General features: G+C 43.5%; 1 protein-coding gene across 3 annotated transcripts; it reads right to left on the bottom strand.

Moving 5' to 3' along the window:
* Positions 1-39,696: 39,696 nt before the first annotated feature.
* GPCPD1 (glycerophosphocholine phosphodiesterase 1) lies at positions 39,697-124,533 on the bottom strand. 3 transcript variants are annotated; one of them, XR_012318084.1, is made up of 21 exons: positions 124,397-124,533; positions 124,162-124,257; positions 100,504-100,594; positions 99,772-99,856; positions 95,371-95,446; positions 90,982-91,023; positions 84,923-85,046; positions 79,464-79,707; positions 76,758-76,920; positions 74,796-74,928; positions 74,654-74,708; positions 66,640-66,732; positions 65,970-66,047; positions 64,628-64,667; positions 56,939-56,997; positions 56,567-56,632; positions 55,423-55,559; positions 53,960-54,095; positions 52,534-52,694; positions 50,154-50,221; positions 43,428-43,490 (listed from the first exon to the last, which is right to left on the bottom strand). XR_012318084.1 is itself a non-coding variant. In XM_073672264.1 (20 exons), the coding sequence occupies exons 2-20, from the start codon at positions 124,208-124,210 to the stop codon at positions 43,292-43,294; spliced, it is 2,031 nt and encodes a 676-aa protein (XP_073528365.1). In that variant the 5' UTR covers positions 124,211-124,257; positions 124,397-124,533; the 3' UTR covers positions 39,697-43,291. The 3 variants fall into 3 exon arrangements, 2 of the variants coding, with proteins under 2 accessions (XP_073528365.1, XP_073528366.1); XM_073672264.1 differs by lacking the exon at positions 50,154-50,221 and having other exon boundaries at positions 39,697-43,490; XM_073672265.1 differs by lacking the exon at positions 50,154-50,221 and having other exon boundaries at positions 39,697-43,490; positions 124,353-124,497.
* Positions 124,534-144,179: the final 19,646 nt, after the last annotated feature.

The following is a 144,179-nucleotide window of genomic DNA, read 5'->3' as shown; positions in this document are numbered from 1 at the left end:
ACTGGCCCCTATATAATGCTCCATACAGGATACTGGCCCCCTTATAATGCTCCATACAGGATACTGGCCCCTATATAATGCCCAATACAGGCTGCTCCCCCCACATAATGCCCTATTCAGGCTGTTCTCCCCCACACACATAATGCCCCATGCAGGCTGTTTCTCCCCCCACATAATGCCCTATGCAGGCTGTCCCCCCCCACATAATGCCCTATGAAGGGTGTCCCCCCCCCCACACACACACGTCACCTCTCCCGCCCATATAATGCCCCATGCAGGATGTCACTTCCCTTCCATATAATGCCCCATGCAGGATGTCATTTCCCCTCCATATAATGCCCCATGCAGGATGTCACCCCCCCCCCCATTATAATGCCCCATGCGTCCATACATAAATAAAAAAAAAAATAAATACTCACCTCACTTTCTCACCTGGTGCCAATGCCCTGGACTCCTCAGCGTCGCTGGCGTCTTCCCGCTCTGCGCTGTAACGGCTCAGGAGAGGGTGCGGTGGAAAGACATCACCGCGCCCTCTAACCTGAGACATCACAGTGTAGCAGCCGCGGAAGACACCGGACCTACTGCAGAGGCACGGGGAGAGGTAAGTATTGTATCTTCCCCTCATGCTTCAAACATGCCTTGATCACACCCATCCTCAAAAAGCTCTCCCTTGACCCATCCTCACTGACTAGCTATCACCCCATATCACTTCTCCTTTACGCCTCAAAACTACTCGATCAACATGTCCTCTTTGAACTGTCCTCCCACCTCTCCTCCTGCTCTCTCTTTGACCGCCTCCAATCTGGCCTCCTACTGCACCATTCTACTGAAACTGCCCTGACTAAAGTCACCAACGACCTATTAACCGCCAAATCTTAGCGACACTACTCTGTCCTCCTCCTCCTAGACCTGTCATCTGCCTTCGACACAGTGGACCATTCCCTCTTACTACAGACTCTCTCATCTCTTGGCATCATGAACTTGGCCCTATCTTCGATCTCTTCATACCTAACAGACAGGACATTCAGTGTCTCCCACTCACACGCCACCTCCTCATCTCGCCCCCTATCTGTTGGTGTCCCCCAAGGTTCAGTTCTAGGACCCCTGCTCTTCTCCATCTACACCTTTGGCCTTGGACAGCTCATAGAGTCTCATGGCTTTCAGTACCACCCCTATGCTGATGACACACAGATCTACCTCTCCGGACCCGATATCTCCTCCCTACTAACCAAAATCCCACAATGTCTGTCCTCTATTTCATCCTTCTTCTCTGCTAGATTTCTAAAACTTAACATGGATAAAACTGAATTCATCATCTTTCCACCATCTCATTCATCCCCCTCACGTGACCTATCTATCAACGTCAATGGCTTTTCACTCTCCCCAGTCCCGCAAGCTCGCTGCCTCGGGGTAATCCTGGACTCTGATCTCGCCTTCAAACCACATATCCAAGCCCTTTCCACTTCCTGTCGACTCCAACTCAAAAATATCTTCCGGATCCGCACTTTCCTTAACCACGAATCTGCAAAAACACTAGTGTATGCCCTCATCATTTCCCGTCTCGACTACTGCAACCTCCTGCTCTGTGGCCTCCCTTCCAACACTCTCGCACCCCTCCAATCTATCCTAAACTCTGCTGCCCGACTAATCCACCTGTCCCACCCGCTATTCCCTGGCCTCTCCCCTCTGTCAATCCCTGCACTGGCTCCCCATTGGCCTGAGGCTCAAGTTCAGAACCTTAACCACGGCATACAAAGCCATCCACAGCCTGTCTTCTCTATATATCTGTGACCTAGTCTCCCGGTACAAACCTGCATGCAACCTCCGATCCTCACAAGATCTCCTGCTCTACTCCCTTCTTATTTCCTCTTCCCACAATTGCATACAAGATTTCTCCTGTGCATCCCCCCTACTCTGGAACTTGCTACCCCAACACATCAGACTCTCGCCTACCATGGAAACCTTCAAACGGAACCTGAAGACCTACCTCTTCCAACAAGCCTACAAGCTGCTGCAACCCCTCACTCCACCATACCGCTGCAAGACCAGCTCTACCCTCACCTACTGTATCCTCACCCATCCCTTGTAGATTGTGAGCCCTTGCGGGCTGGATCCTCGCTCCTCCTGTACCAGTCGCCGTCACTTTTTGTTCAAGATTATTGTAATTGTTTTTTTATGTATACCCCTTTTTCACATATAAAGCACCATGGAATAAATGGCGCTATAACAATAAATAATAATAAAGATAAAGAGATCCAAGATAGGGCCAAGTCCATGATGCCTAGAGATGAGAGAGTCTGTAGTAAGAGGGAATGGTCCACTGTGTCGAAAGCAGATGACAGGTCCAGGAGTAGGAGACCGGAGTAGTGTCGGTTGGATTTGGCAGTTAGTAGGTCGTGGTGACTTTAATCAGGGCAGTTTCTGTGGAGTGATGCCGTTGGAAGCCAGATTGTAAGCGGTTAAAGAGGGAGCATGAGGAGAGGTGGGAGGACAGTTTAAGGTGGACATGTTGTTCCAGTAGTTTTGAGGCATAGGGGAGAAGTGATATGGGGTGATAACTAGTCAGAGAGGATGGGTCAAGGGAGGCCTTTTTGAGGATGGGTGTGATGGAGGCATGTTTGAAACATGAGTGGAAAACACCGGTTGTTAGTGACAGGTTAAAGAGGTGGGTTAGGGTTGGGATGAAGACTGTGGTAAGGTTAGGGATGAGGTGGGACGGGATTGGGTCAAGTTTGTAGGTGGTGAGGTGTGATTTGGAGAGTAAAGAGGAAACTTGATCTTCTGCAATGGTGGAGAAGCTGGTTTTGGAGGAGGAGGGTTGAGTAGATATGAGGAATGGCTGTGGGGACTTTAGGCAAAAACCTTGTATGATGGTGTCAATCTTCTGCTTGAAGAATGAGGCAAACTCTTCGGCTGAGATGAGAGGAGAGGGAGGAGGCGCAAGGGGACGGAGGAGAGAATTGAAAGTGTTGAATAGCTGTTTGGGCTTGAGAGACAGAGAGGATATGAGAGATGAGAAGTATGTTTGTTTTGCTGCTGTGAGTGTGGACTTGAAAATAGTGAGGGATTGTTTGAATGTGATGAAGTACTCTTTGGAGTGGGATCTTTTCCATCTCCACTCAGCAACCCTGGTGGCCCTTCGCAGTTATTTAGTCAGGTTGGTGTGCCAGGGTTGCCTATTGAGTGTGCGAGCTTTGGTATGTGTCAGAGGGGCGACAGAATCGAGAGCTGCAGCTGTTGTGTTTTTTTTTTATAGCAGCAGCAATATCTGCGTCATGTAAGGAGTTTATGCCTGTAAGAGGGAGAAGGGATTCAGAGAGTGAGTGTAGGTCAAGGTGTTTAAGATTTCTGCTAGGGTGTGCACGTTTGTGAAGTGGGGATTGTGGACCTGGAGAGGAGAGGGCAGAGATTGTAAGTACGTGTTATGGGTCCGGGTGGTGGAACCTCTGTGCTTTGATGCAAGGAGGGACCAGAGGGGCGTAACTAAGTGCCTACTCGGACCGACCCAGGTCACACGGCGGCTTAGTCGACTCCGTGAACCAAGAAGGGACCGGGCAGGTGAACCCGGTGCCACTCTGGGACCGACCTTGTGTGAGAGCAGGTGACTCCCATGGGTCAGATGACAGCAGCTGACCGGTACAGCGGATGAGCACGGCAGGTAGGCTGGCGGGTGATCCAGGTAGACAAGCAGGCGGGTACGGCGGATAGCCAGACAGGTACTCCGGGTAAACGAGCAGGTGGGTATGGCAGATAGCCAGACAGGTACTCTGGGTAAATGAGCAGGCGGGTACGGCAGGTAACTGGCAGGTGTTCCGGGTTGGCAGGCTGGCAAGCATGGCAGGTAACTGGCAGGTGCTCCGGGTAGGCAGGCGGGCATGACAGGTAATCTGGCAGGTGCTCCGGGTAGGCAGGCTGGCGGGCACAGTGGGTAACTGGCAGGTGCTCCGGATAGGCAAGCTGGTGGGCAAGGCTGTTAGACAGACTGGTGGGCAGGACTGTTAGTCAGACTGGTGGCCAAGGAACCTGAGGTCTGAGGAGAGTGTTAGCACACAAACAACAACCTTGCACAGGCACCTCCATTTTGGAGGAGGTGCTTACTATAGGGGCAGTCCTCCGGCCATTGGCCGGGGACTCTTTAGGACAGCGCGCGCGGCCCCTTTAAGAAAGAGGGAGCACGCGCGCCCTAAGCACAGTCCCCGGGAAGCTGCAGTGCACACCTTAGCAGCAGGGGAACAGGAAGACGCCGGATCGGGACCGCGGCGGTGAGGGGAACGGCGTGTCTGCCCAGCAGGAGGCAGAGACGACGATGCTACAGTAGGTTGTGGTCAGAAAGAGGGAGAAGTGAGTTAGAGAGGTTAGGTAGGGAACAGAGGCGGGTGAAGATGAGGTCTAGTATGTGGCTATCTTTGTGAGTGGCAGCAGCAGACCATTGAGCAAGACCGAAGAAGGAAGTGAGGGATAGGAGCTTCGAGACATATTAGTGGGAAGTGTCATTGGGGTCGCCCATGATGATAGTGGGGATGTCAGTGGAAAGGAAGTGAAGCATCCAGGTGGAGAACTTGTCGAAGAAAGTGGTGGCTGGTGCTGGGGGGTGGTAAATAACAGCCAGTTGGAGGTTGGAGGGGGAGTAGATGTGCACACAGTGCACCTCAAAAGAAGGGAGAGTAACGGAGGGCGGTAGTGGGATTTGGGTGGAGGCGCAGGTGTCAGACAGGAGAAACCTTCGCCTCCACCATGTTTGCCCCTGAGGCGGGGGGTGTGGGAAAGGTGGAATCTGCAATACGAAAGTGCGGCTGGAGAGGCTGTGTCAGAGGGGGCGAGCCAGGTTTTGTTGATGGCGAGGAAGGAAAATTTGTTAGTAATGAAAAGATCATGAATGTAGGAAAGTTTGTTGCAGACGGAGCAAGCGTTCCATAGAGCACCTGTTAGTGCAACTGGGGAAGCGGGGACATGGTGGATGGATATAAGGTTAGAAAGGTTGCGAGAGTTTGTGGTAGATTGTGGATAGGAGGTAGAAGTGACTGTGCAAATATGGTGAGGAGGACCAGGATTCAGAGAGATGTCGCCAGCAGTGAGGAGAAGCAGAGAAAGTGTTAGCAGGTGGGAGCAGGAGAGGACATAGGGTGTTTGTCTGTGTTTGGAGACACAGGATTGAATGTTGAGGAATAGTTCTGAGGAGGAGGTGAGATGGATGGGGAGGATGGAGGGAGAGATGAAGAGTTCATTACTAGGGGATTAGTAGAAAGTGGAGCAATAATAATAATAATAACTTTATTTCTATAGAGCCAACATATTCCGCAGCGCTTTACAATTCAGGGGGGACATGTAGAGACAATATCAGATATTACACAGCAGTACATTACAGTATTCCATAATTCTATCAGGAGTGAGCGCCCTGCTCGCAGGTTTTCTATCAGGAGATGGGGGGGCGGGGGACACAAAAGGTAAAAAGTGCTTGTTGTGTATGGTCCAGCCATCATTGTACTAAATAGGGGTATTCGAATAAAGCTGCTTGAACCAGTTATCAGTTAGTATCTGTGTAAGTACAGATACTAAGTGGTACTGAGTACGTGGAGGGTGAGGAAACAGATGATAAAGAGAACCAGATTCTAAAATATAAAAAGTGAGAACAGGGAATAGTTAGATTAGGGAGATGATTGGATAGAACAGTCTAAAGAACTATGTTTTTTGGAGTGTACTTAAAATTGTGGATACTGCGAATTAACTGGATTGTCCAGGGTAGTGCATTCCAGAGCACTGAAGCAGCACGAGAGAAGTCTATTAGACGGAAGTCTGAGGTCCAGATTATAGAGAATGTTAGAAATGTAGTCTTAGATCATTATCAGAATGGAGATCAGGGGTAGGGTGGTAGACGGAGATAAGGGAGGAGATGTAGGGTCGTGCAAAACTAAGTAGAGGTTTGTGGGTGAGTGTGACAAGTTTCTATTGTATTTTGTAACAGCTTGGCAACTAGTGCAATGACTGGCACAGGTTGGAGGCATCAGTATAGTGGCTGGACAGGAATATGTCCCTGGCTGCTGCATTCAGGATAGACTGTAAAGATGAGAGTTTAGTAAGAGGGAGTTCAATTAGTAGAAGTTCCACTAGTCCAGGCAAGAATGAATAAAAGCAATAGTAAATTTTTTTGCAGTGTCAAAGATAAGAAAAGGGCGGATTCTGTAAATGTTTTTGAGGTGCAGGTGACGTGAGTGAGTGATTCCATATAGGGAGTGAAGAAAATATCTGAACCAAATATAACCACATGTCAGTGAGTGTGCTGTTTAGGAATTATAGTAGAACCACACATGGAAATGGTAATATCAAGTATTGAGGTAAGAAATCCAAGAAGTATAGTTTAGGACAGGTTGAGTTTCAGATAGAGGGAGGACATTATGTTAGAGTCAATCACTGTTAATTTGTAGTAATGCAGTTGTGAGGTCAGCAGGAGTAGTGTATTATTTGGTGTCAGCATAGAGACGATCTTGAAAACAAATCTGCTGATGGTTTGTTCAGTAGGAATGGTGGTTATAGAAGAGAGGAGGGGTCCTACGTCTGAACCCTATGGAATCTCGACAGTAAGGGGAAGAAAAGATGAAAAAGTGCCAGCAATTGATACACTGAAGGAGCCATTAGAGAGGTAGGAGGAGATCCAATTGAAAGTGGTATCCTTGAGGCTGAGAGTGTGGAGCATAGTGAGGAGGAGCTGGTGATCCACAGTGTCAAATGCTGCGGAGAGATTCACCATTCGCCTTTCAATAGTTAAATTTTTGATGAGAACAAATGGGAGTGTTGTGGCTATAAGGAGCTGAATTGCTGTCAATAGGATCATTGTCATGCTGAAAGGTGAAATACCTCTTCATCTTCAGTTTTTTTAGCAGAAGCCTGAATGTTTTAATACAAAAATTTACTGAATATTACAACTTTTCATAATTCCCTCCATTTTGACTAAAGCCTGGTTTTATCTGGCAAAAACACCCCAAAGGATATTGCTGCCTCCACCATGCTTCACTGTGGGTATGGTATTCTTTTGTTGATGTGCAGTGTTGTATTTCTGCCAAATATATGTTTTGGAATTATGGACAAAAAGTTCAACCTTGGTCTCATCAGACCAAAAAAAAATTTCACACATGGTTTTGGCAGACTTTACGTAGGTTTGGCAAAACACAGCCAGGCATTGAACAATTTGGGAGATTGTTGTGACATGTTGTACATAACTAGCACTTGTCAGAAACTCCTGCAGCTCCTTAAAGGTTGCTCTAGGTCGCTTGGCTGCCTCCCAGATCAATTTTCTTCTCATATTTTCATACATTTTCAGGTATCCTGAAGCAGTTCTGAAGGACACTGAAGTCAATTTCCTGCTAATCAACTTGCAATTCAGAATGGATTTACTATGGAATTGTAGGTTAATGCTATACAAATTTATATGGGGCTTATCTGATATTGCAATTGATTGCTGTACTAAACTTGATGATGTATTCATGCACTTATAGTTGTTCTGGCAATTGTAAGGCAGCGCTAGCCATCATACTGGGGGATACTCGCTGCACCGGGTAAATTAAGCACACGTGCAATGTCCTTCCGGTATTTTCTCAATACAGCCGTTTATTATGTTATCATAAACCGCTGTTCACACACATAATGTCCATCTTAGTTTGTCACCGGCATGTTTACACACTTAACATCCGGGAGTCTCTCAAATAGCAGACAGGCCCAATTGGCCCAGGTCACAGCCTTCAGCAAGGTAACACTATAGCAATGTCCATAACACAGTCCATGTAACAAAGTGTATTACCTTTGCCGGGTTTAGTTGCTGCAGTTCCTTTAATCCGCCACCACTGTGGCTTTGTGGCTTCCCAGGTAGGGGTCTCTAGCCGTCGTCCCGTCTAAGGCTACTGGAATGTTTCACTCACACACATCCAGTCTGCGCCTCTCCGGACTCTTCACCAAGCCTCTGCCTTCCAAGGCCACTAGCATCCACTCACAGGATCCAGTCTCAGCCTTTCAGGCTGCCAGGCTTCACTCAGCCTCACTAGGCAGAACGGTGTCCCACACACATGGGGAACAGGCCTCATGTCTCTCACACCGAACACACCTGTCTCCAATTACCGGGGTTTATATATCCTGTGCACACATACACCCATACTGACAGGACCTTGCTGATGTCACAGTCATGTGATCAGTCAGCTGTGTGTATAGGTCCTGTGTGCTGTCCCAGTCATGTGTACAGACCTTTACTGTGCATACAGGACCTGTGTGATGTCACAGTCATGTGACCAGTCAGTTAAAGGGGAAGGTACATGGTCAGGTAAAACACATCCTGGACCATTTACAGTAATGCTAGCAAGCTGCTGCATTACACAATGTATTCACTTACTAATGCTGGTTCTGGTGCTGTATTCATGTACGGATGGTGGCTCTGGAATATTTCTGGAAAGATGCTGGTTCTGGTGCTGTCTTCATGTACTGATCGTGGTTGAGGTAACATATTCCTGTACTAATGGCTCTGGGGATGTATTTGTGTACTGATTGTAGTTGTGGTGATATATTGATGACCATTCTGTTGATGTATTCCTGTACTGATGGTGGCTATGGTGATGTATTCATGTACTGATAGTCATTATGGTGCTGTATTCATGTACTGATTGTTGTTCTGGTAATGTATTCATGTACTGACGGTGGTTCTTGTGATTTAGTCATGTACTAATGAAGGTTCTGGCGTGGTATTCATGAGCTAATAGTGGCTCGGGAGATGTAGTCATGTACTGATGGTGATTCTGATTATATATTCATGTACTAATAGTGGTTCTGGGGCTGTACTCATATACGGTTTGTGGTTCTGGTGATGTATTCATGTAGTGATGATGATTCTGGTGATGTATTCATATACTGATGCTGGTGATGTATTCATGAACTGAATGTGGTTCTTGTGCTGTATTTGACGCGCCCCCTGGGCCGTGGGGTACTCGGTGCCGGGCCGGTCATTCCTAGGGGAGATGTCACAGTGGCGGTGACCCGGTCCATGACCCAGGGCGGTCAATAAAAGGGGAATAAAGAAAAGGGAATATAGTTTTTATATAAAGTTCGTGACGCCACCTGTGGTATGCGGCTATGTGGAGCCGCCGCTGCGGTGCAGATCCTCTGAGCTGTTGTTGATGCAGCAGAGTTGGTTTAGCTCTCCACAGGTAGAGCTTAGCTCCAGGGCAGTGTAGATGTATAGATGTTGCTGGGCGTTGTAGTGCAGTGTAGTGCAGGGGGTGATGGCCAGCAGTAATTCACAGAGACTGTGGGGTGCAGTCTTCAGAGTTTACTCACAGTTGTTAAGTTCCTCAGGTTGCACTGTACAGATTACAGCCTCCCACGTCACACTGCGTTCACCAGGCAGGGGTTCAGCAATCCCTCAGGTAATTCAAGAGCACTTAACGGGACCCCTTTCTGTGTGCCTTTCTCAGTCGTCTTCCTGCGCTGGCTATCACCCTCCTGCCCTGCACCTCACAATCAGTGTCCCAAGCCGGTAGCCTCGGATCTTGTCGGGCGACCTGCAGTCCCCTGGACCCTCTGTGACCACCTTTTCGGCGATGTACAGTACAGACCAAAAGTTTGAACACACCTTCACATTTAAAGATTTTTATGTATTTTCATGACTTTGAAAATTGTACATTCACACTGAAGGCATCAAAACTATGAATTAACACATGTGGAATTATATACTTAACAAAAAAGTGTGAAACAACTGAAAATATGTCTTATATTCTAGGTTCTTCAAAGTAGCCACCTTTTGCTTTGATGACTGCTTTGCACACTCTTGGCATTCTCTTGATGAGCTTCAAGAGGTAGTCACCGGAAATGGTTTTCACTTCACAGGTGTGCCCTGTCAGGTTTAATAAGTGGGATTTCTTGCCTTATCAATGAGGTTGGGACTATCAGTTGTGTTGTGCAGAAGTCAGGTGGATACACAGCTGATAGTTCTACTGAATAGACTGTTAGAATTTGTATTATAGCAAGAAAAAAGAAGCAAAGTAAAGAAAAACGAGTGGCCATCATTACTTTAAGAAATGAAGGTCAGTCAGTGCGAAAAATTGGGAAAACTTTGAAAGTGTCCCCAAGTGCAGTTGCAAAAACCATCAAGTGCTACAAAGAAACTGGCTCACATGAGGACCGCCCCAGGAAAGGAAGACCAAGAGTCACCTCTGCTTCTGAGGATAAGTTTATCCGAGTCACCAGCCTCAGAAATTGCAGGTTAACAGCAGTTCAGATTAGAGACCAGGTCAATGCCACACAGAGTTCTAGCAGCAGACATATCTCTTCAACAACTGTTAGGAGGAGACTTTGTGCAGCAGGCCTTCATAGTAAAATAGCTGCTAGGAAACCACTGCTAAGGACAGGCAACAAGCAGAAGAGACTTGTTTGGGCTAAAGAACACAAGGAATAGACATTGGACCAGTGGAAATCTGTGCTTTGGTCTGATGAGTCCAAATTTGAGATCTTTGGTTCCAACCACCGTGTCTTTGTGCGACGCAGAAAAGGTGAATGGATGGACTCTACATGCCTGGTTCCCACCGTGAAGCATGGAAGAGGAGGTGTGATGGTGTGGGGGTGCTTTGCTGGTGACACTGTTGGGGATTTATTCAAAATTGAAGGCATACTGAACCAGCATGGCTACCACAGCATCTTGCAGCGGCATGCTATTCCATCCGGTTGGCGTATAGTTGGACCATCATTTATTTTTCAACAGGACAATGACCCCAAACACACCTCCAGGCTGTGTAATGGCTATTTGACCAAGAAGGAGAGTGATGGGGTGCTACACCAGATGACCTGGCCTCCACAGTCACCAGACCTGAACCCAATCGAGATGGTTTGGGGTGAGCTGGACCACAGAGTGAAGGCATAAGGGCCAACAAGTGCTAAGCATCTCTGGGAACTCCTTCAAGATTGTTGGAAGACCATTTCCGGTGAATACCTCTTGAATCTCATCAAGGGAATGCCAAGAGTGTGCAAAGGAGTCAAAGCAAAAGGTGGCTACTTTGAAGAACCTACAATATAAGACATATTTTCAGTTGTTTTGCACTTTTTTGTTAAGTATATAATTCCACATGTGTTAATTCATAGTTTTGATGCCTTCAGTTTGAATGTACAATTTTCATAGTCATGAAAATACAGAAAAATCTTTAAATGAGAAGGCGTGTCCAAACTTTTGGTCTGTACTGTAATTGTGGCTGTGGCAACTGTACCCTAAAAGTACAGAAACCTCTGGTTTCTAGCTGAGCCTTGTAGTTCTCCACTAGTTTAGGGGCCGGTCCCCTCTGCGGCTTGATCCTTCCACACCTGGTAGATTCGGGTGTAAGGGTGGCCTCCAGCACTGCCCGTACCCCTAGGATCCCCTCGTTCCTCCTGGAGCCTTCCTTCCTGCTCCTTTCCTCTCCTCAGTCTTGGGCCTCTCTGGCTAGGCCCGCCTCCTGAGCAGAGCTCCTGCTGAGCTCCTGCTCCACACACTCTCCTCCTCTGACTGGCTGACTGAACTGAACTCACTTCCCAAGATGGTTCCCTCTTTTATATCACTCCATTTCCTGTGCTCCCCTGAACTACATCCTCCACCCACACCCACTACATGGTTCCACCCTCCAGCTAGGGACCAGGGACTGTGCTCTCCCTTAGGAGCAATCTCGCCCTGCCCTAGTGAAGTGGACGTGTTGGTTGCAGGTGTTAGGGTCCCAGGCAGCACTCTATCTGTACCTGAGAGTGAGATACCACACCTCTGGGTGAGATGCAGTACCTCTGTGGCGACTGAACCCGCAGGGGCGCCACATATACATGTAATGATGGTGTTCCTGGTGATATATCATACATAAAAATTGTGCGCAATAGGAAACAAAAGATTTGAAACTACAACTCCCAACATTTCCTAAATCTCTGGCTGATGACATTTGCTGTAGTTGGAGCTTTTCTAAGCTCTGGAAAGTAATTATACAATAGTATAATATAACAGTGGATGTGAACTGTACATGATTATAGACAGTCTTCATGGATATAAATCTTTTATGATTACACTTCACCTAGAATCTTGTATACTTTGTCCTATGAGAAGACTACCCCTTAAAAAAAAAATTCACTGTCAGTTTGGACGATTGTATCAAATAGTTTTTTATATCTGTCCTATTTATTTCATTTGCTTGTCTTGAAGCTTTTATTTTTTCAAGCACACAAATATCAATCTGGGTATAAATAACTGAGTGACATGGTCTCAAGAAACACAGATGCCGACTAGAGCTCTCAAGTGGTTCTATCCAGATCAGGAATAATTCTACTGGATAAACAACATGTAATCTATCTTGCTTAAACATCAATTTATACTTTATTCTCAAGAAACTTAACTACTAGGATCAAGGATGGTCAATATGTGGTGATCTGAAAGTTCTTCCTTTGCTCCTTTGGCAGCAAGGAGGATACATGAGGTACCCATGCTTCTTGTGTGAATGGGACAGCCTGGATAGGATTCATCACTGGAGCCAAAAAAGTTGGCCAACAAAAACATCTTTGCAACCTGGACTCAAGAACATAGTTGCGGAAAGTTTAGTTGATCCCACTACAGTTTTCCTGCCACCACTTCACATTAAGTTTGGACTGATGAAGCAGTTTGTGAAAGCTCTACCGAAAGGAGAGACTTTTAAATACCTGTGTACCAAATTTCATGGACTGTTCGAAGCAAAACTGAAGGAAGACATTTTTGTGGGTCTCAATATTCTGAAACTCATGAAAGATGACGTTTTTGAAACAAAAATGAAAGCTGTTAGTGTTGGCATATGCAACAGATTAGGACTTATTATAAGTGAAAGGAGGACTTTATACTAACCAGACAGCAGATGGCGATAGTGTGTAAAGTTATATGCTTGCTGTAATGTGGGAGGGAAGCTCTCAATTGTTGGTTGCTTTTATTTCCTGTGTTTTTTTTCTTCTGTATGTGTTATGTCAGCAGCACACGGACTGTGTGACACTGAATTGTATCTCATGTTTATCCAGTATGAAGTAAATACTGTTTACTCAAGATATCTTGCTGATTGAAGCTCTCGTAAGTACAGCGGTGACTGTAAGAAGATGCACTCTGCGACAGGTTATGGGCCCAGACACTACAGGCCCGCACTACAAGCCCAGGCAGCAGGATCCCGGTTTATAACCCCAGATAACGGAGCACACAGATAAGCTCTCTAAACAGAAGGAAATAAATCCAGATACAGAGTGACAAAGGAATTCATGATCCCAGGAGCTGGATATAATTACAGAGAATTCAACACAGGCAGCAAGAAAAAAAACAGGAGAATATCTTCAGTACAACTCTCTAAACAAGTAAGACTATATAAAGATAATGAGTAACACAGAACTGAAATTCACAGTTGCTAAACTGAATAGTGAAAATTATCAGTTATGGAAATTCAAAGTAGAGATGTTGTTATCTAAGGATGATTTATGGGAAGTAATTGTTACAGAAAGACCAGATCAAGATAATCAGACATGGGATAAGAAGAATAGACAAGCGAGAGCCACCATTAGCTTATTAGTGGATGATGCTCAATTAATACATATAAGAAATGAAGAAACAGCGAAAGGAATGTGGGAAGCATTAAGAAAACTGCATGAAAGACCTAGCTTGAATCACAAGTTTTTTTTATTTAGAAAGCTTTACGGTATGAGATTGAGTGCAAATGACGACATGCAGAAGCACATATTCTCAATTATGGAAGTGATATCACAGATAAGATCTATTGGTGAAGTCATTAAAGAAAGTCATGTAGCAGCTATATTATTGTGCAGTTTACCAGATTCGTATACAGCCTTGATAAATGCCCTTGAGACGAGACCAGAAATTGACATTACATTAGATTTTGTGAAAACAAGACTAATAGATGAATATCAGAGAAGAAAAGAACAAAGAAATGATTCTTCTACTGAAAAGGACAGTGAAAATGCTCTTAAAGCTACAGAATTTAAAAAACCCTATAATAAAGAGACAAGAGAATGCTTCAGATGTAAGAAAAAAGGTAATTTAAAGAAAGACTGTACCATATGGAAAGCAGAACAACAAAAATTACAACATAAAAAGCATACACAGAAAGTAAAAAACACAATTTCCGATTCATGTGAGAATAATTGGAATGGCACATTTAAAGTAACAGACAAGAAATCATCACTTGGTTGGTTTATTGATTCAGGAGCAATGAGTCATATGATAAGTGACAAGAATTTCTTTACTGATCTTGATTTAGATAAGAAAGAAGCCATTTATCTTGCAGATGGAAGCAAAATAACCGCATAAAGTATCGGACAAGGTATGCTAAATTGTTCAAACAAGTTCGGACAAGATTCAAAGATACTTGTACAGGATGTGTTGTATGTTCCAAAATTGGAAGGCGGATTATTATCTGTGAAACGTTTAACAGCTAAAGGACCTACAGTAAAATTCAAAGACAATGAGTGTGCAATTATTGCAGGAAATAAGGTGATAACCAAAGTCAAGGCAGATGAACAATTATATCATTTTGACACACCAAAGGAACAGTTGAAGGTATGTACACATGATCACAAAAACTGTATTCACATGTGGCATAGACGTCTAGGACATAGACACCCTGACAGTATAAGGGAACTACAGAGAAAAGAATTGACAAAAGATTTAAAGATATCAGATGGCTCAATTACCATAAGATGTGAATGTTGTATAAAATCCAAAGCCACAAGGATATCTATTCAAAAAGAAAGTGAGATGAAAAGCGAAAGACCACTTGATTTGGTGCATACTGACGTATGTGGACCCATGAAAGCGACTACATCAGGAGGCAATAGATACATGTTGACTTTTATAGACGACTACTCAAGATACACAGTCACATACTTAATTAAGAACAAAAGTGAAGTTTTTGATAAACTTGTAGACTATGTAACAAGATCAAGTAACAAATTTCAAAGGAAGCCAATTGTCATCAGAAGTGATAATGGAGGTGAATTTACACGTCACAGAATAGAAGACTACTTAAGACAAAATGGAATAGAACACCAGAAAACTGTTCCATACACACCTGAACAAAATGGAGTAGCAGAAAGGAAAAACACAACTCTAACAGAAATGATAAGATGTATGCTGACGGATTCCAAACTACCAGAGAAATATTGGGGTGAGGCAGCAATGACAGCTACATATCTACAGAACAGACTTTTTTTTCCAGAAAACTGATGAAAACTCCATATGAACTGTGGCAAGGTATGAAACCAAGTGTCAATCATTTAAAAGTTTTTGGATGTAAAGTTTTTATATTCATTCCAACAGAAAAACGTTCCAAACTTCAAAACAGATCCATGGAAGGAATATTCGTTGGATATAGTGAAAATTGTAAAGGATATAGAATCCTACATCCCAAAACAGACAGAGTTACGGTGAGTAACAGTGTGACATTCATTGAAGATTTAAATGAAGACATTATGATTTCAGTTGAAACAAAAAATGAGAAAAACAATAGTGACATAACTGAAGAAATATCTGATGAGAAAGAAGTGGAAATCAATGAAGAACAAAATACTGAAAGTGAAGAATCACAACTACAAACAGACACAGAACCAAGACGTTCAATGAGAGAGAACAAAGGAAAACCACCAAAACGTCTCTCATACAAGACAAGCATAAGAAAAATCTATGAGCCTACCTCTTAGGAAGACATATCTAAACTTCCTGAAGAAGAAGCTAATAAATGGATAGAAGCAACAGAAACAGAAATTAAATCCATGCATGATTCAAATACATGGACACTAACAGAGTTGCCAGAAGGAAGAAAAGCCATAGGATGTAAATGGATTTTTAAAGTAAAATACCAAACAGATGGCACAGCTGAAAGATACCGAGCAAGACTCGTAGCTAAAGGGTATTCTCAAAAATATGGAGAAGACTATGATGAGACATTTGCTCCAGTTGCAAACACACTACAATAAGAACTTTACTTACAGCTGCAGCAATGAAACAGATGGAACTGAGACATCTGGATGTAAAGACAGCTTTTTTGAATGGAGATTTAACAGAAGACATTTACATGGACCAACCTCCTGGATTCAAAGATGAAAGAAATCCAAACAAAGTTTGCAAACTACAGAAAAGCATATATGGTTTAAAGCAAGGAGCTAAAGCGTGGAATGACAAAATCACGGAAGTACTTACAAATGAAAAATTTCAAAGAAGCAAAGCTGATCCATGCTTGTACACAAAAAGGCTGATTAATAGATGGATTTATGTACTCATATATGTAGACAACATTTAGATTTGTTTTAAACAAGAAAGGAATAAAGAAAACATTCTAAAAATCCTGAAGCAACATTTCGAAATCAAAGACTTGGGAAATGTGAAACAGTACCTAGGAATACAGGTAGAAAGAGAAGAAGACGGAAGTTTCCTACTGAATCAAAATCACATGATTCAAGACATAACAGAAAAATTTGGATTAAAGGATGCAAAAACAGTAAAGTCTCCAATGGAAACTAATTATCTCAAAGAGATGAACAGTGAAAAAAATATGCTACCAAATAATGAAGAATACAGAACAGCAATAGGAAAACTACTGTATCTAGCGACCGTTACAAGACCAGACATCGCAGCAGCAGTAGGAATCCTGAGTAGAAAGGTATCAAAACCAAATAAAGCTGATTAGAATGCCGTGAAGAGAGTAATGCGTTATTTGAAAGGAACTAACAATGTTAAGCTGAAATTACCCACAAGTGATAATTGCATTTTAACAGGATATGTTGATTCAGATTGGGCTGGAGATCCAACTGACAGAAGATCTACCAGTGGACATATTTTTTTTCTCTCAGGTGGACCAATAAGTTGGACAAGTAAGAAACAGTCAATTGTGACACTGTCTTCAACAGAAGCAGAATATGTTGCCGCAGCACATGTGAGTCAAGAAGTACTGTGGTTAAGACAATTGTTGATAGAATTAGGACAACCACAGTTGGAACCAACAAAACTGAAAAAGGACAATCAAGGATGTCTTGTTCTTGCTCAGATGGAAAGAGTCAATCCAAGAGCCAAGCATATTGATGTGAAATATCATTTCTTGAGAGATCATCAGGAACAAGGAGTCTTGAAGTTAGAGTATTGTCCTACTGAAGAAATGACAGCATACATCTTCACGAAGGCGTTGAATGCTGATAAACACCAGAGACTAATAAAAACGTTGGGTTTGATTGAATAAGTCCTTACTGTTGAGAAAGGGTGTTGGCATATGCAACAGATTAGGACTTATTATAAGTGAAAGGAGGACTTTATACTAACCAGACAGCAGATGGCGATAGTGTGTAAAGTTATATGCTTGCTGTAATGTGGGGAGGGAAGCTCTCAATTGTTGGTTGTTTTTACTTCCTGTGGTTTTTTTCTTCTGTATGTGTTATGTCAGCAGCACACGGACTGTGTGACACTGAATTGTATCTCATGTTTATCCAGTATGAAGTAAATACTGTTTACTCAAGATATCTTGCTGATTGAAGCTCTCGTAAGTACAGCGGTGACTGTAAGAAGATGCATTCTGCGACAGTTAGGCAGGGCCAGCTTCAGGTTTTTGTGGGCCCTGGGCGAAAGAGTCTCTGTGGGCTCCTTTAACACATACCATGACTCATGATGCACAGATATCGCAGAGAAATATATATATATATAGTACAATGCCAAAGATTTCAATTCTTACATTACATGAGCGATATCTATTGTAAATTCTACAACAGCTCAGAAACCGGCGAATACTCGCAGCACACAGTGCAGACTGGACATTATAGTTTCCATACAGTATTATAGGCACCACATAGTCCTCCATACAGTGTTATGGGCCCCATATATTGCTCCATACAGAATAATGGACCCCATAAAATGCTCTATGCAGAATACTGACCTCCATATAATGCTCCACACAGGATACTGGCCCCCATATAACACTCCATACAGGATATTGGCCCCCATATAATGCCCCATGCAGGCTGTGCCCCCCCACATAATGCCCCATGCAGGCTGTCCCCCCCCACAGACATAATGCCCTATGCAGACTGTTTCTCACCCCCCACATAATGCTCCATGCAGGCTGTCCCCCCCACACATAATTCACCATGCAGTATGTCACTTCCCTCCTATATAATGCCCCATGCAGGATGTCACTCCCCCCCATATAATGCCCCATGCAGGATGTCACTTCTCCTCCATATAATGCCCCATGCAGGATGTCACCTCTCCCCCATATAATGGCCCATGCAGGATGTCACTTCCTCTCCATATAATGCCCCATGCAGGATGTCACCTCTCCCCTCCATATAATACCCCATGCAGGATGTCACTCCCCCCCATATAATGCCCTATGCAGGATAGGATGTCACCCCCCCATATAATGCCCCATGCAGGATGTCATTTGCCCCCCCCCATATAATGCCCCATGCAGGATGTCATCCCCCCCTCATATAATGCCCCATGCAGGATGCCACCCCCCCTCATATGATGACACATGCAGAATGTCACCCCCCCATATAAAGCCCCATGCAGGATGTCACTCCTCCCCATATAATGCCCCATGCAGGATGTCACTTCCCCCCATATAATGCCCCATGCAGGATGTCATCAGCCCTCCCATCATATAATTCCCTATGCGTCCATACATAAAGAAAAAAAAATCAAATACTCACCTCACTTCTCACCTACTGCAGCTGCTCCGACCGGACCCTCGCTGGCGTCTTGCCTCTCTCCGCTGCCAGTGATGGCTCAGGAGAGAGTGTGGTGTAAATTCGTCACCGCGCCCTCTGACCTGAGACGTCACAGTCAGAGGACGCGGAAGACACTGGAGCTGCTGCGGAGGCATGGGGAGAGGTAAGTATTGTGCCGGCTGCCGGGGCCCTGAGCAAGCGGGGGGTGAGAGCGGGCACTGGCACCGGCACCGCACTCCTCTGCTCACGGGTCCCATAGCACGCAGGGGTGTCCGATGGCGAGTGGGCAAGCCGCCTGCTCAGGGCCCCGCCACTTGCCCGGGTGCTGACGCCGGTTCTGTTGTTAGGAGTCTTTTAAAGAAGTCATGAAGAAATTTCTAGGTAACAACCAAGATCCAAAATTTAAGTCCATCATGGAGAACATGCTGAAACGTTTCAAAGTCTTGGGTTGTCTGATGAATTTGACGTTAGATTTTTTACATTTTCATTTGGACTACTTTGATGAAAACCTTGGTGCTGTTAGCGAACAGCCAACAATACCAAGGTAGATGGAACGTGCACATGATGAGAGACTACTGCTGGATGCTTCGCAGAGAAGATCTGCAGGCCTTCTTTAAGAGAAAAAGTATCAAGAGAAGCTTTGAAGAGAAAAGGAGCAAGAATTAATTTCCAATAAAGTAGCAGAATGAATGTTAAATACATTTTTATATATAATATTGTGCACATTTTTGGCTACATTAAAGATTTTTCTTGTTTGAATCAGTCATGGGATGTGAAAAAATTTTCATAAACCCAAATTTTGCATACCTGTGTACAAGGCCAAATTATACAAGGCCACTGCTGTGTTAATAATTGCAATGCATCTGTTAAAAATATGGACAGTTTCGGCATTGCATCGATTTTTGCGCACCCATTGAAATGTATATGAGAATGGATAAGACTAGCGCTTTTTGCATTTGTTTTTTTTCACATGTGGAAAAACGTTCACTAAGACATTAACATTGGTCTGTGTGCTGTTTGGATGTGTCTCCCTGATTTTTTTTTTGCAACCACATAGTCTGAATGAAGCCTTATACATATGCTGTAAAATAAGACTAAAAATGCTATAGAAGTGAAAATTGTTATAATCTAAGAGCCAAAATGAGACGATTGCTCACACACCTGCTGCAGACGTTCTCTACTTTTCTAGGTTCATTGATACTTGTGAATATTTCAAGGAAAGCTTGCAGATGATTCAATTTTCCTCTGATCTCATATTAACTGAAAGGTGTTGACTTTTTTTACCAAATGCTTATATCTATACGATCATTAAATGTTTCATGCAGATTATACCTAAAAGTACAGCTAGTCTTTTTTTTTTAAACAGCCTTAACCAGCAAAAACCATCAATTTAATTCTGAACATTATAAAGAATCTCATATATCATTAATAGCTGCCCATGTGAAGCACAAGCACTAAAATGTCAGATTTTATAGGGCTCTGTGGGCATTAAAAGGGTCCTTACAGTGACTTGTTTTCTAAGTGAATAATGATAAAAAGCGGTATTGATCCATTAAAGTGCACAGGTATTTAGGTCTAAGCGTTCTCTTAGGAGCTGTACAGACGTTTCATTTTGTGGTAGGGATTTCCTGTTCATCGATTTTGACCTATAGTCCTCCTTCATCGCCATATACAGTATACAGGTATTTGAAAAGTTTGTCAATGAAGCCGGTTGTCCGGTCAAAAATGATAAGTCTGCAGTCACTGTGTGACTGCAGACTGTGAGTTCCCCCAGCCCATACACTGTGCGCTGCGAGGATTCGCCGGTTTCTGAGCTGGGTACGGCGGGTACATATGCATAATGCATACTCCCGAGCACAGCCTGTCTAGTGGGCGCGGCCACGCTCCATACACTTGTATGCATAACACATATGTACCCATTGGTCCCGGCTCACAAAACGATGAATCCGCGCGTGCATGCGCTGGGGGGGATTCAAAAGTCTGCAGTCACACAGTGACTACAGACTTATCATTTTAGACCGAACTACCCTTTTAACACTTCCAACACAAGATTATTTTTCTGCATTTAGAGGTCACATAGTTCTACGGACAAATTGTTAATAAGCGCTCCAGTCTAGCACAAAGGCAGGGGTTGCCCAGCTGTCCATCAAAGACAGGGAAATGTAGTACAACATGGTGAACATGCAGATGAAAGGCTGCACATAGAATGCATGGACAGCTGGACAGAGCAACTATTAAAAAGGACCTTTTACCACTTTTTACATGCTAAAATGACTACATCATGATAAAGTGGCTTTTTTATTTCTCATCTCCATTGCAGAGATACTGGCTTGTAATGTTTATATGCTAATTTCTAATTTCTGATTCAACCAAGGTGGCGTTAGAGATTATTCTTTGGGGGGGCGTTAACTTTTCTCTTTGTATGACATTGCCCAATCACAAGTAGGCAGTGTCATACAGGGGTGAAAAAAAGAAACCGCTTCCAGAGAAGCTTAAGGCTGCCATACACATTAGACTAATGTCAGCTGAACCTGCCGATATCAATGGGTTCTGCTGACTGTCTACTACGTATGCGGACTGACGTTCGGGCGAGATATCAATCAAGCATATGCTATCTCAGACTGCAGACTGTTTTCAGAGATACGCCGCCGGTATTCTCATGGAGAACACAGGAGCGCTCAGCTGACCTAGTGCTCCTGTGTATGGGAGAATCGGCTGAGATGGTGGACGACCGAACGATCAGCCGATGCATTGTTTGGCCGACAGACATCTAATGCGTCTGGCCAGCTTTAGAACGTTTTTTGTCTGTGTGATATGGTAAGACTGAGGTGTTGGACCAGGTCACACAGATCTTACTGCCAAGACTTATTGTGAACACAAGAGCAAAGGAAGGCGGGGGTGTGGGAAAGAGCTGTGTGTCACTACATACACTGCTCTGCATCTATCCCAGGCATCAGAGAACAACACCCAGGTACCTGGAATAGATGCAGAGCGATGTACATGACATCCTGCAGCCGTCATCTCACAGCAGTGACAGAGAAGCTTAGAATCTGCTTTGTGTGTGTAATATAGTAAGACTGATGTATCTAACCAGGTCACACATATCTTACTGTCGGCATCTACTGTGATTACAAATGCAGGGGAAGGAGAGCACAGCTGTGTTTCAATACATACATTGCTCTGCATTATCTGTGATTACAAGTAGAGGTGAAGGAGAGCAGAGCTGACAGCGCTATGAGAAGAGAGCTGCAGCGTGTCACATACAGTCATGGCTGAAAGTATTGGCACCCTTGAAAAAGTTCCAGAAAATGAAATATTTTTCCAAGAAAATTATTTCAATTACACGTTTTGTTATACACACGTTTATTTCCTTTCTGTGTATTGGAACACAAACCAACAAAGACCAACAAAAGTTGGAAAACCAGGGTACAAAACTAAGCAAAAAAAACAAAAGAAGACCCTTAAAAAAATACCTTTAATAATTTCTTTTATAAAAAAGATACTCAATAGTACCTATGGAACAGAGTTTACACACAAAAGCAAATATATATTTTGATATACTTCAATTATCCTACAAAGGGAGGGATGTATAACAACGATCCAAAATTGCCCTAGGTCACCCTAGTAGTAGATAATAACCCACCTAAAAGCCGAGTATTTAGTTCACCCTAAGGGTTCGAATGATGTCCCCACTCATCAGTGGGTATAGCTAAACTCTCCCTATATCCCCATGCACACACAAGTAAAAAATATCAAAATAGAAAAATATAAATAAATTGCAAAGCGTCAGATCAAGTAACAAGATGCCAGTCACATACAGTATCAAAAATGGACTAAATGGAAAATAGCCCGTTACACATGGCAATCAACTATACAAAATAGACTTAATCAACTATCGCCCGCCCTACGCGTAGGGACTGGGACCAGGTCGATGGGACCTCATGTTTGGCATATCACCTTGGGACATTCATTGATGGACTTTCTTTGGATAAACCTGAATGGGCGTACCTGCTGACAACCCCTTATCGTGAATCCATTTTTTTTGGCTGGATGATCTCCATGGTCCCCCTAGGAACATTGCCTGGATTACATCATCTGTCATCTCAGAAGAAATGCGCTTAAGATAAGTCCATTAGTTTATTTTTGCAACCACCTTGATAGGATATGCTGCATAACTGCGGATGCTGGGATGTCAATTATGGACATTTTGTCATTTTTTCCGAGGATAACTGATGCATAATTGCTGATGCTAGGACAGTATGAATGGTCGCTTCATTCCTTTTCTTGATATATTTTTTCTGAGGGACTACTACAATTGGATACATGTATTGCTTGAAATATATCATCTGTCATCTCAGAAGAAATGCACTTAAGAATAAGTCCATTTATTTAATTTTTACAACCACCTTGATAGGATATGCTGCATAACTACGGATGCTGAGATATTAATAATGGACATTTTGTCATTTTTTCTGAGGATAACTGTTACATTATTTGCTGACGCCTGGGACATTATGAATGATATTTCGTCTCCTTTTTTGATTTTTTTCTGAGGGATTATTACAATTTGAGACATTCATTGATTACCTTCTATTAGTGATCTTTTTTTTTGGGTCATTTTATTGTGGCCCTATGGTTTATAATACTGATGAGTATTGATGGACATCTCAGAAGAATCATCCTATATTAAGTTTATTCTTGCATTATGTCTATTTATCTAAATTTATCCTCTGACATCTTAATTAGTACTTTAAGTTTTGAATTTTTCTAGTATTTGATTATAATTGATCATCTCTTTCATGATCCCAGAATGAGTATTGTTAATAAGCACTAGCTTATACCCCGTGAACGGGCTATTTATAATTGAGTCTATTTTTGATATTGTATGTGATTGGCATCATGCAACTTGAGGTCCCATAAGCTATATTTTTTATAAGTACTAGCTGATATCTCAAAAAACGGACGATAGTTTATTGAGCCCATTTTTGTATATGTGATGGCCACGTGTAACGGGCTATTTTCAATTGAGTCCATTTCTGATACTGTATGTGATTGGCATCTTGCGGGCGATAGTTGATTAAGTCTATTTTGTATAGTTGATTGCCATGTGTAACGGGCTATTTTCCATTTAGTCCATTTTTGATACTGTATGTGACTGGCATCTTGTTACTTGATCTGACGCTTTGCAATTTATTTATATTTTTCTATTTTGATATTTTTTACTTGTGTGTGCATGGGGATATAGGGAGAGTTTAGCTATACCCACTGATGAGTGGGGACATCATTCGAACCCTTAGGGTGAACTAAATACTCGGCTTTTAGGTGGGTTATTATCTACTACTAGGGTGACCTAGGGCAATTTTGGATCGTTGTTATACATCCCTCCCTTTGTAGGATAATTGAAGTATATCAAAATATATATTTGCTTTTGTGTGTAAACTCTGTTCCATAGGTACTATTGAGTATCTTTTTTACAAAAGAAATTATTAAAGGTATTTTTTTAAGGGTCTTCTTTTGTTTTTTTGTGTATTGGAACAGCATGAAAACACGGACAAAAAAATGGCAAATAGGACATAATTTCACACAAAAACCCAAAAATGGGCTGAAAAAAAGGCATCATGAAATCTGAAGATTACCAAAGCATTTTGGGTCGCAATGCAGTGCCCAGTGTCAGCAATCTGGGTTTGCGTCCTAGGTCATGGGTCTTCCCGCAAGACAATTACCCCAAATATTCTTCAAGAAGCACTCAGAAATGGATGGAGACAAAGCTCTGGAGAGTTCTTTAGTGGCAGCAAAGAGTCCAGATCTACCAATCCAGACACCTGTGGAGAGATCTTAAAATTGCTGCTGGGAGAAGGCGCCTTCAAATATCAGAGACCTGGAGCAGTTTGCAAAAGAAGAGTGGTCCATAATTCCAGTTGAGACGTGTAAGAAGCTTGTTGATGCTTATAGGAAGCGATTTATTGCAGTTATTTCTTCCAAAGGGTGCAACCAGATATGAAGTTGAGGGTGCCAACAATTTTGTCTGGTCATTTTTATTTTTGTTGTGAAATTATGTCCAATTTTCCTTTTTTTTCTGTGTTTTTTTTTTGTGTTGTTCCAATACACATAAAGGAAATAAACATGGGTATAACAAAACGTGTAATTGCAATAATTTTCTAGGAGAAATACTTCATTTTCTTGAACTATTTCAAGGTTGCTGACAGTTTCGGCAATGACTGTACATCGCTCTGCATCTATCCTAGGTACTATGGCATTATTCCCCGACGTCTGATATAAATGCAGAGCTGTGTATGTAATGACACACAGCTCTGCTCTCCTCCCCTGGCGCTGGTAATCACAGTAAATACCAGAAGTGAGATCAGTTACACAAATCATGCTCATCAGATCATACTGAAAAATCCGGTTATGAGCTTCTCTGTGGGTGCCTCCCCCACCCTCCGCTGTATGTCACTGTCTGCTTATGGGAAAAAGTCATGCAGTGGAAAAATTAAACACCCCTAGAAATGAATCTCTGCTAATGCCCCCTTGGTTGAATGAGAAATTAGCATCTCGGGGTAAGAAGTGGGGTCTTCCTGGGTATCCTACCATACAGTCCCTTTTCATTCAGACGCCGACAGATAGTAGGGGTTGACACTGTTGTACCCTCGGACTGCAGGGCAGCTTGAACTTGTTTGGATGTTACTCGAGGTTCTTTATCCACCATCCGCACAATCTTGCGTTGAAATCTCTAGTCAATTTTTCTTTTCCATCCACATCTAGGGAGGTTAGCCACAGTGCCATGGGCTTTAAACTTCTTGATGACACAGCGCACGGAAGACACAGGAACATTCAGGTCTTTGGAGATGGACTTGTAGCCTTGAGATTGCTCATGCTTCCTCACAATTTGGTTTCTCAAGTCCTCAGTTCTTTGGTCTTCTTTCTTTTCTCCATGCTCAATGTGGTACACACAAGGACACAGGACAGAGGTTGAGTCAACTTTAATCCATGTTAACTGGCTGCAAGTGTGATTTATTTATTGCCAACACCTGTTAGGTGCCACAGGTAAGTTACAGGTGCTGTTAATTACACGAATTAGAGAAGCATCGCATGATTTTTCAAACAGTGCCAATACTTTTGTCCACCCCCTTTTTTAGGTTTGGTGTGGAATTATATCCAATTTGGCTTTAGGACAATTCTTTTTGTGTTTTTTCATTGAAGACAAATTAAATGAAGATAATAAGACCAAAGAATCTGTGATTGCAATCATTTTCAGGAAGAAACTGAGTATTATCTGACAGAATTGCAGGGGTGCCAATACTTTTGGCCACCACTGTAAACATGATGACAGGTCCTCGGGAAAGCATTCCCAGTTTCCAGTGACTCTCCAGAATAAAGTTGTCGTCTGTGTTTATGGGCATGAAGAATAGCATTATTTCAGGACAATGCTTTATCTGGTCACTGCGCCAAAAAAGAAAGAAAAATTGGAGCACTACATTCAATATAAAATTAATTTATTGCAATAGGAAAATAAACATAGAGCAAAAGATTATGTAACAATAGTACAATAGGACAAGATTATTTAGGACAACCATAAAAACATCCCAAGTCGTGTGCAGACCAACATATCAACTCAATATATACAGGTAAATATAGTGTAAATATTCATCTATTCAGATTACCTATAATAATTGTTATAAGTAGTCCAATGAGCAGGTATATGTGTAACCCCAACCAGGGCCGCCATCAGGGCATTACTGCCCTTACTGCTGTATGGGGCCCGGTTAACAGCAGTAAAGAGCAGGGGCCTGAGCCCAATCTGAGGCTCCCGCTCTTGTGCTTCTGCTCTTCGGGCCCCGGGGTATCGCGTGCCACCGCCATATATCTCAGAGGCGCAGGAAGCTTCTGCATAGTGCCTTGGAGCTCAATTGGCCGAATTGCCGTGCAGCTCCAAAGCAGTCCCTCCGCCTGGAGTCGGCGCGTATGCGATGACGTCATCGCATACCTGCCGGCATCGAGCACCAGGATGCCAGTCCGGAAGTGGAGCTACAGGGATTGTATGAGGTAAGTATGAAACTTTTCTTTTTTTTTTTAATCGAATTAATTACACTGACGCTATGTACAGAGCTCCTGTGTATATTGTCACTGGTGATCACTGTATTACCTGTACACTGACAATATACACTGTATACTATGTACAGAGCTCCTGTGTATAATGTCACTTATGGTAATATTAGTATTGTTTTTTTTTAAATTAATGATCAGTATGGTAGTATTCGGTCACTATGTGGTGTAATATGTGGTCTGGTCATGGTGTGACGGTGTTTATTTCTTGTATGTGGTATTATTCAGTCAGTATATGGTGGTAATATACGGTGTGGCAGTATTTGTCCCTTGTATGTGGTATTATTCGGCCCCTCATTTTATGGTGGTAATATGTGGTCTAGTCATGGTGTGGCGGTATTCCTTGTATGGGTTATTATTCTGTCACTATGTAGTGGTAATATGTAGGCTGGCCATGGTGTAACGGTATTTGTCTCTTGTATGTAATATTATTGGTCATTTTAAAACATTTTCCCTTAAAGAAAAATAAATAAAAATATACCTAAAAAGACTACTGGATATTATAAGAAATATTTAATAGGTTAGAGTAAAGTAGGGCTCTGCCAGAAGAGTCTCCTTGTTGTGGTGGCAGCTTAAAAAATCTTTTGACCAAAACAAAAGCTGCTGGCTGTGTATGTGATCTGGTGTTTGATGGCAACTGTTAATGTGTGATTGGTGAGGATGTGGTCCAGAAGAGGAGTTTTTCCAAGAATGGGCAGTGGGACTGTGGAAGATTCGAGGGGTGGAAGCGGAGTCTCAAGGGAGCCCGAAAATTTTGGTGGCAGCCCTGACCCCAACAAGTTAACTGTAACGGTGGGTTAAATACACCTAAAATCATACTGGTACCATGTCTGGCTATTTTTGTTGTGAAATTATGTCCAATTTGCCTTTTTATTTTTTGTGTTGTTCCAAAACACACAAAGGAAATAAACATGTGTATATTGAAATTAGTGCTCCAACTTTTCTTTCTTTTTGGCAGGTGTGACAGTGTCACTGGTTTTATATGTGAGGGGAGGTATGTGTCACTCAGGATGCTCTCCTGTGTGAACTAAGACCTACTTTATTTTTCTGCCAGCGTGTTATATGCTGGTAGGCTTACTCTGTTAAAGGGTGTGCGGTTTTATGGGAATGGCAAAGAGGGCGGGACGCCATTCCCCCTACCTCCCCTCAGGGTGTGGCTGAGCAATGTGTAAAAGCTCAGTCCCTTTTTTTTTCTCTGGAGTGTGGTCTGGAGAGGGAAGTCTCCAGTCAGTATTGTGGAAGCTGCAGAGCTTTTCACATGGACTTTAGCAGTGCAGTTTATGCCACAGAGAGCGGGCGGAACCCGCTCATCTATGGACTGAGTTATACTTTTTTTTTTTTTTTTTCCGTTTAACCCAGAGGGGTCATACTTGTTTTCCTGGAAACCTGCATGAGTTTATGGCTGATAATAAACCAGCAGAAAGGAAACCTGAGAACGTGTGTCCTGAGTCTGCCTCCAGGAGAGCCGAGCGAGTCGTCTTGCCACAGTTGGTGGAGAATGCGGGCAGGATTCCAGGAACACATGTACCTGCTACAAAGACCGGTGGATGTCCTGGGTGAAGGCCGCCAGCCAGCCAGGGAAGTCCAGCAGCATGGAGGAGCTCGTTAAGCACCTGGTCCAGGCCCAGCAGAGCATGCAGCAGCAACACCTGCAGGCCCAGCACCAGGAGAGTATGCAGCAGGCCCAGCGGAGCATGCAGCAGCAGCACCAGGAGAGTATGCAGCAGGCCCAGCGGAGCATGCAGCAGCAGCACCAGGAGACGACCAAACTGTTGCTTCAGCAGATCCAGTTGCAGCAAAAGTCACAGCAGCAACACCAGCAGGAGGCGCAGCAGCACCAGCAGGAGGCGCAACAGCAGATACAGCTTTTGGCGGATGCCATCCAGAGCAGGGCAGCCGCCCCACCCCCAGGGCCGATTGATGATTCTCACGTCAGGAAGGCGGTAAGGCGAGCCATGCAGAAGATGACCCCTGGGGATGATGTAGAAGCATTTCTGACTGTTTTTGAGAGGGTGGCTGATCGTGAGAGACTTCCTCCAGCACAGTGGGCAGAGGTTCTGGCGCCATATTTATCGGGTGAACCCCAGAAGGCGTATTTTGACTTGGCGTTGCAAGATGCTAAGGAATATGCCAAACTAAAGACAGAGATCTTAGCACGTCTAGGAGTAAATATGGTGGTAAGAGCCCAGCGAGTTCATCACTGGGAGTATGCTAGCAACAAACCCCCTCGCTCGCTGATGTTTGACCTCCTGCATCTTGTTCAGAAGTGGCTACAACCGGAGTCCTCCACTCCGGCCCAGATGGTTGAGCGGGTGGTGATTGACAGGTTCATGCATTCCCTTCCCAAGCCAGTACAGACCTGGGTTGCCCAGGGTGATCCCCAGAATGCAGATGACTTCATCGGCCTGGTAGAGAGGTACCAGGTAGTCGAGAGATCTCTTAGGAAACCGGATGCAGTCACTTCTCCCTACTGGGATACCCAAAAGGGGGCGGGTTCACCACGGAAGGGGTCTAGAGCCACCACTGGGGGACGTCCCACTCCTACTGAAGGTGCCTTTAGAACTGTTGGTAAAGATATAGTTTGCTGGCGGTGTCACAACCCTGGACATGTAGCCGTCAGGTGTCAAATATCCCCTGAGCCCATGGACTGCAGCCTAGGCAGACGGGTCTCCTATTATGCCTATCCAGCCTGTAGCGTGGACTGTCAACCCGGCGAGGGGCCGCAGGCGTGTGCAGTGTCCATTAATGGAGTAAAAGTGCTTGGGCTGTTGGACTCCGGGAGTCTGGTGACCTTTATCAGAGCATCCCTTCCCCACCAGTTGATCCCTTCCAAAACCCTGGGCGTTCGGTGCATCCATGGTGACGCCAAGGACTATCCCGTGGCCACAGTAACAGTGGGGACAGACTGTGGTGCCCAGTCCCATGAAGTCGGGGTAGTAAAGGACCTGATACATCCCGTCATATTGGGCCGCGATTTTTCCTTATTCTGGGACTTGTGGGGGAAGGGAACTGGACTAAGTAGTATGGGGAAAAGCCAGGTCCTTGAAGAAGAACCCCTGATGAAGTCTCAGATGGAGGAGTTCCCACTGTGCGTCCTTGTCGGTGATGAGGGTAAGACGGTGACCGAGGAGGCCGACCTCCCTGCGTTAGATATGTCCAAAGAGAACTTTGGGACTGCTCAAGTTTGAGACCTGACCTTAAAAGGGGCGTTCGACCAGGTTACTGTATGTAATGGGGTTGCCCAAGAGCCGGGGGCCGACACCAGATTCCCCCACTTTGCAGTGCAGGGGGAGTTGCTATATCGGGTGGCCAAACTGAGGGGCGGTGAGATAGTGGAACAGCTGTTAGTGCCGGGGCCATACAGACGGCGGGTGCTAGATATGGCCCATTCACATGTTCTAGGGGGACACCTAGGGGTCGAGAAAACTCAGGAGAGGATATTGAGAAGGTTTTATTGGCCAGGGTGTTATCGAGAAGTTCAAAACTATTGTAGGTCCTGCCCCCCCTGCCAAATAACCGCTCCCTCCTCCCACTTCCGTAGCCCCTTAGTCCCACTAGCTGTGATAGAGGTTCCCTTTGAGAGGATTGCCATGGACCTCGTGGGCCCCTTAGTTAAATCAGCTCGGGGACACCAATATATCCTGGTCATCATGGACTATGCGACTCGGTATCCGGAAGCGGTTCCCCTAAGGAACATGTCCAGTAAAAGTATAGCCCGAGAGCTGGTCCATAGTTTTGCTCGGACAGGTCTACCAAAAGAGATTCTGACAGACCAAGGAACCCCCTTCATGAGCAAGGTGATGAAGGAGCTTTGCAGAGTCCTTCAGATAACTCAGCTTCGGACCTCGGTTTATCATCCACAGATGGACGGCCTAGTGGAACGCTTCTACAAGACCTTAAAGGCGATGCTCAAGAAGGTCGTTGAAAAGGATGGGCGAGACTGGGACTACCTGCTCCCATTTCTGCTTTTCTCGGTCAGAGAAGTTCCTCAAGCCTCCACTGGCTTCTCTCCATTTGAGCTCCTATATGGGCGGCATCCAAGAGGTCTCCTAGACATCGCCAAGGAAACTTGGGAGGCTGAAGTCACACCACACCGGAGTATCATCGAACATGTCGCCCAGTTACAGGAGAGAACGTCAAAGGTGATGCCCATCGTGAAGGAACATCTCCTCCAGGCGCAGGAAGCCCAGGCGAGGGTCTATAACCGGTCGGCGAGACTAAGACAGTTCCAGCCTGGGGACCGTGTTTTGGTGCTGATCCCTACCATCGAGAGCAAGTTCCTCACCAAGTGGCAAGTTCCATACGAGGTGGTGGAGAAAGTCAGCGAGGTTAATTATAAAGTCCACCAGCCTGGCCGAAGAAAGCCGCATCAAATATATCATGTAAATTTGCTCAAGCCGTGGCGAGACCGTGAACCTTTGGAAACTCCTTGCCTGGGAGCAGCACCAGAAGGCAAGGTGGAGGAGGTCACTATCGCAGAGACTCTATCATCGGCCCAGAAGCAACAGTGTCGAGAATTACTACAGCGGAATCGGGAGCTGTTCTCAGAGTTGCCGGGGCATACTCAAGTGGTAGAGCATGATGTGCTGACAGAGCCGCACGTACGAGTGAATCTGAAGCCGTATCGGATTCCGGAAGCACGCCGGGAGGTGATCTCGGCCGAGGTGAAGAGGATGTTAGACCTCGGAGTAATAGAGGAGTCAAAGAGTGGGTGGTCGAGCCCAATCGTCCTCGTGCCGAAACCTAATGGAGAGTGGAGGTTTTATAATGATTACCGCCGGCTCAATGAGGTATCCAAGTGTGACGCGTACCCGATGCCCCGCGTCGACGAACTCATCGAGAGGCTTGGACCGGCGAGGTACATCACCACTCTCGACCTGACGAAGGGCTACTGGCAGATCCCCATGTCCCAGATGGCTAAGAAGACGGCTTTCTCAACACCTGATGGGTGTTTTCAATACACGTGGATGCCGTTGGGACTACAGGGGGCCCCAGCCACTTTCCAGAGGGCTATGGATCGGATCCTAGCCCCACATAAGAAGTATGCCGCAGCCTACCTCGACGACATTGTGGTCTTTAGCCCAGAATGGGCTAGTCACCTACCTAAACTATTGGCCGTTCTGGACGCGCTAAGGAAGGCAGGATTTACCATAAATCCAAGAAAGTGTGCCATCGGGAAGGAGGAGGCCAAGTACCTGGGCTATGTTGGTGGGAGAGGCGAAATAAAGCCGCAAATCAAGAAAGTGGAGGCAATTCAAACCTGGCCGCAACCACTATTGAAGAAGCAGGTGAGAGCATTCCTAGGAATGGAAGGATACTACCGGCGGTTTATCCCGAATTTCGCCATGATTGCCGCGCCACTAACGGATCTTCTAAAAGGCACCAAATCAACTATGGTGAAATGGACGGAAGAAACGGAGACCGCGCTTCAACAGTTGAAGCGAACATTGTGCAAGCAGCCGGTCCTGGTCGCGCCAGACTTCAAGAAAGAATTTGTGGTCCAGACGGACGCTTCAGAGGTTGGTCTAGGGGCTGTACTCTCCCAAGAGATAAATGGGGAAGAACATCCCATTCTCTATCTAAGCCGAAAGCTGTCCTCCTGCGAGAAGAACTACGCCATAGTAGAGAAAGAGTGCCTAGCCATAAAATGGGCCGTGGATACACTGAAATATTACCTACTAGGCCGAAAGTTTAGATTAGTATCAGACCATGCCCCGTTGAGATGGTTGAGGGAGAAGAGGGGTAAAAATGCCAGGGTAACTAGATGGTTCCTAGGACTTCAAGAGTTTAACTTTCACGTGGAGCATAGGCCCGGGAAGTTACATGGGAATGCAGATGCCCTCTCTAGGATTCCCTGCCTGGTGTCAGAAGGTGCCCAAACCCCCGGCTTTGGGCAGAGGGGGGGAATATGTGACAGTGTCACTGGTTTTATATGTGAGGGGAGGTATATGTCACTCAGGATGCTCTCCTGTGTGAACTAAGACCTACTTTATTTTTCTGCCAGCGTGTTATATGCTGGTAGGCTTACTCTGTTAAAGGGTGTGCGGTTTTATGGGAATGGCAAAGAGGGCGGGACGCCATTCCCCCTACCTCCCCTCAGGGTGTGGCTGAGCAATGTGTAAAAGCTCAGTCCCTTTTTTTTTCTCTGGAGTGTGGTCTGGAGAGGGAAGTCTCCAGTCAGTATTGTGGAAGCTGCAGAGCTTTTCACATGGACTTTAGCAGTGCAGTTTATGCCACAGAGAGCGGGCGGAACCCGCTCATCTATGGACTGAGTATACTTTGTTGTTTTTTTTTTTCCGTTTAACCCAGAGGGGTCATACTTGTTTTCCTGGAAACCTGCATGAGTTTATGGCTGATAATAAACCAGCAGAAAGGAAACCTGAGAACGTGTGTCCTGAGTCTGCCTCCAGGAGAGCCGAGCGAGTCGTTTTGCCACACAGGATATTAGCGAGTTTACTAGTACTACAATTTAATTCTTAAGACTTTCTATAGAAAGAATATTAATGGGGAACCATATGTTCTAGTAATATGTTCCTAGGCTGCTTTGTGTCTTTTCGTCCTGTGAATTTGGTATTACTATTTATCTGGTCATTATAGGGCTTAAAAAATAAAGAGTAGCTGTCATTTAAAGTTTTATCACAGAAATCTGCTTCTTTCTCCTCCTGTACGGATCTTTTACTTTTCCCTTTCTCCCATGACAGCACCACCTGAGAGAGGGTATCCGCCCACCAAGGACAGGAACCTACTGAATAAAAAGGCGGTACCTCTCTTCCGCATCAGTTTTTGGTTCCTCCTTGATGGGAGCCTCTCTAGGTGGTGCCTCGCCTACCTGATCGTGGGGTCTGGAGCGTGAATCCTGGGATCGATGCGGCCTGGAGGCAGTGAAGACGCAGCAGATGGGACCTCTGTTCTCACCCCCATCTTGTGATGCCTGTGGCTGGGCACGCGCGGGGTCGTGCCCTGGCACGAATACGCCAGAAGCCCGGGTCTGCGCCTGCGCAAGGTGCAGTCGCCATGACACATCCCCATTCGCAAGTGCGCCAGGAGCCACTGGGTCTACGCACGCACAGGAGGGATCCTGCGGTGTAGCGCGCCAGTTGGCTAAGGAAAGAAAAATAAATAAATACATTTTTATATATATAATAGAAAAAAAAATAAAAAGAGGGAGAGAGCACGCTGCCGCCTGAAGGGGAGGGGCCCAAAGGAGGTGGAGGCATCCCCATCATCATGAGTGAGAAGCCACAGTCGCCTGGGCAGCAGCTGTCACCGCCGCCGCAGCAGGAGGCACAGCAGCAGCCACAGGCGCCTAAACAGCGTAAACAGCTTAAGCAAAATGTGAGAGAACCGGAGCAACGGGAGTCTTCCCATCATCAGAGCCATAGCAGTGGGGGTCGTACGAGTGCCGGCAGAACCGGTCAGAAGAAATCTTGAGAGTCCACCTCCACCAGATGGGAGCGTTCATGTGAACGGCAACCACCATATCCGGTACCTTAGTCTGAACGGCAGTGTGGTGAGTGATCTTCGTGGAAGTTCACCTTAGTAATGTGCTCTTCTCTGTTTTTTTCTCTTTTCATTTCTTTCTGGTTGTTAGGAACCTAAAAAGAATAGTTCTAAGAATAACAAAGAGTGTGCATTTTGTAAAGTTAGCCTTCCCAACTCCTACGCTAAGAACTTGTGCTCTGGATGTATCCAGAAAACTATAGCAGAGGAGTCCCCTAGCTTTTCTATGGATTTAAAAACCTTAATCCAGAAGGAGGTCAGGGATTCCTTAAAGAACTTGACCTCACGTAAGAGGAGAAAGCAGAAACGGGTTACCTCGGACTCAGAAGAATCAGTAGAGTCCCGTATCGCGAGGGAACCTCCTTCCGCCTCTGACCTCTTGTCCTCGTCTTCATCAGAGTCTTCGGATGATAATGGAGGGGGTAGGCCATGTTTTTCGGTTGACAATACTGAAAGATTAGTCAAGGCTATTAGAGTAACTATGGGTATTGCCAATGCCAAGGCTCCCAGAACAGTTCAAGATGTCATGTTCGGGGGCTTAGATCAGAAGAAGAGACGTTAACTGGGAATGTGCGAGAGGATCAAGACTCTTATAGATAGGGAGTGGAAAAAACAGAGAGGAAAAGACAGCTGCCTTCTTCTTCTAAGCGGAGATACCCTTTAGAAGAGGAGGACGCAGCGAAGTGGAACAAAACCCCTAAAATTGATGCGGCCATCTCGAAGTCCTCGAAAAGATCCACACTGCCTTTTGAGGATTTAGGGGCCCTCAAAGATCCGCTCGATAATAAGGCGGAGTCTTTTCTAAAACAGGCTTGGGAGTCCTCAGCAGGGCTCTGAAACTGGCAGTGGCGGCCACCTGCACCGCCAGGTCTATGATGATCTGGCTACAGCTGTTTGAGGACCAGATCAAAGGGAATGTCCCTAGAGATAAAATTCTGTCGGGTCTTCTTCTTATGCAGGGGGGCGGCTGCATTCCTTGCGGATGCATCAGCAGATTCAGTTAAGCTGGCTGCCAGGTCAGCAAACCTCTCCAATACAGCCCATAGGGCATTATGGCTCAAGAGCTGGCCAGGGGATGTGCAGTCAAAATCAAAACTCTGCTCAATCCCATGTGAAGGAGACTTTCTTTTCGGAAAGGCCTTAGATGACATCCTGGATAAGGCTGCGGACAAGAAACATGGGTTTCCTACTGTATCTGTTCCCTGATATAAGAGCTCCTTTCAGAAGAGGAAATATAATCGGAGCAAATTTTCCAGAGACCAAAGTAGTTGGAGAGACAGGAAGCCGAATAACAGAGGCTTCATGTTCGGGGGTCCATCCTCCGAGAATAAAAAAGCCCCTAAGTGACGGGCCTCCCCAGGTAGGGGGAAGGTTGTCCCACTTCCTTCCCGCCTGGGAAAAGATCTCATCCAGCACCTGGATTTTAGGGATAATTGGGAGGGGGATGAAGTTGGAGTTCAAAACCAATCCCAGGGACACCATCAGGATTTCAGCGCCCAGAGGCCTAAGAGAACAGATGGCCCTGCAGCAGGAAGTACTCACTCTGGTTGTGAAGGGGGTTCTAGTAGAAACACCAGTACCCGAGCAAGGGAGAGTGTTTTACTCAACTCTCTTCCTAATAAAGAAACCGGATGGCTCCTTCAGAACCAGTCAACTTGAAGAAGCTGAACGACCATTTAATTTACAGGCCATTCAAGATGGAGTCAGTAAAATCAGCCATAAAGATGTTGTTTCCAGAGTGTTACATGTGCGTCCTCGATTTGAAGGACGCTTACTACCACGTCCCAATCTTTCCTGCACACCAACAGTTTCTGAGGGTAGCTGTGCAGTTCGGCAAGCACATAAAGCATTTTCAGTTTGCAGCTCTTCCCTTTGGCATCTCCATGGCTCCAAGGGTTTTCACAAAGATTATCCTGGAAGTCACAGCGCATTTAAGGGAGAAGGATATCCTAGTCATCCCTTACCTGGACGATTTTTTAGTGGTGGGCAGATCAAAACAACTCTGTGCATGGGCTCTGGTGGAAGTCATGGCCAGTCTAATTGGCCTGGGATGGATTTTAAATTTAGAAAAATCGACACTAGAACCAAAAAAGGTTCAGTCCTTTTTGGGTCTCATTTTAGACTCAGAAAACCAGACTTGTCTTCTGCCAGAGGACAAGAAATTGAAGATCAGTTCCCTCATCTCACACGCTAATCCCATCCATGACCCTGAGAAATGCAATGTCTCTATTGGGTATGATGACATCTTGTATCCCAGCAGTACAGTGAGCCCAGTTCCATTCCAGACGTCTACAGCAGGAGATCCTGACAGCAGACAAGCAGCTCAGAGGTCACCTGGATGGAAAGTTTGGTAATCAACTCGCTGGATTGGTAGATGAATCCGGTAAATCTATCTCTGGGGGTTCCTTGGTCTTTCCAGGTGTCTGATACGATTATGACAAACGCAAGCGCAGAAGGCTGGGGAGCTCACCTAAGAGAATATTCAATACAGGGCCTCTGGTCAGACAGCGAGACGGGTCTCTCCTCCAACATGAGGGAGCTGTTGGCAGTCAGAAACGCAGTAGTAGAGTTCAGTTCTTTTCTTCGAGGTCAACACATCCGGATAATGTCGGACAACCGAACAACAGTCGCCTATATCAATCATCAGGGGGGGAACAAGATCCCTTCCTCTGATGTTAGTGACAGATCAGATCCTTCATTTTGCGGAGAGTCATCTATTCACGCTCTCGGCACTGCATATAAGAGAAGAGAACGCAAGAGCCGATTTTCTAAGTCGGCACATCTTGAAACAAGGAGAATGGGAATTGAATCCAGCGGTATTCCAGCAGATTGTCAGCCAATGGGGACAACCTCAGATAGAGCTGTTTGCAAACAAACGCAATCGGAAAACCAAAATCTTTTGCTCATTGAATCCAAAAGGAGAAGCATTTTGCGATGGACGCGCTGCAAATTCCCTGGAACTTTACCCTGGCCTATGCCTTTCCCCCTCTAATGCTGATTCCTACTATCCTGAGAAAGATCGTAGAAGAACAGGCGAGGGTTACATTGATCGCCCTGTTTTGGCCCAAGAGACCGTGGTTCACTTGGATGAAGAGAATGTCCCAAGCGGAACCATGGGTCCTTCCGGACACCCCAGATCTCCTCAGGCAGGGCCCAGTCTTCCATCTCCAAAGATCGGGCCTGCATTTGACGGCCTGGATTTTGAAAGGTCACTACTAACACAGGAGGGGTTTTCTCCAGTTTAGTTGCTACTCTACTGGCGAGTAGGAAGCCGGTGACTACTAGGATCTATGGCAGAACCTGGGCTAAATTTCTGTCTACCTCGGGTCAGTCTGCCAAAAGGAGGGTTCCTATTGGGGCCATCCTGGAGTTCCTTCAGAAGGGCTTAAGCATGGGGTTAGCCACCAGTACCCTTAAGGTACAAGTATCAGCTCTGGGGGTACTATATAATTGTGACTTGGTAGCAAATAGGTGGATCATCAGATTCATTAAAGCTTGCAATAGATCTAGACCCATTTCTACTCCAAGGATGCCTCCTTGGGACCTTAATCTGGTTCTAGAGGCGCTAACCAAGCCTCCCTTTGAGCCCTTAGAGAAGGTTTCGGAGAAAATTCTCACCTTGAAAACAGTCATGCTGGTAGCTCTAATGTCAGCTCGTAGGGTTAGTGATCTGCACGTGGTCAGTAAACCATCCGTTCACTCAAGTGTGTATGGATCTTCCAAAAGTAGCCTCCAAATTCCATAGGACACAAGTAATTACTCAACCTTCCTTCTATCCTGATCCTAGAGATTCTGAGGAACAAAGGCTTCACACTTTAGATGTAAAGAGGGTATTAGTCCAGTATTTGGAGGTGACAAAGACTGGAGGAAAAGTGACGCCTTATTCATCTCATTTCAGGGGGCTAGGAAAGGGCTTAAGGTTACAAGGGGGACCATAGCTAGGTGGGTCAGGGACACCATTGGTTTAGCGTACTCTTCTAGCAATCTGCCAGTTCCAGAGAACCTGAAGGCCCACTCCACCAGGGCTGTAGCGGCTTCCTGGGCTGAGAAGGCAGATATGCCCATCGACATCATATGTAAAGCGGCAACTTGGTCATCTCCGTCTACATTCTACAAGCATTACCGGCTTGACCTTTCCTCTTCTACTGATCTGTCCTTTGGAAGGAAGGTGTTGCAAGCGGGATCCCTCCCTCTGGTGTCTGATCTCTCTAAATCTCTCAGGTGGTGCTGTCATGGGAGAAGGGGAAAAGATCCTAGTTACTTACCAGTAACGGGATTTTACAGAGGCCATGACCGCATCCTATTAATTCCCTCCCCTCTATCACTTATGGTGTGCACTTCTAAGGGTGTTTTTATAAAGAAATGATTTCAAAACTACACCAAGCAGCCCAGTAAGGGATACATCACTGGAATCAGGCTCTCTGCCCCTACATCATGCAGCTCTCAGATTACATAGCAAAAACGTGCACGCAGATTCCCTTTAAGGGTATGTGCACACATTAAGTATTTGCTGCCTTTTATCCCTGCACAGTTTTGTCACAAATACTGAAGCATTTCCAAGTACCAGCGAAATGAATGAAATTCCAGAAATCTCATGCACGTTACTTATTTTTTCCTTGCAGATTTGAAGCAGTTTCAAGTCTGCAGCAAGTCAATTCTTTTGGCGTTTTTTCACCTATTCTAATGAATGGGAAATAAAAACCGCATTAAAAAAAAAAAAAAACACATCAAAAGTGCACACATTTTATGGTGTGTTTTTCTTGCCCGCACTTCAGTGTTTGCAGCAGAAATGTCTGGAGCAAATACTTAATGTGTGCACATGGCCTGCAGAGTCTCTGTACTTGTCTCCCACCGAACATATCTGGGACATCATTGGTTGTCAATTGCAAAGGGAGCTGCCGACAGCGGATCTTGATGATTTGCCCAAGGTCATTCAGCAGGGCAGAATATTCCTCAACCAATAATAACCTCATTGATAGCAACCAAGGCATATAAGTGCTGGGATTTCTGCACATGGCACCCATTTTCGATACGGATTAAAATAAAATTTTGTGAAAATGGCTTTTTCGTTTTTTTCATCAGTTGCATATCATTAACATTTCTATCGATCCTGTGATTTTCATAATTCCACTAGTTTTCTTTCTTGGAGCTGCACTTTCAATGTTGAGAAGTGTAATCAGGAAAATAAGCGATTGCAATATTGTTTGTAAAGTTAGGTATAGTGTAATACTATGCAGTATAAAGGGCCATATAACTGGATGTTGAAAGTGAAGATTGATAAATGAAAACTCAATCTTGTAAAAATATCTAAAAAAAAAAAAGAAGCCATCCCAGGGACAGAAAAAAACCCAACACATTAATATAACACAAGAAAACACTAAATTCAGAGTGAAAACATTTTATTAAGTAAAAAGTTAACACTTATAATGACAAACCCCACAAAAGAAAGAAAACCAGCAGTCATGCAGACATTAGAGATGCTGTAATAAATAAGTGATGTGGCATGTCCCCAACATTAACAGATATCAGGAGGTGCAGTCAACACCTGACTGGGTGGTCACAATCACCACATCGCTCCTGAATAACTGTTGGCGCACAGATATCATTGGTCAGGTAAGCACGTTTAGACATATGGAGGCTTTGTTATTCCAGAGGTACCCAAAACCAGGTGTACCCCCCAACGATGGTGCTTATTACCCACTCAGACGGCTTTGACTCCCCAAGTTGGTGAAGTCTCATACTGCTATGCACACCCCTGTAAGACTTATCTGTAAGCGCAAGAAGGGATTTCAAAGCAGATAATACATTTTAGTGTCATTGCCTGTTTACATCTTTATGTGCAGCAAGGAAATGTTACCTCTGTCCAGCGGGTAGATTTTCCCATTGCTATTGGCACTTTGTCTTGGCAATTGCAAAAAAAAAAAAAAAAAAAAAATTTAAAAGAGTCTCTGGTTCATCACAAAGATCAAGACAAGGCTTTACTCGCACGTGGCAGAAAAATACCTGGAGGATTCTTTTGTGGATCCATAAATTTTTTTCCTGAAATACTTGCAAATTCTGTTACTGATTTGCTGAAAGTTTCACAATTTGCTTCACAAAGTGAGAAACCCACACAAAGATTTAACATGCTGTCGATTTAAAAATATGCAGCACAAGTCAATCTCCACACAGAAACTATCCTCAGCCTGTCCTCTATCCTCAGCCTGTCCTCTATCCTCAGCCTGTCCTCTATCCTCAGCCTGTCCTCTATCCTCAGCCTGTCCTCTATCCTCAGCCTGTCCTCTATCCTCAGCCTGTCCTCAATCCTCAGCCTGTCCTCAATCCTCAGCCTGTCCTCAATCCTCAGCCTGTCCTCAATCCTCAGCCTGTCCTCAATCCTCAGCCTGTCCTCAATCCTCAGCCTGTCCTCGCGATTTTTAAGTTCTCATTTACTTTGCTACTACTGTAATTGGCTGCATATTTTTCATCCCAAAATCCAGACTGAAAATCTACATGTCAAGGATGCCTAAATGTTACATTTTATAGGGGTGAGAAGCAGGAGCAGTATGGCTTCAGTCGTTACAGGAACCATGACAAATTCCATTGTGAACAGATTTCACTGACTTTCAGTGATCAACGATCCGGACCATACAGACACTGTGACCCATTCAGTACATTTTAGGCTTCAGACCCCTCAGGGAGCTGCTGTTACATTCCATTCAGAGCGAATACCAGGTGGAGGGTATTTGGTAGAAGTATAGTCCTTTTATGCACTTTAACGAAGCACTCCAATGAAGATTTTTTTAATAAACCTGTGCATATATGTATGTAATATGGTGTGTAATGTGTTTATATAATCACCTACCACCGCTTTCTCCAAAATCAGCGCCGATCTGCTCCTCTTCTCAGGGACAGCACCACTGTTCAGGCTAGCTGGCTCCTATGCCTGAGCCAGAAGTCTTTTAGGGCCCCTGCAGATCTGTCTGATCACAGACTGCAGTGCATGGACTGGTCACAGCTCTCCCAACCAGAGTGCGACAGCCTCATAGAAATACATGAAGCAGTCATGCTCCGGTTGGGAGATGTGTGGCCAGTCCATGCATTGTGGTCCGTAACCGGACAGAGATCCACAGGCATCTACATGAGCCCTTATAATTTAAGTCTATGGTACCTTTCTGATGCTCCATAGACTTACATTGTAAAAGTCACTTCTGGCTCATGCTGAGCGCAGTGTGACCTGGAGAGTGTAAAAAGTGTCATACAGAAGAGGAGCCGAAAGAGGCTGGATCCTAGAGAAGGCGGTGAGTATATTAACACATAATTTGGAAAAAAATGAGACAATAAAGCACAAATAGGGTCTTCTCCGAGACACAGTGGGGAGATCAAAGACAATGGTATTCACCTGGTAAGGTTGTATACCCACAATCACTGAAAATCTCAAGACTGATGCAGACACACAGCTTGGAAAATGTAAAAGGAATGAAAGGGTTAATCTGCACTGCCGGTATAGTAGAATGGAAGAGGAGAACAATATTTAGGAATGCGGTTTATGAGTCAACGCGTTTCGAAGTTCCAAACTTCTTCATCAGGACAAACCACTCCGCATTCCGGGATATTGTTCTCCTCTTCCATTCTACTATACCAGCAGTGCAGATTAACCCTTGCATTCCTTTTATGCTAACACATACACATAAGTATAGGTTTAGTTTAAAAAAAAAAAAACCTTCATGGGAGGGCTTCCATTAATGGTACACACAGACATTAGTGCACTAATGGTGCAGACAGAAGAGCAGAAATACAGCCTGTATAATGACAAGAGTCAGGTATAAAGTGTAGACGTTTCTTGCACATATGTTATACCCTATATCACTACTATGAGACAAAACTGCTGACCCTATTATGGGCGATGCGCATAACTATCGTGTGACATGTTGCGACAAATGGTACAATACACCTAAGATGTAGGCAGGTGTAAGGCGAAGATGCGGATACACAGATATATTAAGGGGCTTGTGCGGAAGACAAAGCTACATTCAATAGGTGGTGCGAGTGTACAATATTCTCTGCAGTGGGTGCAGGAGCAGGTCATGGTGGACATGCTTTGTGCTCAAAGACTGGATTTATAGGACAAGTATTGTGATAATTTGTTATGAATACAATCCACTAACAGTATAATAGTGTTGTGGCCCCATATTTCACCTTTGTGGTTGCAGTCAGAATCAGTAGGAAGAACAAGCATTTACTAAATATTTTAGTATCCATGTTCTGCTCCTCTCCCTTTAAGTATATTAGAAGCATCCTATGTTAATATACATGCGGCACATAACTATCTGCAAGGAGTATATACAGGGGCTTCAGAGCAGTAAGTGCACCGCCTGAAGGAACTAAAGTCCTTATGCCCACACCTACTGTAGTAAGCTGATCTGGCCGGGCAGAATACAAGCAGGCATACACATAGAAAAGAGAAATATATACTACTAGGATACAATACAATAAGCCTGGTGACCGTGACACCATATCCCTGTAATTTAATAGAAAAAAAATAATCATAGAGCAATGACACATTTGCATTGTACCACTGCATTTAGCCGTGCAAAAGTCTGCAACTGAGGTAATCCATCAATGGCCAGAAATCATTATGAATACAGTACAGGGATTAATGTGCCGCTGTGAAGAGCTGTGAGGATAATGAATATTGCACTTGGAGGAAGAATGCAAAGCCTTCTCTGCTGAGGTACTATGGTTACATGTAGAAGGATCATGCTGCGGAGCTACAGAAATCCTCATGACCAGCTCATTGCTTGCACTGATGAAAAGTCCTGCATCGGATTCATACACTGGAATGACAACTAGATGTGGCCAAAAATAATAATGATGATAAACTCAGATAACAAATGACAGGGATGCAAGGTGTGTAATGCAACAAGAAGAGGTTTCGCTATTGCTTTGCTAGAACAAGATGATGCAGCCCTGAGATGCTAGTGAAAGAGTGCGAGAACTACACCGGCTGGTGGTTGGTGACGCCATTGGTTTCAGCGTGAACGCTGCTGTTTGTACAGTTCGTGGCATCACACACAAAGTGATTGACCACAGGGCAGAGGCAGCTCCGCAGCATTTCTGCAGGTAATTCCTTCTTTAGACGCTCCATCTGTTCAACCTTGAAGATGTTTGGTTGTTCTGGGTTCCAGTCGTAAATCCTGAAAGAAGAAATACAGAGAATAATAGGCACCTCATATCATGGACTACCATACAGCTGGTAGAGGAAACCCTGTCATTATTATCGCATCAGTACTGCATAGAGGTTCACAGACAGACAGTCTCCTTGGGACAACAATAGGTGATACGGTATGTTCCCAGTCCATATGCCAGATTTATTCATGGCGCTCCCACTCGCCAACAGAATGGTCCCTTTTAATCCTGGGGAGAATTGTAGTGATACAACGGAGCCGTGCTTTACAAGTATACATCCGGAAATACTGTTGATGTCAATGTCTGATGGAAGGCACAAACATAAATAGAGCCCTATACATCAGACTAGATCTAGGAATTGTTGCACCAAGAAAATTTACAGCAGAGCTGGGAAAACTGCGACCCGCGGGGCACATCCGGCCCGAGACAGAAGAAGGGCTGACACAGTGGCCCATGGGCCGCACCCTTCCCTCACCGCCGGGGCTCATACTGTATATAGGGGGCTAATATTGTATATAGAGAGTGTGTGGGTGCTCACACTGTATATAGGAGGCTATGTGAGTGCTCATATTGTATATAGAGAGGCTATGTGGGGGCCATCTGTATGTAGGGGGCAGTGTTTGAGCTCATACGGTATACAAGGAGATGTAAGCATACTTAATTTTGCTCAACCTTAAGTGATATCATTTTATATTAATTTTAATTGTAATTAATGTTAATATTAATATAGAGCAGAATTCATTTCAGCCTATTGGTTAGGCCTCCACAGTCACGGTCTCTCATGTTTCCCCTTGGGAAAATTAATTGCCCACGCCGATATACAGCAATGTAGACAACATCCTGAGCCTTATATACGACATTCATGAGCGGATTTAGTGGCCTGCAAACCATGCACATAACACTATAGTTATTACAGGCAGCTCAGTCACACAAGCCACAGCTAGGCAAAGCCGAGCAGCAGAAAACCAATGGCAAAATAAAGGTCAACGACATTAAACTTTTTTTTGTATATTCTCGTATATTTTTCTACAACTATTCCATTAGATAAAGTTGTAGTTTTCCAGTCTATTAATAAATGGAAAGCAGCACGGTGGGCAGACCTGTTTGCTACATATGAAGGACCTCAGACTTCTATATACAGTAGTGTTCAAAATAATAGCAGTGTGTTCAAAGCACAAAATCTTTATACTAGTTTTTATATCCATGCATTGGGAAAATTGCACACGGTTTTCTAATTCAAAACATGAAGAGAAATGTATATAATTTTTAACTACTTTAGAGAAAATAACAAAAAATGAACATTGAGCTGTTCTAAAAAAAAGTGTCTGCATTTGTCTTTACAAACTCACAATATGTACTCTATTTTTTGAGGATGCAGCATTCCTGTGAATCTCTAACCTAATATTTAGTTGTATAACCACTGTTTTTTAGAACTGCTTCACATGTATCTTGCATAGTGTCAACTGACTTCTGGCACCTGTCAACTCGTATTCCAGCTCAGGATGCTTTGACTACATCCCACAATTTTTTGGCATTTATTGGCTTTGTCTCAAACTGCATTTTTGATGTCACCCCACAAGTGATCCATCGGATTTAGATACAGTGATTGGGCTGGCCACTCCATCACCTCAATTTTGTTCGACTGGAACCAAGATTTTGCTCGTTTCCTGGTGTGTTTAGGGTCATTGTCTTGTTGAAACACACATTTGAAGGGCATATCCTCTTCAGCTTAAGGCAACATGACCTCTAAAAGTATTGTAATATATGCAAACTCGTCCATGATCCCTGGTATGCGGTAAATAGGTCCGGCACCATAGTAAGAGAAACATGCCCATATCATGACACTTACACCACCACGCTTCACTGTCTTCAGAGTGTACTGTGGCTTGAATGCAGAGTTTGGGGTCGTCTGACGAACTGTCTGTGGCCCTTAGACACAAAAAGAACAATTTTACTATCATCAGTCCACAAAATGTTTCTCCATTTCTTTTTAGGCCAGTTGATGTGTTCCTTGGCAAACTGTATCTGCTTCAGTACACGTTTTTTTTTTTTAAACAGTGGGACTTTGCGGGGACTTCTTTCTAAGAGATTAGCTTCACACAGGCATCTTCTAACTGTCACAGTACTCACAGGTAACTTGAGACAGTCTTTTGATCATCCTGGAGCTGATCACTGGCTGAGCCTTTGCCATTCTGGCTATTCTTTGATCCATTCGAATGGTAGTCTTCCGTTTTCCTCCACGTCTCTCTGGTTTTGCTTTCCGTTTTAAAGCATTGGAGATCATTTTAGCTGAACAGCCTATCATTGTCTGCACTTCTTTATCAGTTTTACCCTTTCCAATCAACTTTTTAATCAAAGTACGCTGTTCTTCTGAACAATGTCTATAACAACCCATATTTCTCAGGGTTTCAAGGAGAAATGCATGTACAACATGTGCTGGCTTCACCCTTAAATAAGGGCCACCTGATTCACACCTGTTTCTTCACAGAATGATTGACCTCACTAACTGAACTCCACACTGCTATTATTTTGAACACACACCTTTCAATTAATTATTCAAATACACAGACTGAAAAACATGCAGATCATGAGTGCAGAGTCTGGTGGTTTTCGTAGAATCTACGGCACCAACTGGTAAATTGTCTGACATGTGGTAATATAATTTATACCAAAAACAGTGATTAATCTGGTTAGTCATACTGGACTGCTATTATTTTGAACACTGTTGTAAATGCAGAGTTAACAAAAGTAATAAATGTTGAATTCCTGATTCCCATTACATTCTTAATCTACTTTATATTTTATAATTCCCAATTACTACATTTACTGATGACTTGAGGCTATTTTGTTTTTTCTTCCAACATTTAAAGGTATAAACCTATCCACTATTCTAGCCACTGGAAGATTTATAGCTGGTACGACTCCTTCTACAAGCATCCGATGCACCTCTGGAATTCTTTTCTGCACATTTTTCTGAGACAAATCTGATGGATCCTCCAGACAGAGAAATAAGAAATTCCCTATAATCATGCTGGACATTTTTTAGGAACGCTCCAGTGACTACAGAAATTAATTTGGTAAATAGAGAAATAAGAGAAAAGCTAAATATGCAAGTCGTTAGTAACATCTTTAACATGTCTATAAAACTGGAACTTTAATTTAAAGCAAGAGTGGCCCAATCAGCCTTGCAATCTGTCCAAGTACAGAATGCCCTTACTACATACCATTAGGGAAACAAAAGGGCTTCATTTGCCTGTGACCTGATAGGTCAGATTTTTATAAAAAAAAATGTAAACTGGTGCAAAGAAGAGTTAAAGACTAAAAGGGGTTGTCACTATGTGACTGCAGCCTTCTGAATCCTCACATTGCACACACTGTGTGGATTCTCGGGTATCGTGACCGCAAGTATGTGATTTGCATAGATGCGGTCATGTGCAGATTAATAGGGCATGGCCTTGCTCAATGCAAGGGTATCGAGTGAGGACAGACAAAGTCTAGTCGGAATGTGGTCAGAAGTATGCAAATCATATTCTTGCAATCACATGACCGCCTGCTCCCGGAGAATCAACACAGCATGCAGTGTGCGTGATATGAGGATTCACAAGTCTGCAGTCACATGGAGTGACTACAGACTTTTAGTGCAAGGTTGGACAACCCTTTAAAACAAGAGCTACAACAGTGACATGCAATTCTCAGAAAAGTCACGCGCCAAAAACCATATGTGCAACTGGGTGTCACGCAATTATTTTAGAGCTGTCATTTGCATGTTGTGTGCAACTTACGTTGAAGTCTATGGCAAGTGTGTCGCATGCTAATTGTGACCAGCAACAGAAAATCCAACACATTTACAAAATATATGTGACTCTGTGTCAGACAGGTTGCAACGTGATACCAAAGGAAATCATTACATCCAATGCTTTATTGTGTCGCGTGACATGTCACCATGTAGCCTTACTTCTAGCCGCCTATTTTGGTCTGGTTTTATTGTCAGTACGGACACTGATCATTTCTATAATACCAGAGCTGATATATTTACAGCCATACAAATACTGTGACAAATCAATTCGGATACACATAAAAGGTCGCTCGCTATAGAAGCAACATACAGCAAAGTAAGATCGTTAGCAGAACAAGTTATAAGATAACTGCACATTGATGTCACTTTCGCAGTCAGCAGTCCTTTTCCTGCTGGTTATTTCTAGTATGACTGTGGTCCCTTGTATAGGAAATTCTGATACAGGATAGGATTATTTCCGGGATTCCTCTACAAATACAGGTGGTTTCATGTCACTCATTTTAATCAATTTATTATGTTTTATGTTACAGCAAACTGAGATTTGTAGATAGAAAAAACTTGCAGTCACTCCAGATGGAGTTTTCTATTGTATTATTGGTGTAATGTGCCAATTTTGGCAGGACCAGCCAACCATCTAATAAGTATGGTGGGGCTGCCGATTCTAAGGTGTCCCCAGAGGTGTCCCACAGTCTGCAGGGCTATTCTTGGTAATAATTCTGTTATCCTGTCGGACCCTATTCTAAGCCAATGGTCTGGTCTATTAGGAAGCGAGTACAGGCATGTGATTGAACTTACACAAATCTGTTCATCGCTAATAAACCATTATAGATCCTACATGTGAAATGTGTGGGCTATTAATATATTGATACATTACCCCATTATCACAAATTAGCCCAGCAAATAAAGATCAAAATATGCAAACATAAGCTGCGCCCTCTTAGAAAATAATATATATCAGAAAGTCAGAAACGGCTGGATGAATGTTTAGATCTTGTGCGGTTTTACCATACATTGATCAGATCAGACTGATATACAGTTAAGTCCATATATATTTGGACAGAGACAACATTTTTCTAATTTTGGTTCTAGACATTACCACAATGAGTTTTAAACAAAACAATACAGATGCAGTCGAAGTTCAGACTTTCAGCTTTCATTTGAGGGTATCCACATTCAAATTGGATGAAGGGTTTAGGAGTTTCAGCTCCTTAACATGTGCCACCCTGTTTTTAAAGGGACCAAAAGTAAATGGACAGATTAAATAATTGTTAATAAAATGTTCATTTCTAGTACTTGGCTGAAAACCCTTTGCTGGCAATGACTGCCTGAAGTCTTGAACTCATGGACATCACCAGACGCTGTGTTTCCTCCTTTTTGATGCTCTGCCAGGCCTTCACTGCGGTGGTTTTCAGTTGCTGTTTGTTTGTGGGCCTTTCTGTCTGAAGTTTAGTCTTTAACAAGTGAAATGCATGCTCAATTGGGTTGAGATCAGGTGACTGACTTGGCCATTTATGAATATTCCACTTCTTTGCTTTAATAAACTCCTGGGTTGCTTTGGCTTTATGTTTTGGGTCATTGTCCATCTGTAGAATGAAACGACAACCAATTAGTTTGGCTGCATTTGGCTGGATCTGAGCACACAGTATGGCTCTGAATACATCAGAATTCATTTGGCTGCTTCTGTCCTGTGTCACATCATCAATAAACACTAGTGACCCAGTGCCACTGGCAGCCATGCATGCCCAAGCCATCACACTGCCTCCGCCGTGTTTTACAGATGATGTGGTATGCTTTGGATCATGAGCTGTACCACGCCTTCGCCATACTTTTCTCTTTCCATCATTCTGGTAGAGGTTGATCTTGGTTTCATCTGTCCAAAGAATGTTCTTCCAGAACTGTGCTGGCTTTCTTAGATGTTTTTTTAGCAAAGTCCAGTCTAGCCTTTTTCTTCTTGATGCTTATGAGTGGCTTGCACCATGCAGTGAACCCTCTGTATTTACTTTCATGCAGTCTTCTCTTTACGGTAGATTTGGATATTGATACACCTACCTCCTGGAGAGTATTGTTCACTTGGTTGGCTGTTGTGAAGGGGTTTCTCTTCACCATGGAGATTATTCTACGATCATCCACCACTGTTGTCTTCCGTGGGCGCCCAGGTCTTTTTGCATTGATGAGTTCACCAGTGCTTTTTCTTTCTTTCTCAGGATGTACCAAACTGTAGATTTTGCCACTCCTAATATTGTAGCAATTTCTCGGATGGGTTTTTTCTGTTTTGGCAGCTTAAGGATGGCTTGTTTCACCTGCATGGAGAGCTCCTTTGACCGCATGTTTACTTCACAGCAAAACCTTCCAAATGCAAGCACCACATCTCAAATCAACTCCAGGCCTTTTATCTGCTTAATTGAGAAAGACATAATGAAGGGATTGCCCACACCTGTCCATGAAATAGCCTTGGAGTCAATTGTCCAATTACTTTTGGTCCCTTTAAAAACAGGGTGGCACATGTTAAGGAGCTGAAACTCCTAAACCCTTCATCCAATTTTAATGTGGATACCCTCAAATGAAAGCTGAAAGTCTGAACTTCAACTGCATCGGAATTGTTTTGTTTAAAATTCATTGTGGTAATGTCTAGAACCAAAATTAGAAAAATGTTGTCTCTGTCCAAATATATATGGACTTAACTGTATACGCTCGATATCCACAGACTATTTATTCAAATTCGGATCTGGGTCATTTATAAAATGAGAAAATAGTCTGCCAATAATTCTCGTGAGATTTTTGTCTTTAAAAAGCATTTGCATTATCAAAATACAGTTATCGATATAACTTGCTCTGCAGAAAAAAAAATGCATTCATGCCTCCAATACCAGCGTACAGTGTAAGACCTGAGAGTCTACAACATCACAGCCCCTCTAAATGCAAGACGATCAAAACAAGGAAATTCTGTAAGAAGATAAAAAACAGCAGAGAGAAAAAAATACTCAAATGACGCTGTGAAAAAGTCAGTATAGGCATTGCTTATCATTAGAGTTGGGGGCGAATCGATTCACACGACCAAGTCTTTTGGCCATAACAGTAAGCCGTAGCCGTATGACCGGAGCTGTGAGAGCTCGTCCCTGATGGCATCCGCAGCCCTTCTTCTGATTAGACGCCAACGTCGTGCCAGACCGGCTAATCAAAGGAAGTGCCACGGATGTCGTCAAGTAAAGGGCAGTTCTCACAGCTTCTGTCCAGTGGCCACAAATGGACCGGGTCCTGCAAATCAATTCTCACCAACTTTAGTTGCGGTCAATACCCCACCAATAGAAGCAAAAACAATACAGTGCTGTAAAATTATTAAGTAAACCTTAAAGGGGGCATTCCTGCCCAATGCATTTATCATCTATGCTCTGGATAGGTGATAAATGTTAGATCAGTACGGGTCTAATGGCTTGGATGCCCACCGATTGCTACGATGGTGCCCCATTCACCTTAACTGGAAGGGTCCTAATAGAGCATCGGGTGAGTGTGGTGCGCCGCCATCTCCGTCAATGCCACAGACCATAAATCGAGAGGCAGGGAGCACACTAGACTGACACTACATTCAAGACTCTTAGCAGTTGTGGACCCCACAATCTTTCATTTATCACCTATCTATGCACACTCCAGTATTACACCCCCTCTGGTTGTCAGAGTTGTAGAGACTCATAAGACAGTACCGATAAAAGCCTATAGGGCCCTACTGTACCTCAATCTTTCTCAGGTATAGATTATTTTTTCTATTGGATTTCACATGAATCCAAAAGAAATGCTGTGGCCATGACAAATTACAGTTCTATTCTTCCCCAATACTTTTACCATTAAGTGGCTTGTGCAGACTTAGAGAAACGAAGCTGCTTACTTCTAGAAAGAGTGCCATAACTGCTCACAGGTTGTGTGTGGTATTGCAGTTTAGCCCCATTCACTTCAATGGAGATGAGCTGCAATATCAGACACAAGCCATGAACAAGTGGGGCTATCTGTATTAGAAAGTAGCCATGTGTTTTTCAAAGTTTCTACTACCCCTTTAAATGGATAATTTGAGATAAGCAAAATTATTCACACTACTCTGTTCTAGCATTCAAAAAAATAATAATAAAATAATAATAATAAGAATAATAACAATAATAATAAAATAATAATGATCTTCGGCAGCTGGACCAGGGCAGCGCCTACTTCCTCAGTCGGCACTTGTGAGCCGGTATCCTGCACCTTGTGCAATGACTGGGCTCCCGATCATCAGGACATTGCAGGGGCCCAGTAATTGCACAGATGACTGCATCCCAGTGCCAGAAGAGGAAGATGGCACTGCCCTGGTCCGGCTGCCATAGAATACCAAAGTGGATGCCAGACAGGGTATTGTGAATCGTTTGCTGGTTGTGTGCATTTCTTTAATGTACCCCAGCCCACAGGCTTTTAGCCAGAAATTAGAAGGTATCAGTTGTGGCCTGGCGTACACCTTCTGTCACTAGAATGGTGTGTCTATGTGGTGGTTGGCACAACCCTATACATTCGCGGCTTACATTTTAGGAATACTGTCATTTCCGACGCAAGAAAAATGGAAATTCCCATATGTAGGAATAATTTTTAAACAGATTAGAGGGAAAGTGACATCAGAAAATCACCTTTTACCAGGTTTTTATTTAAATGTATTTTTATACACTTGTTAAATTGTTTTATCAAGTTTCCATATTATCATCTGCATAAAAGAGAAAAAAAATAAAAATTTTCGCACTGGCCAAAGTCTATTATTAGACTCAGCCTTCCTGTTCTGTACTGACGACTTTTCAGTAGTCTCATTATCATGGCAGACAGGATTATACAGTATCTCTATATACAGTAGATAACACAGGATCCACCATTCACACTAGATTTTGTCACAGCTCATCACCTCCATTCACTTTTATAGAAGTTACAGAGTCAGCACCAGCTTATAGCATCTGATGTGCATGCTGCTATTGTACAGAATAGGGAGCACGAGTCCAGTATTACACTTTGTGGCCAGTGTGAAAGTTCCCCGTTTTCTGCATTTTTTTCAATATACAGTAGACAAAAGGGTTGCGAAAAAATATATATTTTAGATAAAAATGTGACTTAAATAAAAAGTCATTTTTTGATCATTTTAACCATTCTAACAGATGTGTGATACTTTGGGGGAATATTGTAGGTGAATATTTTATCCTAATTGGGCAAACGAAACAAAGTGCAAAAATCTGCATATCAAGCAAAAACAGTACCGGTCATAGATGAGTCCATCAATGCCATATTCTCTCATAAGCCTCCGATTCTCAGGGTCATTGGTATCCTCGCCCCAGCAAAATATTACTAAGCCCTTTGACTTTGCTTCTGGAATATAATGTGGATGTTTCAGTAGATCCTCAGTATGGACACTAATTCCCTTGTTAAACAGAATATAGAAAAAGAAAACGCACACAATTAAAATCAATTAATAATAAACAACAACAACATAAAACCAATACAACATAGAACCAAATACAACAGTGCCTAACAGGACTATACATACTGGCATACTGATTTTGGCCTTTACATAGCAGCAGGAACTTCACTGAAAACCAATTGCCAAATGACGCCCCTAGTTTTTATTTTTCTCGCAAATATAGCACCAATAATGGCACAGCACTTTACAGAAATCATTAGCTTTAGTTCTATAATAATATTCTGGGTAAGGACACCAACTCCGAACCATTCCAAAAGTAGACAACTTTGATGTCAATTCATTATTATAGCATTTGAATTTTTGAAGAGGTTGTCCACTACCTTAGCATTGTCCTCACGATAGGTCATCAATGTCTGATCAATGGTGCAGCGGTCTCAGGGAGCGCCAAAGGAATACTGGACAATTTGATAGATGGCAACCGACTTCTATTCTTCCTCCAATACCACTGCCACAATGCGTTTCAACGGTCTAAGCCGTCTTCATCAGGTGGTGATGAAGACGGCTTAGACCGTTGAAACGTGTTGTGGCAGTGGTATTGGAGGAAGAATAAAAGTCGATTGCCATCTATCAAATTGTCCAGTATTCCTTTGGCGCTGCCCGAGACCGCTGCACCATTGTTTACTTGTGAAATATCTCCATACGGAGCCAAAGCGGCAGGAGCAGCCTGGTCTATTTGGATGTGTGAGGACCTGCGGTTATCCAGCCACCAGGTTAAACTACTGAGGACCTGCGGTGACGTGGTATCTGGTCCGGCAGGATCGTGTGACCACTTGAGGAGCACGGAGTTGCGAGGCAAACACCGACAGGACGGTACTACAAATAGAGGTGACCCGGAGCCTCATTAATCACACGCTTAATCTTGGTTGTGTAGACGTACACAACCATCACAGGTGAGTGTACTGGCACTTTTTAAATTATTTAAATAGCCCTGTGAGTCTACACATGCGCCCTTTCTTTTCTTTTCGCATGTGATCAATGTCTGATCGGCAGAGGTGCCGGGTGTCGGACTACAGCCAATCATCTGTTATCGGGGTGTAGGCGGCCGCCGGCCAGAAGCACTTGCCGAGCAGCTCTGTCTACTTGTAGTGGTCGAGGGGTGCCGGGTGTCGGACCTCGGCCGATCAGACATTGTAAAAGTAGCAGACAACCTCTTTAATACCTGTTTTCTACTGTACATAAAATATACATATAAAATAAGCTCTTACCAAGATGTTTTCAAATTGAGCAAAACTCATGGCAATAGGAGTTGATCTAGAGCGGAGATCCATGAGTTCTGGGTAGATTTCAGATTGGCCTTGCGTCAGGAAGAGGATGGGATATTTGTTTTGTTTCAGTCGAACCCTTGAGATGAAAAAACAAACAAGTTATCTATCTATGTATTTGAGAAATGAATGCATTTACTGCTAGAACTGATCTTCGTGCAATAACGTTATTTTTAGGATTATATTGTGGCATCCTCAGGGCAAAACAAGTGCCGGATTACTCAAGATTTCATTCTAGCATATGGACTTAGAAAGTGAAAAACCTTCTAGCCGTCTGGCCAGTTGGGTTCACAGTACAATTGCTAGATCAGAATACACAGGGAATACAGCCGTTGGATTTTTTTTCCTTTTGGATGCAGTTCCAAAAAGAAAAAGCAAATCCATTGGAATTACAAAATGGACATTGAAGGAAATAGTAGAATCTAATTGGTTTGTGCTAAATGTATTTTCCATAATACAATTGTACACTGTATCCTATAAATGCGTCCTATAACCCTACATGTACAGCAGACTAGTCAGCAGCTGTAATTACTGAGAACAGGAATTAATGCAATAGCTCATATCTTAGTGTGAGATAGGCGGCTTACAAGCAGTCACAGAGGAAAAACGGAATTTTACAGTCACCGAAATGGAGTAAAGCTGTTATGAAATGATGTAATAATAGTAAAGGAAACACAACAGAAAAGCTTAAATGGCTGCTGACTAATATAACCACTGGTGACTTCAGAGGTAAAGTTATAGGAGTCATCACACTAGATGGTTAAGGCCAAATGGAAGCTGGAACCAGACGTCTTTATTCAATGCTTCTTTTATTTCTGCACAGATCGCTTTTCAGCGCCAAACACGTTTTATCTCATCTCAAGTCTTTTTGCAGCTTGTTTTCTCTCCTTAAACACATTTAACAAGTAGTCCGAAATATATGTTAAAAAAAACAACAACCTGTTTTTAAAGCAGAAAATGTGCTAAAATAACCCGCAGTTGACTCAGTCCAATGTGATCGCTACGGCCAATCACTGACCACACCGGTGTAATTGGCTGCAATGGTCGGCACACATTACTGCTGCACACATGCTATACCGGCATGGCATTAGCAAGTGAGATGATTATTATTATTTTTTTTTTATAGTACATTTACTTATTTTAGCACATTTTATCTTATACCCTGGATAATTCCTTTGCGGCTCAAGTTCTGAGGAAAAGCTTGTTGCTAGAGATGTGCGATCTATTATCTTTATTAAAAATAGTCTGGTTATTAGGCAGTGGGTTTCTGGCATTCAGCCTCGCAAACTAGATAAAAATGTTCTGCTAAGGTTGCATTGATGCAATGCAAGTAGAGAAAAGTATGTGCAACTTTGGAAAATATATGCAACTTTCTCAACCAGTAAGTTTGTGGCATTTTATCGTACATTGTGCAAATATCAGCATCGAATGATGAGAACACAATCCGTCGGCAGCCGGCCTTTTCCAAGATGGTTTTCAAAATAATATCCAGAAATATGTTCATGTCAAAGTAACTTGATAAGTTTCCATCCCATTTTCCAGTCTAGGAGAAAAAAATAAAAAAAAAGAGAAGCAAAAATGCAAATTAAAACGAGATCATCAATTTTAACAAATTAAATCTAGAGCTTCATTTAGAAAAAAAAATATTAGTATAAATATATATATATATATATATATATATATATATATATATATATATATATATATATATATATATATATATATATATTTTATACTAATATTTTATATATATATATATATAAAAACAGCAATAAAAATATCAGCTTGAAAAATCTGTGTCACCTGCAATCCAGACAACATTGTTTCTCGACTACCTGAATATTTTTGGAAGAAAGAATAATATAAAAACTTCCTGCAAGTCATGGTCATATGGCAGGTTATGGTAGAAGAAGGTAAAGCCATGGAGGTGGACTTCAAAAACCAGGGGTGTCCCCCTGTATGTTCCAACAGAGCCAGTGTGCCAGGACTGGGTAATGATCTTGCTTCTGGTGCTAGTATGAGAGAAAGGTATTCTGTCGGGTGACCCTTGGTTGGGGGTTTACTTGTTGCCAGGTAAAATAAACCCTGCCCTTGAGAAAATCTTGTGCTTGCATAAAACCCCACACAAAAAAACAATTAACAGGGTTGCACAGGCTTGGGGCGCGAGTCTGCAGTCAGTCTACGTGACAGCAGACTTGGGAATCCTGACATGATGCAGTGTGCGCACTGTCAGGATTTTCTGGTGCCGGAAGCGGGCGGGTGAGTGACTGCAAGTATAAGTATGTGCGGCCTCCCTTAATACAAGTGAATTTAGAGAGGCCGGACATGTCTAGTCGGACTGTGGCTGGAAGTATGCAAAGCACCTTCTAGCAGTCACATGACCTCCTGCTCTTGGAGCCGGTGAATGCTCACAACCCACACAATGTGCGCTGTGAAGATTCACAAGTCTGCAGTTGTGTGCAGTCACTGCACACTTGCATCCCAAGCCTTGACAACCCCTTTAAATTCTAAATAATATTAATAAAAAATTCAAAGACAATTTTCACTGACCTTTTCTTGACAAATCCACTTGATTTCAATATTGAACCCAACATCTTCAGGTACAGCCTCTAGCACCTACAACACAGATGGATTGTAAACCTGGCATATAATCATCTAACAGAAGCAGAGTTATTTTTTACACCAGGTGCAACATATACAAAAATGTATTACAGTCCATTTAATGCCAGCGCCAAAATTACTGCAGTCTCACTGACATACATGGGAATATAACATGACATACTCAGATCTCTTCATGACTTCTCTGATGGCGTACAAAGCTGACGACTACGGATCATGAGTCATTTTCTACATATATATGTATATATCACACACATCATTTCTATTCTGAAGTGTTGACCTTAAATAAAATAAAATCTTTACCGTCTGAAGGGAAGGAAAAGGCTGATTATCAGACACAGAGCATTCATCGTCAGTGGAATCTACAAGTAAAAATTACAAGTAAAAAAGTTATAATAATATTTGGCAAAAATTGTGTAAACTTCAAGAGAAATTAATGTAATTAACCCCTTAATAACATCTGACGTACTAATACGCGTCTGTGCCCTGGGACTTAAGAGCCAGACCCGTATTAGTACGTCATGGCGATCGCGCGCGCACACAGGCTGTGCGGGCGCGATCGCCGCCGGGTGTCAGCTGATTGTCACAGCTGACACCCGGTACTATGTGCAGGGAGCGGTCACGCACCGCTCCCAGCACATTAACCCCCGCGATGCTGCGATCGAAGTCGATCGAAGTCGATCGCGGCATTGCGGGGGCAAGGGGAGGTGATCGCCGATACTCACCTCCTCTTCCGGCTTCCAGCGCAGTCTGCAAAGGCTTCCCGGGTGTTGCCATGACGACCCGATGTCGTCATGACAACATCCGGGTCACCAGAGAGCAGGAAGATTGCTTGGACATGCGCAGTGCATCTCCAAGCAATCTTCACACTGTGCACTTCTGACAGCCTTCATGGCATAGGGATGGTGCTCCATTCCTGTGCCATGCAGGCGATCAGAAAAAAAAAAGTGAAAGTCCCAGAGTGGGACAAAGTAATAAAGTGTATAAACTGTGTGAAAGTGGAAAAAAAAAAAAAAAAAAAATGTGCAAAAATATTATAAAAAAATAAAAAAAATAATACACCAAAAATAAAAATATAATGTACCCATCAATAAATATTATTATAAAAAAAATAAAAAAAAAACAATAAAAGTACACATATTTGGTATCGCCGCGTCCGGAACAACCTGACCTATAAAACTGTCCCACTAGTTAACCCCTTCAGTGAACACGGTAAAAAAAAAAAAAAAAAAACCAAGCAAAAAACAATGCTTTATCACCATACCGCCAAACAAAAAGTGGAATAACACGCGATCAAAAAGACGCATATAAATAAAAATGATACCGCTGAAAACGTCATCTCGTCCCGCAAAAAACAAGCCGCCATATAGCTCCATCAGCCGAAAAATAAAAAAGTTATAGCTCTCAGAATAAAGCGATACTAAAAAATATTTTTTTCTATAAAATAGCTTTTATTGTGTATAAGCGCCAAAACATAGAAAAATTATACAAATGTGGTACCGCTGTAAACGTACTGACCCGAAGAGTAAAGCTGCCTCATCAATTTTACCACACGCGGAACAGAATAAAAAAAAAAAAAAAAAACAATTCCTGAATTGTTGGTTTTTGTTTATTCTGCCTCCCAAAAATCGGAATAGAAAGCGATCAAAAAATGTCACGTGCCTGAAAATGGCACCAATAACAACGTCAAGTCATCCCGCAAAAAACGAGCCGTCACATGACTGTCTGCCAAAATTTGGAAAAATTATAGCTCTCAAAATATGGCGATGCAAAAACTAGATTTTACAAAAAATGCGTCTTTTAGTGTGTGACAGCTGTCAGTCATAAAAACCCCATATGATTCTGGCATTGCTGTAATCACACCGACCCGAAGAATAAAGTCGTCTAATCACTTATACCGCACAAGGAACGGCGTCAAAAATAAACTCTTGAGTTAGGATTGGGCTAGGGTTAGGGCTGGGTTTGGGGCTAGGGTTGTGCTGGGGCTAGGGTTGTGCTGGGGCTAGGGTTGTGCTGGGGCTAGGGTTGTGCTGGGGCTAGGGTTGTGCTAGGGTTAGGGCTGGGGTTGGGATTTTTTTCAAAAGTAAGAAAAAAAGATGACGATATGGCGACTAGTGTTGAGAGCAAGTGCTCGCTACTTGAGTTTGCATCGGGTGCTCTGGTATGCATTTAGTATCGTGGGTATTTGAGTGACATGCTCGAGTCTCTGCCCCATATGCTTCGCGGCCAAAAAACTTTACGGGGATTGCCTGCCATGCACGAGCGATCCCCGCATGTTTTTTTTTGGATGTCTAATAACCGTGAAACATGCGGAGCAGGGACTCGAGCATGTCACTCGAGCACACGCTGTACATGGTGCATACCTGAGTACCCGATGCAAACTCAAGTAGCGAGCACTTGCGCTCAAGAATAATGAAAACTTATTCAATATGATGACCTAATGTAAACAAATAATGTGCCGTACCTCTGGGTTCAAAATGTTCACTATACACCTTAATAAAATCTTTGAGGGGTATAGTTTCCAAAATGGGGACACTTGTGGGGGAGCTCCACTGTTTAGGCACATCACGGGCTCTCCAAACGCGACATGGTGTCCGCTAACAAATTGAATGGAAAATCGGCTCAAATTGTTAGCGGACGCCATGTTGCGTTTGGAGAGCCCCTGTGTGTCCAAACATTGGAGCTCCCCCACAAGTGACCCCATTTTGGAAACTAGACCCCCCAAGGCACCTATCTAGATGCATAGTGAGCACTTAGAACCCCCAGGTGCTTCACAAATTGATTCGTAAAAATGAAAAAGTGAAAATAAAACACTTTTTCATTTTTATGAATCAATTTGTGAAGCACCTGGGGTTCCAAGTGCTCACTATGAATCTAGATAGGTGCCTTGGGGGGTCTAGTTTCCAAAATGGGGTCACTTGTGGGGGAGCTCCAATGTTTGGGCACACAGGGACTCTCTAAATGCAACATGGTATCCGCTAACAAATTGAATGGAAAAATCGGCTCAAATTGTTAGCGGACACCACATTGCGTTTGGAGAGCCCCTCTGTGCCCAAACTTTGGAGCTCCCCCACAAGTGACCCCATTTTGGAAACTAGACCCCCCAAGGCACCTTTCTAGATGCATAGTGAGCACTTGGAACCCCCAGGTGCTTCACAAATTGATTCGTAAAAATGAAAAAGTGAAAAAAAAAACACTTTTTCATTTTTATGAATCAATTTGTGAAGCACCTGGGGTTCCAAGTGCTCACTATGAATCTAGATAGGTGCCTTGGGGGGTCTAGTTTCCAAAATGGGGTCACTTGTGGGGGAGCTCCAATGTTTGAGCACACAGGGACTCTCCAAATGCAACATGATATCCGCTAACAAATTGTCGGCTCAAATTGTTAGCGGATATCATGTTGCATTTGGAGAGTCCCTGTGTGCCCAAACATTGGAGCTCCTCCACAAGTGACCCCATTTTGGAAACTAGACCCCCCAAGGCACCTATCTAGATGCATAGTGAGCACTTGGAACCCCTAGGTGCTTCACAAATTAATTCGTAAAAATGAAAAAGTGTTTTTTTTTTCACTTTTTCATTATTACGAATCAATTTGTGAAGCACCTGGGGGTTCCAAGTGCTCACTATGCATCTAGAAAGGTGCCTTGGGGGGTCTAGTTTCCAAAATGGGGTCACTTGTGGGGGAGCTCCAAAGTTTGGGCACAGAGAAGCTCTCCAAACGCAATGTGGTGTCCGCTAACAATTTGAGCCGATTTTCCATTCAATTTGTTAGCGGATACCATGTTGCATTTAGAGAGTCCCTGTGTGCCCAAACATTGGAGCTCTCCCACAAGTGACCCCATTTTGGAAACTAGACCCCCCAAGGCACCTATCTAGATGCATAGTGAGCAGTTGGAACCCCCAGGTGCTTCACAAATTGATTCATAAAAATGAAAAAGTGTTTTTTTTTTCACTTTTTCATTGTTACGAATCAATTTGTGAAGCACCTGGGGGTTCCAAGTGCTCACTATGCATCTAGATAGGTGCCTTGGGGGGTCTAGTTTCCAAAATGGGGTCACTTGTGGGGGAGCTCCAATGTTTGGGCACACAGCAGCTCTCCAAACGCAACATGGTGTCGCTAACAATTTGAGCCAATTTTGCGTTAAATTTGTTAGCGGACACCATGTTGCATTTAGAGAGCCTCTGTGTGCCCAAATATTGGAGCTCCCCCACAAGTGACCCCATTTTGGAAACTAGACCACCCAAGGCACCTATCTAGATGCATAGTGAGCACTTGGAACCCTCAGGTGCTTCACAAATTGATTCATACAAATGAAAAAGTGTTTTTTTTTTCACTTTTTCATTGTTACGAATCAATTTGTGAAGCACCTGGGGGTTCCAAGTGCTCACTATGCATCTAGATAGGTGCCTTGGGGGGTCTAGTTTCCAAAATGGGGTCACTTGTGGGGGAGCTCCAATGTTTGGGCACACAGGGACTCTCTAAATGCAACATGGTGTCCTCTAACAAATTTAACGGAAAATCGGCTCAAATTGTTAGCGACACCATGTTGCGTTTGGAGAGCCGCTGTGTGCCCAAACATTGGAGCTCCCCCACAAGTGACCCCATTTTGGAAACTAGACCCCCCAAGGCACCTATCTAGATGCATTGTGAGCACTTGGAACACTCAGGTGCTTCACAAATTGATTCATAAAAATGAAAAAGTGTTTTTTTTTTTCACTTTTTCATTGTTACGAATCAATTTGTGAAGCACCTGGGGGTTCCAAGTGCTCACTATGCATCTAGATAGGTGCCTTGGGGGGTCTAGTTTCCAAAATGGGGTCACTTGTGGGGGAGCTCCAATGTTTGGGCACACAGCAGCTCTCCAAACGCAACATGGTGTCGCTAACAATTTGAGCCAATTTTGCGTTAAATTTGTTAGCGGACACCATGTTGCATTTAGAGAGCCGCTGTGTGCCCAAATATTGGAGCTCCCCCACAAGTGACCCCATTTTGGAAACTAGACCACCCAAGGCACCTATCTAGATGCATAGTGAGCACTTGGAACCCTCAGGTGCTTCACAAATTGATTCATACAAATGAAAAAGTGTTTTTTTTTTCACTTTTTCATTGTTACGAATCAATTTGTGAAGCACCTGGGGGTTCCAAGTGCTCACTATGCATCTAGATAGGTGCCTTGGGGGGTCTAGTTTCCAAAATGGGGTCACTTGTGGGGGAGCTCCAATGTTTGGGCACACAGGGACTCTCTAAATGCAACATGGTGTCCTCTAACAAATTTAACGGAAAATCGGCTCAAATTGTTAGCGACACCATGTTGCGTTTGGAGAGCCGCTGTGTGCCCAAACATTGGAGCTCCCCCACAAGTGACCCCATTTTGGAAACTAGACCCCCCAAGGCACCTATCTAGATGCATTGTGAGCACTTGGAACACTCAGGTGCTTCACAAATTGATTCATAAAAATGAAAAAGTGTTTTTTTTTTTCACTTTTTCATTGTTACGAATCAATTTGTGAAGCACCTGGGGGTTCCAAGTGCTCACTATGCATCTAGAAAGGTGCCTTGGGGGGTCTAGTTTCCAAAATGGGGTCACTTGTGGGGGAGCTCCAAAGTTTGGGCACACATGGGCTCTCCAAACACAACATGGCGTCCGCTAATTATTCAAGCAAATTTTACAATCAAAAAGTCAAATAGCGCTCCTTCCCTTCCGAGCCCTGCCGTGCGCCCAAACAGTATTTTTTCCCCAAATATTGGGTATCTGCGTGCCCAGGGGAAATTGCACAACAAATTTTGGGGTCCATTTTTTCTTGTTACCCCTGTGAAAATAAAAAAAATTGGGTCTAAATTAACATTTTTGTGAAAAAAGTTAAATGTTAATTTTTTTCTTCCACATTCAAAAAATTCCTGTGAAGCACCTGAAGGGTTAATAAAGTTCTTGAATGTGGTTTTGAGCACCTTGAGGGGTGCAGTTTTTAGAATGGTGTCACTTTTGGGTATTTTCTGTCATAAAGACCTCTCAAAGTGACTTCAAATGTGATGTGGTCCCTAAAAAAATGGTTTTGTAAATTTTGTTGGAAAAATGAGAAATCGCTGGTCAACTTTTAACCCTTATAGCTCCCTAACAAAAAAAAATTTTGGTTCCAAAATTGTGCTGATGTAAAGTAGACATGTGGGAAATGTTATTTATTAACTCTTTTGTGTGACATATCGCTCTGATTTCAGGGCTTAAAAATTCAAATTTTGAAAATTGCAAAATTTTCAAAATTTTCGCCAAATTTCCGTTTTTTTCACAAATAAACGCAAGTGATATCGAAGAAATTTTTCCACAATCATGAAGTACAATATGTCACGAAAAAACAATCTCAGAATCAGGGGGATCCGTTGAAGCGTTCGAGAGTAATTACCTCATAAAGTGACAGTGGTCAGAATTGTAAAAATTGGCCCGGTCATTAACGTGCAAACCACCCGCGGGGCTTAAGGGGTTAAAGAATCAGAATGGAAATTAAAATGTTGGTAAAGAGTATGTAACATAGAAAGACATTTTTTTTCTGTCCTCACACTTGCGAGTTCAGTATGAGTAATAACCGGAAATTAATGAAATACTGCATCTCTGCTCCATTCATTGTCTATGGGACTGACAAGACACAGCCAAGTACAGAGCTTGACGTTCTCATAAGTCCCATAGACAATGAATGGAGTGATTCTCTACTATCGCTCTACTCAATCAGGGGTCTTATTAGCCCCGTTCTCAAAAAGTCCTATTGGGTGGAACCCGAGCAATCAGCAACTTGTCACCTATCCAACCCCTTTAATTCAGAAACTCATAATACAATATTTGAAAACAGGTTTTCGAAACAAGAGGACCCCTTTAAAGCTGAATAGTATACACTAGCTCATTAGGAGAGCAAGGTCTACAATTAAATATCATCTCCTGGCCGGGTAATCCACATGGGGAAACCATTATATTTTCACTGGAGAATTAAGAGAAGAAAAGCTCCTAATTCATTCTTGCAGAGCTGGTAATGTTTGCCTTGATCTTGCCCCGGTTTCTTTACTGAAGAAGGTGGTTATGTCATCTTGCCGTGTTGTTGGGGATAGGCTCGTCTGTAGACCGGCTATGTGATGAGTCACGGCTTGTTAGATAAAGCATGCTGCAAGATCTGCTGCACAAATTACTCATGATGGCAAAGATGAATAAACACAAAAATACATTCTGTAAAAAAAAAAAAAAAAAAGGTATCCCGTGTCTGTATCTCCTGAGTTATATTATCATTAATATTAAAAGAGGTATGTTTATTACATTGAGGGAAATAGGTCATTGGTTTGGGATTTATTATATATTTAACTTCAAGGTATTGTACCGACTCCAACTCCACCTCCACGACTCCGGCTCCACAACCCTGGTGCCAAGGTGTGCTTACATCTACCGCTGTGTCTGTGGCCATGCCGGCAAACCTGTATGACCGAGAGTTCATTTTCTCTTGGGAGCCGCATTTTCAGTACACTGGCCGAACACCTTTCTAACCTGCAGACTGCCCCTACATCTGCAGGTAAATAAGGTTATCCGACGTGATAGGTTCCCTTTAAAGATAATAAATCATTCAGTGTTTCATGTCTAAAATAAAAACCTGGAGGAAGGCAAATGATTCACCATAGCAATGTAAGGCTCTTTATTTGCACCTTCATGTAGATGGACAGCAAATAGAAACAACTTAGGAGCCCATCTGAGTAGAGGTTGAGCAGGCGGCACACATTCATTCCCTATGGGACGGCCAGGTGCTGTAATTGGCCATTTCAAGCAGTCCCAATGAATGCAGCAGTGATACGCATGCACAACCTACACTCCATTTGGATGTGGCTCTTCAGGACCCCATTCTCAAGATTGGTTGTGGTCAGAGCAACTGGTCCCCTAGCGATCAATTAGTTATCCAATTTTGACAGGTTAGGGGCTAACTTATTAACTTGGTACAACCCCCTTATATCAGACATCTACATACCAGAATGATCTTGTAACTTTAGAGCAGTCACATGAGCAAGCTGGAAAAAAAACAAAGATTGTAAGGATGTTAATTTATATAAATGTTACTATTTTAGAGACTATAAGAGGGAGATGTTTAGCTTTGAGCATCCTTGATAAAATCCTCCAGTTATCATGATTAAAGGGAAGGTTAGCCTGCAGGTTAATAGCAATATGAAGGTGCCCGGCCGCAGTACCAAAAATGCGGCACTTGGGAGACTATAAACTTTATTATTCTTGGGAGCCGCCAGCTTTCAGAAATACAGGTGTGCCTAGAATCTACTATAGTCACAGCTTACAGCATTGTGAGCGGCAACTAGAGGCATGTCCCAGGACTTTGACTGACAGCCGGCTCAGCACTGATTGACAGCCGACTCAGCACTGATTGACAGCCGACTCAGCACTGATTGACAGCCGACTCAGCACTGATTGACAGCCGACTCAGCACTGATTGACAGCCGACTCAGCACTGATTGACAGCCGACTCAGCACTGATTGACAGCCGACTCAGCACTGATTGACAGCCGACTCAGCACAGCAGAGTAACTGGTGACTGCAGCAGCGGTGGAACGCCTGCATGACTGAAAACCGATGGCTCCCGAGAGGAATAAAGTCCATTTTATTCTGGGTACAGGCACCTTATTAACCCACAGATTAACCCCATATTTGCAATTTAATAGCGTTATCCGACAAAACAGGATCCCTTTAAGAGGGGAGTTGATCAGCAGACACTTCTCTCAGTGCCGGTTTTTTAAGTAAAGGCTCTCTCACACAAGCGTATAACATGTCTGAGCGCTATCTGATGTTTTATTGGACAGCATTCGGCCGTGTTATATTATGAGGGAGCTCAGATCAGCAATTATTTTCTCATGACGATTCGACATGCTGCGATTTGAAGCAATACTCTGCTTACTCGCACCCATACAAGTCTATGGGTGCGTGTGAATCATTGGACTGCACTCGGATGTCATCTGAGTGCAGTCCAATATACGCTGAGATAGGCAAAGGAGGAGATTGAGAAATTACTTCCTGTCTCCTCCGAACCTGTGCTGTGATTCCCTGATGCGAGAGGATAGGAGCACAGAGCACTGACACTCTGATCACGCTCGCAGCAGAGCAGGAGCCGAGTGTCATTAGCATATCGCATCCAATGCTCTCGTATCAGCTGTTAAACGCTGGTGTGACTCCGGCCTGAAACATACCTCTGTTACCAGGGAGCCCGTCAGGATTTCATTCTAGCCATGGTTAAAAAGTCACATGACATCAACAAAAATAAGTTGCCTACATATTGTTAATTGAAGTGATACAAAGCAGAAAAGTACCTTTAATAACTGAAGCTGGTCATACGTGAGCTCCTTGACCGGGATCTCAAATAGCTCTACAGATGCAGCATTAGCTTTCTGTACAGAAAATAAAAAAATATTATAGTATATACACATACATATACACACTTGGCCATATATCACTACTTTTCTTAAAAAGAAACCTGTCTGTTGTGTGTGATATTGAACCTCAGCCCAACTAGCTTCATGGGCAGCAATACTAGACACTACCTATGGACAGATGTGGCACTGTTCATAGAATAAAGCAGACATGTTTTTGTAAGCCTGGACAACCTTTTACAATTCCCATTTTCTTATTATTATGTGTCTTATATTGTAAGATAAACCGAGAAATACATAATTCTTCTACATGTGCCCCAGGAGATCAGGGATTTGTTCTCTGTCCTTACATGGTATTAAGCAACCGCACCCCTTTGGCCTCATCTATGTGCCAAAAAAAATGGAAGAAATCAACAGGAAATTAACTTTTTGTTCTCTATAAGATTTCTTCAAGAACGGTTTGCTACAGGAACATGGAGAAAATCCAGCAGACTGCCAAATTATATTCCCTGTACAGTCCTAGTTCCTTGCACTCCTAACAGTGCGTTGTACCAACCCGGCACTGATATAATGGCGATAAGAGTCCCTGCAAAGAAATCATTATATTTACCTTTTTCATGGACATACAGCATGTAAGATCATGATAAATCACTGGAACAAGGTCCTTGGAAAGATGGACATCAAACTCGACAAACGCAGCACCCTGGATGGGGAGGGAAAAAACAAAAACATTTCTGCCTTGTTCGTGTGTAATAAAACATAATATTGTTATTGCAGGCATTGCCCAACATTTGTACAGCTCTAAGAATTGAGGGAACTTTTCTTTGTTCAGTAATCTGATTTGTAACACTCTTCAGAACGGAAGAGGACTTGCCACCTATTGGAAGTAGCAGTGCTAAAAGTCAATATTAACCCTATAAAGAAGCACTCCTCCTCCTCACATCAAAGTTTTTATCCTCTTAATATATTGCAGTCATCATATTATACAGCACTGTGTACTTACAATTGCTAGTTTTGCCTTTCTACACAGTTAATTGTTCTCTTTTCCATTAGGTCTATGACATCATGTGGTTCAAGCTCGACTAGACAAATCCTTCTAAGCTCTATGTAGTGAAGTCTATTTTCCCAGCATGAGTCATAAGTCACTGCAAAAGTCCCTGGCAGAGGGAGGAGCAGCAGCTGGCTCAGGAAGTGAAGAGGGGGATGATTCATGCAGGGAAAAGAGACTTCCTGTTTCTACACAGATCAGAGAAGAGAGGGATTTTTGGTACTCACCGTAAAATCTCTTTCTTGGGAGCCTTCATTGGGGAACACAGGACCATGGGTGTATGCTGTTGTCACTAGGAGGCTGACACTAGGCAAAAAAGAAAAAAGCTCCTCCTCCGTAGTATACACCCGCCTACAGGCATCAAGCTCACCAGTTAGTGGCTAAAGCAGTAGGAGGAACTTAAACAATTAACTATGCAATGCCCAACGTGGCACAACCGCGAAACTATATTAGATGCCCAACAGGGCCCACTGTAGCTATGCCCAAAATCAGGGAGGGTGCTGTGTTCCCCAATGAAGGCTCCAGGAAAGAGATTTTACGGTGAGTACCAAAAATCCCTCTTTCTTTATCGCTTCATTGGGGGACACAGGACCATGGGACGTCCAAAAGCAGTCCCTAGGGTGGGAGAACAGAAAAAGGTAGCCACAGACTAGGTCTGACTGCAGGCAACTGCTGCCTGCAGAACCTTCCGTTCAAGACTGGCATCAGCCGAGGAATAAGTGTGGACCTTGTAAAACCTTGAAAAGGTGTGGAGTGAAGACCATGTTGCGGCCTTACAAATCTGAGAAGCTGAAGCCTGATGGCGAACAGCCCAAGAGGCCCGCACCGCCCGGGTGGAGTGAGCCCTTACCCCCGGAGGGAGAGATTGGTCTGAGACGCGATATGCTTCCAAAATGGTAGAACGTATCCAATGGGCGATTGTTGACTTGGAAGCAGGGAGACCCTTGCGACGCCCCTCAGGAACGACAAACAGGGCGTCCGAACGCCGAAGGGAAGCCGTTCTAGAAAGGTACACACGTAGAGCTCTGACCAGATACAGTTTGTGCAGGGATTTCTCCCGAGGGTGCACTGGGGCCGGGCAGAAGGAAGGCAAAACAATGTCCTCATTGATGTGGAAAGAGGAGACTACTTTTTGCAAAGAGGAGGGCACTGGCCTGAGCACTACCTTGTCCTGATGGAAGACCAAAAAAGGTGACCGACAAGAGAGGGCTGCGAGCTCTGCAACCCTCCTAATAGAGGTAACAGCCACCAGAAAAGCCACCTTCCAGGAGAGAAGAAAGGCTGAGATGTCCTGAATGGGTTCAAATGGGGGCTGTTGAAGGACGCTCAGGACCATATTAAGGTCCCATGGATCCACCGGGGGGCGATAAGGCGGCGCTAGGTGAGCCACTCCTTGCAGAAATGTCTTGACCTTAGGACGGAAAGCCAAGTTTCGCTGGAATAGAATAGACAAGGCCGAAACTTGGCCTTTGAGAGTGCTTAGAGAGAGTCCCGCTTCCAGGCCAGACTGAAGGAAGGCCAAAATGACCGGTAGCGAAAAGGACATGGGAGCTAACTGATCCTTTTCGCAGTGACGAAAGAAAGCTCTCCAGGTTCTGTGGTATATGCGCGAGGTTGCGGGTTTCCTGGCACTAATTAGGGTTTGGATAACGTTGTCCGCAAAACCAGCTTTCCTCAACACTGCGGCCTCAATAGCCATGCCATTAAATTCAGAGACCGAGAACTCTGATGAAGAATAGGTCCCTGAGAGAGGAGGTCCGGACGGTCCGGTAGTCTCCAGGGGGAGTCGACGAGCAGGTTTACCAGACGCGTCTGGGCCAATCCGGGGCTATTAAAATTACCGGTACTCCCTCTGTCTTGATCTTTTTGACGACCCGAGGGATCGGTCAATGGTAGAGGGGGAAAAAGATAAGGGAGCTGGAAGTGAGACCATGAGATGACTAGCGCGTCTTGAGCGATCGCAAGGGGATCGCGGGACCAGGCTACCAAGGATGGAACCTTGTGGTTTAACAGACGCCATGAGGTCGAAATCCGGCGTGCCCCATCGTAAGCATATCTGATGGAACACCTCGGGATGGAGAGACCATTCTCCTGAGGCAAGGCCCTGCTGACTGAGGAAGTCGGCCGCCCAATTGTCGACCCCCGGAATGTGCACTGCTGAGATTGCCGGAACAGTGTTCTCGGCCCAAACTAGCACTCGTCACCTCTTTGAAGACGGACTTGCTGTGTGTTCCTCCCTGACGGTTTATGTACGCCACCGCCGTGGCGTTGTACGATTGTACGCGGACTGGGAATCCTGCAAGAATGTCCTGCCAGTGACGCAACGCCAGGTAAATTGCCCTTATCTCCAATATATTGATCGGCAGGGAGGCTTCGTGGAGAGTCCAACGACCCTGCACTGTGTAGTGGAGGAAGACTGCACCCCAACCAATGAGGCTGGCATCGGTTGTGACCACCTGCCAGCGAAGTGGTAGGAATGACCTCCCGGGTCTGAAGGAAGAAGGACGAATCCACCATATTAGTGACCTTCTGACATGAGGAGGTAACCTGATGCGTCGATGTAGAGACGACGGGTTCTTGTCCCATGCCGACAGAAGGGCCAGTTGAAGAGGCCGGGTATGGAACTGGGCAAACGGGACTGCTTCCATGGCGGCCACCATTTTTCCCAAGACACTCATGCACAGGCGAAGGCGGCGTGGACTCGGGTCGGAGAGAAGGTGAATCCCCCGACGGAGAGAGTTTATCTTCTCCCTTGGAAGAAGGACCCGGGCATGGGTCGTGTCGAACTGCATCCCTAGAAAGGTTAAGCACTGAGATGGGACCAGGGAGGATTTGTCTGTGTTGATCAACCAGCCTAACCGAGAAAGAGTGTTCAGGGTGATCTGAAGACTGTGGAGACAGTCCCTGAACGTGGGACCCTTGATCATTAGGTCGTCGAGGTAGGTAAGTGCTCTTGCCTCCAGTGGCATCAGAGATGATCTGGTCTAATTTAGACCCAAACAGTCTGGAGCCCTGAAAATGGAGATTTGTTAGTGATGTCTTGGAGGCCGGGTCGGCGTTCCAAGCCTTAAGCCAAAGAATCCTACGTATAGCGATGATATTGCTGGAGACGCGTGCTGAACAGGTAGCGGCGTCAAGGGATGCCGTGAGGAGATATTTCCCTGTGTGGGCGATCTGATCCGCTAGGTGAGCCAGATCATCTGGGGAAGCCCTGGAAAGGATGCCCTGCCTAAGCTGTTTGGCCCATGCGGAGACTGCCTTTGATACCCAAGTTGAGGCGAAGGAAGGACAAAAGGAGGTGCCAGCAGCCTCGAAGGCTGACTTAGCCAAGGCCTCAACCTGTCTATCTGTAGTGTCCTTGAGGGAAGAACTATCTGGGAGGGACAGTACCGTTTTTGCCAAAAGACAGGAGGATCCACAGAAGGGGACTCCGTCCATTTGCTGACGAGGTCGTGGTTAAATGGGTATAGCATGTCTAACTGCTTCTTTCCAGTGAAGCGCTTCTCTGGATGCTCCCATTGTTTTTGAAAGACACCATCAAATTCTGAATGGTTAGAGAAGGTGCGCGCCGGGCGCTTAATTCTCTTGAAGGAAACGGAGTAGTCCTGAGAAGGGCTCTCGTCCTCTTTAACATGCAGAGTGTGATTGACGGCCGATATAAGGCTGTCAACCAAGTCCTGGACCTTAGAATATTGGTCCGTGTCGGATCCAGAGTCAGAATCTGGTTCCGTGTCAGATCCCGGAGCGGCCTATTGGGAAGAGGTGTGAGATGCAGGGAGCAATTTGGAGTCTGGAGAGCTGGAGGATGAGCTTGTGTGAGTCAGTTTCTGAGAACATGCCCTCGGTCTGCCCTTAGAAGGAGGGGGCAGGGGTGCCTGCGAATCGTCCGTTGGAACGTTCGGAGCACTGGTGGCCGTGGATAGCATGGGCAAACGTTCTAGGACCTGCACCAGAGATTGAGATACCTTGGTGAGATCGGAGACAGACTGGGACATAGCAACAGCCCACTCCAGAGGAGGGGGAGTTACCTCGTCCTGGGCGGCAGGGGGGGACTTGGGGTGCCAGCATGGTGGGAGGCTTGCAGGTCGAGCAGAAAGCCGTTGTCAGACCAGCGGGCCACTTAGTACTGCAAAGAGCACAGGCGTAATATGCGACTGTGTGAGTGGGACGGACAGAAAGCTCCCTGGGTTTGGGCATACGTGCCTGACCAGAAATACTGCAGAGGAGGGAGCCTGTGTGGTGCCAGAGTAGGTCCTACCCGGTCTGGAATGTGCACGGTCCCGTATCCCCCTTCGGAAAGTCCGGAGCCGCGGAGACAGGAGCAGGGCTGCAGTGAGGAGGCAGTCAGACAGGATGCTGCTGCCGGAGCCAGAACGAGAGCAGCGTAGAGGGGCGGAGAGTGTTTCCCTGAGCGAGCTAGGGGAGCCAAAGCTCCGATAGGTAGAGGGGATGGGGGGCAGGCTTAAGAACTTGGCCGCTGATAGGCCCCCGGGATAAAAGTGGGCGTGATGGAAGCGTCATAACGCTCCACAGTCCTGATTGGCCGTTTTTCCGGGAGGGGCGTGTACCCGCCCGAAAGAGAAACGCCCACCCGGACCCGCCCGAGAGAAAGCGCGGGCAGAATTGCCGCGCAAAAAAGGTACAGAGAAGCGGGAGGGGGGGTTCGGGGGTGTTGTTGTGGGGGACGCCATGTTAGGGAACGCCATTAAGTATGAGGTCCTCGGTTCGTCTACCCGATGTCTGAGGAGAGGGGGCGTGGCCAAGCGCTGCAGTAGGTAAGTGTCGGCGGGGAAATGAGATGATTCCCTTATTAACCCATGATTTGCGGGGCCCGTGCATAGCTGAGATGTGAGGGACCTGGGAGCAGGGAGGGATTGTACCTTTCCCGATGACTCTTGCTCCTTCCATCTGAGGATGTACACAGGAGGTCCTCCGTGGATAGGGGGGATCCTGGCTTTTCCTCCTTCCCGCACTGACCGGTCCTGGATAGTGCAGGAGACTGTGTCGACCCCAGAATCTGGGGGAAGGTCACCGTAGTGACCACCGTCTCCCTCCCAGGCGGCTCCGAGGAGGGGGCTGGGGTGGGGAATAGGCAAGGACTGGCCACCAAGAATCACCCTGAGACACCCGAAGGTGACAGGGGATAGGTCCGGCCCAGCGGGTCCGAGAGTGGGCGATGTGGGAAATGCCACACTGCTCTCTCGGTCGCTTGAGAATGGGTATAACAGGGGATGCAGTGTTCCCTGTTAACCCTGAAGAGCTGTATCTGAAAAATAAAGAAGAAATGTTAATAAAACACAACAGGGTTGGATCTGTGAAGATCCAGGTCTACCTCCTACAGACACTAAGCTTAAACTGGTGAGCTTGATGCCTGTAGGCGGGTGTATACTACGGAGGAGGAGCTTTTTTCTTTTTTGCCTAGTGTCAGCCGCCTAGTGACAACAGCATACACCCATGGCCCTGTGTCCCCCAATGAAGCGATAGAGAAAGAGAAGAATTAACTGGGTAGAAAAGGAAAATGAGCAATTGTAACTGAAAAGTGCTGTATAATAGGATGATTGCAATATCCTAAGAGGATAAAAACGTTGATGAAAGGAGGAGTGCTTTTATAACGAGCCTTGCCATATGACTTGGGATAAAAGCCAAACCAGACCCTCAATTTGCAGACAGTGTGTTTCGGGGTATTGACCCTCTATGATATCTGATTTTGCTGGATGAGAGGCCTCTGTCTGGGGTGTAAGGGGTAGTGTCTCTCCTTGTGGAGAGTGACAAGCCGGACAAAGGGCAGAAACACTAAGCCCAGCGTCATTGTGCACACACAGCAAAGAACACTCCGTGCATACTGAGCTCACACTCCGCTATACTGCACGCTTATGCAGGAGCTCAGTGGCTCTCCCTGCTGGCTGTGCAGAGCATTACAGAGCAGATGTCTGATTAACTGCTGGGGTCTCAGGACAGCAAGTTAGTAACAGTGAATATAAAATAAACATTTCAACATCCCCCCCCCCCCTTTCCCCCCAAAAAAGCATTAATGTATGTTTTTTTTCCTTCAAAGAAAATACAGAGAACCAGACTGAGACTTCGGTATTAGGAACTCAACTCTAATAATCCTCTATTGTTGTTTATTTTTTGAGTGACGGAGATCTAATACATCAGTCTCTTATCCACCTATAACGCAAGAGGCAGAAAAGAAGCTGGAGGGAATTCCTGGCTACTTCCCTGCTCTATTATCAGGAGTCTGACACTCATAAGTGGAAGCGATAACAGAAAAATACCAGTACAATTCTATGCATTTGTAGGCTCACCAAGAGGCTATTCAGCTAAAAGCAGGCTGTCAATGATTGAGAAAGTATACTGTAAAAGGTCCGGCCAGGAACCATAACTGGAGATGAGACTAGTCCAGCACCGCCCTTGGCCGGCTCTTCCCAGCGCTTAAAAGTGATTGATGGGTTTGTTGCATGGCAATAGACCCGTCATACCAATAGAGTGTCGCGAGGAAGACCTGAATCTTTAAAGTGTATTCTCTCTGAAATGCAGAAGTGTTTCAGAGAAAAATATACCTGGCTGCTATTGTGCATCCAGGCTCTGATTCCTGCTGCCCGCGGACTGGGCAATATGAATCAGGTGACCGGTTCCCTTTAAGACATCACTAAGGAAATGTTGAGCTTACTGCATAGGTCTGGATTATGGAAACGAATGTGAGTTGTAAACTCAGATGCAGTAAAGTGCCCCCTAGTGATGGCTGCAGGCAGTCAGGATTTTAGCATTTAAAGAATCAAGCACCCCTATTACACTTTTCATTGCCTAAACGTATATGTAACGTAGCAATATACCCACCGATCTTCCCTCGTTTCCAGTGCCGGTCCGGATCACGCTGGGGTCTGTATAAGCTGGAAGTCGCTTTTCCCATGCAAGTCTATGGAGTTGGAGCCTCGGTCTGTCGCTCCATAGACTTATATTGTACAAGTGACTTCTGGCTCACACCAAGTTGGAGTAGAAGAGAACCGGCATGCCGGAGTAGATGGCGATCAGCGAGTATATTACCGCACTTACACTACATATACATTTATACAAGCTTAGTCAGTAAAAAGCTTTATGGGAGTGCTTCTTTATCTAAGATATAATTATTACAGTGACTGCCCATCAGTCATTACCATTTATTTTCTAAACTCTTACTAGGTTCAAAAGCCTATACTGAATAATTTTACAATATATCTAGGGTCCCACATCCTTTGCACCGCCCTGAACAAATATATTTTATGATAGCTTGGTTATTTATAAATCATTGCGACTAGTGTGACTGGGAACAAAACCAATATGTGGCAATTGCCTTATCCTAGCCATAGAAAAAAAGGTAACTGTGGGGACCATAACAGATTTTGTTTTCTTCCTCCCATAGAGTGTGATGATCTACCAGAACCCCTTAAATACATAGGGTTTATTTGGCACCACTGGAGTCGGGTCAGCGACCGATCAATCCCTGCCATGAATTCATTTTTAAGATCAAGATGGAAATAATAACCTTGATGTGAATCCAGCTCTAGGTTAATTTGGAAAAAAAAAATAACACACTTACATGGTTGGCGGCACTTTTTAAAGAGGCCACAGTATTTTCTCTGATTTTTGCCATCCTACAAAACAAAAACAAAGTAAATTAGAAAGAAAACATTAAAAAATGTGTTGAGTATTACCCATGTTAATAAAAAAAAGAATCTTACTTGGCAGTTGTAGTAGAGTTGCCAGCACCCCTATGTCCAACATCAAGTGGCGTCCGTGGCTTCCAGTACTTGCAGAAGGAGCTGCTCATGTCGCATGAATAACCTACTATTGGCTTTATGAGGATATAGTCAACTGAAAACAAAACAAACAGTCAACCAACCACATGATTACCTGACATTTTTTCATGTAGACCTGATTGTATTTGCCCACAAGTCGCTAATCACCCGTTAACCCCCCACCTTCGGTAGATGCTGGCTATATTATAGCTCTGGCTGCTGCTGTTAACCCTTTACATGCTCCTCTTAATTTCCCTCAGTGACATTTAAATAAAGTCTATGCCGGTTTGTGGGCACACTGGCTCTCAGCGGATCCCCTCAATATGATCACTGGGCACCGACTGTTTACCATGTCAGCCAGGGGCCTAACTAAAGCCATCCATGGCTGCCATCTTGGTACTCCTGTGAAGCTCAGAGACTGGCTATTTTTATATTACTATTTTTCTTTTTGATTATATTTGTATTTATGTCCCTTGTATCCGTCAGGCCCCTTTTTCTTGTGTTTTGTTAATGTTCACATTGACGGTAGGACATACCTATTGTTGATAGACACTTTATTATTAGATTATTTCTCTTGTGACGGCCAAATTTTTTTTCCTAATAACAGGACACGCCTAAGCTTAACAAGTCCCTATGGTCAAATTATTCTCAATCTTTTCAAGTGGTACCATCATTTTTTCCGGGCCATTTTCATTAGTTTTTTTTTTCTATTGAACCACAATTCAACAGCAATGTCTGATTTTCATTTGTTGATATTCAGTAAACTTCAATATGAAAATTATTTTTGTCAGTTTCAAGTTATTTCAGAGATCAATGTGGGTTTTTCTTACTTTAACAGAAGGGTACCAACAATTTCATCTGTGTGTGTATATGTTTTACTCTGAAACACTGCAGCCTTTACTACCCAAAGGCTTGCATTTATAAACTGCAAAAGCATTATTACTTACCCGCCTCTGCAGGAAAGTAATATTTAATTACTTAGAAAATTATTATTTAGTAATATTATTACCGCCACCTCTGCCTTTCACCTTTAAGGCTGCAGAGATGACATTGTGTTTATGGCACATGACCGCTGCAGCCAATTACTGGGCACAGCAGAGACAGAACAAGATTGCAGCGATCATTTGCAGCCATGTCCATAAAGACTGATGAAGAGCAAGAGAGGCAACGCTGCAGTGAGTGGCAAGGGGCAAGTAATCATGTTTTTTGTTATTTCTGAAGGAGGCCTTTGAGATATTATTAAAATTTAAAAATGAATAACTCAATTAAAACGGAAAGTAAACTTGTTTTAAAGCCATGTGACTATGATGGGCATTCCTTTAACAGCCTGGTAAATGGTTTCTGTCTGGAGAATTCTCAATATTTAGGTTCCGATCATCAAAGCTTTCACGCCAGAATTCTGGTGTAAGAAGCTTTGAAAAGTCGCGAAATTCTGTGACTTTTGGTGTTTTCATGCCATTTTTGCCCAACTCTAACAGTGGGCTAGAGATAGTGCATGACGACCCCCGATCGTCAAATTTATGATGAGCGGCGGCGTTCCTTAGGTCACAAATCTTACTTCAATCACTGACTGGAGTAAGATTTGTGGCAAGGCGCACACTAAGGCGCATGCCAGAAACATGTTCAACCTCTATATAACGTAGATTACTTGACACGCTATTCTTTTATTGTTGGATTAGTTGGCAAATTATTCCACAAGCTGTTCCTTCGTTCAGAATAGTAATTATGTCAGACTGTAAAACCGAGTGGGCTTGGGTGTTTCGTTTGCAAATTTCAGTGTAGGATTGAGGTGTGAAATTTCAGATTTTTTATTTCCCACGGAAAAGATGCCCAGAATCTAGAGGGAAAAAAAACAAAACAAAACATGCAAGCCTTATAACATCAGTAAACCATAATCAAGCATACCTCTTACTTTTCCCAGAGTCTGTCTGGCATTCCTGCTCATGATGGGGAGTGTGATAATCCCATTGCTTTTCCCTGTCTCTATGATAGTGGATGACAAGAGGCATGCCGTACCGACATGACCAGGGAGGGCATCTCCCTGCACCACAGCCTCACTCAAGTCTTCCTGCAAGTACACATGCAAAAAAAAATGTGGATATAAAACTAATAACAGAGAAACATTATAATATTCACTTCCACAAAGCATTAATGCAGGGACTAAGAATAGCACCTTTATACAAAAGCCTCCTTAAACCACACTTCCAATGGGGAAAAAAAGACAAAGATCAGCATCTGGATGGCGTTGTTTAAGTGGAAATCTCATTTAGATGAATATGGCAGTCAAAGAAAGGTGTTTGCTGCACCTTCCCAATTTCTTGGAGCCTTAAAGGGACTGTCAGCACAGAATGACTGTTCAAACTAAGTCCCGTCGCCCGATGCTTCATGGCGGGGCCAATAATTTATATACACCTTTCTACCTGCTTGTTGTCCCTCTATCTCCATGCCCCCCCCCCCTTCTTTGATTGACAGCTCTGGCTTCATAGGGCCAGAGAAGAATGGAGATGGATGGAAAACAAGCAGGTAGGACGATGTATATAAATGTTTGGCCCCGTCAAAAAGCACAGAGCGCCTGTACTTGGTTTCAACAGTCCTTCTGTGCTGACAGAATCCCTTTAATGCTTGAATTAGTGCAGAGGCTGCTGTAATCACAGGACATTATTAACTATAAAGTCCCCTCAACAGACAGACAGGGCACCTGAAATGTCTATTTGGGTTAAGACCTTCCAGTTATTCAAGAGGATATACACAAAACTGCAAAAAATCCACTGCATTAAAAAACGCTTAAAATATACATAACTTAATCTATTCTCTATGTCATTTCTTGGGCATGATTAACAGAGCCGTATTTTGTTTAAGTACTTAAAGGGAAGCTTTCATAAAAAAATGACCTATTAGTTCAATCAGGTTTTTGTGTATATGTATTTTTTAAATTTTTGGCCAATTTAATTGCTGTACATTCCTCAAGCCTCGTGTTTTTAATGTGTCTGCGCATTGAGCGATTTTTACTTTGAGTAACCAGTATTTAATTTAATATATTGTGAATATTTTCTCTATATCACATTTGGTTGTGGATTCTTAGGCATGGTAAAGGGATTTTGGATTTTATCTACAACTCTATCCATCTGCTCCTGCAGCGTTCATCAGCAGGGACGAAGTAAAGGGCTGCAGTAAAAAAAATCTCCCTTCTGATCCATATTGAATTTACTGCCTAGTGCACCCTTTAAATGAATGAAGCAAATAAACAGAACACAGCACTTAATATTTAGTTCTTATGTTAATTATAGTTATGTTTACAAGACTTTGTGCATATTGTAAGAGGTTTTTCGGTAGATCACTTGGAAGGACATTTTTAAGCAACAAGGCTGACATTAAATAAGTAGCAAGTCACCAGTATAGCAATAAAATAAAAATTTCCCAAGATTTTGGGGTAAAACTGTGCTAATTAAGCAGTCTCTAAAAGTTCTAAATAGTTGGAAAATAACTTTAAAAAAATGCTGAATTCAGTGATCCTGTGAGTTTAACAGGGACAAATGATAATTCATTGGAGCTGTAACGAAGAAACATGGCTGTATCTAAGGGATCACAAATACTACAAATTTCAAAGATCCATTTAGTAGGAGCAATTGTGCCACTAGCATGAAGGATAAAGCAGTTTTGATATATTCTGTACATCTAAGGGCTCTTTCAAACATTCATGTATTTACGGTACTGGAGAAACCAGTACCGGAGATATCCGTGTCAGTGTGCACCTGTGTGACAAACGTGTGACAGTGTGTTGCATCAGGAGAACATGTACCGGCGCCTGGGAATAAGCGGTACAGTTAGTGCTGTTCCCAAGCGCCGTGTGCTGAACGCTGCCCTCATCATTGTTCCCTGCTGGTGCTGCGATCGGTACCAGCAGGGACAATGATGAGGGTAAATAGTCTGCTCCTGCTGTATCCAACTGTAAAAATAAGAATAAAATAAAAAAAAAAAAAACCTTATACTCACCTGTTAAGTATCCCCCGCAGTAATCCATGCGACCGATCACACTGAGAATGATTCCTGCAGTAAGCGATATCCTGTCACTCACGGAGCTCAGCGTAGCTCCGGGCCCTGCTCGCTGCAGGAGTAATTCTCCCAGACTCCTCGTGTGATTGGTTGCATGGATTAAAGCGGGCAACACTTAGAGGAGTATAAGTTTTTTTAAAATTTTATTCTTATTTTTAAAGTTGGACACTGCGGGAGCTGACTACTACTCTCACCATTGTCCCTGCTGGTGCTGATCGCAGCCCCAGCAAGGAACAATGATGAGGGCAGCGTTCAGCACCCGGAACTTTGGAACAGCGCTAACTGTACCGCTGATTCCCAGGCGCCGGTATGTGTTACACGTATGTCATCCATGTGTCTTCAGTGTGGGGCGTTTTGCGTCCCGTGCAACATGTAAAAAATGGACGCTAGCGTGTTTTGCCCACGGACACATTTTCTATGAAAACACACTGACATGTGCTTAGACCCAATGGGTCTACGTGTGTCAGTGTCTCCAGTACGTGTGTAAACTGTCACCACACGTACTGGAGATTTGGACGTGTGAAAGAGCCCTAATTGTGTATCTGCATGAACACTCACTTCAAAAAAGTCAAAAAGTAGTTCCAAATTATCAGGCTCCATGGTGTGGACACTGAATTCAGACCATCGGTCAGGCTGCAGTGCATAGCCACACTCTGGTTGCGAGTGCCGAGACACAAATTCGGCATTGCTTATTAAGGAGATTTCAAATGTGCTAGCCATCTTTGGGAGAAGAATTGGAGATTGTTTCTCTGGTTCTTCATCTTCGCCCTCTTCTTCAAGGCCTCCAAATGTTAACTTAACCCTGCCAGCACAAAATAAAAATATTAATTACAATGATATCCTTGTTTACACACCATAAATGACCTAATGCAAGAACGTACTGTGCAAAATGTATATTGTTGTAAAAAAAAAAAAAAAAAAATTCATGCACTTCCGTTTAAAAAGACAAAAAACAAAAAATAAGGGCAAAAAAAATTGCCTTGAAAATTAAAATGGATAAAAACATACAATGCTGAGCTTTACGTTCTAAAATATAATTCCATGCACCGTCGAGTGATAAAGGTCCCTTTAAAGAAAAAACTGACGGGGGCATAGTTGGCGGATCCGTTTAGGTTAACAAGAAATTACGCGTGTAGTTAGGTGGGACATCCCACCAGCTGCTTTCAATATCCAAGTTTTTGTAGAAACGCAGCAGAATCAAAATGCGTACTACGAGTTCCATCTTATCCTTTTACCTATGGAGTGCTTTTTTTTATTTTTATTTTTTTACAAAACCTGGCATGTCCTCGTTATTTGTCGGAGAACATCGAGTTTTCATTATTTTGACCTTTCAGAGAGTGTGTAATTGCTATATCCATTTCCGCAACCATTTTTTATATTTTTCTGCTCTAATACATATAAAATAAAGCAACTTGGCAGATAGATCTACGAGAGTATTCCTCATAAAAAGGAAGACATTTACCGTATTTTACGGACCATAAGAAGCACCTAGGTTTTAGTGGAGGAAAATAGTAAAAAAAATATTTAAGCAAAAAATGTGGTCGTGATGCCCTGTAATAGGGGAGGGAGTCTGCTGCTGATACTGGTATTGGGGTAACGTCCCCCAATTCTGTTAATATCCTCCATCCTGGTATGTATGGCCCCTCCTTCCTGGTATACGTGGCCCTCATCCCTATCGTGGTAAGCATGGCACCCCTTGATACCCCATCGTGGTATGCATGGCACCCCTTGATACCCCATCGTGGTATGCATGGCACCCCTTGATTACCCCATCCTGGTATGCATGGCACCCCTTGATTACCCCATCCTGGTATGCATGGCACCCCTTGATTTCCCCATCCTGGTATGCATGGCACCCCTTGATTACCCCATCCTGGTATGCATGGCACCCCTTGATTACCCCATCCTGGTATGCATGGCACCCCTTGATTTACCCATCCTGGTATGCATGGCACCCCTTGATTTACCCATCCTGGTATGCATGGCACCCCTTGATCACCCATCCTGGTATGCATGGCACCCTTTGAGCCCCCATCCTGATATGCTTGGCACCCCTTGAGCCCCCATCCTGGTATTCATGGCCCCCCTTGATCACCCATCCTGGTATGTATGGCCCCCCTTGATTTCCCCATCCTGGTATGCATGGCACCCCTCGAGCCCCCATCCTGGTATGCTTGGCACCCCTTGAGCCCCCATCCTGGTATGCTTGGCACCCCTTGAGCCCCCATCCTGGTATGCTTGGCACCCCTTGAGCCCCCATCCAGCTACCCACAAAAAAAATAAACAAACAATCATACTCACCTCCTCTCTCCTCCAGCGCTGTCCCGCTCTGCTGCCGACACTCTCACTGTGTGAGCCGCGCATGGCGTCCCTGCCATGCGCCCTCACACAGTGTGAGAGCACGCACACTGTACCGCAGCGCGGCTCCTGCTACCGCTCTGTGGTCAGTGTGCCTCCTATTAAAGGCCATGGATATTCACTACAACCCATGGGAGTGGGTTGTAGTGAATATTCATGAGCTTTAATAGCGGGCACACAGACCGCAGCAGGAGCCGCTCTGAGGTACAGTGTGCCGGCTATTAAGGAAAATGAATATTCCCTGGAGCAGGGAATATTTATTTTCTTTAATAGCGGGCACAGAGCAGGCGGCAGCAGTCGGCTGCAGCCTCCTGTGCCCCGCTGATCCCCCGCTGCTGCTCCCACAGACCTCCTACCACGCAGAACCACAGTATATACAGGGAGATAGTATTCGGACTATAAGATGCACTCCCCACTTTCCTCCAAAATTTTGGAGGAAAAAAAGTTGCGTCTTATAGTCCGAAAAATACGGTAGATAGCAAATGCCATTATTTTATGATTGGTAGGTGTCTGATCCAAAATGATGATGGTGCTGCAGCGCCTTTACTTGTGGTGCTCCTGGGTACAATGCAGATAGCCCAATTCAATAAATCAGCGCTACAGCCCCTTCATTCCAAGTATCAGTGGGGCTGATGCACCCAAGAAATGCAAGTTAGTAAGAAATAGGGGACAGATGGAAGAGCAAGTGACTGCAGGATCAGACTACATGGGGTTTTGTTTGTGGTCTGTTACCATGGAGACACATAGGTCTCCACAAGAAAAATAGATTATTCATTAAAACTATTTTCTATTTTAATGCACTGAAACAATAAAAAATGGTTGCAAACATGGACATAGCATTTGACTATTAAACTGAAAATCCGGGTAATAGCTATTGGGTAGGCGTGAAAATCCTCAGAATCAAAATCTTTCTTAAAGGGAATCTGTCAGCAGTTATTTTTTTATGTAATCAGAGTAATGTAGGGACAGAAAGCCTGATACCAGAGATGTGTCACGTACTAGGCTGTGTGCTGCTATTTCAATAAAATCAGTCTTTTATTAACAGGAGATTATCCCTACAGGACTAGGTGTCTCGTGCTTCCTAGTCAACTGCTATATAACCCCACCCCCAACACTGATTAGCAGATTTCTGCTTATGCACAGTGTACTCAGAAAGTTGTCAATCAGTGGTCTGGGCAGGGTTATATAGGGCTCAGCATTGTGAGCACCGCTAGATCTGCAGCAGAGAAAACAGGGATTATATCAACTGCTGCAGCCAGTAAAATAAGGGACACATCGCTGGAATCAGAGTCTCTGCCTCTACATCACGTTGCACTCAGATGAGGTAGCAAAAAGCTGGTGACAGATTTTCTTTAACCAGGAGCCACAGAAATCTGAAGGGGCTCTCTTGTGAATGCACAGAGAAATATAGTAAACTTCCTTATCTGATGTACAAATACATTCAGACGAGGAAGAGAAAATGGTGACAAGAAGACCCCCAGAGATCTCTACAGGACTGGGCCCCCGTTCATTAAGATTTTATGAGGTAGGCCTAGGCAAAAAATTTACTTTGCATCTTACTCATTTTATGCAATGAAGAAACAAATTCACTTTAGAATTTAGCACCATCACGTCTCATAGAAGCCAAAATCTTTGCATTCAGATGCAATATGATAATAGTTTGGGGTATGTAATGCTGTTTGTACAGTTAGAAGAGGGATGCTCCACTATCAGAAGACTTTTGCCACGTTTCTTAAAATCTTGTGTGGCCATTGTATATAGCAACGTAATTAAAAATGTTTAGCCGTTAAATACCTCTGTCATAACTAATTCAAGAGGGGCAAAAGGAAGGATTCGATTGTCTAAAGTCAGCACAAAGGCTGTATCCTATGCACTATGAGCCAATACTATGACACTTACATTTTCCTTTTCACAAATCAGAGGGAAGACCCTAAAAATAAGAACGCAAGCAACCACTATTCCCTTAAAGGGGTTTTCCCACGAACAAAGTACATTTTAATCAATAGATCTTGGCATAATAATAAGTTCCACAATTGGATGTGTTTAAAAAAAATAATGTTCCTGTGCTGAGATAATCTTATAAATGTGCCCCTGCTGTGTACTGTGTAATGTCTGTGTCTGACCGTGCAGGAACATGGTCTGATCATACCACATCTCCTGGACAGAGGAGGAAGAAAAAGAGAATACAGACAGGACAGCACGAGTTTGCAGCTATTATTTCTCTGAGGTAAAACATTGCATAAAAGCATAAAAACAGGCAGTGAAATGTTTTGCCTCACAAAAAGAATCAGCTGTGATCCCCTCCTGTAATGTCTGTATACTCTTTGTTCCTCCCCTGCCCAGGAGATGTGGTATGATCAGACCATGTTCCTGCACGGTCAGACACAGCCATTACACAGTACACAGCAGGGGCACATTTATAAGATTATCTCAGCACAGGAACATTTTATTTAAACACATCCAATTGTGGAACTTATTATTATTCCAAGATCTATTGATTAAAAGGTTGATTAAAATTAACTTTGTTCGTGACAAAATCCCTTTAAATACAGCAAAAGGTAATGTTTTACACTAAGGGAAGTGGCAGGATTAATAAGCCAAGGTTTACAATCAAAAAGATGGAATTGGATGACTTTTTAATTGAAGAGAAAACCGCGAAAGTATAATCTATATCTAATCATCATATCTATTTTAGGCCATCAAAATGTCAGGTTTGGCCATAAACATTCAGCGGACATTAGCTAATAAATAAAACTGACCAAAACCACTTCTGTAGCAGAGCTGATTGTGTCTTTCAATGTTTCTTGGTGCATGACTAATGCAATAGTATAAAAAATAATTTGTGGCACAATGAGACACATTGATGCTCTGGTCACACCATACTTGTGGGGTTTATCAAGTTAAGATTGGGAAAATGTAATCGTGTGTATTTCTGGATGTGTAAGCAGATCTATAAAACTGTAAGCTACACCAGAACACTATCCCTATGGATTGAAAGGGATAGTTAATTACGCTTTTTAATACACTTAATAAATGAAATACAGCGGGTGAAATAAGTATTGAACACGGCACCAGTTTTCTAAGAAAATACATTTACTTAGAAGTGTATATTCCTATACATTTATATAAGTAAATATATTTACTTAGAAAATTGGTGACATGTTCCAATACTTATTTCACCCGCTGTATTTCATTTATTAAGTGTATTAAAAAGCGTAATTACGATACCTATCCTTTTCAATATATAGTGATTGTGCTCTAGCTAGATAATTGGAGACATGTTCAATACTTACTTCATCCGCTGTAGGGCGGCTGACCTATAGCTCATGAAGTTAGGCCTAAAAGACACTCTCGCCCTTTTCATAAAGCTTTTTTTTGCCAGTTTTCTGCCACAACATGTTTGCACAACTGTGTAGAAAATGTGCAACTTTTGGCATTTTGATGCCCGTTCCGACCTGCTCTGCCAAAGTGGGTGAATCTGGGGAGGGACAGGGCATGGCAAAGCCTGCCAGACAAATGCATGTCGTTTTGATGTACAGTTAGGACTCAAGACCAGTGCCTAGTCTACCAGATTTCTGTACAAACAGCATTAAATAGAAGGTGGAAAGCCATCTTTGCTCTTTTTAAAAACAAAACGCAAGACCGATTTATCACCATACCTAAACCTAGACTTTTTAAATTTTTTCTTGGATATAGAAACAGGATGTTTTTCAGAATAATGTAGACGTAATCTAAGCTCAGTCTGACATGTCAGCCATCCGGAGTCCACAGTGTCAACGCCATCTGGCAAAGTAGATGAAAGTTAGCAGTTGTAACAAACAACCCAAACAGAAGAATTGACATAAGCATACAGAGACATCAGATGCATGGTCACTAGTGATGAGCGAGCGCGCATCGGGGTGCTCGGGTACGCATTGAGTATCGCGGGTGCTCGAGCGCCATGCTAGACTGTGTGTTCACCATGTTTCGCGGCTGTTAGAAAGAAAATAAACATGCTGGGATTGCCTGCCATACACGGTAATGCCGTAGCCATGTTTATATGCTGTCTAACATCCGCAAAACACACGAGGCCTCGAGTATGGCGCTCGAGCACCCGCGAAACTTAATGCGTACCCTAGCACCTCGATGCATGATTGAGTGGCAAGCACGCTCGCTCATCACTAATGGTCACCTATTATTAGTCTTTATATGTATAGTATGTTACTCTACACAAATAAATAGACTAAAAGATACTTTAGCTTAGTTTCTCTTACATAAGGATCTGTGCAGTGAGGAAATCAATCTCACAAACATTGCGGATTTGCTGCATTTATTTTCAGTAAAATTATGGTAGAAAGCAGTTTGCAGGGGGGGACCTCACCCTGAGGAGGTGAGCAAACACCAAGTATGCTTTGTATAGCACATGTCATGAAATAATACAGTTATATGAAAAAGTTTGGGCACCCCTATTAATCTTAAGCTTAATGTTTTATAAAAATTGGTGTTTTTGCAACAGCTATTTCAGTTTGATATATGTAATAACTGTTGGACACAGTAATGTTTCTGCCTTGAAATGAGGTTTATTGTACTAACAGAAAATGTGCAATCTGCATTCAAACAAAATTTGACAGGTGCATAAGTATGGGCACCTCACCAGAAAAGTGACATTAATATTTAGAAGATCCTCCTTTTGCAAAAATAACAGCCTCTAGTCGCTTCCTGTAGCTTTTAATGAGTTCCTGGATCCTGGATGAAGGTATTTTTGACCATTCCTCTTTACAAAACAATTCCAGTTCAGTTAAGTTTGATGGTCGCCGAGCATGGACAGCCCTCTTCAAATGATCCCACAGATGTTCAATGATATTCAGGTCTGGGGACTGGGATGGCCATTCCAGAACATTGCAATTGTTCCTCTGCATGAATGCCTGAGTAGATTTGGAGCGGTGTCTTGCTGAAAGATCCATCCCCTGCGTAACTTCAACTTTATCACTGATTCTTGAACATTATTGTCAAGAATCTGCTGATACTGAGTGGAATCCATGCATCCCTCAACTTTAACAAGATTCCCGGTTCCGGCATTGGCCACACAGCCCCAAAGCATGATGGAACCTCCACCAAATTTTACTGTGGGTAGCAAGTGTTTTTCTTGGAATGCTGTGTTTTTTTGCCGCCATGCATAACGCCTTTTTGTATGACCAAACAACTCAATCTTGGTTTCATCAGTCCACAGGACCTTCTTCCAAAAAGAAATTGGCTTCTCCAAATGTGCTTTTGCATACCTCAGCCGACTCTGTTTGTGGCGTGCTTGCAGAAACGGCTTCTTTTGCATCACTCTCCCATACAACTTCTCCTTGTGCAAAGTGCGTTGTATAGTTGACCGATGCACAGTGACACCATCTGCAGCAAGTTGATGCTGCAGCTCTCTGGAGGTGGTCTGAGGATTGTCCTTGACTGATCTCACCATTCTTCTTCTCTGCCTTTCTGATGTTTTTCTTGGCCTGCCACTTCTGGCCTTAACAAGAACTGTCCCTGTGTTCTTCCATTTCCTTACTATGTTCCTCACAGTGGAAACGGACAGGTTAAATCTCTGAGACAGCTTTTTGTATCCTTCCCCTGAACAACTATGTTGAATAATCTTTGTTTTCAGATCATTTGACAGTTGTTTTGAGGAGCCCATGATGCCACTCTTCAGAGGAGATTCAAACAGGAGAACAACTTGCAAGTGGCCACTTTAAGTAGCTTTTCTCATGATTGCATACACCTAGCTATGAAGTTCAAAGCTCAATGAGGTTACAAAACCAAAAAAAGTGCTTTAGTAAGTCAGTAAAAAGTAGGTAGGAGTATTTAAAACAAGAAAATGATAAGGGTGCCCATACTTATGCACCTGTCAAATTTTGTTTGAATGCAGATTGCACATTTTCTGTTAGTACAATAAACCTCATTTCAAAGCAGAAACATTACTGTGTCCAACAGTTATTACATATATCAAACTGAAATGGCAGTTGCAAAAACACCAATTTTAAGAAAACATTAAGCTTAAGATTAATAGGGGTGCCCAAACTTTTTCATATAACTGTATATAGCATGCACCTGTCATAATGCAGACTACGTTCTGTACAGCCACTATATGGTCTCCTGCCAGTTTGTGTAACCTCAGGGTTCGATGGTGATGCCCCTTCCCATATGTAGCAGTTCCATGGGTTACAATGCCCAGGTATAGACACTGGAAGCGGACTAGAGATGCAATGCCTGGGGAGGCTACTATTTGTTTTTTTACACATTTTCAAAATGTGGGCGTTTGTTTTCGACAAATAAAATCTGCACAAATATCCACAAGATTTGAAGGAGATTTGCCACTGTGGCTTTACCTGGGGAAATTCTGCCCCCTGTGGAGAAGGGATGGAAGTCAACCTTACAGACAGTGCACACCCATGTCAGCGTGTAAGCAGGCCATGGTAAGGCACGTGATCACGAGTGGAAACTTTACAGCATATTACAACAGCAGCTGCATTCTGGAAGAGGTTTTACAAAGTCTCATCCACATATTGCAGAAATTGAGCAGTGGAATTGGACACCTCAGCATGTCAACTTATGCTTTGGATTCCACCATTTGGAAGGATGCCAAGGATGAAATACGCTGAAAATCTGCAACTAAATCCGCAGCCATTTTGGTCCCTGCGGAACGCGTGCAGAAATTCTGTAATAAGCAGGTCTCCTGTGCTCCCGCCCAGAGCACTTCAGCCTCATTTACACATAAATTAAACCCCCATTCTTTTCAGGTCAGGGAAGAACAGATTGCATAAGGAAACATACAGATGGCATTTTTCAGTGAGCAACATGACCATATAAACAGTTTGTGAGGCGGAGGAGTCCTGATGACAGGTTCCCTTGAAGCGCACCTTTCATACGACAAACTAAAGCAAGTTGATTAAGTGCAATAAATTCTTTTTAGTGTGTATCTAAATGTATCAGTAACATAATACACAGCTCACTTCTTTCACTGCAAATGACGTCAGTTCCCGTAGGTGAAATATCAAAAACATGTTTTATATGCAAACACCACGTTGCAATGACATGTGAATATATATGTAAATATCAGTCCAAAATGTTATTACCAAATTAAAGCTGCACTATGAAGCGCTAGTTACATAAAGAGTAGCTCTCTTAGCTTGCACCTGTTCACATTTGTCTTTGTTTCGAGGTGACAGTCAGTTTTTTTATATTTGTAGTACATGCCTTCTGAATGAGCACTCCACCCGTCAGCCTATGGTGGTTTTAAATAGGGCTTGATCCTACCTACCCATATAATTGTAGGCTTTTAGCCCTGCAGAGGTGTCCTGTTAGGGTCCAAGCTGAAGGGGGGGTCGCCTTGTCGCTGGCTGTTGGGCTCACATGAATTGGACAATTTATGCCCCAAGTACCTTAATTTCTTGACCTATTTTCTACAGCAGTAATGCAATTTCATATATTCAATGTTTACATACTATAGCGTTTCAGAGTGCAGCTTTAATTTGCTAGTTACATATAGAGTGGCTCTCTTGACTTGCACCGGTTCATATTTGTCTTCTTGTTTGGAAGTGATGGTCAGTCGTTTGATATTTGTAGTCTAAAATGTTATATTTGGAAGACCCTGCAAAACTGCAATATTCGGTGCAATGAGAGCGTTCAGCAGAAATAAAATGACCTGGATGGCAAGATTGTCCAAATTCACACCTATCCAGTCAATCCCACCATAAACTAGTCAGACCCATAAGCGCACCACAGTAAGGCTGGAAACACACATGCAGCTTTTGAGCCAAAGCCCACGGTGAAATTTAAAAAGAAATAAATTTATAGAGGAAAAACTGATGCTTCTTTTTTGTATTCAATCCTAATTTTGATTACGAAAAGCTGCAAGTGTGATATCAACCTAAAAGCTGTTATGCATATTGGAAGTCTTGGTCTCCGCTCCCTACAAAAACTTCAAACTTAAAAAAAAAAAAAAAATAGTTAAAATTACATAATTGACAATTATATCTGCTATGAACAACATATAAGACAAGACAGCATACATATAAGACAGCATACACTGTAACATGGCAGGGGCAGGAAGGGGGTACTGACATATGGCAGAGAACTGAGTGGTAAGATAAAGGGCAGGATGGGGGTCGGGTGTTATCGGCTCTATCAGGACAGAGCAGGCAGTGTAGAGGGGAAGGGATACTGTGCTGCAGCTTCAGCCAATAGCTGGAAAGACAGCTGATGTCACTGTGCTGCAGCTCCTTGTATAGCAGGTGGCCAGGAGTACAACAATGCTAAACTAGTGCTGCAGCCACAGCAAGATTCTCACAGATCATCAAGTGATTGTGATAGTGGGAAATTGCATTTAAAAGGGCATGTCCACCTTCATAGCCATTTGTTTTTCTTTAATGCACAAACTAAAAAAAAAATCTTTAAAACTTTGCTGACTTTTGTACAACTCCTTTGGAGACCTAGGTGTCTCTATGTTAACAGATGACTTAAAAACGTAAAGGGTTTTTAATAAGAGGCAAATTGCAAAGTTGCTTGTTTTTATAAGGACCTTGTAATTTTACCCATTTATGAACTTCAGACAATCAATAACTTATAACCAGTAGACTGGCAAGAAGTAGGGAGCAGACAGGCTGTTCTGTCTACAGGCGTGACTGCAGAAGTCATGGTGATTGACAGCTGGATTCCCGCTACCTATCAAAATGACGTCAACAGAGCAAAGCAGAAAAGAAAAGAAGCCGCCGCTCTGTTAACGTCAAGTCACCAGAAGCAGCTGGATCACCGGCAGGAGCGGTCTGTGACCATCATGTACTGGCGAAGAGCGGTGCAGAGCACAAGAAGCGCATTTTTTTTTTTTTTAAGAAGTCCTGGATATTCCCTTTAAGTCCCACATGTCCTTTACATAGCCCAAAAAATACATTTTACCCCATCACAAGGTGCAGTCTGGTCTGAGAAGCGCACTGGTCTTACTTCATCCAACGCCTTCCACACAGTGTCCATCAATTTTGCTCCTGCGCAGGTGTACGTCGCGCTGTTCTGCTGAGGGCAGAACAAAATACTGCATATGCGCTTAAAAGAGCACCGATGACAAGGCAGCAAATCCGGCACATGCAAACTACAGTATTTTCCTCTGACCTCAGCAGAGTAGAGAGAAGTACGCCTGTGCAGAAGCGCGATTAGGGACACTGTATGGATGACGTAAGACTCTTTATAGATATAAAGCAGGCCAGGAGGATGTCAATTTTGACAAGTGAGGAGGCGCCGAAACAAGACCAGTTACGCCCATCACACCGGACCGCACCGTATGGGAAGATTATAAAAAGGTATTTTTTGTGCTCTGTAGAGGGTGTGTGGGACCTATATACATCTTGCTAGACTACAGTAAAAGAGGCAATAAAAAGGTGGTGGCCATAGTTTCCCTTTAAAAGGATCCACAAAGAGAAGCATGTGAAGTGCTACTAATAGGGTTTCTGGCTTTTTCAAAATAAGTATACAATATAATAATTACCATTTTCAAGAAACTAATTACAACACAAGATCTGCTTCTATTCTGAGCACTACATACCTTACAGAAGGTACCAGGGAGATATACAATTAATAAAACACACAATTACTTTTTTATTGCATGTGAAACACAGTTTCTCCTTAGTAGCATCTCCCTTTGCTTTCTTGTGCTTCAGAAGCCAAAAGTAAGGTTAATACAACAACAAAAAAAGAAACTTTAACTTACTGTGGACGCCAAATGCTCCATCGTCAACGTGCAATTCTTCTTCTGTACAAAGTGAAAATAAAAGGGGGTGGGGGGAATTTAAATTAAGTGACGTTCATGTTTAGTGTTCATTTTCACAAGACGCCATTGAACTACTCTAATAGGACCCTGATCTCTATGAATGCTCCTTTCTCCTGTCATTTACAATGTTTCCCCCTTTGAACAATCCTTTTAATTCGAAGGGTCCCCTAAAAATTAGCAGACAGATCATTTCCTGTTGGTGAAAACACCAGCAATCAGCTGAATTCCATGCTGAAGGGAAAGCATCATAATCAGAAAGTAATCTACTGCTTAAAATCTGATTTTTACGGTAAATATAAGTTTGTCAGTACTTTCTCTTTTCATTTCACACTCTGTATTAAGCAAAAAATTATAAATTTTGCAATTTTCAGACCCTTACTTTCTGTTTATTGCAGAAGAGTTTTCAGAAGTCTCATTATCATCACAGCCAGGAATCTAATGACAGCTCCACAACCAATAACAGGATCCACCAACCACAATTGGCAATGTCACAGCTAACCATGCTCCCCCTCCCTTCAAAATAACATTTGCACATTCTCATTAGAAGCTTCAATACAATAGATAGGGAGGTCTCCTGAGGCATGTGTGACAGTGGCTGCAGGGCTCACGTGGCATAATCAGTGGGGGCTAAAGCGTAGCTGCGCTAAATTCCTTTGGACATCCACGGTTCATTCAAACTAAGTGAGAGCACCTCAGCCAAATAGTGGTCGTCAATTGTCTGCAGGGCTCACGTAGCAAAATGTGACACGAGCCTCAGTAGACCCAGCACAGACATTGCTGGAAAGCATCAGTACAGGAGGCGAGTAGAAGGTGAGTTTTACATTAGGGGAATGTAGGATTTAAGAAGTTGTCTGAGCAGTGGACAACCGCTTTAAATGAGCTACCGGTGTAACGCTTGGACAGTTTGGGTCAAAAACACTATTTGAAGCCACTGTCCAGACCCCATGTTAATTCAGAATAAAGAATCTGAAAAAGGGATTTCTGAACGAGACAACCTGCACAATGTAAAGAGGCATTTCATGGGGAAATTCAACTCATCTTGTCACAAAATCACGTTCAGGAAAAATTAGCAACACACTGTACAGGTTGAGGCGGTTAATAGGATACCAAATATGTACTTTTTTTTTTTTTTACAAGTTTAAATTTGATGACATTTTTTTCCCCAAACTAATAATAATTTTACTTTAATATGATTAAATATAAATTTCCTAATATTGTTTTCTTTCCCCCACACACACTGGAATAACAATGCATGCTAACATCTGCATACAAACAACTGAATTTGGTGAAGATGGTATATAATAATACTAAATTGTTAAATCTTCGGAAGCCACTGATCTTCATTATGCTTTACTTCTATGCATAACAGGCTCTCTTTTGTCTCCCACGAATCAGAAACAAAAGTTACTAAGAAATGGCAGAATAAGGAGGTTTAAAAACTCGAATGAAATGGGCGACACTGATTTTCTATTTAACTTTTTTCTAAAGAGCAAATCAATTTTTTTTTATATTGATCAAGGGTCAATCTGAATCTTTATAGCTCTAATAATAGGGCACTTAATATTGCAAATTCACTGACTTGCAGAAGAATATTTCACCATCACCATTTAATGCCCTAGCTGAAGTTTCCTAACCGCATTTCTTTGTATCCAGATGGTATTCTTATACATACTTTCATGACCCTTGATCAGGAGTTTAAAAGTTTCACAATTATGTCAGTCTAGTTTTCGCTCTCTATGTTCTATATTTAAAGGTCTGTTTTCAGCAATTTGGAGCTTCTAAGAATAGACAGTTTCTGTTCTCATGTCTTGATTTGGACGGGTTTACTACTCCAGAATGTAGGACCTTAAACTAAAAGTTCCATTAACGTTTCTAATCTGCTAAATATTAAAAAGCCCCAGGGCTTTTTAAATTCTTTTATTTTAGTAGGGAACCCAACACCTCCAGTCTCCCCACTACCATGGAATGTAGTCTTCACTATTGAGCCAAAATAATAGTACATAACTCTGCAATTAGACTCATGTTAATGTGCTCACTGGGTATTTCAGTACCAAGAAAATTATGTAATAAGCTTCTCGTGCAACTTCACTGAAGCTGAAGCTTAGATTGCATGAAAAAGTCCCAACACACAGGTTATTGTCATAAGGCGCACTAGTATGGTGCATTGTAATAAAAGACAAGTTGCATTACCTTTGTGAACACAAAAATGTGAGCAGTTCAGGCGTGGAGGTGGAAAGACTGGGCTAAACATGTGCCCAAGCTTAGCACCACACTTTTTGCCACCACAGATATCACACCAGGGTATAGTATTCTATAAATATCATATATATATGTATATTATATATACAGTGTGTATTATAAAACACCCACACACCAAAAGGTAGGCAATGGACACACGACTAATCAGACATCTAGTTTCTGACCAGTGTGGCCCTTATGACTGTTCTAACATAGGATGATAATTAACCAAGAAGCAGGAGCAATGTTACAACACATCTAAAACTAAAGCAAAAACTTAATATAAAAAAAAACAAAAACTTGTGTGTCAAAAGATTTTCTTGAAAGTCGAGAGAGCTTTATTGATACATCTGGCCATACACAATAACAGCTCTAGCTGAGCGTGCTTTCCGCTGACCTCTAAATACTGGGAAAAAAATTTAATGGAAGTATCACCAATAGATGTGGAATAACAACTGGCCTCTTTTCCATTTCAATATGTACTAGGTGTAATATTACTAATATTAGTAATTACCTCCAATTAGATCATCTTGATAGTTTTTTTTTCTATTGCTTACCCCATATCCACTGTAACGCAGTCACTCAGGTATCCAAGGTTATGGCCACTATGGCGTACCTGGCCGCGCTTGCACAGTTAGTAAGGAGTTTCTCTTTATCAATGGGCTGGTACTCGGGAGCGCGCATAGTTAGAGCCTGCGCAGTAGCTCTCTGCATGTGCTACAGCAGTTCCAGTACGCCGGAGTGAGGTGGCCGGGCTGGGAGCTGCTGTGCAGGCTCTAACTATGCGTGCTCCCGAGTACCGGCCCATTGATAAAGAGAAACTCCAATGCATGCGCTACAGCAGTGCAGGAGCAATGGCCGGGCAGGGAGCTACTGCGCATGCTGTAACTATGCGCCCTTCCGAAAACCCGGCCATTGAGAAAGATAAGCAAGGTACGCATGCGCTACAGGAGTTGTGTAGTGCAGGACTGAGATGGCCGGGCAGGGAGCTACTGCGCAGGCTTTAATTTATGCGCGCTCCCGAGAACCCGGCCATTGAGAAGAAACTTCTTACTATCAGCACAAGTGCGGCCAGGAACGCCATCATGGTGGCAGTAACCTTGGATACCTGGAGTGACTGCGTTACAGTGGCAATGGGGTGAGCAATAGAAAAAATGAATAAACTATCAAGATTATCTATAATTGGGGGTAATTACTAATATTACACCTAGTACATATTGAAATGGGATCATCCCTTTAAGACTTTCCAAGACAAATATGGACAGACACAGGTCGTTTTGTTGGAAGGTTAAAACTCCACCTGTCTCCCCTTTCTTCTCCCCTTCACAACCCTTTGCTTTTGGTCCCCCTTTTATGTTTTTTTTTCATTCTTTTTTTCTACTACATTACTCATATTAAATTCAGCTGTAAAGATGTGGATTTGAAAATTATTGATCGCTATTCTGCAAAATGGAATTTATAAGACAAAGTCAAACGCATTAATATCTTTAGCAAAATGTTTGTGTGATGTTGAAATTTGAAAATTTCCCAAAAAAATACATTGAAATAAAAAGCAAAAACTAAGCAACTGACTCCAATCTTTTCATGTCTACTGCTCCCATCACGACCTATTGCTCTTCATGGTAATGAACCACAAAAAGGCCACATGTAATCCTGCTGTCAGGTTGTCGGCCATGTGTCCCTTTAACTTCTTGCTAAAAATACAAATGGAAGGGAGTGTGACAACATGACAGGTTTTCTTTCGTAGTCTGTTACCACGGAAACATAGGAGTCTACATAAAAGTAAATGCAAAACAAGACTTCAAAGAAGTTGCTTGATTTTTTTGTTCTAGATGTGTTAAGACAATAAAAAAATAAATGTGAAGGAGGGTATAGTCTTTATGCTTTCAACATCTGGGGAAACGTAACACCCAACAGGAAAATGGGATTTAGACCTGGCTTTGTAGGGTGTGCCATTTACTTTCTTTTCGGTTCTAGTTTGATACTTATGTCTATATGATTGCTTCATGATTCTGCATATTATCAAAGTGTGAGGCGCTGACATACTGATTTGCTGAATTCGTCGGTATTAAACATGGCGGGTGACCGTACCTAGAGGCTTTATTGATCGTGGCTGTAGATGAGTCTCCCACTTGTGAACTATCACTCGGCATGATTCACCTTTATTCTGTGAATTAAAAGTGAAACATCTGCATTGAATAACTTTCCATACAACTGAAGTCAATATACATATTGTTTTAATTTCTGGTATTGCAGCTACAGGACGGTGTCTGATTTATTTCTATGTGTTCACAGAGCCGCTGCCATAGACGAGCTGCGGAAAAGAAGATCAACAAGTCTGCATCTCAGAATACAAAAACCTTTCCATGTTCTCCATAGAGGTACAAGATTAAAGTGAACCCATCACATACACAAAAGAAAGCTAGAGCAGTTGGGACTAACAGAGAATGGACAGGAGTTGTATTAGACATAAGAGGTCACAGAGGAGGTTCCCCACTAAGGACCCCATTCTTTACAACTGAGCAGAGAGCCACTAACAACTAGAGGCTTCAACAACAGCCCACCCAAGTACTAGAGTGTCAGCCGGTTCATTAAAAGTAATATTGCATTTCATACTACAATGTATGGCAACCTGCAATTTCCACCCCAAAGGGGTTTGGCATAAAGAGCAAAACCCTTTAAAGGGTAGATAATGTAGATAATAGAAAAACCTACAAGAAGCAAAATGAACATAAACCCTGCTGTAAATAATTAACTAAAAAGCAAGTGCATTTAAATAAAATAGGGTTCTTAGTAACAGTTTTTGATCAAAAATAGTATATAAGCCATCCCACCATCGACAAGGTGAACCGGTTCGGGACGGTCCTACACTGTGTAATATTAAAAAGCTTATCATGTGTCAAAGTTGACCTCAATGTGTGAATAAGGGCAGACAAAGGAACATGCATTTATGTGCTGCATGGATACCAACTTAAACCAAGCTCAAATTTTGCATTTTTTCAAAATGTAGATAATGAATACCTATTTTTAAGATACCAGCCTCATTCTCTTCCATAGGAGCTATGCTGCAGTACCCGAGAATGGCCACTAAACTGTATACAGAGTTATGGCCATGTACACTTTAAAAGCAGCCACCGCAGGAGCAGCAAAACACTTATCAGTGGGGGTGCAGGGGGCTGAACTCCCAGCAATCTGACAAATCCTAAAAATAAACAAAAAATGTAGGTTTTTTTTTTTACCCTTTTTAACCCCTTAACCCCCGAGGGTGGTTTGCACGTTAATGACCAGGCCAATTTTTACAATTCTGACCACTGTCACTTTATGAGGTAATTACTCTGGAACGCTTCAACGGATTCCCCTGATTCTGAGATTGTTTTTTCGTGACATATTGTACTTCATGATTTTGGTAAAAATTTCTTCGATATCACTTGCATTTATTTGTGAAAAAAATGGAAATTTGGAGAAAATGTTGAAAATTTTGCAATTTTCAAAATTTGAATTTTTATGCCCTTAAATCAGAGAGATATGTCACACAAAATACTTAATAAATAACATTTCCCACAGTCTACTTTACATCAGCACAATTTTGGAACCAAAAATTTTTTTTTGTTAGGGAGCTATAAGGGTTAAAAGTTGACCAGCGATTTCTCATTTTTCCAACAAAATTTACAAAACCATTTTTTTTTTAGGGACCAGATCACATTTGAAGTCACTTTGAGAGGTCTTTATGACAGAAAATACCCAAAAGTGACACCATTCTAAAAACTGCACCCCTCAAGGTGCTCAAAACCATATTCAAGAACTTTATTAACCCTTCAGGTGCTTCACAGGAATTTTTTGAATGTGGAAGAAAAAAATGAACATTTAACTTTTTTCACAAAAATGTTACTTTAGACCCAATTTTTTTATTTTCACAGGGGTAACAAGAAAAAATGGACCCCAAAATTTGTTGTGCAATTTCCCCTGGGCACGCAGATACCCCATATGTGGGGAAAAAACACTGTTTGGGCGCACGGCAGGGCTCGGAAGGGAAGGAGCGCCATTTGACTTTTTGATTGTAAAATTTGCTTGAATAATTAGCGGACGCCATGTTGCGCTTGGAGAGCTCCTGTGTGCCTAAACATTGGAGCTCCCCCACAAGTGACCCCATTTTGGAAACTAGACCACCCAAGGCACCTATCTAGATGCATAGTGAGCACTTGGAACCCCCAGGTGCTTCACAAATTGATTCGTAAAAATGAATAAGTGGAAAAAAAAAAACACTTTCATTTTTACAAATCAATTTGTGAAGCACCTGGGGGTTCCAAGTGCTCACTATGCATCTAGATAGGTGCCTTGGGGGGGTCTAGTTTCCAAAATGGGGTCACTTGTGGGGGAGCTCCAATGTTTAGGCACGCAGGGGCTCTCCAAACGCAACATGGCATCCGCTAACAATTTGAGCCGATTTTCCATTCAATTTGTTAGCGGACACCATGTCGCGTTTGGAGAGCCCCTGATGTGCCTAAACAGTGGAGCTCCCCCACAAGTGACCCCATTTTGGAAACTATACCCCTCTAGGATTTTATTAAGGGGTATAGTGAACATTTTGAACCCAGAGGTACGACACAGAATTTGATAACATTAGGTCATCGTATTGAATAAGTTGTCATTAGTCTTGAGCGCAAGTGCTCGCTACTTGAGTTTGCATCGGGTACTCAGGTATGCACCATGTACTGCGTGTGCTCGAGTGACATGCTCGAGTCCCTGCCCCGCATGTTTCACGGTTATTAGACACCCAAAAAAAAACATGCGGGGATCGCTCATGCATGGCAGGCAATCCCTGCAAAGTTTTTTTTGGCTGTGAAGCATATGGGGCGGAGACTCGAGCATGTCACTCAAATACCCACGATACTCAATGCATACCCGAGCACCCGATGCAAACTCAAGTAGCGAGCACTTGCGCTCAACACTAGTCGCCATAACGTCATCTTTTTTTCTTACTTTTGAAAAAAATCCCAACCCCAAACCCAGCCCTAACCCCTAACCCTAGCCCAACCCTAACCCGAGAGTTTATTTTTTACGCCGCTCCTCGTGTGGTATAAGTGATTAGACGACCTTATTCTTCAGGTCGGTGAGACTACAGCGATACAAGAATCATATGGGGTTTTTATGACTGACAGCTGTCACACACTAAAAGACGCATTTTTTGTAAAATCTAGTTTTTGCATCGCCATATTTTGAGAGCTATAATTTTTCCATATTTTGGCAGACAGTTATGTGACGGCTTGTTTTTTGCGGGATGAGTTGACGCTGTTATTGGTGCCATTTTCAGGCACGTGACATTTTTTGATTGCTTTCTATTCCGATTTTTGGGAGGCAGAATAAACAAAAACCAACAATTCATGAATTGTTTTTTTTTATTCTGTTCCGCGTGTGGTAAAATTGATAAGGTAGCTTTATTCTTCGCGTCAGTACGTTTACAGCGGTACCACATTTATATCGTTTTTCTATGTTTTGCACTTTTACATAATCAAAGCAATTTTATAGAAAAAATTATTTTTTTTGCATCGCTTTATTCTGAGAGCTATAACTTTTTTATTTTTCGGCTGATGGAGCTGTACGGTGGCTTCTTTTTTGCAGGACGAGATGACGTTTTCAGCGGTACCATTTTTATTTATATTCGTCTTTTTGATTGCGTGTTATTCCATTTTTTTGCTTGGCGGTATGATGATAAAGCATTGTTTTTTTGCTTCTTTTTTTTTTTTTTTTTTTTTACCGTGTTCACTGAAGGGGTTAACTAGTGGGACTGTTTTATAGGTCAGGTTGTTAATTTTTTTTAAAATATTTTTACAATTTTTTTTTTCACTTTCTGACAGTTTTTATACTTTTTTACTTTGTCCCACTCTGGGACTTTCATATTTTTTTCTCTGATCGCCTGCATGGCACAGGAATGCAGCACCATCCCTGTGCCATGCAGGCTGTCAGCGCTGGACAGGGAGAAGATAGTTTGGAGATGCACTGCGCATGTCCAAAAAAATCTTCCTGCTGTCTGGTGACCCGGATGTTGTCATGACGACATCGGGTCGTCATGGCAACATCCTGGAAGCCGCGGCAGACAGCGCTGGAGGCCAGAAGAGGAGGTGAGTATCTGCGATTACCTCCCCTTGCCACCGCAATGCGATGGCACCGCGACTTCGATCGCAGCATTGCGGGGTTAATGTGCGGGGAGCGGTGCGGGACCGCTCCCTGCACATAGTACCGGGTGTCAGCTGTGACAATCAGTTGATACCCGGCGGCGATCGCGCCCGCACAGCCTGTGTGCGCGCGCGATCGCGATGACGTACTAATACGGGTCTGGCTCTTAAGTCCCAGGGCACAGACGCGTATTAGTACGTCTAATGTTGTTAAGGGGTTAAAATTTGAAGAATCCAGAAGAATAACAAAGGAATACATCCCAGGTAGAAAAAAAGTGTGCAGATAAAATAAAATAAAAAATAAAAAAAAGGAACGTACCCTTGGCTCCAGAAAAGTGCCCTTGAAGTAGCGATATAGTACTTTGATTCCTCTTGGGAGTGTAACAATTGTTTTCCAGATTGTACTGTTGGGGAAAAAAAAGGTTCTATAAATCATAGAATTGTCTAGTACTGCCATTATAATATTATAGACCATGTACTAAAGCCACAAAAATTACTTTTGCATTTTAGAAAGCTCAAACGCTATAACTTTTGCATTGCCGTAGAAGACTTTACTCATTTGTGGGGAAACCTACCAGAGATCTGGTGTTGGTGTTGTGTGGTGGCCATTTCTCCTGTCCCTGTCCTTTTTTCTACAGTTATGGCATACTTTATGACCAGCAACCATGCCGTCACGTACATGTTCTATGATTTTGCATATAATTGTAATGGGGCACCCATAAAGGTGTGTGCGGCCATACCATCTGATTAATAATATTATTTTAAATAAATACATTGAAGAATTTTCCTCAAAATGTAGTATTACAGATCTTTGTTTTAATCAACAGTGTTTTTTTATTATTTTAAACATATTATATTATATAAGTAATACAAACAGGAATGCGAAAACCAGAACCTATGATTGTAGGAAAAAGGGAAAATGGAAAGGGGAGGAAAAAATCTATAGTCAAAATACAATACAATTAACACAAATTATTTTGCTGAATAATTATTGTACATTACATATCTATAACATATTACCAGGTGACCTTATGACACAGAAATTACTTACCAATCATTAGCATCAGGTTGCAAGATAACAGCATGTTGGGGTTTCCAAGCACCTAAAATATCACAGCTCCCACATAGTGCAATGACTTCATCTGAAAAACAGAAGAGAAGAGTTGTGATTTTTATGGCTTCATGCTTATATGATGTGCCAGTGTTCAATTTCAGAAATGGAAAAGTACAGCAAAGCTCCAGAGAGAAGGCAATTAAGGGCTGGCACACTTCTAAAAAAGAAAATCATAAGACAGAGAGAATAATTCATGATTCTAAATAGTTATGCAATAAGCAGCACATCGCATCTCCGGCAGTGCACTTTTCTATTGCCAATAATCAGTAAAAACTTTTTGGCTGTGATATCTCCCAGGAGAATATGCAACTATCTTTTTTTATTTAAAAAATAAAAAAAACACAATTCTTCAAATTCAATGCATATTCAGTCAAATGTTCTGGTAATGATGTGCCATACTGGCAGCAAGTGGTAGTGCCAGTACTAGTAGTACGGTATGTACAGCGACCAGTAGGGGAGCAGCGTGGAAGTATCAGGATCGGAGTGGGATTGAAGAGACAAGTACTACATATGTTATACACAATGTCTACACGGTAATCGATTGATATCCAAGACTGTATTCTTAAGGGAATCTGTCAGCAGGATCAGCCCACCTAAGCTTTTTATATGGGTATGTAGGTCATAGATAGTTGAAGAAAACAATACCTTGATTTGATATCTTATTCCAGAGAAAATCATGTTTTTATTAATATGTAAATGAGCTGTTAAGATCACTGTGCCGGACATAGATCTCCCTGAGAATCTGCCTGTTACCAGTGTGAGACATGTAGATCAGGAGAGCAGACTGTCAGTCATTACATGTCTCACACTGGTAACGGCCCGTTTCCCTTTATAATAAGCTCTGGAGGAAGATTCTCAGATCAGTGTGCGGCCCATAGATCTTAACAGGTCATTTACATATTAAGAAAAACGAAGATTTCTCTGGACAAAGACACTAGATCGCAGATATCAAGGTATCATTTTATTCAGCTTCCTATGACCTACATGCCCATATAGACGGCTTAGGAGGGTTGATTTGATTGATAGATTCCCTTTAATCGGAGGCAAGAGATGCCCAGTAAAATGTCATCCTGTACACTGCCTTTGGGGATGGGAGAACTCTGGCCAGGAAATCCTGGGCATGAACCGACCCCACTCCTGAGTAAGTCAAACTGTAATGAAGTGTTTCTACACTGAAGTCACAAGATAAGCACGAGAAGAGATGGACTGAGCCGTTCAGTTTGAAGGAAAATTCTGGCAATATACCCATATTATTTATCAGGGCGTTAGGCAGTGCCAAAGTACTGCATGTACAGACTCCTGCACAGCCAGTTTATGCCGGTGACCACACCAGAATTGAGGAGACTAGTCACCTCACATGCACTATAATGATATAACAAGTCACCAGCGGATCTGCCCCCACAATATAAATATCCTGGAAATACAAACTTCATATTAGACACTTAATAGGAAACTAAGGACAAACGTTTTTCACCAGATATGAAAACTAAATATGCGACGTACATAGGAGACCGTAATGGTGCAGCCCCTGCTTCTGTACAGAGGAGCAGGGGGGCAACTTACAGTTGATGTAATTATCCCTCTGGACAGAGGGCAACACGTGGAAAAGCTCACACTGGAATGAGATAGTACAAGCACTATATACAAAGTGGCATGTAAGGCTGTGTGCCCACGATGCGTTTAAGCGTTTCCACAGCGGCAAAAACGCTGCAGAAAAGCTTAAAAAACGCATGGTAGAAGGCCTGCCATGTCCCCCAATGATAATCCGCATGGAAATTTCCGCTGCGGATTATCATTGCGGAAAAAAACACAGCACTACCAATTATTTTGCGGAAGTGCTGCGTTTTCGCAGCCATTGACTTGCATTGAATCGCTTGGATTTCGCATTACTGCATCTGTAGATGCGGAATCCAAACATTTCAATGTGCGGATGGTACCCGGGTGTGGAGAACAGGAGACTCTCCTCCGGATCCCGGGATAGATATATATAGATATAGATATATATTTTATATAGATAGATAGATATATATAGATATATATTTTATATAGATAGATATATATATAGATATATATATTTTGGCAGATCGCGGTGAACTGAAGGACCTGCGCTGACGTCATAGTCATGTGACGACAGGTCCTTCAGTGTAGTGCACCGCGAGCTGCCGGCAAGCCAGGAAGGAGCGAAGCAAGACTGCGGGGGCCATCAGAAGGTAAGTAAGTATAGATTTATTTTTAACCATTCTTTAAGGTCACACTATATAAATCCATGCTGGTTGCATGGATTTATATAGTGTGACCAAGTTGACAAGCACTTTCCAAGTGATGCTAAAATCGCTTGGAAAGCGCTTGACAACTCGCATGCGGAAATGCATGTGAAGAACGCTTCACTTCCGCATGTCCCTGGCAGGAAAAACGCATGTACAATCCGCATGCACAATCCGCATGCGTTTTTTCTGCCAGGGAGATGGAGAAACGGTCAGGAAAAAATCCCGAGCATTTCTGCATTGTGGGCACATAGCCTAAAGGTTTGGGCACCCCTGATCAAAATTACTCTTAGGCCATGTTCACACTAGGAGTTTTTTTTATGCAAATTTTCAGCTGCGTTTTACAGTATAAGCAAAGTCTATGAGTTCAGAAATCTCATGCACACACTGGTTTTTGTGTCATCAGTATTTTGTACTTTGCATGTTTTTTTGCACAATAGAGCATGTCACTCCTTTCAGCGTTTTTCACCCACTGAAAGTAATGGGTGGTGAAAAAAATGCCTAGTGTAAACATAGCTATCAGGTTTTGCTGCGTTTTTAGTGACAAAAAGCAAGTACAGCAGTATGTGAAACTCATTTATTTTTGTGATTTTACCATCTTGTCTTGGTCAACTGAGATGGCAGTTAGGATTAGTACAGTTTACCGTATATAATCCAGTATAAGCTGACCCGAGGATAAGCCAAGGTACCTAATTTTACAAAAAAAAACTAGGAAAACTTATTGACTCGAGTATAAGCCTAGGGTGGGAAATGCAGCAGCTACTGGTAAATTTACCCATCCTGACACGTATGGCCTCCTCATCCCCCAACCCTGACACGTATGGCCTCCTCATCCCCCAATCCTTGTATGCATGGCCCCCTCATCCCTCAATCCTAGTATGCATGGCCCCCTCATCCCATAATCCTGGTATACATCCCCCACCCCCCAAATCACCGCACACAAAAAAATAGTTATACTCACCTTCCTTCCTCCTTTCTGCTCCAGGGCTGCATTCTGCTCTGCTCCAGCAGCTCATGTCAGCATCTGAGCAGCGCATGGCGTCACAGTCATGCGCTCTCAGAAGCTGATGTGAGCTGCCGGCATATTCACTCCTCTCCACGCCAGGACTATGTGCGTGGAGAAGAGTGAATATGCATTCTCTTTAGTAGCGGGCACTGTAAGCTGGAGCCGCGGCTCAGCACTCCTCTGTGCCCGCTTCTAAAGAGAATGAATATTCATTCTTCTCCACGCCCATGGGAGTGGAGATGAGAGAATATTCATTTCCCTTTAGCAGCAGGCACACTTGGTAGCAGCAGCAGCGGCGGCCACTGCATGTGCCAAGCTCCTCCGCAACACCCCCTCCCCCCACTATCCACCAGCGGAATTTCTATATATTCAGGTATATACCCGAGTATAAGCCGAGGGGGGCTTTTTCAGCACAAAAAAAAATGTGCTGAAAAACTCGACTTATACTCGAGTATATACGGTAATTAAATTAGTGATATGTACAGTGTTAACATTGGCTCATCTAGTGTGAGATTGTTTAATTTCATACCTCCGTGGGCCACAGATATTGTTCAGTCTCTGAGCAACTCAATGGCAGACCATAGTGTGAAAATAGTGTCCTACAAACTCAATGCACTGCCAAGGTCATGTGAACATAGCCTTGTGAACAGCTGAGCAATTTGAAGATGAAATGATCTCTAAAAGTAGGGCTGTGGAGTTGGTAAGCCAAACCTCCGAATGCTCAATTTCCATGACACCGACTCCCTCATACATAGCTCATGTAGCGCAGATTCATCTCAGCTAAAAGTCTAGACCCTTAGATCAGGAATAGGACATTTCATAACTTTTCAAAATTCTTATGAAAAAAAATATTCCCCACAAACTGCATTGCACTGCACCGCACCCAATTTATTATATATTTTAGGAGTTGGAGTCAGTCCATTTTATAATCGACTCCACCAAAATGGACACCGACTCCATGACTCCGACTCCACAGTCCTGTCTAAAAGCACAGTTTTTGTATTTTAGGCAAAAAAAAAATAATTTATTTTTTACATTTTAAAAATTACAAAAAAGGAAAATTTTAGAGATCATTTCATCCTCAACGTGCTTAACTGTTCACAATAACAGTAATTTTTTCCAGGGGTGTCCAAACTTTTACATGCCACTGTACATATTGATTGCAGCAGATTGTGAGGAAGATATATACATCATAGAGGATGATGGTGGAGGGGGCGGGGACGACGACAGAGGATGAAGGGTCAGGAAAAAAAAATTGTTTTCTGATAATCATTGAAAAAAACAAATAGCCCTTTCTGACAGAAGTGTCCCAATTAAACCAGTGCTCCCCATGGCAGAACCATTCTGGAGAGTATTTAAGGCTATATTCACACGGAGCACTCATGCTTCCTGCCACAATCAAGTCAAGATAAAAATGCAGCAAATTTAACAGAATTTCAGAAAATTGTGGCAAAAAACAGCGCAAATGCATTGTGTGTACATAGACTCCACTCTGCATTGTGTGGTTCCAGTTATCCTTAAAAAAATATATATTATTATTTACAAGTGAAATTTGCTATTCCCCTTTTCAATGGGGTGTGTCTCAAAAAGTCCCCCCTATGTGGGGCCCATTATTCTGCACGGAGGACTGTGTGAGGTCATTATTCTGAACGGAGGACTGTGTGAGGTCCATTATTCTGCATAGAGGACTGTGTGAGGTCCATTATTCTGCATGGAGGACTGTGTGAGGTCCATTATTCTGCATGGAGGACTGTGTGAGGTCCATTATTCTGCATGGAGGACTGTGTGAGGTCCATTATTCTGCATGGAGGACTGTGTGAGGTCCATTATTCTGCATGGAGGACTGTGTGAGGTCCATTATTCTGCATGGAGGACTGTGTGAGGTCCATTATTCTGCATGGAGGACTGTGTGAGGTCCATTATTCTGCATGGAGGACTGTGTGAGGTCCATTATTCTGCATGGAGGACTGTGTGAGGTCTATTATTCTGCATGGAGGACTGTGTGGGACCTATTATACTGCATACTCTGCTCTACACCTAGAGTTCAAGTTAAAGGGAACCGGTCACCAGTTTTGTCATATATGAACTAAAACGATCTTATGCAGCACATGTGCAAAATTCAATAAATTCTTAAAATAAAAGGCCCTGACTCCCCAGGTAGAACACCCAAAACTTTTTTTTTTTATTCTCTCGTGCTGCATGGTAATCCGGTCGGTCTGTTAGGTGAAATTTCCGGCCTGTCCACCCCTCCCCCCGGCTGCTGCTCGCCGTCCTCCTTTTATTGACGTGGAAGACGCCTCGCATCATCCACACAGCCAGGCAAAATCTTGCACCTGCGCACAAAAATCACGGCTCACTCCTGCACACTATGCTTTGCCCTACTGCGGGCACAGCTGAAAACATAAGTGCGCATGCGCCCGCAAGTAGGGAAGAGCCTAGTACGCTAGCACGAGTCATGATTTCTGTGCACAGGTGCAAGATTTTGTCCAGCAGTGTGGATGCCGTGAGGAGTCATCCACGTCAATTAAGAAAGGCGAGCAGCAGGGAGGAGGGGTGGGGGGGTGGGAGGAGAGGCCCAAAACCTCGTCCATCAGACCACAGGAGAATTTAAAAAAAAAAAGGTTTTGGAAGGGTCTACAGGTGGTTGTATGAGCATTTATGCAATGCTGCAGAGGTGCTGCATAAGATCATAATTATAGATCATATAGGACAAAGCCTTTGACAAGTTCCCTTTAAATGCAAATACACTTCGGTCCAGAAATATTTGGATAGTGGCACAATATTTGGCATTTTTGCAGTTTACAAAATTATATTCAAGATACAGTTATATAATCAATATGGTCTTAAAGTACAGACCCCCAGCTTTAATTTGAAGGTATTCACATCCTACTTGGAGCAAGGTTTTAGGAATTACAGCTCTTGGTACAAACCATTAATAAGCCTTAAAAATAGAAAGGCCAGATTAGACTTTGCCAAAAAAATATCTAAAGAGCCGCCCAGTTCTGGAAAAGCATTCTTTGGACAGATGAAACTAAGATCAACCTATGTCCGAACGATGGGATGAAGTATGGAAACGGCTTGGAATGGCTCATGATCCAAAGTCCACTACATCCTCTGTAACACATGGTGGAGGAAGTGAGATTGCGCGGGCATGTATTGCTTCTAATGACACTGGGTCACTGGTGTTTATTGATGATGTGACTGAAGACAGAAGCAGCCGGATGAATTCTGAAGTGTACAGGGCGATACTGTCTGCTCAGATCCAACCAAATGCAGCAAGATTTATTGGACGGTGCTTCACAGTACAGATGGACAATGACCCAAAACATACTGCGAAAGCAACACAGGAGTTTAATGTAAAGAAGTGGAATATTCTACAATGGCCGAGTCAACCCCAGATCCCAGCCCCCTCGAGCAGCATTTCACAGGCTTCAGGCGAAACTAAAGGCAGAGAGATCCACAAACAAGCAACAACTGACATCAGCGGCAGTAAAGGCCGGCAATGCATCACAAAGAGGGAAACCCAGAGTTTGGTGATATCCATGGCTTCCAGACTTCAGACAGTTATTCGCTGGAAAAAATTCTCTGCAAAGTATTAAAAATTAACTTTATCATAAATAAAATGTTCATTTGTCCAATTTGTTTTGAGCCCCTGAAATGGTTGCAATTCCTAAACATTTCACAGGATATTTTTGTTCAACTCCCTTAATTAAAGGTGAAAATCAACACTACAATTGCATCTTTCATTTTAAATCAAAAAATAGTGGCCTGCAGAGCTGAAATCACCAAGGTTCGGTCACTGTCCAAATATTTCAGCAGGACTGTGGAGTCGGAGCCCATTTTGGTGGAGTCAGTATAAAATGGACCAACTCCAACTCCTAAAATATATAATAAATTGGGTGCAGTAGTTCAATGCAGATTGTGGGGAATATTTTTTCATAAGAATTTGGGAAAGTTATGAAACGTCTGCCCTATTCCTGATCTAAGGGTCTAGACTTTTAGCTGAGATGAATCTGTGCTACAGTAAATTTATCACTTAAACATGAGCCATGTATGAGGGAGTCGGAGTCGTGGTCATGGAAAGTGAAAAGTGAGGGAGTCGGAGTCGTGGTCATGGAAAGTGAGGAGTCGGAAGTTTGGCTTACCAACTCCATAGCCCTGTATTTCAGGAACTTATTGTATAATGATGAATGATTGAGGATGTCAGTGGGCGGCACGGTGGCGCAGTGGTTAGCACTGCAGCCTTGCAGCGCTGCGGTCCTGGGTTCAAATCCCACCAAGGACAACATCTGCAAGGAGTTTGTATGTTCTCCCTGTGTTTGCATGGGTTTCCTCCGGATTCTCCGGTTTCCTCCCACACTCCAAAGACATACTGATAGGGAATGTAGATTGTGAGCCCCGATGGGGACAGCGACGATAATGTATATAGCGCTGCGGAATATGTTAGCGCTATATAAAAATAAAGATTATTATTATTATTATGGCAATTTTGTTTAAAACCAATCGTTATCCTGGTTTATGAAAGTAATCGGAAGTGGCACTATGGCATGCAGAAGGCAGAGTCACAGGAGAGCAAGCTACTGTAAATACGGCCTGGCTCCAGCTCATTTCTCAGAAATACAACTTCGATAATAAACACGAAAACTGTAAATCCGGTATTCTAAATTAGAAATATAGGGACTGAGACGACATGTAATAAACAGACTAAAAAAAACCCACAGAAATGTAGTAGGCAACATGCCAAGTAATCAATTCTCTTATCATGGAGGGGAAAGTCACTTGTGTTCTTAACATAGATGAATTCCCAGCTTACCAAGAACTGATAAAACTGCGCCCTGCTGCAAGAATCAGACTGAGGACCTGCAGATAGTCCTGTAGCATGACTGTGCAAAGTCTATGGGCCAAAATCATTATTTCACTCGCAGCTAGTTTTTGGTGTTTTTTTGCCCGTTAATCATTAGCGCTATATTTTTTCCTTTAATGTGATCTTTTTTAAGTTAAATTTTACATGTTTTCACCTGTGGGCTTTATTAATTGCTCACCAATGCTGGAGGGGTATAGGGTTTACAGATATTTTTGACCAATTCATCAATTGCAGCTTTTAAAAAAAAGTTGCAAAATGTTTGCTGAAATGTAAACCAGTCCACATACACCTGCTCAAATGTTCACTAGTCCTCCCAGGAATTATTTTTTGCATGTCTGATATTTTTGTACAGATTTAAAAATACTTTAGCGGAAAATGCAACCATTTGTCTATGGTATCACCAATGCATTACTGATTGATCAGACACTTAAAGATTATTCTCTGGGAATGCCCTACACAAAAACTTGTAAAAGCCACCCATCATAGGTGCAGAACAAAAATGTAGAAATCCCAGATCATATACAAGACCTACTTGACAACAGTGGCACATGTGGGACCTTTTTGATTACAATGGGTCCATCGGATTTCTATCCCTGTGTCCGTCGTTTTTTTGGTCCAGAATTTTTGTACAAAGCTGCGACATAGACTCTGAGGCAGATGTGAACAGAGACTACACGGATTCATTTGTGCAGGTTTCACACGCCGGACATTCACACTCAACAACCTCACAGGCGTAGGGCTCATGCGGAGGACAAAAGATCAGATCGAACTCAGACCAATGTTATTCTATGGGGTCATGCACATGTTTGTTGGTTTTCCTCTGACAGGATCCATCTGAAGGAGTGGGGTGCATTAACATCAACAGCCATCTGCATGTTTCTAGAGAAGGCCAAAGACTGACCTGATTGGATGGTGCCATTATATAGAGGTAAAAAAGAAGAGATCCTCCAGCGACAGCACAGCCGAAAACATCAGCGTGCATGCGTATAGCAATGCCAACAAAATATTTCCGGTACGTGATCGGAAAGACGTGTGCCAGCGCATGCACTTCTTTTTTCGCTGTGCTCGCAGTTGGACAGGCATGGGACTTCACCCGGCTATTTGGGTGACGCAGGTGGCCATGTAAATCAAAGCATGAGGACTGCCAGCATCAGCCGGGGGGTGGGATGGAGAGGCCTGAAGCATCAGACTGGACCGAGAAGATTAGCATAGAGCACGAGAGACATTAAAAAGGTTTTTGGGGGCTATACAGGGGGTTATATAAGGATTTAGGGAATGCAGCGCAGATGCTGAATAAGGTTATCTTTTTAGCTGCTATTTCAAAAAACTGGTGACAGGTTCCCTTTAACCCCCGAGGGTGGTTTGCACGTTAATGACCAGGCCAATTTTTACAATTCTGACCACTGTCACTTTATGAGGTAATTACTCTGGAACGCTTCAACGTATCCCCCTGATTCTGAGAATGTTTTTTCCTGACATATTGTACTTCATGATAGTGGAAAAATGTCTTCGATAGCACTTGCGTTTATTTGTAAAAAAAAAAAAAAAAAAAAAAAACAGAAAAAATGGAAATTTGGCAAAAATGTAGCAATTTTCAAAATTTTAATTTTTATGCCCTTCAATCAGAAACATGTCACACAAAATAGTCAGATGCTTCACAGGAATTTTTGGAGTGTGGAAGAAAAAAAAATGAACATTAACTTTTTTCACAAAAATGTTACTTTAGACCCAATTTTTTTTATTTTCGCAGGGGTAACAGCAAAATTTGTTGTACAATTTCCTTTGAGCACGCAGATACCACATAGGAAAAAGTTTAGAACATTGAGCCGTAAAAATAAAATGTTCACATTTTTGCAACAAAAATGTTTTTCAGCCCCCAATTTTGCATTTTCATGAGGGTAACAGGAGAAATTGCACCAAGCAATTTGTTGTGCAATTTCTCCTGATTAAGCAGATACCCCATATGTGGGGGAAAACCACTGTTTGGGCGCACGGCAGGGTTCGGAAGGGAAGGAGCACCATTTGACTTTTTCAATGTAAAATTTGCTTTAATAATTAGCGGATGTGCCTAAACAGTGGAAAACCCCCACAAATGACACCATTTTGGAAACTAGACCCCTCAGGAAACTTATCTAGATGTGTGGTGAGCACCCTGAACCCCCAAGTGCTTTACAGAAGTTTATAACATGGAGCCGTGAAAATAAAAAATAAAAAAAAAAAATCAAACTTTTTCCACAAAAATTTCACAAGGGTAAGAGGAGAAAATGGACCCCATGGCTGGAATTGAGAGCGGAAGCCATGTCGTGTTTGGAGAGCCCCTGATGTGCCTAAATAGTGGAAACCTCCAAGTGACCCCATTTTGGAAACTACACCCCCTCAAGGATTTTATCAAGGGGTATAGTGAACATTTTGAACCCAGGGGAATGACACAGAATTTGATAACATTAGGTCATCATATTGAATAAGTTGTCATTAGTCTTGAGCGCAAGTGCTCGCTACTTGAGTTTGCATCGGGTACTCAGGTATGCACCATGTATCGCGCGTGCTCGAGTGACATGCTCGAGTCCCCGCTCGCATGTTTCACGGTTATTAGACACCCCCAAAAAAAAACATGCGGGGATCACTCGTGCATGGCAGGCAATCCCTGCAAGGTTTTTTGGCCACAAAGAATATGGGGCGGAGACTCAAGCATGTCACTCGAGCACCCGCGATACTCAGTGCATACCCGAGCACCAGATGCAAACTCAAGTAGCGAGCACTGGTGCTCAACACTAGTCACCATATCGTCATTTTTTTTTTTACTTTGGAAAAAAAATCCCAACCCCAACCCTAGCGTTTATTTTTTGCTCCGTTCCTCGTGCGGTATAAGTGATTAGACGACTTTATTCTTCAGATCGGTGCGATTACAGAGATACCAGAATCATATCGGGTTTTTATGATTGACAGCTGTCACACACTAAAAGACGCATTTTTTTGTAAATCTAGTTTTTGCATCGCCATATTTTGAGAGCTATAATTTTTCCATATTTTGGCCGACAGTCATGTGACGGCTCGTTTTTTGCAGGATGAGTTGATGTTTTTATTGGTGCCATTTTCGGGCATGTGATATTTTCTGACCGCTTTCTATTCCGACTTTTGGGAGGCAGAATAAACAAAAAACAGCAATTCCGGAATTGTTTTTATGGGTTTGTTTTTTTATGCTGTTCTGCGTGTGGTAAAATTGATAAGGTAGCTTTATTCTTCGGGTTAGTACGTTTACAGCGGTACCACATTTATATCGTTTTTCTATGTTTTGGCGCTTTTACACAATAAAAGCTATTTTATAGAAAAAAATATTTTTTTTTGCATCGCTTTATTCTGAGAGCTATAACTTTTTTATTTTTCGGCTGATGGAGCTGTATGGCGGCTTGCTTTTTGCGGGACAAGATGACGTTTTCAGCGGTACCATTTTTATTTATATTCATCTTTTTGATTGCGTGCTATTCCATTTTTTGTTTGTCGGTATGATGATAAAGTATTGTTTTTTGCTTTGTTTTTTATATATTTTTTTTTACCGGGTTCACTAAAGGGATTAACTAGTGGGACAGTCGTCCTGGACATGGCGATACCAAATGTGTGTACTTTTATTGTTTTGTTTTTTCATAATATTTATTGATGGGTACATTATATTTTTATTTTTGGTGGATTATTTTTACAAATTTTCATTTTTTTCATTTTTTTAACACTTTTTGGACTTTTATTCTGTGTCCCACTATGGGACTTTCACTTTTTTTATTCTGATCGACTGTTTAGCATAGGGATGGAGCACCATCCCTGTGCTATACAGGCTGTCAGTGCTGCAGATGCAGAAGATAATTCCTGCTATCTGGTGACCTGAATGTCGTCATGGCAACATCCGGGAAGCCGCGGCAGACAGCACTGGAGGCCGGGAGAAGAGGTGAGTATTGCGATCACCTCCCCTCTCCCCCACAATGCTGCGATCGACTTTGATCGCAGCATTGAGGGGGTTAATGTGCCGGGAGCGGTGGGGGACCGCTGTACAAGGATGGGGGGAGGGCAGCATATATACAAGGATGGGGGGGCAGCATATATACACACTGTACAAGGATGGGGGGGCAGCATATATACACTGTACAAGGATGGGGGGAGGGCAGCATATATACAAGTAACAAGGATGGGGGGCAGCATATATACAAGGATGGGGGCATATACCAAGATAGTGGTGAGCACATTCTTTATTTCTGCAGTCTCATACCCATGCTCCTTCCAGTGGCTGCTCTATACTACGTTCGCCCGTTCTTTGTATCAGTAAAACCTCAATATTTAGGTTAAATTGCCGTGTTGGCACTTGGCGATAAATAAGTGGGTTTTGGATTGCAGTTTGGGCACTCGGTCTCTAAAAGGTTCTCCATCACTGCCCTAGTGGCTTCAATGCCCCATCGGTGTGGTGCAGTAATTACAGCAATTGGTTATGCAACAAAATACTAAAGTTATGGCATTGTAAGGAATGAATTACTCTCTATGTTGTGATCAATAAAAAGTATATGCAAAACTTTTGGCAGTCAGTTTTCTTTAATTAAATAACCATACCTATATTCAAAAGCATTATGGTTAAAATTAAGGTCTTCTATGATGACAACTTCATGCACTTTCAATTCATCACCAGGGAAATGGCATCACAACAACCAGACAGAAGTAATCACACTTTTAATGAAAATGCAAAACTTTTGGTCACCACTGTATATTGTATTAATCAATTATGACAAAAGTGTCCTAAAATGCTATGACTGGTGAGGAGACCATATACAGTTGAAGGCAGAAGTTTACATCCACTATATAAAAAGACACATACATGTTTTTCTCAATATCTGACATTAAGTCAGAATAAACCTTACCTTTACATTAAGATTGCTATTCCTTTAAACAAATCTGGACTGCCCATATGATGATGTCATGTGTTTGGAAGCTTCTGATGGGTTTTTGGCAACATATGAGTTAATTAGAGACAAACCTGTGGATGTGTTTTAATGCACACCTGAAACACACTGTTTCTTTGTGTAGCATCATGGGAAAGTCTAAAGAAATCAGCAAAGATACCAGGAACAGAATTGTGGACTTGCACAAGTCTGGCTTATCCTTGGGTACAATTTCAAGATACCTCGTTCATCTGTATAAACAATTATACGCAAGTATAAATAAAATGGGAATGTCCAGCCATCATACCGCTCAGGAAGGAGAAGGGTTCTGTGTCCCAGAGATGAACGTGCTTTGGTCCGACATGTGCATATCAACCCAAGGATAAAAGCAAAAGACCTTTTGAAGATGATGGCGGAAGTTGGTAAGATTGTGTCAATAACCACAGTGAAATGAGTACTGTACCAACATGGGCTGAAAGGCCACTCTGCCAGGAAGAAGTCATTACTCCAAAAGAAACATAAAAAAAGCCAGATTAATGTTTGCAAATGCACACAGGAACAAAGAGCTTAATTTTTGGAGACATGTCCTGTGGTCTGATGAAACTAAAATTTTACTTTTTGGGCATAATGACCATCGTTATGTTTGGAGGAAAAAGGAAGAAGCTTGGAAGCCTAAAAACACCATCCCAACTGTGAAACACAGGGGTGGCAGCATCATGTTGTGAGGTTGTTTTGCTGCAAGGGGGACTGTTGCACTTCACAAAATAGATGGCAATATGAGAAACACCAAGGTTACTTACCGGTAGCTGGTTTTTCATGAACCCATGACAGCACACCTTGAGAGGGATCTGCCCCACCAAGGACAGGAAACCATCTGCAATAAAAGGGCGGTACCTCTCCCTCGCTTTAGTTGATTACAGAGCATTGAGAGGACCTCCAGAAAAGGTTAGACACATAAGCAACACCTACTATATATATATATATATATATATATATATATATATATATATATATATATATATATATATATATATATATATATATATATATATATATATATATATATATATATATATATATATATATTCACCCAAAACGTAAAGTGCTCACCAGGGTGCGAGAAAGACAGGGGGGGGGGGGCGGGGGGACTACAGGTGCTGTCATGGGTTCAGGAAAAAACGGCTACCGGTAAGTAACCATGGAGTTTTCCCCTCACCCATGACAGCACACCTTTAGACAATATGAGCACCTTAGGGAGGGACCACCGTCTGAAGTACCCTTCTCCCAAAAGGTGAGGTCAGAGGAGGATAGATCCAACATATTGTGCTTGTAGAAGGTGGATGGTGCAGACCAAGTAGCAGCTTTACATAACTGGTCAATTGAGACGTCTGCTCTCTCTGCCCAGGAGGTAGCTACAGCTCTGGTGGAATGAGCTTTAATACCATCCGGTGCCGGAACACCTGTAGATTTGTAAGCTAGACAAATGGCCTCCCTAAGCCACCTAGAAATAGTTCCCTTTGACACCCCGGGACCTTTCCTACTCCCCTGAAAGGTCAGAAACAAGGAGTGGTTCTTCCTCCACTGACTAGTCATGTATATGTACTGTAGTAACGCCCTTCTAACAGCTAGATTGTGGCATCTAACCTCCCCGGGGTTTTTTGGGTTACTGCAGAATGAAGGAAGCACAATCTCTTGATTACAGTGGAATCTGGAAACTATTTTCGGAAGGTATGCTGGATCTGTACATAGGACGAACCGGTCATCATGAATTTGGGTGTATGGGGGGGGGGGGGCGACAGAAAGGGCCTGCAGGTCACTCACCCTACGGGCCGATGTTAGGGCCACTAGGAGAATGGTTTTGAGGGTGAGGAACTTTGGAAAGATAACCTGCAGGGGTTCAAATGGGTGGCCAGAGTGCGTTTAAAACAAAATTCAGGTCCCAGGGAAGAACTCAGAGCCCGAACTGGTTTAGCTCTGGAGCAGGATTTAATGAATCTAGAGACCCACCCGTTTCCTGCCAGGTTGCAATTATAGAGCGCCCCTAGGGCGGACACCTGAACTTTAAGTGTTCCCGTAGCTAACCCCAGGTCACGTCCCTTCTGTAAAAACTCTAGGACATCTTTAATTGGAGGTTTATCCGACAATGGGGAGTCTATAAAATCCAGGAATTTTCCCCAGATTCCGCTATAAATCTTAGTTGTTATGGGCTTCCTACTACCCAATAGGGTGGAAACTAGGCCCGGTGAAAAACCCCTATTCCTCAGTAACATCCTCTCAAATTCCAAGCCGCCAGATGGAAACCTTTGCCTTGTGCATGGAACATCGGCCCCTGGATGAGAAGGTCCGGCCTGTCTTGCAGAAACCAGGGATCCGAGACAGACATTAGACGAAGTAGGGAGAACCAGGGTCTTTTTGGCCAAAAGTGGGCTACCAGAATTATCCTTGCCCCCTCCTGAATTTTCCTCACAACTGCCGGGATCAATACTATCGGTGGAAAAGAATACGCCCTCCTGTCCTGAACTTCCAGGGTATCTGGAGAGAGTCTACAGCATAAGGATTCTCTGTTGGATCTAGTGAACAGAATCTCTCCACCTTCCTGTTCGCCCGGGTGGCGAACAAATCTATGTCCGGTGACCCCCATAGTTGGATAATCTGCTGGAAGACTTTCGGGTTTAGAGCCCCCTCTCCCTGTCTTAAAGTGTGGCCACTGAGGAAATTTGCCTTTGAATATTCTACCCCCTGGATGTAAAGAGCACTGAGGGATGGGAGATGCTGTTCTGCTAGTTGCAGGATTCTGTTTGCCACTACCATCAGGGAGCGTGATCTTGTTCCTCCCTGGTGATTTATATAAGCCACTGTCGTCCGATTGTCGGACCTGATCTGGACATGGCGACCCTGTATGTGGGGAAGGAAGCCTATCAGGGATTTCTCCACTGCCAAAAGCTCTTTTAGGTTGGATGATGTCCCTATTTCTTGACGTAGCCAGAGCCCCTGAACCGAGAGATTTGCTAGATGACCCCCCCCCCCTCAAGCCGGAGCCACTTGCATCTGTTGTAATTGTATGGTCGACTGGTCTGAACCACTGCAAGCCTGAGGTCAGATTCTCCCTGTTTGTCCACCACGAGAGGGAGTCTACCATCTCTAAGGAAAGAGAAAGTCTTTTTTCTAAATGTCCGTTCGAGGATTTTTGCGCTGACAGGAAATCCCACTGAAGAAGTCTCATATGACCTTGGGCCCATTTGACTGCTGGGAGACAGGACGCCATGGAGCCCAGTAGGGACATTGCTCCTATCAGGGACATCACTGGAGACTTTATGGCCCTTGAGACCAAGCTGATTATTTTGCAAACCTTGTCCTCTGGGAGGAAGCAGGCTTGGAGTTAGGAATTTAGGGTCAAGCCCAGAAAGATCTGAGTCCTTGAGGGGAATAGTTTTGATTTTTGAATATTTATCAACTATCCTAGCTAATGTAAGGCTGTCCTGACCTCTAAAAGTTGAGAGGAACAGTGGTCCCCCGATTTCCCTATTACCAGAAAGTCGTCTAAGTAGGGAACAATCACCACGTTTTTGATTCGGAGAAAGGCTGTCACCTCCGCTATAACCTTTGTAAACACTCTCGGTGCTATCGAGAGTCCAAAGGGTAGGGCAGTAAATTGGAAATGCCTTAATTCCCCTTGGATGAACAGGGCTACCCTTAGGTACTTCTGGTAGCCTGGATGGATTGGGACGTGATAATAGGCATCTTTTAGGTCAATAACTGCCATGAAACAATTGTGGTGTAGGAGTTTTACTGCAGAGTTCACTGATTCCATCTTGAAAGTCTGGTTCTCTATCAGCTGATTTAAACTTTTGAGGTTGATAATGGTCCTTAAGGACCCATTTGTTTTTTTTAATCACAAATAGGGGGGAATAAAATCCCCTTCCCCTTTGTGAATCCGGAACTTCGTGAAGGACCTGCTTGTTGACTAAATCTAGCACCTCCTACTCTAGGGCTATAGGCTCCTCCCAGGACTTCCTCCTGGGGGTGATCATGAAGGTTCGGTGAGGGATTTGACTGAAGCGTATCTTTAGGCCATTCTTTATGATACTCAACACCCAGGGATTTGAAGTAATGGCTTCCCAAGCTGGGATAAAACGGGAAAGCCTTCCCCCGGCCTCTAGCCCTGCGTCATTGGGAAGATTTTTTGGTACTGGAGGATGGCCCCCCAAACATGTAACCAGCGTCTTTTTTAGATCTGGGCTCCCATCTTTTCCTTTCTCCCAGAGGGCGACCCTGGTTAAATCTTTTCCTCTGAAAGTAGGACCTCTTTGTGTCCCCCTTGAACCCTGGGAAACCTCTTTTCCTGTCGCCAGCCTTCTCCAAAAGCTCATCCAGTTTTTGGCCAAACAAGAGTTTACCATCACAAGGAAGGGAACATAGTTTAGGTTTAGACTGCAGGTCTCCTGGTCCTGGGCAACTCTTGAGCCACAGGGCTCGTCTGGCAGCGTTAGATAAATTTGCAGACCTGGCAGCGAGTTTAACCAAATACGCTGAGGAGTCGGCAAGGAAAGCAGACGCTGCCTGTAGTAAAGGTAGATTGGAAAGGATTTTATCTCTGGATATCTTTTTATCCTTGAACTGGTCTTCTTACTGTTGAAGCCACACCATGAGTGACCTAGCGGCACAAGTGCCGGCTACCGCTGGTTTCAGGCCCCCTGCCGCCGCTTCCCAGTTGTGACGCAGGAAGGAGTCTACCTTCTTATCTAGAGCATCCTTTAGACTGCCCGAATCTTCCAGGGGTAGGGATGATTTTTTGGATGATCGGGCGACAGACCAGTCAACTTTAGGAATTTTATCACAGGACCCAGAGACTATCCTCGAAGGGGTACCTTCTTTTAGAGGATGAGGGCAACACTTCCGATTTCTCAGGCTTCCTCCATTCCCGGTCTATAAGGGTCTGAATTTTAGGATTCACTGGAAAGGAGCGTCTTTTCTCCTCAAGTCCTGCGAACATAATGTCTTCCAGAGACCTGGCTGCCTTCTCCTCCCTCAACCCCATGGTTGAGCTGACTGCTCTGACCAACTTGTCCGTACCCTCAATAGGGAAACAGGGCCTACCACTGTCTGATGATGAATCACTGAGGCATGGATCCTCCGACTGGGAAGGTGAATCATAGTCGGAGGAGATATCCTTATGGGATCTCTTTCTTCCCTTAAGTAAGCCTTTTAGGGAATCTTGAACCTCTGTACGGATTACGGATCTCAAATTAGAAGCAAAATCCGGGGTGCTCTCCGCTATGGTTTGGTTAATACAGCTAGGACAAAGCTGTTTCTGCCAATCTATGGAAAGGGGGACTTGGTATAAGGCGCAAACCCTGTGCTTCTGTTTGGCGCTACTCTTCTTAGGCTCCTAAGGAATGAAGCACATAACTTTCCATTAGTATCAAGTGACATTAATGAAGATCACTCACCCCTGAAGTCACAAAAGGGTACTGGATTTGGAGGCTGTGGCGGGACATAAGATGAATCCCTTCTGGATGGCCCTGAAGTGTACGACACCTTACTTCTCCTGCTGCCGATATGGTTATTGGAGCGGCTGTCCGTGTGAGAGGCATCCGACTGCTTCTTCCTCTGGCGTTGCTGAGATGGAGGGGTCAGCTGCTGCTGCTCCTGGCTGTCCTGGTCTTCCATAGCTGCTATATCACAAGCACGAGTATAGGCAGCGTTTGACCAGGACAACCCCCCACCTAAAATAGGGAATATCCGGAACCTCCTCCGTTTCAGGTGTCCTCCCCCCTCCTGACGCCACCGGCCGAGGTTTCAAAAGCCGGCAGGCAAGCGCTTACAGGGCGCCGCCATGATGGATCCGGGTGCCGCCCCCGACGTCATCGGGTGCGCCTCTCCCAGCGTGCACCGCGCACCGACGTCAGGCGCGTCACACCCGGAAGAAGCCGCTCCCGGCGTACAGCCAACCAGGAGCCTGCGGCAGGGATAGGACAGCGCACCGGTCTGCGCGGAGCCAGAGCCCTCCTCACCGCCTGCGCACGCCTGGACACTGCTCCAGGGAACCGCGGACGGAGCTTCTGGAACCTGGAACCCGGTGCACAGGCTGGCGCCCGTTCTTCCACACCGGAACAGGCCCAGGTAAGTATGAACATCTTCTTTCTGACAGGTTCCCATCAAGGACAGGAAACCAACTGTAGCGAGGTAGAGGTACCGTCCTTTTATTTCAGACGGTTTCTTGTCCTTGGTGGGGCGGATCCCTCTCTCAAGGTGTGCTGTCATGGGTGAGGGGAAAAGAAAGATTACGTGGCAATACTGAAGCAACATCTCAAGACATCAGCCAGGAGGTTAAAGCATGGGTGGAAATGGGTCTTCCACTGCCCAAACAGTGTTTTTTCCCCACGTATGGGGTATCTGCGTGCTCAGGGGAAATTGCACAACAAATTTTGGAGTCCATTTTTCCTGTTACCCCTGCGAAAAAAAAAAAAAAAATTGGGTCTAAAGTAACATTTTTGTGAAAAAAGTTAAATGTTCATTTTTTTCTTCCACATTCTAAAAATTCCTGTGAAGCACCTGAAGGGTTAATAAAGTTCTTGAATGTGGTTTTGAGCACCTTGAGGGGTGCAGTTTTTAGAATGGTGTCACTTTTGGGTATTTTCTGTCATAAAGACCCCTCAAAGTCACTGCAAATGTGATGTGGTCCCTAAAAAAATGGTTTGGTAAATTTTGTTGGAAAAATGAGAAATCTCTGGTCAACTTTTAACCCTTATAGCTCCCTAATAAAAAAAAATAAATTTGGTTCCAAAATTGTGCTGATATAAAAGTAGACATGTGGGAAATGTTATTTATTAACTATTTTGTGTAACATATCTCTCTGATTTAAGGGCATAAAAATTCAAATTTTGAAAATTGCTAAATTTTCGCCAAATTTCCGTTTTTTTCACAAATAAACGCAAGTGATATCGAAGAAATTTTACCACTATCATGAAGTACAATATGTCCCGAAAAAACATTCTCAGAATCAGGGGGATCCGTTGAAGCTTTCCAGCGTAATTACATGATAAAGTGACAATGGTCAGAATTGTAAAAATTGGCCCGGTCATTAACGTGCAAACCACCCTCGGGGGTAAAGGGGTTAAAACCTCTATATGTATAGCAGACATGATTATAGGGGTTTATCAGGACTCCTCATACTTTGAATGTGATCATACATCTACAGTATATGGTCACAATTGATTAATACTAGATATATATACGGTATACATAGTTTTCCTCCATTTTGTTAATTGCATAAACTCGCTACTCATGTGAAATATCATTTTTACCATATAGGAGCTTATTTACACTTATTTGATATGTTACAGACTTTCAACAGATGTAGCAGGGCTGTGAGTGATTTTTTCCCTTGTACACCTACCTCCTTTTCCTGTTACTGTATCCCCTCATTTTCTATATATAGTTAGACATGCATTTGTGTTTTATTTTTTAATAATGTGTTACAATAAAGATGATTTTTAGCCTTTATAAAAAGCCCTCTTTTGTAAGTGTTTGATATTAAAAGTTACATTTAAATTCTTACTTATTTACTATTCCAAGGTTATTAATACTTGAAAAACATACTTAAGTGTATATTTAAATATACTTAGAGCAGACCCCTCTACATTTTTCTCTTTCAGATAGCTTTGCTCATATTGCTCACACTAAGCACTCCAGAGTCAATTACAAACCTATCATCCTTGTCAGCTGCTTGAAGAAAACAGATCAGATTTCGCTAAAGGAATGGCACCTCTGGATGCAGCTGGGAAAAGCTGCACCACAATACAAGTCTCAGTTGGTTTCCATGTTATTAGTGCATTAGGTTGGGTATCATCTTTATTATTTTTATATTGCTGAGATGAATACAGCCAGGGAGGGGTGGTGATGGCTGGCAGATCAGGTCTAACTACTTTCTGCTCCTGACATGTTTATGACTTGTTTACAAGGATAGAAAATAGCATTGGTTAAATATATCTACAGCTGACAGAAGGCAAACCAGAATGATCTAGCATTTATACTGTTTGGTGACTTTGGATAATGGGATGACCTCAATTTTGACTGAATATATGTCCTCTGAAGCTGCCATAAGCACAACACCCACTTGTGGACGTCGGGCCCTCATGGAGTCTGTTTCTGACAGTTTGAGCAGACACATGGATGTTCGTGGCCTGCTGGGGGTCATTTTGCAGGGCTCTGGCACTGCCCCTCTTTGCACAAAGGAGGATGTAGCGGTCGTGATGCTGGGTTGTTGCCCATTCTCTTGAAACAAAAATAAAATCCCTGACCCAAATAATAGATATGGGTTGTGAATGAGGGACCCCCTTATATTAAAAATCTCAAATAGGGTATGTACCAGGAGACATCTTTTGCAATTTCACAGCAAAAGTAACTCCAGGGTCATAACTCAAAGACAATATTGTATAAAGATAAAAATCTAACATCTAACGGCAGTGTAATCATAGTACATACGAGTTAATTATAAGCAGCTCTAAAGAAATCAGACAACGTGAAGGCCAAGTCTAAGTAATACAGAACAAGCTGTGTGGCCTCATCCACCCTCCCTGGTCCTTCACTGCTTTGTGCCGATATACATTTTTTTACTAACGTTCCTTTGGAGGGTAGAGATTTTGGCAATAGTTCACATGACCACTTGAGTCTTCACTATATATAATTCTGTATGATGTATTGTGGAACTATTTAAATGAGAAGCAAGGAAACAGAGGAAAATTGGTAATATCAAATATATGGTAATGTCCAGTTTATTAAAAAAAAAAAAAAAAAAAAAAAACGCTTTTCTGCTAATCTGCAATGAAATTTTAAAGGTCGTTCTCTACAAAATAGGTGATGTGTCTGAAAATTGTAGGTCTGACTGCTGGGATAGTCACAAATCCCAATACAGAACCTCTGCCGCCATCTCCATATCACACAGGGGATTCAGGATCTCTTGTGCTCTTAATCAGTAAGGCCCATAGGCACAGAAATTCCATAAAATGCTGTCACTTCTGGTCACTCGATCCATGTTTGGACTGCGATTTACACTGTTCCCTGTAAGATGTGCAGTCTGGAAAGATCAGGAATAGGACATTTCATAACTTTCCCAAATTCTTATGAAAAAAATATTCCCCACAAACTGCATTGAACTACTGTGCCCAATTTATTATATATTTTAGGAGTTGGAGTCGGTCAATTTTATACCGACTCCTCCAAAATGGACACCGACTCCACAGCCCTGCCGCTCTCCCAGCGTTGCCATTGGCTCCACCATTGCGAAAAATAATCTTGTGGCAATTGGCCATAGCGGTGGATGGAGTTTTGGCCACAAGTGGGCAGCTACAAGGTCTAGTCATACCTTAAAGGGCTATTCCCATCTCAAAGATCCTATCCCAACATGTAGTAAGTGTAATACTAACATTAGCAAATACCTCCAATTAGAAATGTAGTATAGTTCTTCTGATTCGCTATGTCACTTACCCCATGTGCAGGGTATTGCAGTAGCTTAAGTTTCCATGGTTACGACCACTAACAACTAACTCACTATATGAGTGGTTGTAACCATGGATACATAAGTTGCAGCAGTGCCCTGAACATGGGGTAAGCGACATAGCGAATCAGAAGAACTATACTACATTTCTAATTGGAGGTATTTGCTAATGTTATTATTACACTTACTACATATTGAGATAGGATCTTGGAGATGAGCATACTCCTTTAAGGCTAGGGCTATATGGTGATGTGTCGCATCTAATGATTCCCTGATGTTGTCATTCATATATAGTATGAATTATTGTTGTTTTTTTAACTCGTTCCCTTCCAAAGTGAACAACTTCAAGTACACAAAGTCTTGGGGCACCGTGTGTGAGTCTGGCCTATCAGTGGCCATTGGATCGTGCTCTGCGCCAGCAAAAAAAACACAATGCAGAGGTGATCAAAGCCTGAAGTGTCAAAAAAAGGTGAAGTACAATACAGAGATTTATAATAATAATAAAAAAAAATGAAAAGGCAAACATGAAAAAATCAGCAGCCCCCTCTAATTTACACGGTATTCATCAATAAATTCTAGAAAACAGAGTATTCACCACCCCACTACTGATGGAGCCCCCCCTGGTACCTGGCTCCGTGCCCCCACTACTGATGGAGCCCCCCCTGGTACCTGGCTCCGTGCCCCCACTACTGATGGAGCCCCCCCTGGTACCTGGCTCCGTGCCCCCACTACTGATGGAGCCCCCCGTGGTACCTGGCTCCATGCCCCCACTACTGATGGAGCCCCCCCTGGTACCTGGCTCCGTGCCCCCACTACTGATGGAGCCCCCCCTGGTACCTGGCTCCGTGCCCCCACTACTGATGGAGCCCCCCGTGGTACCTGGCTCCATGCCCCCACTACTGATGGAGCCCCCGTGGTTCCTGGCCCCTTACCCTCCTCTGCTGATGGAGCCTCCATGGTACCTGGCCCCTTGCCCCCTCCACTGATGGAGCCCCCTTGGTACTTGGCCCCTTGCCCCCCTCTACTGATGGAGCCCCCCTTGGTACCTGGCTCTGTGGCCCCTCTGACTTGCAGGGTGACTTGGGATGTGGTCATGGTGTTGATTCCTTCCTATGAAGTCCACATATAAAGCTTCTTCTTCCCTGGAGAAAAGAGTAAATGATAAACACACGGGCTATTCCTAGACAGCTCTAATAAGGGGTCACCTGGGGTCTTCCAAGAAGCTGACGGCCCCCACCTGTGTGACAGAAATCTCCCACAGAGCAAACACTGGCTACGTACCTCCCCGCGCAGCCAGGACCGGTCCGGACCGGTATGAAGCCGCTCAGCTCCGTACAGAGCACTGAGCACCGGAAATAGTGACAGCAGCTAGTAACAGAGCCATACTCTACCCTGCCGCATCCAGCCCCGCCCAGCTGCAGCCCAGAGCCAATAGCCGAGCGCTGGGCTTCACGCCAATAACAGTGAAGCTACTATCACACTGCAGTAGTGGGGAATGAAAGAGTGTGTGTGATTGGCTGGATGCTGCGTCGTGGCTAAACGCTGTCACAATTCCTCAACAGACGGTTTTCGTACCTGCAGACGTCACGTGACACTGGGAGTCTTGTTCTGCCGGCGGTGCAGAGCGGCGCAAAACCGCGAGGTGATACTAGGTGTATGGCGCAGACTGACCTGCGGAAGTGGCTCCGCACTGCTAGTGATAGAGACAGCTGGGAAATCCTGGAGCAGGGGGTGCTAGATGGAGCTGGTAGAGAACTGCAAAAAGGAAAGGCTGGGGTCACACATGTCATCTGCCAGAGAATTAGCCAAATATACACATGACACTGGGCTCAAACTCTGAGAGAATCACAGCACGGGAAAGGGATTTCTCCGTTGCAGTAATCGGACTGCACTCAGGTGACATCTGAGTGCAGTCCAATGTTTCACACGCCCATAGACTTGTTTGGGTGCTCCTATTCTGATTCTCGGATGCACTCACAGATTTTTAATCAGATTACACTCGTCCTCTTTATACGCTGGTGTGAACGAGCCCTAAGAGGGGGATCCCAGCTCAGAAACCAGCGAATCCCCGCAGTGCACTGGGGGGAGTCATATGTCTGCAGTCGCACAGAGCGGCTGCAGACTTATTGCTTTGGACCGGACAACCACTTTAATTGAGTACAAATTGGTAACGTCACATGTAACAAATAAATAGTCCCTACTCCAACATAAGCCAGAATGCTACAGATCAAAGGTTCTCAGTGTTCATCCAATCATTCACTCATTAATTCAGGACCAATCCCAGAAGTGACGGAGCGTAATGGAGGAGGAAATGTATTTTTATTTTATGGAGTGAACTTCAAAAATGATTTATTCTTTATTAATCACTATCTTTATATTTGCATCTTGTTTGTTTTTTCCTTCTTCTCCACATACATTTCTGTATGTTTCTGTGTTGATATAATTGCTGGTTCACTATTGGTCATTTCTGTATTCTGTGATTTCTTCGTAATGATTTACCTCTTTGATTTGTGCATCACTATGTGACTATGACTAAGGATAGTTTTGCCAGAAAGTCCTTAGAATTCTAATTCTAATTTTTTTCCAGGGATTTGTTCATGTTTTTTAATGGAACTTCAATAAAGAAAAAAAAATTATACTTACCCGGATGGATATGCTGGATTTTCCTCTTACTTTCCTTTCTGTTATAGCAGAAATAATAAACTATGATGTTAAATTCTAAGTTTTGTAGTAATGCGATGATTAAAATGTGTCACAAGAAGAAAGCTGTCAGTGTTATATAACCACATGGTATAAAATGACATTTTGTGTTGCAGAGTTGTATTTTGTGTAGCAATATGGTGTCAGTGACAGTATGGCTGATCTATATTTCACAATTGCAAACCTGACCTGTTGACAGACGCACCTCATAATTAGATAAAACTACAGTCACAAGGGTTTTTTTACCAGAAGGTCGGGTGGCTATCTGACAATAATTTTGGAAAGTCCGATCAACAGCAACGAGTGATCATGATAACAAGTGAGAGACGTTCTCGAAGTGTCGTTCAAGTACATTTTGGTGCTGTATACCTGCCGAAATCAGGTAAAAAAAAATCTGTGGAAAAAGCTTTGTGTAAACATACTATAATTTTATGTAGAATACAAGTATGTACACATAATCTATGCCACTGTTCACATGTCCGTGTTTTGCATGGACTGTGTGTCTGTGCAAAAAAACACGGAGAAGTCAGTTTTTTTCCGGCCGCATGGGTGAAAAGGGCCAATAGAAGTCTATGGGTCCCTGAAAAACATGTTGACACAGGATTACCCTGACAGGTTGGTGCCAGGAGACCTCAGTGCTGGAGGGCTCCTGCCCCAACTCCGAGAAGAAGCACTTATCCGTCATTTTAAAAGTATTTATTTCTTCCAGCAGAATGGGGGTTAAGCGGCCATGTTGGATTTCCCTGTGCTCACAGCTGAGCTTGGTTAGCCTCTCCCTTTCCCTTTATAACCTGGGCTCTGATACCAAGTCCTTGTCAGAGCTAGCACTTGCTGCATGGCTAAGAAGAGTGAGGAGTACTATGGGAAGGAGTTTGGGAGGAATAAATTGTTGCCAGGTTTGTATGCGTGGTTATTCCTTATCCTTCTCCATTTTGGTTTATTCACCCTCCCTACACACCCCGGTGCTTCCCTCTGTTATATATGAGAGAATATTTTGTGTGCCTGGAGTTTTCTGTTTATCCCTGTCCATGTTGCCTGGTTTGTCAGGTGGGTGTTCTTCGGTGCACAGTAGTGCCCCTCTTCCCTGGGTGGTGGAGGAGAACAAGCGGAGGGCTATCTCAGGAGTTAGGGCAGAGGCCTCAGCATCCTCACCTTCAGCGGTATCCTGGGGAATAGGGTGAGCTAGGCGCCCCTTAGTGTTAGGGTCTGGGTAGGAGCCCCTGATCCGTAGTCACCTGACAGCTGTGTCGTAACACACGTACAGCACACAGATGGCTTCAGAGTACCATCCGTGTTTAACAGTAAAGTATAGGAGAAGCTTTGTAGTTCATTTATTTCTTTGTCCATCCAAACAAACTTGTCTAAACTCCTTATGGGAACTTCCCCTAGAGGGGGTTTTCTTATGTTGTCCTGTCCTTAGGATAGATCATCAATATCAGATCAGCGGTGATCCAACACCCCCACCGATCAGTTTATTCTCAACTCCTGTGACGTACTACTGAAAACAGTGGATGGAGCCGGAGCAGCATAGCTCGGTTTACTGCATAGTCAGTTGAGAGGAGCTGCGTACAAAAAACGGGCGCTACACAGTGACCAGGGCTCTGCTGTTTCAGCTCTGTTCACTGCATACATCCTGCCCCCTGTAAGACTCCCACTTATCTGATATTAATGAGCTGTGGATCCTGCAGATCATCCATATCATAATCTGCACCACCCTTTTAAATTGCAAGTAAACACATATACATTTGCTGATGGCTGTGGAGCTCATGGGGGTTCTCATTGACTGTTGCCAATCATGAGGACAGGTGTCCCACCTTTTAAGATAGCGACTGTCAAGCATGTGCACTGTCTCTATACTCGAAGAATGTTGCGACTGCCCAATATATAGCAGAGTACAGAATCAACTCGCCCATAAACAAACCTACAAGCAGGTTAAGGGTTAACAGGCGGCTCTTCATGGTATTTGTTTGCCTGGCACCAAGTATGTGGAGGTATTAGAGCAATCACACACTGTTCTCAGGATTATCCGGTCACTAAAAAAATCAAAACATGAGGTTGCCAGGGGTGGGGTCACATAAGGATACGCGTTCTTGGAAACTTGTTTAGCTATGTCTTGGCTGAGAAGTGAGATATTAACGTCACTGGGCACTAGTACAGGACAGAAGGGAAATGGTAGTGCCTCAATTATGGGAAAGTCAGAAATGTGATTACTCATCTGGAGTTTGCGATGAATATTTTCCTGTTTTCTTAAAATGAAAACATTTGTCCGTCATATTTTGTTTTCATCATCAGTGTAAACAGCAAAAAACATTGAGGCACCACGTTATCTGGAAAAATCTACGTGTGTCCCGAAAGACCAAAGTATTATAGTGCTGGGGTCCTGGGTTCAATCCCACCAAGGACAACATCTGCCACGTGTTTGTTGGTCCCCCCCCCCCCCCCCATATTTGTTGCAATAAATATTTGTTCTGTAACGATCATGATTATTACCAAATTTGCTTCAAATATTTTTGGATGTTTTGATAAATTATCTGGAGATCAAGCAAACAGAACTGCAGTAAAGGAACAGGAAGAGCCAAGGGAGGGGACACTTAACCCCTTAGAAAATAAAAAGGTGTGTGAAGGAGCCCTAAGTTTCAAAACACTTTTATCAAGTGTTCTCATGTCGTTTCATGTTTTTTTTTTGGGTGCCGTTTTTTGTTGTTACATTTTTCAACTCTTATATAGAAGTGTATGGGAAAGCTTCAGAAAATGACCATACTCAGAGCATGCTGGAATTAAAAGAAAAAACCCCATTGACAATAAAACGACACCAAAATGCCACAATCCAAAACTCTTTGTATGTAGTGAGGTTTATATTTAAATACACACGTCAATGTTACATCTAGTTGCTGGACTTAAAGGGAACCTGTCGTGTCCCCAAACACTATTAACCTGCAGGTTAATAGCATTCCAAAGCTGCAAACTTCCTTACTGAAAATGTGATTACCGTGAAGAAATTAACTTTATTCCCCCCCCCCCCCCCCTCCCAAGCAGTGTTCGGCACTCAGTCATAGGGGTGGTGCCGGTACAGCTTCAGTCACCTCTCTGCGTATAGAGAGCGGTGGCTGTAACTGCGCCCTCGGCACGGATTCAAAGGATCAGCATTAGGGCCGGCAGTCAGTACCAGCGGCGCGATGACAACTACCGCTATCTATACGGAGAAGTAACTGAAACCACACCAGCGCCACCCCTATTAAACGCTCTTAAAGTTAATTTCCTCCTGGCAGAGGGGCTCTAAGTGCAGGCGCTGGGCAGGTTGAGAACACTATTAACCTGCAGGTTAACCACATATCTGCAGGTTAATTGCGTTTTTTCACATGACAGGTTCTCTTTTAACTAATATTTTGTTGAAGTACCCTTTGAATTTATGACAACATTCAGTCTTTTTGGGTAGGTGTCACGCAAGGTGTGAAGGACTAAGTGCAACCCGAAGGGAAGAGGGGGAGGAAGCCCAAACACTAAGGAAAGGGGGAGTGGAGACCCCTAGGCAGATCTAATATCACCTTGCCTACCATACCGTCCCTATATAGGTTCCACACCTATTGCCGAGCAGGACCCTAAACCCTGGATGACCCTAGAGCTTGGCCCTAGATAGGGAGGGGTGAACACTGGTCAGGCCCCACTGCAAACTAAAGACAACAAGGTAGTGTAAGGTGGCTAATGGTCGCGTAGTCGACGGGAGGTATGTATTACAGAGTTGGCTGGTCTCTGTGATGTAGCCTGGAGTATTTTCTCTAGTGCAAGCATGCACTAAGAGGTCTAATTGGTGCAACTGGGACCGGGTTACGGGTTTTTAGGAGAGAATGGGCGGATCCAGCAACCCACATACCTCACCTCCTGGGTGTGGTTAACAGCCTATATAATGGAGGCTGTTTGGCACATGGTCTGTGTTTGGAGGGAGAAGGCCTCCTATGTGTTGTCTCCAGACTGAGCTGTGTGCTGGACGCTTACCAGTCTGTGTGCACACAGGTCTGCTTTACCCGAGACTGTTTTACTTTTGCCTTTACTAAAGGCTGTTTGTTTGCATTTTTCTTTTCACGGGTTATGAGCCAATAAACCGCTATAGACATTTAAAGAAACTTGCCTCCTTTTTCCCTCTCATCGCACCTGAGTGAGTACAATCCCTACATTTGGTGTTAGACGTGCGGGCAGCGTTCCCAGCAGACACGTGTGACTGCTATAAGAAGAACCGCATGTCCTGGGTGAAGTCTGCTATAAGCCAGCAAGTGACAATGGACAAGATGGAGAACCTGCTCAAGCATCTGTTGCAGGCGCAGCAAATGCAGCATCAACAGCAGATGGCGCAACAGGAGACCACCAAATTGCTTATGCAGCAGCTCCAGCAGCAGGCCCAACAGGACCAGTGCCGGCAACAGCAGCAGCAAATCGATTTGCTAGCAGAGGCTCAGCAACAGCTCCGACGACAAGGTCAGTGGGCGATTTTTCCATCCGTAAGGCAGTAAGGGGAGCCCTGCAGAAAATGACCCCGGGGGATGATATAGAGGCCTTTCTGACAGTGTTTGAAAGGGTCGCCGAGAGAGAGAGACTTCCGCCAGAGCAGTGGACAGAGGTACTGGCGCCATACCTGACGGGGGAGCTCCAAAAAGCGTACTATGACCTAGCTTTGCTGGACACTAAGGAGTATGGCAAGCTAAAGACAGATTGTGGCGCGCTTGGGGGTGACAATGACTGTCAGGGCACAACGAGTCCACTGCTGGGCGTATCACCGGGACAAACCTCCTTGCTCCCAAATATTTGACCCTTTGCACCTGGTCCAAAAAATGGCTGCATCCAGAGTCCTCTACGTCTGCGCAGATGATAGAGCGAGTGGTAATGGACCGATTTGTGAATTCCCTGCCGAGGCCAATACAGACTTGGGTTGCCCAGGGTGATCCCCGGAATGCAGATGAACTGATTGGACTGGTCAAGAGATACCAGGAGATTGAGGGTTCCTTGGGAAGACAGCCCACTCCATACTGCTGGTCCCAACAGGGAGTGGAGGCCCAAAAGGGGGTGGGGTGTCCATGGTCCAAAGGGGCGGGGGAGGTGGTGCCCAAAGTCCCTAGGGGTGATATTTGCTGGAGGTGCCACGGCCCAGGTCATATTGTTGCCCGTTGTCCCCCGAGCAGATGGACTGCAGCATAGGACGCCGCTACTCGTATTATGCGTATCCGGCCTGCAGTGTGAACTGTCAACCCAGCGAGGGGCCACAAGCCTGTCCCGTGAAAGTGAACGGGCGGCAGGTAACGGCACAGCTAGACTCCGGGAGTCTGGTGACCCTTGTGAGGGCCACCCTTCCTCTCCAACTGGGAAAAAAAGTCGGCGTGTGGTGCATTCATGGCGATGCTAAGGACTATCCGATGGTCAGAGTGGACATTGAAACAGCCCACTGTACCGAGTCCCACGAGGTCGGCGTCATTCAAGACTTGTTGCACCTTATCATTATAGGCCGGGACTTTTGTTAATTTTGGGATCTGTGTGGGAAGGATTCAGGGTTCGCTGGCGCGGTTGAGATGCCAGGTAACCCTGAAGAGGTATCACCACACCCAGAATCAGACGGGTTTCCCTTTTGTGTTCTTGCGGGGGGATGAGGAGGTAGTGTCCCCTGAGCCTGACATTCCAGAGTTAGGGGTGACCAGTGACATTTTTGGGTCTGCACAACATAGAAACCTAACTCTAAAGGAAGCCTTTAATAATGTCACTGTCATAAATGGGGTTGCACAGGGGCCGGGGGCTGACACAAGGTTTCCCCATTTTATGATCAGTGAGGAGTTGTTGTACCGGGTCACGAAAGTGAAGGAGGAGAGTGTGGAACAGTTAATAGTGCTGGGGCCCTATAGACGGAAGGTGTTGGACATGGCCCATTCACATGTCTTGGGGGGGACACCTGGGAGTGGAAAAAACGCAGGAACGGATCGTGCAAAGGTTCTAATGGCCCTGGTGTCACCGGGATATATTTAAGTATTGCAGATCTTGCCCTACGTGTCAGTTAACTCGCCCCACCTCTCACTTTCAAAGTCCCCTCGTGCCATTGCCCATTATTGAAGTGCCGTTTGAGAGAATTGCTATGGACCTGGTTGGTCCCCTGGTTAAATCTGCTCGTGGGCATCAATATATATTGGTTATCCTGGACTATGCCACACGCTATCCTGAAGCAATTCCACTGAGAATCGCCCGCGAGTTGGTCCATGTTTTTTCTCGAACAGGCTTACCAAAGGAGATCCTTACTGACCATGGAACTCCCTTTATGAGTAAGGTGATGACAGAGCTATGCAAAGTCCTGCAAATCTCCCAACTGAGGATTTCAGTGTACCATCCTCAGACACGTTTAACAAGACTCGGAAGAGTATGCTCAGGAAGGCCATAGAAAAGAACGGTAGAGACTGGGACTGTCTGCTACCGTATTGATTGTTCTCCATCTGAGAGGTTTCCTAGTCCTCTACGGGGTTCTCGCCATTCGAACTCCTGTATGGCCGACATCAGCGGGGTCTCCTGGATGTCGCAAAGGAAAAACGTGGGAAGTTGAGGTAACGCCCCACAGGAGCGTCATCGAGCACGTCGCTCTGATGCAGGAGAGGATTGTGAAGGTGATGCCCATCGTAAAGGAACATCTCCTCCAGGCACAAGAAACTCAGGCCAGGGTCTACAACCGGTCAGCCAGGGTGAGGCAATTCAATCCGGGAGACCGAGGTCTCGTGCTAATACCTACGGTGGAGAGTAAGTTCTTGGCCAAATGGCAAGGGCCGTATGAAGTGGTAGAAAAAGCTGGTGAAGTGAACTACAAGGTTCATCAACCTGGACGACGTAAGCCGTACCAGATATACCACGTCAACCTCATCAAGTCCTGGCAAGACAGAGAGGCTGTGGAGGCTCCATGCTTGCTGGGTAAGCCAGAAGGTGACATTGGAGGAGTTGCAATAGCGGAAACGCTAACGAAGGCCCAGAAACAGCAGTGTCGGGAGTTGTTACCGAACAAGCGGGATCTGTTTTCGGAGCTGCCGGGCTGCACAGAGGTCATAAAATACGAGGTTCTGATGGAGCCACATGTGCGGGTGAACTTGAAGCCCTATTGGATACCTGAGGCCCAACGAGTGTTGATCTCCAAAGAGGTGGCTCGTATGCTGAAGCTTGGGGTCATTGAGGAATCCAAGAGTGGGTGGTCGAGCCCGATTGTCCTGGTCCCAAAGCCCGATGGGGAATGGAGGTTCTGCAATGACTATCGGAAGTTGAATGAGGTCTCCAAGTTCGATGCATATTCGATGCCACGCGTCGATGAGCTGATCGAGCGACTTGGGCCAGCAAGGTACATAACCACCTTGGACTGGACGAAGGGATATTGGCACATCCCCATGGCACAGGGAGCCAAAGAGAAGACTGCGTTTTCTACACCGAACGGATGCTTCCAGTATGTCCAGATGCCATTTGGACTGCAGGGGGCCCCTGCCACCTTCCAGAGCTATGGATCGAATCCTTTATCCCCATAAGCAATACGCCGCAGCATACCTCGACGATATTGTTATCTTCTGCCCGGACTGGGAGAGTCATCTGGAAAAGGTCCAGGCAGTGTTCGGTGCTCTTAGGAAGGCGGAGTTTTCAATAAACCTGAAGAAATGTGCCATGGGGAAAGAAGAAGCCGAATACCTGGATTATGTAGTTGGTAGAGGCGAGATCAAACCCCAAATCAGTAAAGTGGAGGCAATCCAAACCTGGCCGAGACCGCTGTCAAAAAAGCAGGTTAGAGCCTTCCTGGGGATCGTGGGATACTACAGGAGGTTCATCCCAAACTTCGCCATGATGGCCGCACCCCTGACTGACCTCCTTTAAAGGGATGAAATCGGCAATGGCCAAGTGGACTGCAGAGGTGAAGTTGGCATTTCAAGAAATGAAGGTGGTGCGGTGTAATCAACCGGTCCTTGTGGCCTCCGACTTTAAGAAATAGTTTATACTCCAAACGGACGCCTCAGATGTTGGTTTGGGAGCAGTCCTTTCCCAGGAGATACATGAGGAGGACCCGGAGATACACGAGGAGGAGCACCCTGTCCTCTACCTGAGTAGAATTTAGAAAGCTGTCCTCCTGCAAAAAAAATTATTCGGTCATAGAGAGAGAGTGCTTGGCCATAAAGTGGGCGGTGGACACGTTACGTACTACCTCTTAGGTCAAAAATTTAGACTAGTATCCGACCATGCCCCACTCAGATGGATGAGGGAAACAAAGGGAAAAATGCCAGGGTCACCCCCTGGTTTTTAGCCCTACAGGATTTTAACTTCCATGTAGAACATAGAGCAGGGAAACTACCTGGTAATGCCGATGCCCTTTCGAGAATCCCCTGTCTGGCAGTAGAAGTTTGCTAAGCCCCACTGCTTTAGGCAGAGGGGGGGGGTATGTAAGGTGGCTAATGGTCGAGTAGTCGACGGGAGGTATGTATCACAGAGATGGCTGGTCTCTCTGATGTAACCCGGAGTATTTTCTCTAGTGCACGCATGCACTAAGGGATCTAATTGGTGCACCTCGGAGACGGGTTACGGGTTGCTAGGAGAGAATGGGCGGGTCCAGCAACCCACATACCTCACCTCCTGGTTGTGGTTACCAGCCTATATAATGGAGGCTGTTGTTTGGCACATGGTCTGTGTTTGGAGGGAGAAGGGCTCCTGTGAGTTGTCTCCAGACTGAGGTGTGTGCTGGATGCTTACCAGCTTGTGTGCCCACAGGTCCGCTTTACCCAAGACTTTGCTAACAGGACTGTTTTACTTTTGCCTGGACTAAAGGCTGTTTGTTTAATTTTTCTTTTCACGGTTTATGAAGCCAATAAACAGTTATGGTCATTTAAAGAAACATGCCTCCTTTTTGCCTCTCATCAAACCTGAGTGAGTACAATCCCTCCAGTAGACAAACAAAGAGGATTAACTTAGCTTGAGCAGACACCAAAGGAGTAACGCCAACTGTCCTCCAAGGGCACCAGAGAAGACGCCAGCCGACAGCTAGTGCTCCAAGCATGTACATAGAAGTATCACCGGCGACTGCCTGGAGCAAACTGAGGGTTTTTTAACTCCCATGCAAGGGTGTGTCAATCAGCAACAGGAGGGAGGTCGCCTCTGGGTCTTAAAGGAAGAAGGATTAAGCAGGTGTCTGCAATGCCAAGTGCAGTGACCTTCTACAGTCAGATCCAGAGCGACTGTCTATTACACCTGACACACCCGTGACAGTAGGAGTCTAATTGGCAATCTTTGCCCTTTCTTCCTTGCAGTAGCGCTTCAAATTGGTCAGATTGCGAGGACATCTCCTGTCTACAGCACCCTCTCCAGATCAACCAACAGATTTTCAATTGGAGTCAGGTCTACAGCTGGGCCATTCCAAATCTCTGATACTCTTCTGGTGAAGCCATTCTTTTGTTAGTTTGCATAAATGCTTAGGATCATTGTCGTGCTGAAAGGTGAAATTTCTCTTCAACTTCAGATTTTTAACAGAGGCCTGAAGGTTTTGTTGCAATATTGACTTATACCTTGAACAGTTCCAGCTACCGAAGAACAGCCTCAAAGCATAATGCTGCCTCACCATGCTTCACTGTAGGTATGCTGTTCTTTTGGTGATACGCAGTGTTGGCTGTGTACCAAATATACCTAATGAAATTAAAGCCAAAAAAGTTCAACCTTGGTCTCATCAGACCATAACATGTTTTCCCACATGCTTTTGTTAGACTTGATGTAGGGTTTGGCAAAGCATAATCAGGCTTGGATGTTTTTCTTTGTAAAAAAAAAAAAAAAAAAAAAAGGCCTCCATCTTGCCACCATACCCCACTAAACAGACATATGAAGAATACGGGAGACTGTTGTCACATGCAGTACTTGCCAGAAATTCCTTAAGTTCCTTTAATGTTACTGTAGGCCTCTTTGCAGTCTCCCCAACAAATTTTCTTCATTTGTTTTCATCAATTTTTTGTGGGTCCTATGTAATGTCACTGTTGTGCCAAATTTAAGCCACTTCTCAATGACCGTCTTCAGTGTTCCATGGTATATCTAATGCCTTTTGAATTTTTGTATACCCTTCCCTTTGACTGATAACTTTCAGCAAGGAGATACCTTTGCTGTGTTGTAAGCTGTCAATCAAACAGGAGGAGGCGATACTGGGTGGAGAACAGAACCAGAGTAACAGAGATTTCAGATCTTCCATAGCTCTTCAGACTCATTTGTATATTAATTCAAACACTGATTTCTCAGTAACGGACTGGCCACCTAAAAGTGTTTTTGGACGTGTCTTTGGAAGAGCTACAAGCACACATGGGTTTGAAATCCTACTGACAGGTTCCCTTTAAATTGGATGACATTTTCCCAAACTCTAGTTTAATTTCTTTAGAACATCTACTACCATCTCCAGAAATACCAGAAATAATTCTATATATAACTGTATTGAGAAAATTGAGGTATGGTTAAAGGGATTATTATTTCACAATCTTGCATTTGCTCTTTTATATTACAAGATGACCACATAAGTCAATCTAAATTAGAACCTATAATTTGTACGAAAATCTTAGATCATATTAGTTTTCTCATATACATTTCATTGGCCTCTGGTGCGTATTACAGTGCAGGGACCCTGCGGGTCTCTTCACAGCAATACATTTCAGCTGAAATAGCTGCTGGTGTCGGCAGACCCCCCCCCCCCCCCCCCCTCCCGCTTGGGCCCAGTCCCAGTCTCACTCTCTGTGATCACGATCGTTAACCCCCTGCATCTATCGTATATTTATGACATATTATGTGGATGTGCCATAAATTTACACAAATAGAATAACCCTTTAATAAAATCGAAAATGACATTTTACCATTAAATGTACACTATCTATTTTTACATCAATACATTTTAACCCCTTTCTGACACTGTGTGTAATAATACGTCCCTGTGCACTGGGCTTTATGGACCAGGTACGTATTATTACGTCTCAGCGATCGCGCCCACACACAAGCTGTGAGGGCGCGATCACCTCCGGGTGTCAGCTTATTCTGACAGCTGACACTCGGCACGCAGTGTCAGGAGCGGTGCCCGCAATACTTCCGGTACTTTAACCCCCTAAATGCTGCGATCGCTGTGATCACAGCATTTAGCGAACGAGCAGAGGGACAAAACCCCTCTGCTGTTCGATCGGAGACCCCGCGGGGCCCCGATCGTTGTCATGGTGACCCAGTGTTGTCATGACAACATCCGGGTCACCAGCAAGTTAGTTTGAACATGCGCAGTGCACAATCAAACTAACTTGTGTCTGCAGCACTGACAGTTATGAGGTATAGCAGTGATCCTGCACTGCTATACCTTTATAACTACGATCACCGTGCTAAAAGTGAAAGTCCCATAGTGGGACTAAGTAAAAAAAAATGTTTATAATATATATATTTATTTTAAATCATATATATATAAACACGTGGTCAAAATTGTTGGTACCCCTTGTTTAATGAAAGAAAAACCCACAATGGTCACAGAAATAACTTGAATCTGACAAAAGTAATAATAAATTAAAAATCTATGAAAATGAACATATGAAAGTCAGACATTTGCTTTTCTGCTTCCACAGAATTTTAAAAAAAATTAAACTCATGAAATAGGCCTGGACAGAAATGATGGTGCCCCTGAAAATAATGTAACAAAAGGGACATGTTAAATCAAGTTCATGTCCACTAATTAGCATCACAGGTGTCTACAATCTTGTAATCAGTCAGTGGGCCTGTATATAGGGCTACAGATACTCACTGTGCTGTTTGGTGACATGGTGTGTACCACACTCAACATGGACCAGAGGAAGCAAAGGAAAGAGTTGTCTCAGGAGATTAGAAAGACAATTATAGACAAGCATGTTAAAGGTAAAGGTTATAAGACCATCTCCAAGCAGCTTGATGTTCCTGTGGCTACAGTTGCACATATTATTCAGAAATTTAAGATCCATGGGACTGTAGCCAACCTCCATGGATGTGGCCGCAGGAGGAAAATTGATGGCAAATCAAAGAGACGGATAATACAAATGGTAACAAAAGAGCTCAGGATAACTTCTAAAGAGATTAAAGGTGAACTTCATGCTCAAGGAACATCAGTGTCAGATTGCACCATCCGTCGTATTTGATCCAACATGGACTTCATGGGAGATGACAAAGGAGAACACCATTGTTGAAAAAAAATCATAAAAAAGCCAGACTGGAATTTGCCAGACTACATGTTGAAAAGCCACAAAGCTTCTGGGAGAATGTCCTATTGACAGATGAGACAAAAAAGGAAGTTTTTGGCAAGGCACATCAGCTCTATGTTCACAGACGGAAAAATGAAGCATATCAAGAAAAGAACACTGTCCCTACTGTGAAACATGGTGGAGGCTCTGTTATGTTCTGGGGCTGCTTTGCTGCATCTGGCACAGGGTGTCTTGAATCTGTGCAGGGTACAATGAAATCTCAAGACTATCAAGGGATTCTAGAGAGAAATGTGCTGCCCAGTCTCAGAAAGCTTGGTCTCGGTCGCAAGTCATGGGTCTTGCAACAGGATAATGACCCAAAACACACAGCTAAAAAACACCCAAGAATGGCTAAGAGGGAAACATTGGACTATTCTGAAGTGGCCTTCTATGAGCCCTGGCCTAAATCCTATTGAGCATCTTTGGAAAGAGCTGAAACATGCCGTCTGGAAAAGGCAACCTTCTTACACGAGACAACGGGAGCAGTTTGTTCATGAGCAGTGGGTCAAAATACCTGTCGAGAGGTGCAGAAGTCTCATTGACAGTCACAAGAATCGTTTGATTGCACTGATTGCATCAAAAGGTTGTTCAACAAAATATTAAGTTAAGAAGAACCATCATTTCTGTCCAGGCCTATTTCATGAGTTTAATTTTTTTTTTTAATTCTGTGGAAGCAGAAATGCAATGTCTGACTTTCATTTGTTCATTTTCATAGATTTTAAATTTATTAACTTGAATTTGACAAAAGTATTTCTGTGACCATTGTGGGTTTTTCTTTCATTAAACGAGGGGTGCCAACAATTTTGACCATGTGTGTATATTGTACCCATAAACAAATATTCTTATGAAACAATAAATAGATAAGCAATAAAAGTACACATATTTGGTATTGCCACATCCGAAACGACCTGACCTATAAAACTGTACCACTAGTTAACCCCTTTAGTGAACACTGTAAAAAAAAAAATAAATAAATAAAAAACGAAGCAAAAAACGATGCATCATCATACCGCTGAACAAAAAGTGGAATAAAACGAGATCAAAAAGACTAATGTAAATAAAAATGGCACTGCTGAAAATGGCATCTTTTCCTGCAAAAAAGCAAGCCGCGATACAGCTCCATCAGTCTAAAAATAAAGTTTATAGTTCTCAGAACAAAGCGATGCAAAAACAATTCTTTTTTTCTATAAAATAGTTTTTATTGTGTAAAAAGCGCCAAAACATAAAAAAAGCTATAAATGTAGTATCGCTCTAAATGTACTGTCCCGAAGAATAAAGCTACCTTATCAATTTTACCACGCGCGGAAAGGCATAAAAAAAAAAACAATTCCTGAATTGTTGGTTTTTGTTTATTCTGCCTCCTAAAAATCTGAGCGATCAAAAAATGGCTCTTGCTTGAAAATGGTACCAATAAAAATGTCAACTTATCCTGCAAAAAAAAAAAAAAAACATTACATGACTCTGTCGGCCGAAATATGGAAAAATTATAGCTCTCAAAATATGGCGATGCAAAAACTAGTTTTTGCCAAAAAAACACGTCTTTTAGTGTGTGACAGCTGACAAACATAAAAACCCGATATAAATCTGGTATCGCTGTAATCGCACCAACCTGAAGAATAAAGTCGTCTAATCACTTTTATACCACAAGAGGAACGGCGTAAAAAATAAATAAAACCAACTCTTCACTTGCTGCTGATTTTGTTCATTCTGATTCCCAAAGATCGCAGTATGGCTTGGCTCACATTTATCCTGCGCTCTGCGCTGAGCTCTTACAATGGGGTTTTCGTGTACATCTCTGAAATACATGATTCAGACAGAACCCCCGGCGGAAGATTCCCTGTAATGAGGCAGATGGAGGCACCGTGGACGCTATGTGGCCTGTGATCCCACGGTGTCCGTGTTTTTATTAGGTGTGCATAAAAGTGCCGTCGGCCACAGTTTTGAGAACCTCTGAATAAAAGGACACCGCTAAACAGAGGCCAGACGGAGTTCAAAGTAAGGCTGGTGTCACAGGTCCTGAAATTTCCGGTACCGGAAAAAACAGTACCAGAGATTTCCGTGTCTGTGTGCACCTGCGTGTCATACGTGTGACAATCACGTGCCGCCCGTCTGCCGCATCAGGAACATACGTACCGGCGCATGGGAATCAGCGGTACAGTTAGCACGTTCCCAAGCATCAGGTGCTGAATGCTGCCTCATCATTGTCCTTATACTCCACTGTCCGAAGATGTCCCCCACATGACTGCTCATGCCGAGGAGCCGGGGAGAATGACTTGCTCCAGCAAGCAGTGTCCTGTCCTCTGGGGCTCGCTCGTTGGAGCGAGTCATTCTCCTCGGCTCCTCTGCGTGAGCGGTCAGGTGGATTACAGCGAGGAACATCTTCGGAGAGGCGAGTATAAGGATTTTTTTATTTTATTATTTTTACACCAGGACACAGCGGGAGCAGAATACTACTCTCATCATTGTCCCTTGCTCCCGCTGATCGCAGTGCAAGCAGGAGACAATGATGAGGGCAACGTTCAGCACCCGGCGCTTGGGAACAGTGTAACTGTACACTGATTCCCAGGCGCCGGTATGTGTCACACTGATGACACACGGATATCATCAGTGGGGGACATTTTGCGCCCCATGCAGCGCAAAAAAAAAAATGGACTTGTCACCGTGTTTTGCCCATGGACACACAGTCCATGGAAACACACTGACATGTGCACAGACCTATTCATGTGAATGGGTCTGCGTGTGCATGTGTCTCTGGTAGTGTTGAGCGAATTTGTTCGGCATTCAAATTAGGGTTCGTGTTCGGGGTTCCGGCTTGTTCACACCAAAAAATCGGCTCCGCCCACGAACATCCCTGATTTTCCATGCTGTCACGCTGCCATGCTGTGGGACACATGCTCTTGAGGTCCAATTTCTACTGTTATCCTATTGAAAAGAAAAAAATTGAGGCTAAAAGATCATTTTTGTCGAAAAAAGTGGCTTTTTTACTTTATAAACTTTTGTGAAAAACTTGGGGGTTCAAAGTGCTCACCACACATTTAGATAAGTTCCTTAAGGGATATAGTTTCCAAAATGGGGTCACTTGTGGTGGTTTCCACTGTTTAGGCACATCGGGGGCTCCCCAAACGTGACATGGCGTCCTCTAATTATGCAAGCAAATTTTACATTCAAAAAGCCAAATGGCACTCCTCCCCTTCTGAGCCCTGCCGTGCACCCAAACTGTGATTTTCCCCCACATATGGGGTATCGGCTTACTCGGGAGAAATTGCACAACAAATGGTGTGATGCCATTTCTCCTCTTACTCTTATGAAAACGCAAAACTGGGGGCTGAAAAACATTTTTCTGGGAAAAATGTGAAAATGTATTTTTACGGCTCAATGTTATAAACTTCTGTGAAGCACCTGGGGGTTCAAGATGCTCACCACACATCTAGATAAGTTTCCTGAGGGGTCTAGTTTCCATAATGGTGTCACTTGTGGGGGGTTTCCACTGTTTAGGCACATCAGGGGCTCCCCAAACACGACATGGCGTTTGTTAATTATTCAAGCAAATTTTACATTCAAAAAGTGAAATGGCGCTCCTTCCCTTCTGAGCCCTGCCGTGCGCCCAAACAGTGGTTTTCCCCCACATATGGGGTATCAACGTGCTCGGTAGAAATTGTACAACAATTTTTTTTTTCCTGTTATCCTTGCGAAAATAAAAACATTTGGGATCTAAAGTAATATTTTTGTGAAAAAAAATAAATGTTCATTGTTTTCTTCCACATTCCAAAAATTCCTGTGAAGCACCTGAAGGGTTAATAAACTTCTTAAATATGCTTTTGAGTACCTTGAGGGTATATTGGCGCCAAATTTAAACACCGTTGTGCTGATTGGTCGTGGCCGCCGGCCGCGACCAATCAGCGATATTGGCGCCAACTTTAAACACCACTCTGCACAGAGGTCAGCGGCGATGCAGCCGAAGTACCCCGACCGGCAGCGCCGCTGACCTCCATGCAGCTACCGTCGAGAGATCAGCGGCTAGGGCCGCTGATCTCCCGACGGCAAGTGTGAAGGGAGGACCGGGGAGCGGCGCCGCCGATCGGGATACTTCTGCTGCGAGCAGCCGGTCATCTCCCGTAGCGCCGCTCCCCGGTCCTCACTAATACAATTCGTTGATTGGTCGCGGCCGCGACCAATCAGTGATATTGGCGCCAAATTTTAAAACCACTGTGCTGATTGCGCCCGGTGTACCGCATACATATTCTAGAATACCCGATGCGTTTGAATCGGGCCACCATCTAGTAGCCTTATAACTTCCTAACAAAAAAAAATGTTGGTTCCAAAATTGTGCTGATGTAAATTAGACATGTGGGAAATGTTATTTATTAACTATTTTGTGTGACATATCTCTCTGATTTAAGGGCATGAAAATTTAAAGTTTGAAAATTGCAAAATTTACAAAATGTTCGCCAAATTTATGATTATTTATATTCAATCTGTTTTATTAAACATTAACCAAACATTAATTATTGATTATTATACATTTTGCAAATCAAAAAATATATTGCATTTGAAGAAAACATAACTATATACACTGTGTTCCAAATTATTATGCAAATAATATTTTCTCAGATTTTCCCAAATTACCTATATGAATTGCAGTCATTGTAATTTTCCAGTCAAATAACTATTAGAGTACAATTGAAAGGTTTTTGTACAAACTGCCTATGATAACAGTATATTTTTAGAAAAATAAAAAAATCAAAATGCATGTTCCAAATTATTATGCACAGCAGAGTTTTCAACCTTTTCATTTTAATAAAGAACAAAAAAATGGTCATTTTTGAAAGTATAAGCATTAGGTTATTACAAACTGAAATCAAACAGTTTTCAACGCAAAACTTTATTCTAGGTGGTTACATTTGCACATAGGACCGCTTGTTCGAAAGGAGCTTCTGAACTCTCTCGTCCATTGAATTTGTCAGGTTTTGGATGGTTTCTGCTTTAATTGTTTTGCATGAGGACAGCATACTCTCCCAGAGCTGTTGCTTAGATGTGAACTGCCTCCCTCCATTATAGACACTCCATTTGATGATGCTTCAGAGGTTCTCAATGGGGTTGAGGTCAGGGGAGCATGGGGGCCACACCATAAGTTTGTCCCCTTTTATGCCCATAGCAGCCCGAGATGCAGGTGTGTTATGTGCAGCATGAGACGGGGCATTATCATGGGGGACAAATCCAATATTTCCATCAATGGCATTAAAGGTTTTAGTCATTAATGCAGAGAGTTGCTCTCTAAACTGTTTGTAAAATGCCGGTGTAAAGCCATCTGGTCCAGGGCATTTACCTGACGGGGAGGCTCGTATCGCAGAATCAATTTCTTCTATGGATATCACCTCTTCCAGAGTTTGCACCATTGAGTCACTCAGCATGGGCAGAGGCGTCTCCTGGATGTATTCTTTAATCTTATTGGAGTGATCTGAGGGAGACATGTCTGCAAATTGGTTCTTAATGTTGTATAGATTCTCATAGTAAGACCTAAGAAGATCTACAATTTCTTTGGGATTATGTTCATCACTACTCTCCTTCCCTCTGACATATGGGATAAATGTAGCTGTCATACGTGGGTGGAGCAATCTGGCCAACCGTCTCCCGCATTTATCTGAAAAATCGTAGAAAAAACGTTTTGATTTTTCCCTGGCTTGCCAATATTTTTTTATCTAAGATTCCTTTTAATTTGTCTCTCTTTTCTTTGTTAACTCAACAAGGGTGGAGGCATGGAGATATTGTTTATGTAAAATTTCATGGGAGTGAATTTGATTTAATAATTCTTCCACTTTCCGAGCCCTCTCTTTCTTTAACCTTGAACCATGCTTTATCAGGATCCCTCTCATGACACATTTCAAAGTCTCACACTGTGATTGAGGTTTGATCAGAAGCATGTGGTTGGATAAAAGAGTTAATAGCCTCTTTTAACTCTGATTCACACAGAACATCTTTGATAACCTTATCATTCAATCTCCAAGTCCCAGAGCATTGGGCTAGGGATGGAAGAGATAGTGTCAGAAAAACCGGAGCGTGGTCCGACCACAAAATATCTCTGATTGTGGTCTCAGGTTACCAGGACAAAGCGTGAT

This window comes from Phyllobates terribilis, unplaced genomic scaffold (genome assembly GCF_046119375.1).
Source record: "Phyllobates terribilis strain yellow unplaced genomic scaffold, ASM4611937v1 Scaffold_3__8_contigs__length_932513732, whole genome shotgun sequence".
NCBI classification, from domain to species: Eukaryota; Metazoa; Chordata; class Amphibia; order Anura; family Dendrobatidae; genus Phyllobates; species Phyllobates terribilis.
Note: the sequence above shows the minus strand (reverse complement) of the source record. Positions and strands in the feature narration are given on the sequence as shown.

What these genes read in the sequence shown, in the direction of transcription:
- GPCPD1 (XM_073672264.1), bottom strand. Translation starts at nt 124,210, where the DNA reads ATGACCACATCCCAAGTCACCCTGCAAGTCAGAGGGGCCACAGAGCCA. An exon ending in TAAAAAGTGCCGCCAACCAT is followed by an intron (nt 66,733 to 74,653) that starts GTAAGTGTGTTA and finishes CTCCCCATCCAG; the next exon opens with GGTGCTGCGTTTGTCGAGTT. An exon ending in AAAGTTACAAGATCATTCTG is followed by an intron (nt 56,998 to 64,627) that starts GTATGTAGATGT and finishes TTTTACTTGTAG; the next exon opens with ATTCCACTGACGATGAATGC.